Source organism: Mixophyes fleayi, chromosome 6 (genome assembly GCF_038048845.1).
Source record: "Mixophyes fleayi isolate aMixFle1 chromosome 6, aMixFle1.hap1, whole genome shotgun sequence".
Lineage (NCBI taxonomy): Eukaryota > Metazoa > Chordata > Amphibia > Anura > Limnodynastidae > Mixophyes > Mixophyes fleayi.
In genome coordinates, this window is record NC_134407.1 from 51,703,111 (window position 1) to 51,847,289 (window position 144,179).

The 144,179-nt window shown below is 40.0% G+C and overlaps 4 protein-coding genes across 43 annotated transcripts in view; 1 reads left to right on the forward strand and 3 right to left on the reverse strand.

The window, feature by feature from the left end:
- The first annotated feature begins 6,953 nt into the window (after nt 1-6,953).
- HELLS (helicase, lymphoid specific) lies at nt 6,954-23,432 on the forward strand. The gene is made up of 22 exons (XM_075216480.1): nt 6,954-7,148; nt 9,251-9,381; nt 9,930-10,052; nt 10,554-10,613; nt 12,893-12,926; nt 13,126-13,187; nt 13,286-13,327; nt 13,414-13,635; nt 14,715-14,897; nt 16,503-16,646; nt 16,733-16,929; nt 17,312-17,408; nt 17,558-17,719; nt 18,410-18,555; nt 18,637-18,775; nt 18,994-19,077; nt 19,457-19,576; nt 20,175-20,291; nt 21,291-21,450; nt 22,270-22,366; nt 22,618-22,694; nt 23,057-23,432. Exons 1-22 carry the CDS (start codon nt 7,118-7,120, stop codon nt 23,140-23,142), a joined length of 2,514 nt encoding a protein of 837 aa, XP_075072581.1. The 5' UTR covers nt 6,954-7,117; the 3' UTR covers nt 23,143-23,432.
- Nucleotides 23,433-26,895: 3,463 nt separating this feature from the next.
- Nucleotides 26,896-74,948, reverse strand: PDLIM1 (PDZ and LIM domain 1). 5 transcript variants are annotated; one of them, XM_075216521.1, is made up of 9 exons: nt 74,643-74,948; nt 54,907-55,058; nt 48,881-48,965; nt 40,105-40,175; nt 39,191-39,499; nt 35,110-35,261; nt 30,600-30,659; nt 28,588-28,699; nt 26,896-27,312 (listed from the first exon to the last, which is right to left on the reverse strand). In XM_075216521.1, exons 1-9 carry the CDS (start codon nt 74,736-74,738, stop codon nt 27,126-27,128), a joined length of 1,224 nt encoding a protein of 407 aa, XP_075072622.1. In that variant the 5' UTR covers nt 74,739-74,948; the 3' UTR covers nt 26,896-27,125. The 5 variants fall into 5 exon arrangements, with proteins under 5 accessions (XP_075072622.1, XP_075072623.1, XP_075072624.1 ...); XM_075216522.1 differs by lacking the exon at nt 30,600-30,659 and having other exon boundaries at nt 74,643-74,944; XM_075216523.1 differs by lacking the exons at nt 39,191-39,499; nt 40,105-40,175 and adding an exon at nt 40,443-40,633 and having other exon boundaries at nt 74,643-74,934.
- Nucleotides 74,949-97,637: 22,689 nt separating this feature from the next.
- Nucleotides 97,638-144,179, reverse strand: part of LOC142161173 (sorbin and SH3 domain-containing protein 1-like) — a 283,529-nt gene continuing 236,987 nt past the window's right edge. For 18 of the 36 annotated variants that reach the window (XM_075216482.1, XM_075216484.1, XM_075216487.1 and 15 more), the window contains 14 exons: nt 136,440-136,609; nt 132,323-132,411; nt 125,021-125,188; nt 122,768-122,814; nt 117,552-117,666; nt 117,349-117,474; nt 116,199-116,393; nt 114,749-115,447; nt 113,312-113,422; nt 109,687-109,785; nt 106,879-106,938; nt 106,264-106,322; nt 101,602-101,714; nt 97,638-100,935 (listed from right to left, as the gene is read on the reverse strand). In XM_075216482.1, coding sequence (XP_075072583.1) covers nt 100,868-100,935; nt 101,602-101,714; nt 106,264-106,322; nt 106,879-106,938; nt 109,687-109,785; nt 113,312-113,422; nt 114,749-115,447; nt 116,199-116,393; nt 117,349-117,474; nt 117,552-117,666; nt 122,768-122,814; nt 125,021-125,188; nt 132,323-132,411; nt 136,440-136,609 — 2,119 coding nt within the window. In that variant the 3' untranslated portion in view covers nt 97,638-100,867. The remainder of the gene's footprint in view (nt 100,936-101,601; nt 101,715-106,263; nt 106,323-106,878; nt 106,939-109,686; nt 109,786-113,311; nt 113,423-114,748; nt 115,448-116,198; nt 116,394-117,348; nt 117,475-117,551; nt 117,667-122,767; nt 122,815-125,020; nt 125,189-132,322; nt 132,412-136,439; nt 136,610-144,179) is intronic. The other 18 variants (XM_075216517.1, XM_075216515.1, XM_075216518.1 and 15 more) reach the window with 11 other exon arrangements.
- LOC142161175 (sorbin and SH3 domain-containing protein 1-like) lies at nt 133,347-135,584 on the reverse strand. Its single transcript, XM_075216520.1, has one exon. The coding sequence runs from the start codon at nt 135,549-135,551 to the stop codon at nt 134,031-134,033; it is 1,521 nt and encodes a 506-aa protein (XP_075072621.1). The 5' UTR covers nt 135,552-135,584; the 3' UTR covers nt 133,347-134,030.

Genomic DNA, 144,179 nt, shown 5'->3' on the forward strand with positions numbered 1-144,179 from the left:
CTGGTCTATGGTGTATGTGTGCGCTTGGTCTGTAATTACTCTCCAGGTGACACATAGACACTTTTAGTCAATATTACTTTTGTACCTATCTTAACATTGCTTATTTTATAGTAAATGCAGCAGCCATTTTTTACGCGCGCATGCGCAATTCCTAATAACGCTCATCCTATATGTAGTTTCAAAGACCATATGACTATGTCATGTTTATAATGGATCAAAGCCTAAAACTAGCATTAAACATATAGGGGCATATTCAATTAGCTTTCCGGTTCGCGGTAACGGAATGCTATAACCGGCAGTGAGGCTCAGTCCTCACTGCCTTAAGTAGTATTGAGAGCCAATCAGGGCAAAACCCTGCAAGTGCTCCCAGAGCTTGCTTAATTAATTACTAGCACTGCGGGCCACTGAAAAGAGCAGAGTGCCCAGCTGCGTATTAATTTAATCAGCCATAATTGGCTGAGGGTAAACAGCCCTGCGAGCACGTGCCCAGCTGTGTGACAGATGGCCGGGCGCGGCGGCAGGGAGCCTGAAGCTTCCTGATGTTGCCTAGGCAACTGGGACGGGGGAGCCGGAAGTGACGCCCCGGTCGCCATATAGACGGCTGGATGCAACCAACAGAGGATAGAGAGTCACGGCGGTGCCCGTGGCTGCCGCGGCTGTTGACACTTGTCCTTGCTTTATGTATGTTCTTTTTCTCTACTATGTGGTGCTATGAAGCACTGTGGCGCCTTACAAATCTACGATAATTATAATACTGCCATTTCAATACATTATAAACTATTGCTGCAGTCCTGCTCTCAATGGATGGAAATTTTCCCTCATGTTTCTACAGAGACAGTTATCAAAACACCGTCATCTTCACTTACCAGCCTTTCTTCTAGCACATACAGGGAAATGTTTACATATTCTATTGGGGTTTCCTCTCTCCGTACCATAGATTCCCCATTGGTCTTTCTGATTCTACCAGATGCCCCTAAATGATACACTAAAGAAGATAAAAAAAAGGAGGGGGGGAGCGCTCTCAAACAAATACTGCAGCACCTCTAGAAATAAATCTTAGTAAACAATAACGGAGGAGGGCGCAAAATGATTGACACAAACTAATGATGGTATGTTTGATTAAGTTTATAGCTCTTTTTAGATGATTAAATGGTGTCAAATAAGATAGATGTCCAAAAAACTGTCAGCATAAAGGAGTAAAACGATCTTATCCTATTCTTATTCCTCAGCGTTCTGATAGCCAAAACGTCCCGCCGCACACAGCAGCGCCCTCCTCCGTTATTATTTGATACACTAAAGAAGCCTCCTTTTACCACTGTATCTGGGAATGCCCATACGTAAAATTCTTTTGGAGGCCTGTAGAAATTTATGCCTCCACCACTTTATTAAATTAGATTCCGCCTAACCCCGAAGTGGGAGATACTGGGTATAATCCCTTCCTCACTTAAGATGACATAGGGCAGTAAAAAACTGTTGGTAATTGTTTCAGCTGTGTAACGCTCCGGTCCCACAGATAGTACCTGTCTCGTTACCTGCAGTCCATTCATCTGGAAACTGCTATGTCCCAGCATCAGACATTCTCCAGTTCATTCATTCAGCTATATCCAGATCTGTGCAGGTGCAAGCCTATTGCACTTCAGGATCTCATCCCTCTTTTTCATTGGCTAAGCACTTCCTGAGCACTATTTAACTATTTAAACCTCCTGGATTCACGTGTCTGATGCCTGATCTTCAAGCTCACTTCCTGCAGCCTGTGGTTCTGGTTCCTATTCTCCTTGTGGTTTGCCTGTGTTCCAGTCTGCTCTCAGTTTGTGGATTGGGCTTAACCATCGCTTTTCCAGTACCTCTCTTACCATCTCCAGTGCACTTCATTGTGACAGCTCCGGTTCTCTCATCAATACCGTTCAGAGCTGCTTTTTCATCTGGGACTCATCAGCTGTTACTACGAGTTACCTCCACAACTCCAGTCAGCCTTCAGCCTCTGGCTGTGTTGAACTATTGCTGCTCCAGTACTTCCATTACCATCTCCAGAGTACTTTATAGTGACAGCCTCTGTCCTCTCGTTGTATACCACATAGCACCTATTCTCCTAGTGACTCATTGGCTGCTGACCATCAGCCTATATTATTGTTGTGCCTGTATTTATACCACTCGTCTGTGGACTCTATCGTCTCCATCCACTTCACCTGGCTCCCCCACATCGTTCTGCTGTACACTCACTCACAGGACCCCGACCTGCAGACTTGGTGCAGCTAAGACCATACCTCCTTGCTGGGGTTCCTGGTGAAAACCACCTGTCTGTTAGACTCCGTGCCCGTGGGTGGGCTTAGCCATGTTCAGCAGAGCCTAGGGATCAATTTCCTGTAAGCCAACTGGAACAGTAAGCCACCGGGGGATAAAATGTCTGATCCCCCGGTGAAGCCTTCAGCAGGAGACTTGCTACAGCATCTAGTTTCACGCATCAAGCAACAGGATAGCATCCAACGGCAACTGTTACAGTGTTTCCAGACTCTGACCGGTCGCCTGGACATTTTACAGGCTGCTCAGCCATCTGTTGCTCTCTCTCCTCAAGACCAACGCTCTACCCCGCAGAGTCCGTCCTCTTCTCTGAGACTAGCTACACCGGCAAAATTTGATGGGGACCCCAAACTCTGTTGTGGTTTCATTAACCAATGCTCCATACAGTTTGAACTACAGCCCCAAAATTTTCCTTCCAATAGGTCTAAAATAGCTTACATTATCTCCTTGTTGTCCGGTCAGGCCTGGGCATGGGTCTCTCCCCTATGGGAGCAAGAGGATCCTTTACTCAGCAACTACTTAGTCTTCTTAGCTACTTTCCGGCGGATCTTTGACGAGCCCGGACGAGTTTCTTCAGCCTCTGCCAGCATTCTCAGGCTTCGTCAAGGTGCTAACACAGTCGCCTAGTATGTCATTGAATTTCGTACCCTTTCCTCAGAACTGTCCTGGAATAATGACGCCTTGGTAGCAGCATTCTGGCAAGGGCTATCGGACAAAATTAAGGACGTACTGGCACCCCAAGAACTTCCTACCACTCTGGATGCGATAATCTCTCTTTGTAATAAAGTGGACCTCCACTTCCGCGAAAGGATGTTCTTTCTCCGCTGACCTAACTGCTCATCCTTCAAATCCGCCCTTCGTTCCCACTCAACCTCTCCTACTTCTGAAGAGCCTATGCAGATCGGGAGGACCCGCTTAACATCCAAGGAGAGGGATAGGAGACGTCTTAACAAGTTATGTATTTATTGTTATGAGCCGGGCCACTTTCTGAATTCCTGTCCAAAGAGGTCGGGAAATGCCAGGCCCTAGTCTGCTCCGGGGAGGTCAGACTGGGGACATGTAAATCCTTACCATCCTACGCTTGTTTTCTTTCAAGCACTAGTGGATTCGGGTGCTGCGGCGAATTTTATTTCCTGGTCTCTAGTATCTCAGTGTTCTATTCCTGTGTTACCCTTAGAGGCACCTGTTACCATCACTGCCATTGATGGGTCTCAACTCCCGGGAAGTATGGTTCGCTACCAAACTAAACCACTTACTCTCCGTATTGGGGTTCTGCATTCCGAAACAATCTCATTCTTTGTTTTGCCGCACTCTACCACTCCCATTATCTTAGGTCTGCCCTGGCTTCATATACATTCTCCTAGCTTGGATTGGAATACCTCTGAAATTCTGGCCTGGGGATCTCATTGTCGGTCCAACTGCCTAGCTCAAGTCAAGCCAGTTAAGATTCTATCTTCCGCTACCAAAACGTTTCTCCTAGGATTACCTCCTCAGTATCAAGACTTTGCAGATGTATTCGATAAGGTCCAAGCTGAGCTTTTGCCCCCCCCCCCCCTTGGGATTGTCCGATAGAATTGCTCCCGGGTAAGAATCCTCCCAGAGGAAGAGACTTTCCACTTTCCCAGCCTGAAACCTCGGCCATGTCAGTATATGTCAAAGAAAATCTACAGAGGGGCTTCATCAGGCCGTCTGTCTCTCCTGCCGGAGCAGGCTTCTTTTTTTGTCCAAAAAAAGGACAGGTCTCTCCGCCCTTGTATTGATTACCGAGGTCTCAATGCGGTCACGGTAAAAAATCGGTATCCTATACCTTTCACCACAGAGTTGTTTGACCGCATCAAGGGGACCAAAGTCTTCTCGAAACTAGACCTATAATGAGCCTACAACCTGATCCGCATATGCTCCGGAGACGAATGGAAGACAGCATTTAATACCCATGACGGTCATTACGAGTACTTAGTTATGCCCTTCGGACTTTGTAATGCTCCAGCTGTCTTCCAAAGTTTCATTAACGAGATCTTCAGAGACCTGCTCTATTCATCTGTGGTCGTCTACCTGGACGACATCCTCATCTTCTCCCAGGATGTTCATTCAGATCACCAACATGTCATTGAGGTTCTGTCTAGGCTCCGGAAGAACCAACTGAATTGTAAGTTAGAGAAGTGCTCCTTTGAAGTTTCCTCCATGCCATTTCTAGGGTATATCATTTCCGATTCTGGGCTACAGATGGACCCTGAGAAAGTTCAAGCAATCTTGGATTGGCCACGTCCCGCCACCCTCAAAGCGGTGCAACGCTTCTTAGGTTTCTCAAACTACTACAATTTATCCAGGGGTATTCCACCATTGTTGCCCCCATCACAGCCCTCACGAAAAAAGGGGCCAATACCAAGGATTGGATGCAGGGAACCTTGGAGGCATTCACATTTCTCTTCTGCACCCATCTTCAGACAACCCAATCTCTCGCAACCATTTTTTCTAGAAGTGGATGCCTCTGCTATTGGAGTAGGAGCAGTACTCACCCAGAAGTAGCCTCCTAAAAAACTTCTTACTTGTGCCTTTTTTCTCCCCCAAGTTTCTACCCGCAGAACGGAATTACACGATTGGAGACAGGGAGCTGTTGGTCATGAAGTTGCAGCCGCATTGAACTATCGCTGTTTCAGTACCTCTATTACCATCTCCAGTGTACTCTATTGTGACGGCTCCAGTTCTCTCATCACTACCGTTCAGAGCTGCTATTTCATGTGGGAATCATCAGCTGTTACTACGAGTTACCTCCATCACTCCAGTCAGCCTTCAGCCTCTGGCTGTGTTGAACTATTGCTGCTCCAGTACTTCCATTACCATCTCCAGAGTACTTTATAGTGACAGCTTCTGTCCTCTCGTTGTATACCACATAGCACCTATTCTCCTAGTGACTCATTGGCTGCTGACCATCAGCCTATATTATTGTTGTGCCTGTATTTATACCACTCGTCTGTGGACTCCATTGTCTCCATCCACTTAACCTGGCTCCCCCACATCGTTCTACTGTACACTCACTCACGCGACCGTGATCTGCAGACTTGGTGCAGCTAAAACCATACCTTCTTGCGGGGGTTCCTGGTGAAAACCACCTGTCTGTTAGACTCCGCGACCTTGGGTGGGCTTAGCCATGTTCAGCAGAGCCTAGGGATCAATTTCCTGTAAGCCAACCGTGACAAGCTGTTGCCAGAAAGAGTATCTTACAGTTGTGGATTCGGTATACCTCAAACTTGCCAACATAGGGAGGTTGTTTCTCAGGAGGTCCAGGGCTCGAAGAATCACATCATTAGCGACCCCCCCCCCCCCCTTCCAAAAAGGAATCTCTATTTTTCACCAATAAAAACAGGGGGCAGACCATGATGACTCGTGCATGGCATCAAAAAGTCCCGCCCCCATCGTTTCATTTACAGAGCTGGCCGGGATCTAGAACAATTGCCTGTTTTCCCGGGGAAGACTCCCAGAAATTCAGGAGTCTCCCGGACATTCCGGGAGAGTAGGCAACTGTGGTATACCTCACACAAATCTGCCCATTTATAGGACTAAATTGTTTTTCATCTTCAGGATGGCTTGGGTTGACTCTTCCATACATAGAGAGAAGTGAGGGTATAGGTTTTTCTTTGTGGTCTGGGAAAGTTTCACTGACTGTCTAATTCACTTAAATCCCCAATTTATTATTGTTTTAAACACACTGTCTGGTATGAATCTAGACTCTTGGGGGAAAATTCAATTCAATTGGCTACGTTACTGCTAAAAGTAAAACGACCTGCGCACTATTAGATATCTTAAGGTAACAGTGCACGCAATAAGTTAATATGGTAATTTTAGCGCCAGCTTTTTGTGCGCAGCAGGGTTAAAATTACCGTATTAATGGTAGCACATTTATTGCGGTAAATTAATATTAGTCATGCTGAATAAGTCAATGAAATTGATAGATATTTCATGCCTGCTGGGTGTCATGGTTCGTGGGAGTTAAAACCCGTGAGTTACTTATGTTTCCTATATGGCCCCAACTGGGACTCACTTAAAACTATTAGCCATAAATTTTACTTGATTTAGTTATTCTATTTATACTATATAAGTCCATGTTGGCAATTTTTTTTTGTTTGCTTAAAACACGTATAATGATTTCTCTGCATCTTTAACATGTTCTCTCCATTATTTCCGTACTGTTGATTGCTAATCAGTTTGTATGTTTAATTAAATAAAACCACTTGTTAAAAAAAATATATACCATAAAGGTTATAGTTTTGACTGAGCTTTATAAACCATTGAGGTTTGAAGCTATGCAATCTAGGCATGTCCAGACACGGTCCTCCAGCAATGCACAGTATGCCGCATGGTTGCATCATGCTCATATGAAAACACGCACAGCTCGGCTCTAATCAGCCTCTGTCACAGCTGAGCCTCCCAGCAACTGCGGACCCCGTCACCCCAGGGAAGCCTACGCCGACCTATCTATACAGGTCTGTACATTAAACCTATGTGTTGTCCTTTAACTATCATATCATTCCTACTGCAGCCCTGACAAGTCACATGATTCTACCGAGCTTCACAGGAAGGTAAAAAAATAAAAAAAACTCGCGCCGTTTTCAGCCTGGTCAGAGCAGATCTCGCGCTGTTTTCTACCAGTTCTCGCGGCGTTTTCTACCGTTTGTCGCGGTGTTTGCAGGAAGCTGAGAGGACGCGGGGAAACATCAAAGGAAAAGGGGCGGAGCTGGTAGAGCGCGAAATCCGGAGTGAGTTTGGCGCCAAGTTATTCTTGCAGCTTGGAGTGGGATTGAGTGTTAGCAGCCGCCTCACTATGCCTGTGGAACAGCCGCCCCCCGAGCCTGGTAATACACCCTCATATATCACTTCACAGCTATATACTAAGTGTGTCAGACAGCTCAGCTTCCGCAAAGCGTTTTACATGTCCATTAATCGCAGCTTTAGTTTCCATGTGAGTGCCACTGACGTGTGGTCTTGTCTGTAGCCTAGCACAGATAGGCATTTGGTGTTTAGCCACAGATATGTCTGTAGCCTGGCACAGATAGGCATTTGGTGTATAACCATAGATCTCAGCATGTCCTAGAGACTGGGGCTATGTTACAGGGGCCAAGTGTCTAGTGGTCATGTCCCCAACTTTGCATGCAGTAGATATTGTTGCATAAGTTGTAACATGGTGATAGGCTGTCATCTGTTTCTGTAAGTATGTTGATAGTATATGTTGTGGCTCCAATGTGCTTACTCCCTGGAGCAGAGCACAAGCTCTTGGCTCCAGTTCTAGCATATCCAAACACTGTTGTAAGGTAGATTACAGCAAAGTTGCATAACCTGTAGTCTTTGTGAAGCATCAACATATTGTGCAGGAAATAAGGACATTCTACTAACATTACATGCACGTTAAGACTGGCGGTAGCAACGGTTATTTCCCCAAAACCAGTTGTTTAAAGCTGGTAATATTTGCATTTATTTTTTTAAAAAGAATATTCTAGTAGTTGTATATAATGAAATAAGCTGTAATTTTTTTTTCTTTGCAAGGAATGAAATTAATAGTTGTCATATGCAATAATTATTTTTGGGGGATAGTGGTATTTTGTTAATATTGTAATATGTAAGTGTTTTATGCAGTTAGTTTGTTACAAAGTTACCCTAAGATGTAGTTGGCTAGCTCCCAAGTATTCATGCCAAATGTTCTAGTTAAGAATTGGTCTCTGTACTAAGTGTTTCAAACTATATTAACTATAGCATTCGGGTTAAGATCTATATTCACATGAAGAGGAACACCATGTAATTAGTAATATAAATATATTTGCTTATAACCCAGGTTTGAGTGAAATGTTAGGGTCAGGCTATAGCCACCTGCTGAATTAAAGAGGATGTAGAGCAGGGGTCAGGGAACTTTTTTAACTTTTACCCCCAAATATATTTAGATAAGCTGACGTTACCCCTTGATTTGAAAGGAAGGAAATCATATATTATTGGAATACAAAATGTTATTGAATCATTCGAAATTTATTTGAAAGCTTCAACTTCAAAACTTCAGGTTTTGGAAAAATGATGTTGAGCAATTTGGATACAGTCTTCAGCGTCAAATCGATTTCTCTGCTTTGTTTTTATGTTCGTTAGAGTGGAAAATCCTTGTTCGCGAAGGTACCGTAGGTTGTTGCAAAAGGCAGCAACTTTTTGACTGCCTCCTCGTGTGCAATTTTGAATGCCTTTGCAGCTGTTGACATCCAAAAATATGACAGATCTGCTTTGTTTTCAAATGCAATACGTGCTTCATTATTGCATCGAAGCTCAAGAAGTGCCTCTGCCAACCCTTGAGGCTCTTCTGATACAACAGCAATTTCACATTTAAAGGGGTCTACAATCCAACTGACAGCATGTGAGCCTGCAGCATTACCCCCAGGAATTTCATTTTTACCCCATTTGGGGTAATTTACCCCTGTTCCCTGACCACTGATGTAGAGGAACAGTGGTCAGTAAAAGAGCTTCTCGAGTGTTTTGGCTAATAACTGGTCTAGTTGTCCATGTGCATTGTTTAAAGGCACTGCAATAGGCAATGAGCTAGATGTGCTATGTGTCCCTGGAGCTACTGAGATGGGTGCCTGAAAATGCACTTCTTGTGATACCACCTGCTGCACCAGGGTAAGGCACTTTGCACACTCAATTTGTAAGTGGCACCACTTTTCCTTAGCACAACATTTGTCACAATGGTAGCGCACATTAGAGAAGTGAGTGGCAAGCAGATCTAGTGATGGCAGCACATTCATAAGATTAAGGCCACCATTTCTAATTTATGAACAGTAATGCAGAGATGTGGGCTCCCCAGAAGGGTAGTCCATAAAACTCTTACAGGCAAGAAGGTGTAAATACTGGTTGTTTTCTTCCCTGACCAATGATACATATTTTTGAAGTAGCAATGTTTGAAGAGCTGTTTATGTTTTAACAGTGTCATCAGAAGCAGGGATGGAGGCAGAGATGGACACATCTCTCAATGGAATAATAACTCCAGCTATGGTAAAAGAAGAGGAGAAACTTGAGATAGCTGCTGAGGCAGAGGAACGGAAGATGATGGAAAAGGTGCTGGCATTTGTCTTAAATCTTATTGGTTGTACTCTAGCAAGCATCAAATTTCTAATTTTAAAGAATCATGGGATATATACCCAATGGAGATTTTTAAAAAGATGTGACAACCTAGCTTATTTCAGTTTGTTGCACCTCAATATAACACAATCCTGGTTTGTATTTCCTCCAGCAATAAATGAATATTGCAGCAGACATGACTTTTTTTTTTTTTTTTTTTTTAATTAAATGCTATTATGTGGCTAGAGAATAATCTTATTTGTGTAGTTTTCTGTAAAAAGACAGCATGAGTATTAAACCTAAAATAAGTTGATCCTCTATGAATTAATACAGTCTTTCTCAAGTACTTATGTAATGATTGCAATACAATCTACAGTCACTAATTCTTGTATCTTGAGTAAAAGCTGTTCGTCATCTGAAGATTGAAAACCCTGTTAAATTTGAGTCTTGTATATACATTGGATATGATTCTTGTTGCGTAAGATTGTTTAAGGCTAATATTGATTATGCTATGATTTGTGATAACTTTGTAACCTATCACACAGGCTCGAATGTCTTGGGAAAGGGATTCCAATGAAATGCGTTATAAAAGACTTCAGCACTTACTTGACAAAAGCAACATTTATTCCAAGTTTCTCTTAACAAAAATGGAACAGCAACAGCTTGAGGTATTATACTTTTATATGTAATGCTGTATTAGTGTTTCAAGACTGTGACAAGCACCCTTTAAACAGTATTACTAGGTTTACTGACCTGGTGCAAGTAATCCTATAGCAATAGATTGGTTCTTGGGTTTTAGCAGACTGGTGCAAGCTCAGTTGAAATCATTTTTTTTTATTCATACTTTTCATTTTGTGTGCTTTATATCTTATTGAATTTATTGACTTTTCTGCTAAGAGGAAATGTTTATGGTGGTGGAGTAGTAAAAGTTAAAGCCATTTAGTTGGACATATACTTTTTTTTTTTTTTTATTATTAAATTGCTACTGTCACCTGTCAAAGTTCAGTAGCATATGATCTGTTTAGCATGGTGTTTACTAGATTACCTTGTGTTTACCAAGGGGTGATTATATTGAAGTACATAAAATACTGCATCTATCTTGGTGGTTTTCTGTTATTTATTTTAGTCCTCTTTATTGTTTAATCTTTAATGTTTGTTTTATGAATTAGGAATTGAAAAGGAAAGAAAAACTTGAGAAGAAGAATCAGAAATTAGTTGAAAATGTGAAGGTACTGTTACACTACATTATCAATATTTTCACTAGAATGTTGGTGCAGCATAAAACTAGTAAAGCGTGAAGTGTTCTGACTTAGCCTTCCCTATATCCCTTATGGAAAGTAACATTTTAATTTATTGAAAACTTTGTGGTGGTTGATTTCTCTTGATGTTTTGAAATGTAACAGTTAAAGAATTAAAGAAATGTTTCATTGTTTATACACAATAATCGAAGGCACCCAATATTACTTTTACAACCATTTTAAGACATTAGTAGGCTCAGGACAGTAACTTCTTTCCCTTTGCATAATGATTCTAAATGTGTTTAGCAGAAAACCGTAGTTTGTTACAAATGACAGTGTAAGGCTTTCTTACATTTTTAGTAATTACTTGGTGGGAGGTGGAAAATTAACTTTAACCTGTGCATTTTAATTTTTTTTGTTAGCTATTTTTAAAGTTAAAATATTTTTGTTAGGGTAGTAAGCATTCCATCCAAAACTGGCCTCTTTCAGCACACAGTGATACAATGACATCATTCAGATGGAGACGTGCTCTGGAAAGCATCATAGTGTGTTTAACTCTGGATGAACAGCATGTCCAATGGGTGACTCCAAGGTAGACAGGAGTCAGCAGGGATGCCAGTGTTACATACTTATGTCTATGCTGCATGCCAGATTTATTAAATTTAATATAAATTGAGTAATCTGCTCTCCTGATTATAGATTCAATTGGCCACAGGGTAGCGCCGTCCTTCTGCTTTAGATTGAGCCAGACACTTGGCCCATTTGCAATCCAAGATTGCCTGGATTGTGTCCCAGACAATTAGACTGAATTTTGTTCCTCCTTTTACTAGTGTTTCAGGGCCCAAGTGTGTCCTCGGCTTCCATCCTGGAAACTGCTTAGGTGAGGGCCTTAATTCAGTCCATCAAGAAATTTTAGTAACTTCCCTTTTATACACTCTAAGCTACAAGGAAGTGTTTCAGTGGAGTTGAAAGTGGACCATTCTTCAAATTAAGCAAGGGATGACGATGATGTTATCTTGGACAGTTTTGCTGTCCAGATAGAGCCTGATAAGGCAATGAACAGACTAAGACATATCGGAGAGCTACACACTTACACAAATACCAGAAAAGTCCTGGACTATTAACAGGCCAAATTTTCAGTATGGTATAACAGTGGTTTTGTTTTCCCCCAGCACATGAATTCTTGTGATTCCCAATTAAGGAATCTGGAAAAATCTTGCTAAAGTACGGGCAATCCCATGACTATGCCAGTTCCGACTCTGCTGGTTCCTCTGATTCTGTGGAAGGTTAACTTCGAAGGGGACTTGGGAGTTGTCCATCACCCCTGTTTTGTCCAGATGGATCTGGAATGTTGATCTCACACAACTAGCCACAGTGTCTTCATCATTAACCAGAACTGCTCTTAGGGCCATTTCTTTCATTAAGGCATGAATGAGCTGGCTTTAATAGCATTTGTCTCTAAGCAATGATCCTGAAACAGAATGACTTTACTGGTGAGGTGGTTGATGTAGGCACCCACAGTGGTTTATCGCAGGTCCTATCTCTGGTGCAAGGAGCAGAGGAAGTTTCTTCTTAATGGAAGGTTTCATGTGTTCTACCTGCTGCTTTTCTTCTCTGGCAGACTTGAAAAGGCTTCAGGCCGGAGTTTAAACTAAGTGTTATGTGCTGGATGTTAGTCCTTCCACAGGGTGCAGGCTGTGCTTGGCCACCTTAGGATCTCCGTTTTATTCTTGTCCTATTTGTTTTTCTCCCAGCTATATGCTGTGTATATGCAGATGGGACAGAATGTTAAAGCTCACTATTTTCATTTCAAGGAGATGGTAGTGTAATCTCTTTGCCTCCTTCTAAATCACCTAGATTCACATGCTTTGTATAAGGGCACTGTCTGTGGATCTGCTTTTCTCCGAAGGGGTGTGGGGCCTGCTTAATCCGTCTTTTGCTAGATTAGTGTTCATGCCTTGGCTGATGCACCAGTTCAGTTTTGGACCCCTGCCTACTTGACCAGTGTGCTTGGTCTGACTTTGGCATTGTTTAATGCAACACCATTAGACAGTCAGAAAAGGTATCTGGGGGTAACAAAATGTTTGCTCTGCAAGTTGACAAGTATATATTTTTAGAAGCTCTCATGAGCAGGGCCCCCTCCTACTCTCGTCTATCTTGTATGTGCTTGTTATGTTTTTATGTACACTTGTTTTCCCTAGTGTCCAATGCTGCAATGTTCAAATTAATGTGGGTTTCTTTGCTTTTTCCTCTTTGCATTTCTCTTATAGGCAGAAAAAGAAACTTCTAAAACTGACAAAAAAGGTGAGTTTAGACAAGTCTTTGTTAAAAAAAAACCCCCAAAAAAAACCCCAAACATCTAATTTAAAATATATAACGGTTGTTAAGGGCACCTGTAGTATAAAGTACCTTTCTAATAGGCAAATTATAGTACCCAAATTTAGTATATTGACTGCTTTACATCTGTTGTGCAGGGCTTATAATTTTAGATTTTATCTTCCAGCATCTACAAAGAAAAGGCAGCGGGATGAAAACTACAGCATTTCAGATGTTCTGTCCAAAGAAGTAAGCCCCATTTTCAGTATTTTTCAGTAATAAAATACATAGGGCAATTGTTGAACATGTACTGTGATGGTGAAGCTGACTGCTTTTGTTTGTCTTAGGACATTTTATCTGCATCCAAGAAGAGCAAGCAGGACTCCCAGGTATGTGTTCACAACAGATAATCTAATAAGCAATTGAATTGGTTATTACCTTCCTTATTTTCTACCCCTTCCTTCAACACCTACAGGATGACCATCCTAGCAAACTGACGGCTGATGAGATTGAGAGTAATGGAGATTCTAACACTGTTATTAAAGATCGTTTATCTCAAGCTGTAAGGCAGAACGCTACACATCTACTCGATCCACTGAGGAAAGTGAATGGCCAACCAGTTCCTTATCAGCAGCCAAAATACTTTACTGGAGGTGTGATGCGGAGTTACCAGGTGGAAGGCATGGAGTGGCTCAGAGTACGTTTTCTGCAATGTATCCAAATTATAGTCCAGTCTTGCTGCACTAGTTAGAGTAACGTTGTTCCCAAATATTCTGGGTTATTCCAGCATATTTGAACCATTTAAATATATTGTACATCCAGAATCCAGTTTTGCAAATTGTTCCATAGAAATCTTCAATATAGCTTGCAGACTGTTCTATATTTTTATACATTATTTCATGTTAACTTAAAATACAGTGAATGTAGTTCATGCAAAAAATCCATACGGGAACGTTTTCTCCAATCAAAATCATAATGGCAGAGATGTCATACTGTAGTTTTATGCAGTTTACTAATGTTAATTTAAAGGGCGTCATGCATATGTCTGCATACAAACCTGTATTTCAATGAAATAGTTGACATATTTTATTTAGTCTTCTTGCTGTGCTTGTATTGGTTGACCCCACCAGATTATATGCATATTCAGCTGTGGCTCAGAGCATATTACAGGTTAGTTGAGCGTTCTGCTTGTACATCATTTTATGACTGTACTGCAGAAAGTTGGGGAACAAAAAATAAACCATGAATGTATTTGGCAGTGGGATGGCATTGTCTTTCCCTTGAATGGTTGGTACTGTTTCCCAGTTGCAGTATTCAGATTCTGAAAGATTCTCCATCCATATCCCTTATCCTGCAATTCTGAAGTTTTAATAAGCACATTATAGTATTGCTTCACCTTAGATGTCTGTATGGCATTCCCAGTCAACCAAAATTGTATAACAATGTGTGTATATAATCTATATTATCCATTGTAAACCACATTTTATGCTTTATACAGCGTTTAGAATAAATGAATCATTAGTATGACTTGAGAGCTTGTGGGTGTCACTTGGTTCAGAGCTGAAGAAATTTACTGTTGTACTAGTTTTGGTTATTTCAATGCTTATTAAATGTAAATGTCTTTTCAAATGGTGCAAACCAGTGTGTAACTGTTTACTTACACTAATTGCTGAAGCTCATGGTTTTTCTGAAAGATTATTCAATGTTCTTTTGAAACTTTATTTGATAGTCATAAATAGCGCAATGTTCGTCACTTTCTCGTTTTCTTATGCACAGATGCTGTGGGAGAATGGCATCAATGGCATATTGGCTGATGAAATGGGTCTGGGAAAGACCGTCCAATGTATTGCTACCATATCCATGATGATTGAAAGAGGTGTACCTGGGCCATTTTTTGTTTGTGGACCATTATCTACCCTTCCTAACTGGATGTCTGAATTTAAACGTTTTTCTCCAGAGGTAAAGGTTGTCTTCATAATCTATAGGAATAAGCTGTAACATTAGACACACATGCTGAGGTTTATGAGATTAGAGGTAGTACGTGTTGGTGTGGACTAGCGTCAGTTTTATAGCCCCCCCCCAAAAAATCTTTGTTCTCGCACAGGTACGTTAGTTGTAAGGAAAGCAAATGTATCTGCATTGATATACCTCTGATAGGGGCTCGTATTAAAAGTGTAGTCAGACATTTGTCCCTGAAATATTGGTGGTAGCTGGTGCATGATTGGGTGAGTAGATGCGTGCACAGACTAGTGGTGGTCTGCATATGACCATATATGTTTATTTTATGGACCATATACTGGAGAGGAGAATGTTTTGCTCATCAAGAGGGACTCGCGAACACTTCAGGAATCAAACAGGTGTTTCTTAAAAAGTAAAGCTGCAAGTTTCCCTTTTAAATAGGGTTTGATATATAAAATCAAACCTGAAATGTAAGATTTACTCCAGTCTTGGCGTATGCGTATATTTTTCTGGTAACATCAGTTGTTCTAAGCAACATTATATAATTATTCACCACCACATCTCCCCTGCCCCATAATACTACTTTACGGCTTCAATTTTTTTAATCTATTAACATTTCGCCAGAAAATATTTTGGGTACAAAATGGTGTCTAAAAAGCTGCTTTCTTTTTCACACACATGAAATAAAATGTGTGTATATATAACCCGTAATGCATTACTAAATGACATATTCATTAGAGATTTATGGACAACTGTTTTCTGGTGTAAATATGTACATGAAAGTAAAGGTATCGGATCACTTTAGAATAGGGAGATCATTATATTCAACCATAACGCCACTAAAGATCAGAGAACATTTAGGCATAGTTCAAGCGTAGTGTGAAATCAGTTTACTAATCTATTTACTGTTTGAAAACGGTTCCCTGAATTTCTGTTTTTAAAGGTAGTGCTACAAGGTGCCCAATGCATGCTGCATTTTTTTGGACCTAATTGAAAACTGCAGAGTGTATGAGTTCAAAAAGATGATTGGGACAGATAGAAAATCCAGTGTGGATGACGCTCACATCTGAACATGTATGTGATCATCATCCAACTGCACTAATAGTGCCCTGTTGGATCAGTGTGTTCCAACCAAACACCTGTGTAAGAAATGTGACGGATCTGGCCACTGGTTAGTTAGGGTAATCAGCCAGTGTGTGAACAGCTTAATAATATGGTCACACCCCATGAGAAACAAGCTGCAGTAAAACGAGTGATCGGCCACAATTGAGAAGCACCCATGTAGTTTAGCCTTTCCATCTAAATCTGCTTATTTCTCCAATATTTCACCCTGTTTTTAGTCCTCTAGTACCATGAAGATTTTTCATTTCCCACCTTGGCTATCATACCATGATTCAAAGCTAACGCATCACCGCATGCTGATGGCATTAGAACAGGTTGTAACGACTTATGTAACAAATGTGTAGAAATGGTATGTTTTTATAAGATAAAAAGTGTTAAATGGTTTGGCAGTGCCAGCCATGTGTTTTACTTACACTGTTCTAATGTCATTTCTACTTCCAAATGAGAGGTGATATTACAGTATGAGGTGTTAATGTCTTACAGGTTCCTGTAATTCTGTACCATGGAAACCCTCAGGAACGTCGTCAATTGGCCCAAAAAATACATAAACGTGGCGGACATTTGCAGATTTACCCAGTTGTCATTACTTCTTTTGAGATTGCAATGAGAGATCGTCATGTATTACAGGTATTTAATTGTATGAATACTTTGTGACAGTATCAGTGAATCTGATCTTATTTACATCTAAATTGTATTTCCTTTTTTTTTTCCAGCATAGATCCTGGAAGTACATGATTTTAGATGAAGGGCATAGGATAAAAAACATGAACTGTCGACTAGTAAGAGAATTAAAGCAGTTCAGGTCTGACAACAAGCTGCTTCTTACTGGGACACCCTTACAGAACAACCTGGCAGAACTCTGGTCTCTCCTCAATTTTCTACTACCAGATGTATTTGATGATCTAAAAAGGTAATCTATTCTGTTTAAACTACATGGGTTCCTTTAGTCTCTGCGATAAATCTCATGCGATTAATTGCTTAGAAAAGACTGATTCTTTACATGAAAAATTACTGGAGATTAAACGGATCTCGTTAAACGCATCAAAATACTATTTTCTACCTTGAAACTCCTAAAATATAATATGTGCAGTTGATAATCTTAAATCCATGGGATGCAAACATAGGATATGGTCACACCTCATAAGGAACAAGCCGCAGTGAAATGGCTGATTGCCGCCACCATTGAAAAACACTTTTGTAGTTTAGCCATTTAATTTAAATCCGCTTATTTCTCTAATTCACCCTGTTGGTCCTCCAGTACCATGACAATTTTGTTTCTTTCCAACCTTAAGCTTTGAATCCTGGTTTGACATAGCTGGCATATCGCAGCACGCTGAAGACATTGTGGCCAAGGAACGTGAGCAGAACATTCTCCATATGTTGCACCAGGTAAAGACAAGTCTTATAAGTTAACGGTTTATTTATTAAAAATAAAAATTCTAGTGATGCATGGTTTCCTTGCTAAATAGTTAATTCATTATTTAAAGTTAAAATGACTTGGTTACACTATTTAGCAACATATGTTCCTTTTATTTTAGATTCTAACACCCTTTCTATTGAGGAGACTGAAAAGTGATGTGACACTGGAGGTACCTCCAAAGCGAGAAGTTGTAGTTTATGCACCTTTGACAAAGAAACAAGAGACTTTTTACACAGCCATTGTAAACCGGACGATTCAGAAAATGCTTGGACAGGATAAGGTATGAGATGCACTAACCAGTCAGTCTTCATTGGCAGCCTGTAGCTACTGTCACTGGCCTTCCATTGGGCAAATGCATCATCCTGACTAGCGTTGCTTTTAATTATACTTCCTACTTATATAGTCAGAAAAACCTGTTTTAATGCATCCATCCTTTCCTCAGGTTGATGCTCGCACATAGTTGGCTTGTGATACTTTTTTTTTTATATTTATTTTTTTTGTAAGCTGTCTTTTTCACTGAGTTTAAAGGGTTAAAGGAGAATTTGAGTAATATGAAGGTCTTAAACGTAACGAAGTCCCTAGGTGCCCAGCCTTTTACCAGCTAGAAGAATCTGGCTTAAACTCCAAACCATTAAAAACAAGCAGGCTTCCAAGAGATTAAAGTTGGGTCTCTAGTAGCTGCAATGTCGTTACAGGGCAGTTTATCCAATTAGTTGATCAACTTTCACAGGCGCAGTAATATAGCTGCAAAGAGTGAACTGAACGTCAGTTTCCAGCTTTGTTTTGCAGTGTCATTGGGGGGAAAGCAGATTGTGCCAAATCCTGAATTATTTACTAGTTCTGTAATTAAAGATATTGATTATTTTTTTTATCTTTAGTATATCAATTCTTCGCGGGCTAAGAATTACTTTAAAGCTGCACTCTTGGTTGGTGCGTGTCCTGACACATTTTACTATTTTTATTTGTTTAGTCCACAGATTTAATTATTTCAACTAATGGAAGAGGAAAGAGAAAAAATCGCAAAGTGGTTAATTACAATGAGCAGGATAAGAACACTCCAGATGATCTTGAAAAGCTCATCGGTTGCATGCTTCAACAGCAAGAAGTCGAACAAAGGTATTTGCTTTGACATCTAAATGACTGCCATTACTAGGAGCTGTTCTAGGAGTACACTGAATTGTTACTCTCCTCTTCCAGACCTGCAGCAGAGTGTAACTTACCAGTGGATGCTGAAATAAATCTTAAAATGAGAAACATTATGATGCTGCTGAGAAAGTGCTGTAACCATCCATATCTGATTGAATATCCTCTAGATCCACTTACTCAGGAGTTTAAGGTAAGATGGGAACGTCTGACTGCATTGAGAAGGTTTCATACAAACTTATAGCATGGCGCACACAAGCTGTTCTACTATAGGAAGCACAACCTGGAACCTTGTACCGTTCACATCCCACAATTTAAGATGTATCACCCAGTCTGCAGTAACAGGGTTTACAGTGAACCAAATGTAAATATTCCTTATCAATCCTGTGATATGTCTGTCTTGTACTCTAGATTGATGAAGAACTGATAAATACTTCAGGAAAATTTTTACTCCTAGATCGGATGTTGCCAGAATTGAAAGAGAGAGGACACAAGGTACCCATTGAATTTGTTTACTTTAAAAACCAACTGCATTTGAGAACCTTCATAAATAATTGCATTGAAAGCAAGAGGCTGCTTTACACTTAGTTCTGTGATTGGTTAAAACGTCCCTGGTTTTGAGGTTTTTGTAATGTCTGTCTTGCTCTGTTTAAATGTACTCCGCCAGACTTCACAATCAGTTGATGTACAAGTCTTTCTAGTTATTCACATCCACCATATATTAAGGCTATGGTCATCACCCATAACCAGCTTAACTACTTATTGATCACAATTTAATGCTTATTTTGTTAGATCTGTTTCTGTATTCTAATCATATCGGTGATCTCTTGGGTTCTACAGTAAGTTTAGTTACAATTTTATTTTTTTCTTGTAGGTCTTGATGTTTTCACAGATGACCATGATGTTGGACATATTAATGGATTATTGCTATTACAGAAAGCTCAGCTTCTGCAGGCTGGATGGATCTATGGCATACGCAGAAAGAGAGGAAAATGTAAACCTAATCTCGTTACTTTCCCATAATCTTTGCAGTAGCACACTGGTCACATGCTTTGACCTTTCACACACAAAGTTTTCAAAGTAAATGTCATTTTGACTTTTAGGGGCATATTCAATTGACGGCGGGATCGCCGAAAATCCCGCGCTCAAAAAATATTACCGTTAATACAGTAAATTACCGTATTAACGGTTTTCCCACGCAGGATTACCGTAATAACGGTAATATTTTTTGAGCGCGGGATTTTCGCCGATCCAGCTGTCAATTGACTATGCCCCTTATTTCCATTAAACTCTCTGGCTATCGCCTCAAACACTTCAGTTCTGTATGAAGTGTAGACATGCTTGCTGTCAGGTGTGACCACAACACAATTGCAGAAGTGCTTGAAAGGTTGTTGCATGGCTCAGGCATAGAGCAGCCAGCAGTGTCATTGATAGCAATGTCTGCTGCTTATTAAACAAAGTTCAGTAATGGTAGCTCAGCCAGCGGTTGGCTGAGGCTACAGGTGTGCAACTGCAGTTTTGACCCATCCCTGGTTTGGAAATATCTGGTAATGGTACTAGCTGACTACATTGTTTTCATATGGTTTTTACAGATGCATAAATTTAATACAGACCCTGATGTGTTCATGTTCCTGGTTAGCACACGCGCAGGAGGCCTGGGAATCAATCTAACGGCAGCGGATACTGTAATAATTTATGACAGTGACTGGGTAAGTATTAGACTGCTTAGTAAAGAATCTCTAATTTTTTTTTGGTTTGAGAAACTGCCAAATACTTTAACTTTGTCAGTTGAAGAAAAAGTTAAAGCTCCACAAGCGCTTTCCTCTTTGGAGTTAAAGTCTAATATCTCCTTGGCCACGTTTCATTTAAAATGGGGAATCGATGCACCACGTTTGGGAGAGAGATCAAAGGATTTATTAGAAAAGAATTTCATCAGTGTAGAGCGCAATTATATGGATGTCAGAGGAAAGAAAGTCCATTAATATCTGGATTTAAACTGATCTTGCCAGCTAGTGGTCCAGTTAAAGCATAAATGATAGGTGCAAGCTGGATAGCCTTGTCTGGTACTGTTGGTTATGGAAGGGGAGTAGCTCCTGTTCACATGAACTGAAGATCAGGGGGTCGCATTTTAGTGCTGAGATCCCAGTAAGAAATTTGTCCTGAGAGCCATAAGTTTCAAGAGCTCTGGTCATAAAGAGCTAATTGATGATGCAGTTGAAGGCTTTATGGAGAGTAAGAGATAGCACCCTGTAATCATTTATATGCTGCATTAAGTGTATGGGCAGTCTTGTGTTCACAGCCTGATTACCAGGGATAATACCTACTTGATGTGCATGGATCAAAGACTGTAAAACCATAATGTTCTCTGAGGAAGTGAATCCTTATCAACGTCATTTGGTAAAGACCTGTCAACTCTGTGGCAACTATCAGCCCATCTTATTAAATATTGATTTGAAGATCTTTGCCGGCTAACACTTATTGCTGTTTACAGTCCTTGATCCACCCAGATCAAGTAAGTTTTGTGGACATTTTAATAACTTGATGTAAGCAATTCATCAGACTTCAGATCAGTGTATTTTGTTTTATATAGGTATAAATCTCTTGCAGTATGTGCTATGTATTGTGAATGCAATTAAAATCTTTTGTTTTATTATCCACATAGAATATATTGTATATGTAAACTTTTTTTTTTTTTTTTTTTCTTCCAGAATCCACAGGCTGACCTACAGGCCCAGGACAGATGTCACCGAATTGGTCAAACAAAACCAGTTGTGGTGTATCGTCTGGTGACTGCAAATACTATTGATCAAACAATTGTAGAAAGAGCTGCTGCTAAAAGGAAACTAGAAAAGCTGGTAATCCACAAAAGTACGTATTGGTATTCTACCTTTTGAACTGAGTGGCAATTACTTGCTGAATCCTCAAAGAAAATAGTTTAATAGCTTTGACCAACAACCATTTAATTAAAAATAATTAGACAACCCCTGCAAGCTATATTGCCATCAATAGTGACTCCATCGCAGATTCTCTTACTAAGCTCTTGAATGGGGATAGCTTGCTGTTGGGTTAATAAGTTCAATACAAAAAAGCCATTAAGCCCATGAAACCTGCATTATGTTCAAGTAAGCGAAATCCAGTTCCTTATCAAACTGGCTTTCTGCTGGACAAGGGGAATCTGTACAAGATTTTGCATTTACATATTGACATGGATAACCCTGTAATTGCCTCATTACATACAACTGTGCTTAAAGTAGATATGTTCCAGTAGGTGATCAGTTATTTCAAAGCTGCTTGTTCTAAAACATAACTATACACTCGCTAAGAAAGAAAATGTTTCCAGTGTAGCCCATTTATTCCATGAAAGCAAAATGTCACCAGGTTAATTTATATGTACACTAACTATTCAATTGCTATTTGTTATGGACAATGCATGCATGACCATGGCAACAACGGACTATTTCTCTTATCACTCGCCACCTCCTCTATCAATGTTTGTTTATTTTACTGTCTATTACTCTGTTTGCTTTTTTTTGTGATCCTTATGTATGCATGGTCCTGACTTTTTGTTATCCTGTGTCTCTTTTTTGTAAAACCCAATAAAAATGTTTGTTCCAAAAACAAAATCTGCTTTCAGCAACATCCACTGTATTATCCCCTTGGTTCAATTTGGATTCTTAATCTTTACAGATAAATTTAAAGGTGGTCAAACTGGGATAAATCAGTCTAAGAGCTGTTTAGATCCAAAGGAATTGCTGGAGCTGCTTCAATCCCGGGATCATGAAAGGTAAGCAGCGAGTTGGAGAAAACACTACTCATGATCTTGTCTTAACTCAGACCTACTTCTGTAGCCCCACATGTTCCTTTACCCTATGTATCGTATGGCCTAGAAACAAGTACTTATATGACCCACTTCAGTAAATCTGACTTATTGTAAAGGATGTTGGCTTTAAGTCCTGTTTGGTCTGACAACATAAATTACATGGTGCTCTATTTAGAGCAATTCTTGTAGGAATTCATTTGTTTTTGTTTTCTCAGAGAAATAAAAGGATCAAATGGAAAAGTCATTAGTGACAAAGAGCTAGAGCTGCTGCTGGACAGAAGTGATCTTATTTGTAAGTAGACCTATGGTGATAACATGTAGAAAACACCATTTTGCATATTGCACAAAACAGAAATTTAGGAATATTAGATTATAATTTGTCATCTTGTTGTCCCTTGGTATTCTAAGCACAGGACAAGGAGACTGGTTCAGTAGACCTCTTAGTAGTTTTTACAATTGCATTTAGGGCTTGAAGGAAGTCTATTCGGCTATCCACTTTGGAACACTATGGGACCCCACTTTCTGCAAGTCCCAAAGTAGCAGATTGCTGAACATTTTATTGTAGTTATGGCAAATTAAATGGTTTATTTCCAGTGACCGAAATCTGTATTAAACTACCCAAAAGCCTGACATTTTCTTTTGCTTATTTTCTAGTACAAATGAAAAAGAATAATCCACCTCGTAAAGAGAGAAATGGAGTGTTTAAAGTTATTGAAGAAATAGAGGAAGTTGCAGTTTGACACCTGGACAATGTTTTCTCTTTTCTTTTCAAACCGTTTCCCTACCTGTAGGTTGAATTAAGAGACAAATAACTGTCACACTTGAGCTTAACTTAGATCCCATAGGTTCCTCAATGTGCAAAATGCTTTATAGATCTTCAGACTGTTTTAATGATGTATAACTTGCATTTCATGCTTATTGCACTTTTACTTGAACTCAAGATTCTGATCATGAGCAATCTTCCTGTGGAAGTATTGTGGTTTTTATGTTTGTATGTTCTTGTTCTTAACATTGATAATAAAAGTTGTAAAATAAACACAATTGTCTGCTTGTGCTGTATGCCTATAGCATTGTGTTGCCTTTGCAAAATGATTCTTACCCAAGTTCTTGTGACAGGATTCTTTCGTACATATTTCTGGGTGGCGAAATCAGACAATAGCAGCTCTGCACATAGTGTCACTGCAGCTGAAACTATAGACCAATACTTGGCATCTTCACACTGCATTTAACATGCACTTTAATAACCCTATCCATATCTGTATATGATGTGACTCACAGGTGCCCTAATGTACTACAGACTTTTGGTTTTGAAAATGCATTATCTAACTGGCTAGAACCTTGTCCATGGAGTTGGAATTTACCCCAGGTTCTGTATTACGACCAACTGCATTCATTAAATTATATATAAGCTGGAACTAAATAGTGGTTTCTATGTTTGTACCATATTGTGCCATTATACTACATTGCTTTCTGTCCTCTACAAAGGGGCCTAGATAAATGTAGGGTCATGCATTTCAGTTGGTGTATGACGAAGAATCTAGGTAAAGCTATAGATCAGACTTTGTTCACACATGATAGCCTGCAGGCTCTACAATGCTATTTAAAGGGGCATATCATTTTTGCTCATTTGCTTATAATTCACAGGCAAGATCTTTCCTTGAATATGTGGTTCAGTTTTGGATATGTTCATGGGAGGATGTCCTAGTAAATCAGTGCAGGGACAGTATCTGTTACGCTAATCCAGTGAACGGTCTAATTCTGACAGTGTTTGATCATATAAATGTCATGTAAACACACAGAGATCCCCCAGCACACTGCTATGACCAGCAAAAGACCTGCCATTTCTACTGTAGATAAAAATGCAAGTCTTAGTTGCACACATTTGCAAATGTATGTTAAAGCCACCCACCACTCCACGGTGCTTTTGCTAATAGGGTGGTCCTAACACTAAACAGTGAGTCCCATATATTTGGGATATACATGTTTTTTTAAAAGCAATTCTACATTATCCTATAAAAGGAGCGCTAACCACCTCCAAATTTTTCAGGTGAATTGGTGAGGCTATATAATTGGTGATGAATATCCAACTTGTCCTAAAGACACTTTAACCAGCAGTCAGACATCTGATCAAGTTTGTGGTGCCTGGCTTGGAGTATGATAAACCCTATGGGGCATATTTAATTAAGGGTGAAGTGCCCACAAAACAGATGTGAAGGCACTCCATGTTACCACAACACTGCAGATTTCCTTTTGTGCCCCCCCCCATAGGGTTGCAAAGGGATTGGCATAAATTTGCAGCTGTTGTCTGTGCCTAATTGAATGCCCCTATGATGGTACAATATGAACATTACTAGAACTTAATTTTTTTTTTAAAGGTGTGAGAGGTGGCTGAAAGCCCTTTATTTGCAGTATATGTGGGATAATGTTTGGTGTGTTGGAGGATCCCCCTTAATTATGAAAATGCTGCTGTGTACTACAACTGCAATTCAATCAAGTATACAAGTTGTATAAAAAAAAATATACCTAGTCTTCAACTTTTAAAAGGTTACAGGGATTCTGTGCCGATGGGTCAGGGACAAATTCACATCATTGAGATACCAACTTTCTCATATTAGACTTCATTACTATTTTATATAGCACTACAAAATGACACACCGTTAGATTTAGGGAATATGCTGATTGATTCTTGCAGACTGCTGTACTCCTATGTCTGGATACATTTCTTCTCTAGGAGTACTAGATATGTTAAAAAAAGGAGATGGATGTATAATATACAGCATTGCCTCCTGTCGAATCTTATTTTATGTGGTAATCCACTCTCCATGTAGTATGTTGGTAGTGTGATCTTATGCTGTTGTGTTTGAGGTCAATGGGGATGTGGTTAGTGTTCAAGACTAAAGAAGAGACTGACCCAACCCCCAAAATTGCTTACAGATAAGCATAAAACGTTGCTTAATTGTGCATTGTAAAGGGGGAACCATGTTAGAGTCCATTGTATGAGAAGTGTACTTAAAGGAACACTATAAATGGCATACTCTGAAATCAGTGTTGCAGAAGTTATTTTCCTTCTGAACACAAAGTTAAAAAAATTCTATACAAGGCTATTCCTTAAACTTCATACATATTTTCTCCCTGCAATTTTAACACTGCCCCAGTTCATCCTGCAATGGTTTTAGCATCAGTACAAATGTTTTTAAAGTAGGAAAGCAAATTTATCAGTGTTAAGATATTTAATTTCCGCATCCGTGACAACTTTGGGCCTGATTTAGAGTTGAACATAATGTGAGCCTACACACGTTTCTACAGCTGTATTTAGAGTTGAATGTATTAAGAACAATAAATACTTCAATCAGAGAAGCAGCAGCCATCATTATCAACACAGAAAATTACATCAGGCCTATGGGACGTACAGAGAGACATCCTAAAAGATGTATGTTAAGGTGCGCAAGTCAAAATCAGACACATGTAGTTTTGTTTCCATGGCCTTGTTGTACTAAACTTACAGGAGACCGTCTAACACGCCTCTGCAGGGTTCTGAAAGGCCAACATACACAATTTGCATCTTTTGAGTTGTAAACAATTTTCGTGCAAATTGCATTTTTACTTTAAATACTTATATCCAACTCAGTTCAGGCCCCTACTTAGTTATTTTTCCTGTAATTTGTTTTTATTAAAAAAGTGTGTACAGCAGATGAAGCATAAAAAAGTAAAGTCATTTGAAACCGCTGCAGTCCATCAACCAATATTAAATGATGCAAACTGTAAAGACAATACACAACAAAAAAGGGAAAGTGTACAGAGCGTGAATGGGGAGGTGAAAGGGGAACTCCAAGAGGTTTCAGTCTGCTTTACAATGAAATATGCCGGATAGGCATCCTATATTCATCCATCATCCAGCTTGCCCACCCAACTGGCCCCTAGGCGACTATCCATGACGGAGCAGTAAGTCAGACTCCTTAAATTCCAGCTAGCGGAGCCACATCGCCATGTATTCGTTTAATTCTTTTTTTGTCCAGAGAGGGCGATAACACTCTACCCAGTTTTACCAAGATATTAGGCAGAAAAGCAATCATTAAGAACCTTGCCATCCAAAATGAGTTTTGCTGGTCACTGCTCTCCCATCTTTTGCTGGAATGGACTGTTCCACTGGGAAGGTGTGAATGAATCTTAAACATTTCTCATACACAGAATATTGGGAAGGTGTCAAGCTGTTTTGTCATTTACAACCTCACACAGTAAAAGCAGTTTTTACAATGATGGGCTGGGTCAGTGGAGGAAGGATAAATAGGAAGTGCAATTTCTACTTCCTATCATCCAGTTTATATTTATTTGTTACACAGTAAACCTCCATAGATACACCTTATTCAATGACAGTGTATAAAGTGTACTCTTAGATGTCTGGTGTTATTGTATATGTAACCTGTGTTTAAATGTCTGTTTCTGCCACTGAGACTAAATTTTATTAAAGTGCTATAAAAACCAAGCCAGACAGGTTTTGTGTAATAAAGTTTTTCTGTATTGAATATCAACAAAAGTGAAGATGAAAAAAACATCATAGATGTTGGTTTGAAATGATCATCATGTAGAAAATTTCCACAGGTATTTTCTCAAAGCATTTACTGCAAACATTCACGTTTAGGTAAACAGAAGCCTTGCTCAGCATTAAAATGGGATAGAAAATGTCATTTTTTCAGGACAGCAGTGGACATAGAACAACAATTGTTTATTTTGGAAATACAGTGACCACATCGTAACCCTCCGGTGGGGTCATACGTTCCCGAGCATGCTTTTCACAGAACATCTTCTCCTCCACAAAAAAGTGCCCCTTTTGCTTGAGGTTAACTCCGCAGTCGCTGCACACATAGCATTCTGGGTGACGAGGTTTGTCACGGATCTTAACAAAGACTCCCCTAAGAGAGAGACAAGACTAGTTAGTTGAAGTATAAGATCAGGCCTTTTAGGAAGATTTATGGATGAGGATCTATACAAATTCCAGAAATGAATGATCTTTGCTGCCATTTGGGGTGTGACTGCCCTTTCTGAGCATTGTGATTACACACTGCCAGTAATGAAAATGGGCGAAAACAGCACAATCCTGTCCCTATACACACATTGATGAGACAGGCGACTAACTTGTCTGCATAAAACCATTATAGTGTTTGAGACTTGGGCTGTGGTTAATACACAGAGCTCAGCGAGTGCATGTTTGGTATTGACAATCCCAGAAATCTTCTGTTGTAAGAATGACCATGGAAATTGTTTAGTAAAGCTGGGTACACACTACACAGTTTTCACCCAATAATCGGCTCATTCAGCCGATTATTGCCAAAAGTCGGGTCAGTGTGTGCAGTGACACGATGGTCGAAAGTCTGCCCAAATGGACGATTGTCGCCTCATTTGGTTGGTCGTACCGTTTAATATTTTCATTCCAATCTCGTTTCCGCTGTGTAGTGTGTATAAACTTCCGACCGATCCACAACAGTGAGTACGAAATTACAGTCATTGCTCACAACATGTAAAAAGTCGCTAAAGGAATGTCCACTCTTCCCTTTATCGTCCTAAACAAGGCTAGTGTGTATGCAGTCCATGGACCGAGCGATCGGACCATCGATCTCATGTAAAATCGATCGGCATAAAAAGTTGGTGGAAAATTCTGTAGTGTGTACCCAGCTTAAGCATTAAAGAACCAAAGCACAGTGATCTCCCCTCTCCCAATTAGCATAATTGGGTTTGTCCCGTGACAATGTCCATTGTTGTTCAGTGAGATTTATTAATAGGACAAAACTGTCCATGTTACATTCAGAACGTGAAAAGGAATTGATTGCAGTTAATATAAATGCAGCAATGACTGACATTGGCAACCCATAAACAAGGGCACCTCATTTGGCCACCTCGGTGTGTGACTAAATTGGCAGACCCAGTCGCTGTGTGTGGTTCGCCAATTATCATAGATACATGCGGATATAAAGCATCGATTGACCATATTGTAGGTTAGCCCTGATCAAATGCTGTTCATAACAGAAGTCTGTTTGTTACATTCAGAAATGTTTAAGAGTTTTAAAGAGAGGACATTGTTAAAAAGTAAGTATCAAAATAAACCCCCAAAAAACTATTAAAGATGTAGTATACACAAAAAAGTACAAATCATCAATACAATGTAAGGTTACTACTCATCATCTACTCACACAATGCCAGATCCACAGTGATCACAAATTGGTAGTTTTTGTCCACTGCCCACAGAGGCTGCCACTTTAGTAGCGGGGGCTCTCACGCTACGGAAGCCGGAAGGCTTCTCACCTGAAACAGTTAATAGAAACAAACTTATAGATCCACATAAAACATACAAATTGGAAGGTCAGATCATACATTTATATATGTGAAACCTAGAAGCTGCAGTGCAATGTGTATTGCCAGCAGTGATAAAGGGCTCCCACCCATTGTAATAAGCAAAACAGTGGTCATTTATAAATACAACCTTCAGAAAATATTAAACAGTTGGATAAGAATCAGTAACCTTAAATCAACAGACTTACTCAAAAAAAAGCATTAAACCGAAAAATAAGTTGTCTTACATTGAAGACCAACTAATAACATTCAAACGTATATGTAAAAATTCCAATATCTAAAAAAGGGAACAGGTACTTCTCTACCCATACATGGACCATTGTAAGCTGTGTCTTGAACAAACTTGACTAGCTCATCATTTGGAACAAGTGCATTTAGGGCAAGTGATAGACGCGATCGGAGTCCTTGCAGGTAAGCAAATATCCTCGAGTCTATGGGTGCCAGAAGGGCTACAATCACTTTGGTGAATGTGATCAGTGATGTGCAGAGCCCACATGGAAGGGCAGTGTTTTAAAAAATACTGACTAAGACCATCAAACCTACAACTGTTTCCTGAGGAGGAAATAATGGCATATTATGACCATCCAATCATCATCTCTGATCTCCCAATATATAGTTTCCACTCAGAAATATTTCAGCTATGAGTTTAGGCTTCCTAAATCCAGGATTGGACAAAACAAAAAACCCTGTCCCTGCAAGAAACTTTCCAACAGTCACATAGGGGATGATCTGGTCACATTTTAGCCAAAAGAAGAGGTCCCCTTGAACGAAACAATATAGAGGTTGAGTTTGGCAAAGTGGAGCCGCCTATAGACCCATTCATTTTATTGTAGTTTAAAAGGAATCCACCAATGGCTCTGCAATGCACTCTGTGGATATTATTGCTTTTTGAAGTGAATCAAATACCCTCATGGAGATCACCTGGAATCAAACAATCTTCAATATCTCGGATTCAAAATCTCACGGCTCTGGCCAAGCCAGTAATGGTATTAGCTGCTTTGCTGGCAGTACCAATGAGCATAACCTCTTCAGGACATTATCATTGTCATCTCTCCAACAAATCCTTGATCATCCAAAAAGATTTTAGAGTTATGCTAGTAGTAGCAGCATCATTCTTTGGTGGAATATCCCGTGCCCTTGTCACTTTCTGACTAAGGATATATTCTTTCCAATTTTCTGTAGACACTTTTTTTTTCCAACCTGGAAAATCTAATCAGCTCTGGTTTGGGGCTTAAGAGGAAAGATGTTGATACCTTTGGCAAAGGTTAGCCCTTGGCAACCAAAACCTCTCTCTTGTGAGGACAGGAAAAGAGTCACAGAACAGGTTTATGCAAATTCTTCTTCCTATGACCGGCCCTCTCTTTCATCTTTCAATGTCTGGATCAAGATTAATCCCCTTGGTGCCCAATGTCAGGGTACAATCCAGAAATATCCTGATATTATCTATTTAAAACTGGGAGAGCGGTCCATACTCTTTAAACATGCTTACAGACAGGAAGTGTTGAGTGCATAGGGGAAAAAATTATTTTCAACAATCACAACTTTATCTCAGATAACTTCGGCTCCATAAGCTCTTGCTATTTTTACATATACATACATTTATCAATGTTACTAGAAGATATTTTATTTGAAGTTACTTGTATTTTAAATTTCTTCATAAACAAGCTTAAAGGACAGAAAGGTGAGAGCCAAGTGACTGCAATATCAACATGTACACAAACTCGACCATCTGCCCTTCATTATAAGAGATCATGCAACTGACCACAGGAATAGAGCATTAAGTGATAGAGGTGAGCAGCATTCAGTCCATACCATGTGATATGTAGCAATTAAACCGCTAAACATGCTCTACCTGGCTCTATAATCTGTCCGGCTGTAGGACCTGTGAAAAAAGGTTCTGTGCCCTCAAAATCTGGCAACAGGGAGAGAAACCTTCATTATTTAAATCATTATTTTAACCTTAAAATACACCCCACATGAAAAGGCATGTTGTAACATACGTGTTTATAATATATGTATCATTTATTTTCAAACGAAACATGAATTAATCATTTTTTTTTAAACACACTTGTTTGTAACGTGGCGGCGCCCAATAGGTATATTAATGAACTTAACTAGAATTTTCTGGATATACAATGTCAATATAATGTCAACATGTCAAAATCATTACCCTTTGTCACATTTCACTATGGAAATGTAAATAAATGAAATTAACTTTTCCAGCTGTATTTACACATTATAACCTAAGTGAAAATAACATTTTACAAAAATTCTTAACATTAATCATTTAATTACTAAAATACCTGGTTTGGTTAAGTGATCATAAACTTAGAGTAACTATTATGAGGTCAGGTACAACCAATAACCTTCCAGATCACACCACAAGCTAACTGGCCACCACCTGACTGTAGTGGTTTTGATATTTTCAGAATAAAGTTGGCTGTTCCTTGAGGCTTCCACTACTAGTGGTGCTTGTTAAGGCAAAACAATTACCAATAGGGGCTTTCAAAAGGGCTCTAGGATAAAGTTGTGGAAAGTTAGGAGAAAGAAAGAAGACTTCAAAGGCTGAGTGTTGTTCAAAGCATTACTAAGAAGTAGAAAGCGTATGACACCACCAACACCTTGCCTAGATCAGGCCGTCCTTCCAAACAGGATGACCAAGTCTGGAGGATGTTGATCATGGACGCTACCAAGAGGCCAATGGCAACCTTGAATGACTTTCAAGTCTTTATGGCCGAGATTGGTCGGTCTGTGCATTTGACAACCATCTCACAAGTGTTACACAAAGCTGCACTTTGCAAAACAAAACAAAAAAAAAAAAAAAAAACACTTGGAAGATTCTGATGCCATGTGACAAAAGGTTGTGTGGTCAGATGAGACCATGATAGGACTTCTTGGACTGAACTCCAAGCGCTATGTTTGGTGCAAACTAAACACAGCACACCACACCATAACTACTATGAAGCATAGTGGTGGCAGCATTATGATGTGGGGTGTTTATCTTCAGCAGGGACTGGGCGATTGGTCAGGATTTAGGAGAAGATGAATGCTGCAAAGTGCACCCAAATTCCTGAGGAAAACGTCTCTGCAAGACAGCTGAAGATGGGCAGGTAGTTCACCTTCCAGCACAACAACCACCCTAAACATACTGCCAAGAAGAAAAAACAGTCTTAAAGGATAGGATGGTGACTCTCCTTGACCGGCCAAGTCAGACCCCTGTCCTAAATCCGATAGAAAATCTGTGGATGGACTTGGAGAGCAGTCCATTACTGCTCACATTAAAATTTGATTAAAAACTTGAACAATTCTGCAAGAAAGACTAGACAAACATTCCCCAATCTAGGTGCACAAAGCTTGTAGAGACATATCCAAACAGACTGAGGCTGTAATTACAGCCAAAGGTGATTCTGCAAAGTATTAAATCAGGGGACTGGTCACTTTTCCAATCCTGTTATTCTAGTTCTTCATTTATTTTCAGAGCTGGAGACTTTTTTTTCCCCCATTAGTTGAATGGTGTAAGGCAAAAGGTGTAAATAAAGCTGGAAAAAGTTTGATTTCATTTATTTCAATTTCCAATGTCTAATGTGACAAGAGGAAATGATTTTAACAGGGTATGGATGATTTTCTATAGGCACTGAAGAGTATTGTAATCAATGAAGCCATTTTATTTATGGATGTATGGTGGATGTCAGGCATATATTTATGATCCTGTTGTGGTAGAGATAGATGGTACAGTTAGATTATAGAACACGGAATTGTGGAGTATGACAGCTGCTTTCCTCTATGGAATGCAGTGTGAGAGATGTGTATGATTGGTGGCGTTAACATGCTGGAGGAGTAGCATTGATGGGTTGGTTGACTACAAGGGAAGGTGTAAGATCCCAGCGTTTGTATGGGATCAGCTGTGGCTGATGATTAGCAATTCCAGTGGCCATAAATAGCTAGGTAAGTGGTGTTGGTATTCTTATTTACATGGGGTCTTGGCAAAGGTCGTGGTGAGGACTGAAACGTCACATATCTGTGCCAGGGAGCTGGAGAGATGTGGCATTAGGGTCATTAATACACTGAACACATGTTAGGATGCAGTTCATTTCCTGCCTAGGTTATTTATTGCACAATGATAAGTTACAATACTTGACATTCCTCAAATCATGTACAAAAACAAGGATGTTTATATGCCGCACTCTCCAGATTTTTCGAGCTAATTAAATCTGTACGTGCAACATATTGTACAAACAGAACACAAGAACAACTGTTCATATTGCTTGTATGCTGGCAGAATGTTCAAAAGCATTTAAGAAACTGAGAAGTGAAAGTATTCAGATATAAGTAAAACCACAGAGTAAATAATAGATTCCTACTCTAGAGAAATAATCATTTGCTTTGACACCTGTTGTCAAAGATTTCATGTTTGTCTCATTTAGATACTGCTAGGGCAATCTCCATAATTGAACATACATTAAATTTGGTAGAGGTGTAAAATTATCTCAACATTGATACTAAATGTTCAATTTTATTTATTACAGTTTTAGGAGTCCAGTTATGACCCAATCCAGTTCTTACATTTAGGTTTAAATTTAAACAACTGTGGTAGCAATCTGAGGTTACAGCAGTTTCATATGTGGCCAATCTTAAATTCCTAAATGCAACAGGTCTTAATGGGGCCCAGACCTTTGAGCAGCTGTCCCATGAGATTCCTATCAGGCTAGTCACCACGTTCCATAACAGTGGGGCTTGTACGGCGTATGGGGGGAATTCAACTGCCGGCAATGTGGTGTTCGGCCATCGCACCAGGCACATTGCTGACAATTACTAATTCGTTTTCCGAGGTGCCAGGAAAAATGAGCGTCCATTTCTATCAAAATCTCTGCCGTGAGCGGTCTCTGGGAAGTCCATGAGACCTTTCACAGTCAACTGAATTCCCCTCTTAGAGGAGCTTTTCACATGGTCACTGAGCAGCACCAGAACAGAATGGAGAATCCAGGTTGAACTGGTGAGAGGAGCCAACGGTTGGGAGTAGGTTTCTTTTACTATATGCTTGTATTATGCGGTCAAGGTCCTCCCATGCTGCCAGCTCCAACCCATTATTACAGAAAAAACATATTTCTTCTCTTTTTTTCCCCAAGTACAATGAGCACCAGTTCATTGTCTGATGGTTGTCTTGCCCTGGCTGACTGGGGGCAGGCGTTCATCTCAATGTGCAACTGATACGAAAGATTAGTCTGCATGGCTTCATTTTTAGGCTTTTCTCTTGTATTTTAGGACTCACCCTCTCTGTTGATGCAACAAGAGATAGTGGTAAGAAGATAAAAAGGTTACAAAGCGGGCTGACAAACCAGTGAGAACATTATGAGGAAGATATATATATATATAGATAGATATATATATATATATATATATATATATATATATATATATATATATATATGTGGTTGTTAATTCATGCCTGCACGTCTTTGTATATGTATATAAAGTGGACAGATTACACGGACAAATTGCGTCTTTTCTGCCATTAGCTCCTAAGTTTCTATAATTGGAAAATATAGCATATACAATATGCTCATTTATACCAAATGTAAGTGTTTTTAACTGATCACTTTAAAAGATTGTGATGGACATGAAAGATTTGCTTGTTTTTAGAACCAATCAATTAAATGAATGGCAAATGAAATACAACAGGGACACTAGACTTCCATATGGGGTTATTTTCATCTTTAAATGAATCCCATGGTAACAGAACACATTCTTTATTTGGAAGTTCCTGCAGAGAATTACCTGTCTGTTTATATTTTTGTTTTACGGTGTTTCTTCCCCTATAATAATGCAAAATGTGTTTTTTAATTTAGTGTAATTATAATATATTAATATCCCTTTTGTGTTATAAGTAGTATAAACGCCTGTAAATAATATCTATATAAACAGTGAGATCTGATATCACTTTTGTGCATTAGGAAAACTTGGGTATTGTAAGCAATAATGTATCTCCTAAAGTAAAATGATTATATATATTAAAAATCATCTCAGTGCTTTTATACAGGTCACAGAAATCTAATTCCTTGTGTTTTATGGGTACATAACTCCTTGGTGACTCTTTAGTATCCATATAATCTACAGCAGTGTATGTATTGTATTCCTTTATATTAGCTCTTTCTGTTTCCATCTATGGAAGAGTCTAGTAGTTGTCAGCTGACAAAATGCAGTGTTGTGCAAAACAATTAGTGCAATGAAAATTATATATTTTATATGAAAATAAAATGTACAGTTCTATGACATTTACTTGTGCACGACAGATTTAGAAAAATATATATTTTAAACATGGATTATTCGAATACGGCAATTTCTGTAATTTAGTGGCTACTTACCTGTCTCATCAGTCTCTAAAATCTCCTGCAGTACTAAGAAGGAAGCCGACTGTCTCGGGGGCTCGTCCGATTCTTGGTTCTCCTGCAGCATCTTGTAGACCTCAGAATCTGTGTCAACATGTCGGGTGTTTGTGGGCTGTGGCTTTTCTGCACTGTATGTAATAAAGGGACAAACATAGATCCATCAATTTACACCCTGATTTTTTTTTACTTCAAAGCTGATATTGCAATAACACACATTCCTAGAACCAGAACTAGTGCGCTGTGGGCCCTGGTGCAGGGAGGTGGGGAGGAGAGAACTGGGGCCCCTGAACCACTGCATCTGCCATGCAGTAGCTCCCATTACCTCCATGGGCCCCCATGCACTGCACTTGCTGCAATAATGGTAGTTCTACCACTGCCTAGAACTTTGTAAAATATACCTGTATCACATATGGATTTAACAAGATAATCAGGTGCCAGTGTTGACATATACAAAGTCTTTAACATGGATAGTACTGTCAGTGGCATAGAATGTAGAAACATGGCTCAGTTACAGAATATGAAATCATATCTAGCTAGTCTTGTTACTTACCTATAACACAATGTTACCGATTGTCCTAGATGGTTTCTGGAAACATTAATTTGGGGTCATATTCTTGAAAGCTTTGTAAAGATGTTATTCGATATGAGATGTGATTATTTCTAACACTAATTTGTACATGACTTGATGCAGCATTTTGAGGTTAGGTCCTAATGTAATTTCATAGGTAGAATGATGTGTAGACAAAGTTTGTAAAACTTATCTGCCTTATGGAGATTATGGGTCTCAGTTAGGAGCAAACCCAGTCTGTACCTGGACAATCCATGTTGTGATATAGCGCAACATAGTTTTGCCAAAGTGTAAAATTGCACAGCTAGATTTACCACTAACGCTACAGGAGCTCCAGAGTACAGATTAAGCCTCAAACAATTTTCAAGAATATGGAAGTATACTGGTTACTTATTACATCTAACGGACTTAGAGACGATGGTAACTAAGGTGGTAAAGGGGTTGTCCATCTGATAACTAATTTATTGGCTTGTAAATGACCAGTTTTTACTAAACACATAACTCTTCTTTTAATGGTTTCCTTTTGTGTTATTTTAGCCATGTATTTAATGGTTTCCTTTTGTGTTATTTTAGCCATGTATTTATTTAATCAGGCAGAGTTGTTTATTTTTCTTTCGCTGGGACAATCCAAAGCTGTTGTCTAGATACAACTCTATCCCAGGCAAAGAGCACAGATGACTTGTGTCATATTCTAGGACAGCATAAACAATCAACACAACCTGATTAGAGAAGAACACTTGGCTACAAATCACATGAAGTTAAAACAGAAAGTAATGAATTTAAAGCAACAATTCCATGAAAAAAAGTCAGGGTTTTGTTTGTTTTTAACATAACATCACTGTGGCAGGCAATAAGAAGTTGGCATTTACCAATTATCCTTGTTTATCCTTTCCTTCAGTTGCCATTCATTTATTGATTTATGATTCTGGACTGCCATGGCAACCACAGTTACATGGCAAACGATGCAGTGAGCAGAGAGGAACGCCACCCTAGGCTTTGTTTGTACTGTGACATTCTCATTCTCCCCCCTCTGCCATCATCACATGAGTGGTTAGCCTATCTCAGTGTAGCAGACTGGCAAGCAAAAATGTCTGCCAGACACACAACCAGAGAGCTTTTGAAAAGGATATACTAATTTATAGGATAGCTAAGAAATTACTAGCAGATTGGGATTGTGGCTTTAAGTAAACTTGCAAGTGGGCATGTGCAGTTCAATGTACTAATGTCATCTGAAGGTAGAAAAACCCTTTTAACAAGCAGACCCAAGAAGTTTTTCAGCACACAGATAGCATAAAACTACATTTCAATTGACTTGTCCCATATATTAGCATTCAAGACCATCATCAGTTTGCAGAATACCATAGTGAGTAGACGGACTATAGGATCATTACTCGATTCATCATCTACAATGGCTGTTCTACGTATGTCTACCCAAGGATTAAAATATACTTAAGTAAATATTAGTATAAATACATTGAAATACCTCATGCTTCATGCCTTCAAAATTTGAAGAAGTGACAGGACCATTTTGACGACATAATTTATCTTTCATAGTATCACAGATGATTTTAATAGGTTTTCTTTCAAATATCAACTAGCACCTAATGGTATATATTGTCGAAGTCGTATAATTGGATGAACGAAAGTATATTGGTTAATATTGTTTTATCGTGCGATTGCACTCAGTACGCCAAGCTACACGTGGCATAACGCGATCTCACGGTAAAATACGCACGCACACACTCGCACTACAACATTTAGTTATATATATATATTTCATATTTATATGGATTACATTCCACAGTGATTTATGAGCAGATAGTATTTAGTTTATTATTAGTTTATATATTATGATTATATGTACACTTCAGTGTTATTTAAGGTTCAGGTTACAGGAAATGTGTCATGTCTGATATCATTCGCCGAAGAGATCGCATATTGCATACTCTAGTTATTGATGTTAGGGAATAAATAGTCAGAGTGATACCAAACTGTAAAATGCTAATGGACTAGTTGTAACTGGTTTCTGGGCGGGAGAATCATCTGGAATGTTGACCCTCAGACTTTGAGAGGGTTGTTTGAACTAGCCTATGACCTATTTACACTGGACCCATCTGAAGTCTGGACCTATAGAAGCAAGCCACGTCATCTGCATTGTTCTCTCTGTAACACTGAATGTATATAATCATAGCTGTGCTCCCACTAGCCTCAGTGCTTATCAAATACCATGAGTGCAACACAGACCTGACCTGCAGGCAGCACCCCAACCTAGTGTGGCCACACCCACATTCCATAGGCTACGGCTTTTCTGAGGTCTGAGAATTGGGACTGTCCTGTCAAAAACAAGACTGAGGGTATTCATATGTATATACAGGCTGAGATTGGCCACTTAAGTAACTGAATGATCCACAGGTGTGTCCCAAGCTTCAGTGGGCAGGTTTTAAACATGGAAAAGGGACTCTTTCCATTGAAGTTTAAAGACCAAGAGCAACATATACTTTATGTAATTCAATGTATTGAACTTAAAATGTCTATTTATACAACCTGTCAAAAGAATATTTAAGATTTACTTGCCACCAAAAACAAACAAAGTGTGTGTGTGTCTATTTATCTTTGGAGTTTTTGGTTTTGTGTATTTTTTTCTCAACATTATTGAATTAAATGTTTAAGGGTTTTTGAGCGCCTCAATTTTTATCGTGCAGTTATCTCTGTATGGGGTTGCAGAGTCCCTAGAGGCAGCCTTTTCTCTTATACAATTACACTTGTGTTACATTGTTTAATCATATCTATATAGGGCACTACATATTTGGAAATGGTCATTTATATCACACATATCTTGCTTGTTATATAATTATGTACATGCGTGATCTGTGTTATATACTGTGTTCACTTATTGCTTGGTTTTCCATATTTAATGGACCTATACATTTTACAAACACCTCCCAACATTCCAGGATCCATACAAGAAGGTTGTGAAATCTGCAACAACTGGTAGGTGACAGCAGCACCATTTAAATACTTAATATGTCGTCATGTCTAAAGAGGCACAACCACAAAACACTATGTTGTCACGCTCCTTCGGCGGCACCACACAACCCTTTACATGCTGTGTGTGGAGGCGGCGAGGGGCAGAAACTTGCTGTACTGGGGCCTTATATACGTTCCTCTTGGCAGCTCTGTAAATGTTTTGTGTTCTAAGCTTTAGGATTAATACCACAAAAGGACTAAAACCATGTATGCAAACCAATAAAAATATCTCCATCATGTTACATACATTTCTATAAACACTGTCTGGTAGTGCGTTTGTGAAGGATGCAATATGCAGATACTGTGAATTCAGATTAAGACAGAGTATACTATTAACATATTAGACAAAGTGAGAAGAAAACCATTGTAATGGTGTTACGAGATACAATTTCATTAGCATGCAGTGCCACTCTACAACTCGCATGCAGTATGCCAGGTACCTGTGCCCACGAGCAATGTTACCTGGAATAAGATGGGTTAATGGAAGAGATCTGCCCCTGCAATGTATCCATAATGTTTTCCTGGGAATAGAGCTGTAATGGGGAGTTAAACTGGACGTGCGTGACTCTGAGGCCAGGGATATCCACCTCCACGGGGCTGTTAGGGCAGATCTGGGCGGCTTGTTTTAACTCTTCAGGTACCACTCGCACTTGAGTTGGGATTGAGGAGGTGCTGTGCCTCCTTTGCAAAGTGCTGGGAGAAGTACTTGACTGAAGAGGGTAATAGACAGAAGCCAGGGGAGCTTTAAACATGGCAGAGGGCGAGAGGGGGCTAGGACCAGTTTGAAGTTACAGATCAAAGGCAGAGAGATGTTCGTGACAGATCAGCAACAAAAGGAAGGAAAATTAAAATTAGTAATGAGTAAACAGTTGTGAGTAGCAATCACATTCCTAAAATTGCCTACATATAAAAATGGCACACTTGTACAAAATAGATAAAAAAAAAAAAAAGTCTAAAAAAAAAAGTCTAAAAAAAAAAGTCTAAAAAAAAAAGTGAATTATATCATTGTAGCAGTAAACAATTTCTTAATTAAATAATGTATAACTTAATATAATAAAAAAAAAGTGCTCATACCATATTGATGCTATAATAAGTTAGTCTTAAGAAATATTTTTTCTACATATAAATTTCTTGGAGACATGACTTCAGTTAGAATGCTGCATCAATTGCTTTTTTTTGCACTAGAATGCGCCCTGCTGGTGGCAATTTAAAGTGGACCCATCACCTACACACAGCTGCTATATTTGGGGGCTGAACAAGTATTCTGCCTATCACTGAGGCTTGAGGCTGCATTCTCCTGAGTATTACTGCCTCTCCCATGTGTCGGAGATGGGTCCACTGTAAGTTCGGAATGGATCATATCAATTGGAAAGCACCTGATGGAGCCTGTTGGTGATTTTAGTGGCTGGTAAGTCATGCTGAAAGCACGCTGAAATTTGACAGGTCTCTGGTAAATAAAAGACACACTGTTAGTTTCCCATCAGTCGATCATCTGCAGAATGTATGTGAACAAAGAGAAAAACATGGTTAAACAAGCAACCAATAAACCTTGTACATTTTTGTCACATGTTGAAAAAGGTTGTCTGTAAAGTTGGAGTGTGATTGGAGAGAACATACACAGTATAGCTAAATCTGTTATCACTATATAAAACTGCAATAATAAATATTGTCTATATATTGTACTATTGAAATGGTCCAGACGAAGGATACTTACACTTTACTTGGCACCGGGACGCCAGAGGATTTGGTCTCCAAAGTACTATTGAAGGTTTGGATGTTGTCAGTGGAGTAAAGGCCGGCTGGGTTGTTGTACTGAGCAGTGATCACTTTGGGGGTGCTGGAAGCGGAGGCGGCAGTGAACGGCATAGCACTTCGGTTGTGTGCAATTCCTATCTGTTTTACTTCCTGCATGCAAGGGGACCAGAAGGAAAATCAGACGTGTATCTACCATGCACGCGTGAAGTGACAAGACAGCCAGAACTCATGCAATGCTGAATGACAAGATAACAACTTGCAAGTGACGTAGGATACAGTGTGTACAATGGCAGCTGAACACTAGAGCAATTCACATGTTAAGATTCTCAGACTGACTTCAACCACACTTACAGAATACCCACCCATGTTAGACTTATCCCATTGGCATTTTTATTAATAATTACATAAGCCTTGATAATTTTAAGGGACAATAAGATTTTTGTTTTATTCTAAATCTTATAAAATATGAAAAAAATATGAAAATAGTTGTTCTTTGCAATTAGATGTAAAAGTGCAATCAAAGTAAATGATTAGTTGCTGCAGGTTTATGTACATTTGTACCTAATAAAAACAATTCTATAGTGTATGTGTATTGTAATATATTTTTATTTTGTGCTGCTTGCTGACAACACACACCACCAGCTGTTACCCAATGCACCTTCATGGAAGTATGTATCCCTCGTATGTGGTCCACGTATTCTTCTCTAATACACTTGTTCTTGTGTTACATTCTTAAAGGATATATAAACGTTATTCTATGGATTCCAGTCCACAGGTGGTAACATATATAGAAAAATCTAATAAAAATATCCCAAAAGTTCAGCAAGTTTTGATTCTTTTGCTTAGTCATGTTTTCCCACATTTACAATCTGCACAGCAGAACATTATTTCATTGCAGTTATATATTCTTTTGACGTGGGCATGGTGAAAAATCAATGTTGAAACTAACCAGAGTGAATTGAAAGGATTTACATATGAATCAATATTTATAAAAAGCTAAGTGTCTAAGTCTGAGCAATACGCTAGCACACACCATCTGTTGTAATATACGGTTATATGGCTGAATGCAAAAAACAGTCCATGACACACACAAACTGTACAAAAAACAGCAAAATACAATACTATGGTAAAAAGAAGAATATAAAGATAAAACATAAGTACCCACAATGTTGGAGAGAATTGTAAACCTTGATGCTTTATAATGCTATATAATGGGAGTATACTATTTTATTACAAGTGTATGTCTCTAAACAGAATACAGAGACGCACAGAGGACAGACAAAGTCTGTTCCATGCCAGACATTTCTTTTTGGATGCCTAGTATGACAGTATTAGGAGGCATTTGGGCCTTATGTTTATTAAAGGCCTATCATTGAGCGGAGCATCAGTCTCAGCCGGCTGTCTACATAACAACCGGGTGTAACGTGTCTCTACATCAGGGTGTTGGAGGCTACACACTGTGGGAGCTGGGGTGATACAGATGCCCAGCACAGTGGGACAAAAAGTATCCTTCAGTGTAGACAAGAAGGGCGACACACCACTGCTATTGTACATTGTACAACGCTGCCACGTCATCCCTGTGCGTATCACGTTAGTTACAGTTATCCAACATGTACACAGTCATTCCTTGTGTGCTTGTGTCTTCTGAGCTCATGGTAGTTAGAGACATGGAGAAAATTATCATGTACATTCAAAAACCAGGTTGAAGAAAGAGTTTACAGATCCTTATATTGTACTATCACAAGGAGGATAGGCAAGCTCCAGTGAGTATGAATGGAGAAGGTCTGGGTTCCCTCATCGACCTGAGCCCACCAAAAATGCCCCTATAACAGCCCACCACTAAATACAAAATACAGGGAAAAAATATTTTAGGAATAATTTAGCAAAGAGGTAAAAGAAGGGCTTCTAGTTCATATCATTAAATGTAAAATATATGTTAAAATATGTTGTATGTTGAATTACAAAGCAGTTCTCATATTTACAGAATTATCATTGGCAGCACAGTGGCCTAGTGGTTAGCACTTTTACCTCACAGCATTGGGGTCATGAGTTCAATTCCCAACCGTGGCCTTATCTGTGTAGAATTTGTATGTTCTCCCCGTGTTTGCGTGGGTTTCCTCCCATACCTTTTGGTGCAGAGACTGATGTGAGTGCACACTGGTATTACCATATTATAGGCAATATAGTTATAACCAGTCAATGGAGCCCATTCAATCTGGTGGGATAAAGTGGAACTTTACGCTCACATGAAAAGAGCACACTTATTACACCCAGGTTTCACCAAATCCAGTAGAATTTCCTGCTTGCTGGAACTTGCACATAACATTCAGGGTTTTTGAAAGCAAGAAAAAATTGGACATAAAACAAAAATCTTCCCATGCAGCTTTGAGCAGTGCCGATGTTCCAGCTGTCTTTTCATAACTCAGGAACAGCAGTTTGCCAGCTATTGTTCCAGCATGCACTAGCAGCCGTTGCCTGGAAGGACATGCTGATGCTTGTTCAACAACCTACAGCCAGTTCATGTTGTGGTTCCACTTTTTTAAAAAAAATATATTTGTGTTTGTTGTAATCCAATGGGGAGTGCATCTGTCTTTGTAATACAATGTGAGAAAAAACATTTGCGGGTCACAGGTCATCCGAGTTTTCAATTCTTATCGCATTGATAAGGATTGAACAATTTATCGAATTTATTTAAAAAAAACAACACAGGAACAGCAGTTGCGATAAACTGCTGTTTGTGATAAAAAAAAAATAATACTTACCACGGCGTCTTCGAAATGCGCTCGTGTCAGGATCTCCTCCTCCTTTCTTCGTTCCTCTTTAGAATGCATGTGCACATGTTCCGAACGAAAATTTGGAGCCTACGCACAGGAACCCTCCAGTAGAAATTATATCATATATCATGGAGCAGAACTGGACAATTTCTGCTGCGATGCAACATTGATAAATTTACGGAACACTCCAACTTGTGTAGGAATGATGGTAAGTATAGTTTACTTCAATACCACTGCTTAATAAATAGGCCCCATAATCTTTTATTTTACTTAGACAAAACAAATGTCAGCTCCCAGTGGTAGCACATATGGAGACACACAAGGCTGCCCTTGCAGAAATATTTAATACTTTCCAGGGATCCTGCCACACATGTTATGTATGACATTGGTCTCGCTGGACGTGTGCCGTGCTGCCATCCTATCAGGTTATGTATGTAAAGTTTGATGAAGGTATGTTTTTCCCTTTTAAATACTTCTCTTCAATAAATATTATGGTATATGGCTCATAGCGTAAGAGTAATTGGTACAAATAGCATTTAACATGCAGAAAAGGAAAAATGTTATTGTGCAGTTAGTAAAGACTGAAATGGACTTTTCCCAGGACAAATCTTTAAATAGACACATAAATAAAATGACAGCACCAGAGGTCAGACAGGCACAATAGCCAAGTGGCTGGCACTGATGGTGTTAAGCCAGCTTCCATAGAAAGCATAGCTCCTGGCATTCCAATCCTGTGACGCATACCGGGCTCCAGGACATGAAACAATAGTCCTGTTATATCTTGTGTCTGCTATTTCATTCTTATCACACCTAATGCGGAATGACATAACCAGGAGATTACATCGTGTCCCTCCGGAAACAGATCAACAAATACAAATAAAAATGAAATTACTTTTAAGCACGAAATGATGCGACTTTTATTCAGGAAGAAAAAATAGCAGCAACTAACTTGTGTGCCGATATGTCCTCAGGCTACACAGGAGATTACCGTGTTCTAAACTGTAGTTCAGTATTCTAGAAACAGGACAATAATTGTTTATTTTACAGGCTGGTGATAAGATCTGGCAGACAGCTAGAAAGCCAAGTAGGACTTTCTGCAAACAGTACAAGATTTGAAAGGCAAAGCCAACAGTGGACAAATCTTGGCTCTAGGGGGAGCAGTTGTGTCATGAAGTACAAATAAAGTGGCATAAGTGTCTGTGGCACATTTGTAAAGTACTGATTGTGAGACACATATTAGATTATTGTAAAGCATGGACAGACAGCCTTTTGGCTTGCTGAACTACAACCCCCAGCATGCACTGCAAGCTGCTGAATGGCAAATAATGTAGGTTAAAGAAGCACTAAATCTGAAATAAAAGTTGTCATATTTAAAAGAGCCTCTAACAACATCCACAAATTAATCCTCCCAACTGTCCCAATACTGGCGGGACATCTCAATTTGCAGGCTGCAAGAGGCAGGACTTAACCAAAAGTGGGCGGAGTTCCACACAAACATGCTCGTTTGTGGGCCGAGTTTGATTGGAACAGAGGCGGGGCTTATTGTGTCCCGATTTCAGGATTCTAAATGTTTTGAGGAATGCTGACAAATACATGAAAAAGCTTTCATGTCTTTACAGTACAAGAAAGGCTCGACATTATATTTACAATCGCTAGGTAGCAATTGTAATAGTTCTGCACATATCAGCAATCTGACCCAATACTGCCATCTCTGTGGCCCTTCAAAAAAATACTCCACTAACACCAAGTCCCAAGCATTCCAGATAGTAAGTCCCTTATAATCTATTAAATATTGTAAGTGAAACAGACTAGTTCAAAAGTTACGGTTTAATAATGATGTGCTAGCCTGCAACATGTTATGATAATATGCCCACTATGTGGCAGCTATATCGGTATATAGTACACAGTGACTTAGTGATTAGCGCTTCTGCCTCACAGACTGGCGTCATGACTTTGACCATGGCCTTATCTATGTGGAGTTTGTATGAGTTTCCTCAAGGTGCTCAGGTTTCCTCCCACACTCCAAGGGAATGATGCGAGTTAATTCTCTGTACAGCACTGCGGAATTAGGGGCGCTATATAAATAAATGATGACGATAATATCACCCCAGCAGAATTTGCAACATGGCCATTTCCGTCAAGATAAATAAAACAAAATATGCTGGGGGAAAAAATCTCTGTGCAAAATTAACCAATAGAAATTAGACTTTATCTTAAAAAGTGACCCTATTACAATTATTACAAATGGGCCAGGGTTGTTTAGATTTGAAAGTAGACTAGACTACTATAAAACACTGGTGATTTATTCCCCTTCAACATCAACCAGATTAGGTCAGTTTCCTACAGGTGTGGGTTGTGCTGCTAGAGGCTTGCAGTGGTTTATAAGTAGGATGGAAAGAAACTAAAGATTACACTATAGCAACAGAAACTGTACATGATGTCAGTGTGTGTGACTTAGTATTTCAGTTCATAAAATTAGCATTACCAGGGGATCAACCAATAGCCCATAATTGAGCCCATAAATGGTCACATCTGGTCCTTTGGTGCATTTATCAAACAAATAAGTAGCAAATTTTGACAAGACACATTGTATCGCAGTCCAAAAACATGTGGCTGAGTCATGTGAGAACACTACTGAAATAATGGCTAATAAATAAGGATCTTCCTTGCTCTGGACAACCAGTGGCGATGTACATGGCAATTTATGGCTGAATGGATTCAAGCAAAGAGCCAAATAAAAAAAAAAAGTTAGCCTGGGGACTTGACGTAGCAAAAAAAGCAAAAAAATAAAAAAAAAGCTTTGTGCTATGTTTTCAAACACACCTACCTACTGTGCAATCTATGTACAAATAAAAATTAACAAGGAGCAAAGAGCTACAAACACATAGACCAAATTGAATGCAATATGGGTTTCAATTCAACAATTCGTTTGCTTCAGATTTGGAATAATGTGTGCACCTCCAGTATTTCCCTGCTCTTCCTCTCTCCCACCCATTTTTTCCCCTTTTTCCTCTCCACTCCCTCCCAGAACCGACTCTTTGATAGAATTAAAAAATCCTGGCACCATGGTCATGGAATTGGTTATTACTTCTCATAGATGACTATAGCATTTTATTAATTTTTTCTACTAGCTATATACTATGACAGTATTCTCATTTAATATTATTATATATGCTATATATGTATTTGATGCACTCCGAAAATAAAAAGGATTAATAAAAAAATAAAAAACCATCATACTTTTTCACCATTATTTCTTTAAGCAGTTTTGATGTGAATTCCCACCAGCATTCTACAAAGACACATGTCAACATGATACAGTGTTCGTGTTAAACATGCAGCATAGAGCATGCCAGGATGTGATCTATAGGGCCCCATATCATTATTCGTGCATTGTGACGTGGTAACAGGGTTAATACTATACTAGTACAAGACATAACATTGCTTAGACACTTTTCATGCCAGCATACATCACAAGCCGGGATAACATGCTGAGTACTACTCCAATCCTAGTGCAGTGCGGGCTTTCAGTGCATTATAGAATTGTATTCCTTTAGTTCTGTTGTTGCACCTATCACTCAGTAGACACAGTGAGACAACCACATTTGTAAGTGTACCAATTACTTGATTATGATGGGAGGGTTGTAAAATATTAAACAAAATAAAATAAAGAATTAATTGTTTAGTAATTTAAATTGTGAGACTTGAATGTATAGATACATCAGTAGCTCTAAAAGGAGATATAAATAGAAGGTGTTTGAAATATCACTGTCCCCATTACTTTTATTAAAATAATTATGGCTGATATATGCATTGATTAAACTTTGTAATATTGATTCAATAGAAGAAAAAAACAAAACATCCATCATAGTGGGTGTATAGACATCACTTCTTAAATAATTTAAGATGGACTCTGGGCCTGTTTTTGTGTTTGGTGGCTGTAAAGTACTCATGGTTGGCAATATATAAATATGTATATCTCCAATTGCTGATGAACAGGGCTGTGACTAGGGATGTGCGTGAGGGGCACTGCATAGGAGCTAACATTTATAGTTAGTGGTCAGCTGAGGCACATTACTTAGTTAGATGTACCTTCTGATGGGCCATGCCTCAACAAGTGTTTCAAAAGCTGAAAACGCTTATGTGTAATTAACTGTCATTTCTGCAGAATAAAAACAGCTGACTTGTCTATATTTTATGGCATACTTGCCAACCTTCTGTTGGCCGGGTCCGGGAGATCCTGGAGGGCAGGAGGGGTGTATGGGCGGAGGGGGTGGTGCTTCGCTATTCGCGTCATTTTGGCCCCGCCCCTGGTGACGTAATGCCTGTTTTGGGTCTTTTTACAAAAAGACCCCAAACAAACATTACATCACTGGGGGCGGGGCCAAAATGACGCAAAATCACGAAGCCCCCGCCCCCTCCGTCTGTATATTCCGGCTCTAATTTTATTGAAGTGGGTAGGTGGGCTAGATGCGGGAGAATTGCCAGCTCTCCCGGGAGTCTGTGAGACTGACCCGAATTTCGGGAGTCTCCCAGATATTCCAGGAGAGTTGGAAAGTATGTTTTATGGTACTCACGGGGGCACTTGTGCCCTGTCAGGATGTATTCCGATTGCTTTATGTCTAAATGCAGTTGTGCAATGAACAATGTAATGTGGTAATAGATAGTGACAAAAGCTGTGTGTATCTCTCCATGAATGGAGCTAAATGGTTGGTTTCCATTCCGGGCCAATATAAATGCTCTATCCAGTTTTCACAGTATACAGAGCACTTGAACCAAATAACTGAGGAAGCTTTGATATCTAAACTATGTATTCCACCCGAGCAGCCTGTAAAACAGTGAGATATTTGTTAAGTTTGGATGACTAAGAAATCTTCTACCAGATGTTGTGAAACAGCCCCAACAGCAGCAAATACTGCATATTAACTACTGTGTGTAAAACGTTCACATTTTTGGGTTTGGTTATCATTTAACCAGAGATTATTCAGTAAAACACAGTGGATTAAAATAAAACAATATCTTTATCCATAACCATGTTCGTTTAGAGCATCGTTTGCCAAATGACAGCTGTGCTTTGTTTAAGCATTGTATCATTATGTAGAAAAATACACAGTGTATGAGAGATCATGCAGAAGCAGCTGTTTATGTATATACATCAGTACCATTAGTGCTAAGAGAATAATATATCATTCTTACTGAAAATAAATATCCTCAGACCATTTATTTTCATTGACAGGGAAGACATTAGATAGGTCTCAAAAAACAATTATAAACTTTCTTGCAGTGCAGAGTTATATCACAGCAAAAGCTGGAAATAAAAAATAAAACAAAACTAGTATATTACATATTAAACCATTAAGAATAATTTAGGAACGGGCAGAGCTGGTACAGAGAATACAGTACGAGAATACAGGGACCTAGTTTCAGCTGATGTGACCAAATAATGTCTTACCAATTTATGGGAAAATACAACTCCCAGCATGACCAGACAGCCCACTGCTGGGGGCCGTAGTTCCACTACTGCTGAAGTTATAGGCTGCCTAAGAAAACGCTAAAGGAAATATAATCTAAAATATTTATGTTCCTACAAACAAACATCACGCGGAGTAATACAATTATTTACCTGAGGATTAGATGCCAAATTCATTTTATATGGGTTTGCTTTGCCTTCCTCAGTTACAAGAGGTGACCAGATTTTAGACTCTGTCCTGGAAGAAAAGAAACAAAAACCATGTTCAGAATAAATTCCTGTATGTTTAGTTTTTTTTAATAGTTTACATCAGTTTCTGGCAATGTGCTGCTTTCTGGCAATGCTGCAAGTAATGGTAAACAGTCAGGGACGGTGTTCGCCAAAGAAAATATTTGCAGGAATGGGGTTTACTTAAAAACTGCAGATGTTCGAGGGGTAAAGGTTTCAAACAGAAAGAAATTATGACCCAAACTGAAGAAAGAATGGAGGCGTTCTGCAAAACCGTTCAACTTGCATCTACCTAGGGCAGATTTCTAGAGAAGTAAAGTAATCTGCAAAATAAGAGTTACAAAGTAAAGGAAATTATTTTCTAAAGAGGAACCAAGAGGTTCTGGTATATGAGGTACAAGATTATAGCTTGATTGCATTCATGAAAAAAAAAGAAAAGTGTACTTGTAGCTATGTTCTTGGCACTGCGAACATATTTTGTAATACTGATAACAATGCATTACTAAGTGTAACACAACCGTTTTTGAACCGCTGGTGCATGAGTGTATTTCAAAAGAGGAACACAAGTGGAAGAATCAGTAACTTGGTGAGTCCACTGAATTTACTAATGCCATTACCTAGTCCACATGCAGAGTATAATAGTATAATAGTGTCACACGGTCATGTATTTCTGAAAAATGTCAAATTAATAGTGCAGTGAGTAAAAACCTAATGTAATTTACAGTTATGAACACACATTATTGAGAAAATGCAGCTTTAAATCCGGGAAACTCCCTCTCGGTCTCATAAGGTTGTTGGAGACTGATGATGTCACTCAGGAGCAGTGAGCATGCTCCTATCAGTGCATGGGCTGTTCACAATCTCATTACTTGCCCAGAAGATGGCCAACTTCATGCTAGCATGGAAAAATGGTGACCATGGAAAAATAAACTACTACGTTTAATAAATGTAGTAAGTGGCAGGTACACTTTAAAACCTCTAGTGCTGTACCAATTACATATAGGATAATGCACTCCCTACTGTAATTTATAGGGAAATCAGGAACCTAGGAGGTCTGTGACCATATTACAATGTTGTACTCAGGCTGTTTTAAACAGGTCACAGAAATCCCCAGGTGACTAGTAGCCAAAATAATTAATAGTAGAGAGTGCCTTATTCCTTACAGTATGCAACTTTTACTAATGAACACTGAAGTGATGACATCTGAACTCACCATTTAAACATTATGTATTATTTACAGTATAATTATATATTTGTTGGATTACTGTGCATGTATGCTTGTTTTCTTAAGATGTCATTGCAGTTGTGTTTTGATGTGAAATACATCTTTCATACATACATACATACATACAGTGGTATAAGTGGAAATGCAGATTAAACTTTGTCTTTCTTAATTATGTATTTTTTTTTTTTATTTTTTTTTAGAGAGCTAAAAGGGAAAGAGGTCAGAAGATTCTGGGACCGGATGTTGCATAGGGGAGGAGCTGGGGTAGGGTCAGGTGAGGGAGGAGCTGCGGTAGGGCCAGGTGAGGGAGGAGCTGGGGTAGGGCCAGGTGAGGGAGGAGCTGGGGTAGGGCCAGGTGAGGGAGGAGCTGGGGTAGGGCCAGGTGAGGGAGGAGCTGGGGTAGGGCCAGGTGAGGGAGGAGCTGGGGTAGGGCCAGGTGAGGTTTGTATTGTATGTAGTGCAATCATCATTCTCAGCTATTTATATAGCGCTACTAATTCTGCAGCGCTGTACAGAGAACTCACTCACATCAGTCCATGCCCCATTGAAGCTTACAGTCTAAATTCCTTAACACAGACAGACAGACAAAGACTAGGGTCAATTTTGATAGCAGCCAATTAACCTACCAGTATGTTTTTGGAGTGCAATGTCTAATTAAGGTACATTTAAAGGAGAGATGCAGGGCTGGGCCTAAAAAGCAGTTCTGGCTCACAATACACTATCATGTGTACACACACACACACACACACACACACACACACACAGTATTTTGAAGCTCAAGTATGTTAGACAAAAAAAAATAATACACATTTGTTTACATCTTAATGTATTTTCTTGAATTTTAAATACTTTTCTGAAACAAATAATGTATAGTAGATATAAAATAAGATCAGATTCTGATAAATGGTACAGCAAAGTGTCCATAGGCAGGGCTGGGGTTGTCCAGGGGATATTTTTTCTGTGTGGACTTTTCACTTCCTCCCTTGTCAAAGCTAGACCTGCCCCACAACTGGCTAGACTTAACCCATAACCCACTCCATCTACCCCAATTCAAGTCTCCAGGTGCAGAACACAAATCACTCTCTTCCTGGCACTAACCATCGGGAGGACTAATGTGATCTGCTTACGTGTGTAATTTTAGAGCATTCCATCCCAACTGTAAGCAAACAGGTTAGTTCTGCATCTGGAACAAATCTGTCGTTTAATAGAGTACAGTGTAAAATTAGCACATTAGTTCCATATGCTGATCTAATCTCTGATACTTGATTGGCTTCAGTTTCAGCAGACTGCTATAAAAAGAGTTCACACATGGGTACATCCCATTGTTTCCCACAATGAAGCTCACCCACCCAACAGGGGAACAAAATAGTGCTGAAGTCATCAGATTTACTTTGGTAAACACGTGAACATCTAGCCTGGCAGCAAATTAGCAACGCACCTTGGAATTAACAAACCTCTCTCCTGTCCGAGTTAGACAAAGCAGCCCCTCTGCCAAACACTCCATTGTTAGTCTGGGCCTGGTTCATGAAAACAGTGTATGAACAAAAGTTCACAAAATATTATTTTTGACAATCTCTGGCATGACGTACATTGGTTGTTAGGACATTCCTACATTATCCTTGATGGTCAGAGATTAACAAAGATAAAGGTACATCACTCCTGTATTATACAGTAATATATACCTTCCAACATCTAATTGTCCCAAATCACAGACCATAACAGGGCTGGGGTATGTAATGAATTGGGCAGAGCTCCAAAAAAGTGGGTGTAGTTGGAAAGCTGGTGTGGCTGGGCGAGAGGAATGTGTGACGTGGGGGCATGGTTTGGGCGTATTGTAGGCAGTGCTTAATTTTTGCCTAGATAAATGTTATGAGGCTTAATGTTTCAAATGTATGTCTCTGCCAGGTGATATTCATTGGGAGACTAGACTTTGGATTATGCCCATTTAAATCGTATCCAGATGTATGGATTTTGACTCCTAATGAAAGAGCCCATTTACATTACAGAAGAAGACTAAAAACATATACTGGAGACCCAGACCTGGCAGTGGGTGTATAGCCTTCCATGGAGTTTAATATACATGTATGATCTCATGAGTAAGCTCCAGTTTAGGTCACATGAGCGTCCCCTTCAAGGGGTATTAATAGATTTCTTTCAGTATAAAAAAAACCATAAAAAACAAACAAACCATGTAATGGAAATTTAGGAACTATGAAATACCAGCATTAAAATTAAAAGAATAAGTTGATGTGGCAAACGGGATACATTGGAATCTGAAGGAAAATAATATTACTTAGTAACTGCTTATTTATAACCAATGCTGTCTTGTGCCAAGTAATAAACAGATGCTTTCCAAGATTCCATGAGAAAAAATAAAATGTGTTTAGTTTCAGTTAGCAAAAAGAACTGTTTATGGATGTGTTCTGTGTAGTAATCCAAACTGCCGTCATTGTGGTTAAGGCAAAGGGTACACGATCATTTTATCTTGGCTTTTCGTTTTAATTAAGCTGTCCTTATTGAATTATGAAATAGAAATGTGATCGTAACATGGTAACCTGGGGCACCGCTTCATTGGTGAGTAGAACATTTTGTTTTATTTTACCTCTGCTGTGGAAGGCTAAAGGTACCTTAATTTACAAAATCTAAGGTAGCTTAACAGGAGAGATCTAGGGGGAGATGAAGGGATTCTGGGCACAAATAGCTAATTCTGGATCTGTAATAAACGGTTAGATATTAAATAAGTCTTACTTGCACCATCATAGAGACAAAGAAAAGCCAGGTGTCCAAATGAATATACATTCATGCCTTAATACTTACAATAGACAAAAAACACCTATAGAAAGGGAAAAGCACCAGGTTAGAGAGCCCCTTTTATAAATACATATATGCAGAGAAGTGTGTTTTGTTGAGCAGAAAAAGGTATGCCCACAATTATATGAACAATAGAGGAGATGTGAACAAAAGAGTAAAAAATACAATTGTTCACAGCTATCTTTTTAACAAAGCCGCAGTAGAATTTCAGATTATGTATTATCTCCCCACTCCACTGTTAACATCTGAAGCTCCATCTAAATCTTTAGGACAGCGTCTTGGATGAGATCTCATACAATCATCATCAAAACCTGCGACTACAGTCATCTGCGTTTCTATGACATCACTGTACCTGTCCCTGTATATGAATCTATACTGTATATATCTGCACAGCAAGTCTACAAAGTGGTCACTCAAACGCTGCCTGCTTATGCTTAGTTGGGGAAGATCCTTCCTAATAACAAAGTAACCTGCTGCAGAGGAGTTTAGTTAAGAATAAGCACTTCAGTTATTGCACATTTATAATTCAGATCTGTAATACACATTGGATGATATACAGGTTATTAATAATCCTTAATATGTGCCATTGTGTTGCGAAAAAGGCACCAGCTTGGATGAAAAATGTCACTTAGGAGACTGTAGTTCCATGTACTCATGACTGTACTTTCACACTACATTAAAAGGGTTAAGTTCTCTCTGATGCACATGGCTGCACCTTTGTTACACTCAAATAAAATACTATTGCTTCACCAAAACTCTGACAATCCCAGAACAAACATCACACGGCTGGAATCAAAGGGACAACAGAAACTATTACACATTGTTTATTATATGCATACAACCATAGCAACAACAGGCAAAGTACTTCTTATGCACTTACATAAGCCCAGGAGCTTGTAAACTGAGCACTCTCCATTCATGTGGTCTGATACAGCCAGAGTATAATCACATAGTGCATACACTACACTAACCAAGTAATATATGGTGTGCTCGACATTTTCTCAGCATTAGTCATGGACTAGAGATACATATGTAATTATCTCAGAAACATAGAATCTGAAGGCTAAAAATAACCAAACGATCACCTAGTTTACCCATTATATTCCATGTTTTATTTATTACAGGCTGTGGGTGTAGGACACAGCCCATCCAAAAACTAGTGCATTTAATTATTTAAAAAATATATCAATACAAATTTTGATGTAACATGGGAGGGGGCCCTGGGCGCCATCTTTCTCTTTGTCGAGAAAAATTATTGGGTCAATAATATCAATACTATGTGCATTTAAATTTAAATGCAAACATAGTAAGTGGTCAAATCTGCCATTGATCAGGTCATCAATCTGCTTGTATGTGGGGATCATTGATTCATATCCTGCAGCTTCTGTTTGTATGAATGTTTTGATCAGTATGCCAAGTTACATTACTTAACATCAAAGTTATAACATAAAAGTTATAAAATATCCTGAGCTGGGCAATCAATCTGGAGTTTTCAGAGCACGTATAGATACAAACTTTATTCCATATACTCTGCTAGTACTAATAAGGATGTCTGTTTAATAAATAACAAATGATAGTAAGCTATTATAATCACATAAGCTCTAATATACATGCTGATAATGCAAATCTCAAACAGGATGAATAGTTTAACTAATAACTGACCTCACTGGGATGAAAGATCAGGAGAGGCTGTTGTGTATTCAGATAAGGTTTATTGGACTCACTTCATTTCTTCTGCTTGCAACCATATATCCCCTTTCCCTGCTATTGCTGTGTAAGGGTCTTGTTTCTGCCAGTTGGAAGTTTTTATTTAATTCCCTTTTGCCATGATAAGTCTCAATTAAAGTGCACCCATAACCTACACGGTGGAATCAGACATTTTGGAAAGATTTTGCAGAAAGAGTCAGATCGTTACCTATTTATTGTGAGGCTGAGCTCATCCTCACAGCCCTTGATTTTATTTTGTGCTTCTAAGTGAGTCATTCCATCTGTGTTTTCTCCATCAATGGATATTACAACATCTCCAATAGAAAGATCAGCCAATGCAGCCTTGCTTCCTGGGGACACCTGTAACAACATAATGCAGAGCTTAGTCAGAGTGTTTTAATCTTGAGAAGGATCACATTCATTCATATATTACACAAACTTGTCAACATTTTGGACCCACTGCTCAATGGTGCTACTCATGGCATAATGCGATTGGGGAAGCCAGGTCGACGCGTTTCGCTGTGGATCGCATTGTTAAGCCTCGTACCCACCCAATTCACAAGGGAAGTGGGCAAGATGCCGGAGGGTGCACTTCTCTCCAGGGAGTCTATGAGAACTTCTAGAAATTCTGTAGTCTCACGAAGATGTCAGCAGAGTAGGCAACTATTATGTAACAATGGCTAGATCTTATTATTGAAAAGAAGTTATGCATAGATGGGCTGTTTGATGTTATTAGTGGCTGTTTATATAACCCGACTTGTATTATAGGTTCAGTGGTTCTTTAAAAGCAAAATATTGTGTTGAATAAAATGAATAACCAGGTTTTATTAGAACCAACATGACAGTTAACAGTCAGAATGGGATGATAATTTAAATAGACCATGGACACATTCTAGCACCTAGAATACACAATTATTAGATACAAAAACTGGTTGTACAATCCTATGCAGTTATACAAATTCAGGAATTGTTTATATTACATTGAAGTCAGAGGTGGAAGAAGGGATTTTTTTGGCATTGAAGGAAAAAACCCCAAACTGTTATCCAGCTCTAACATGAAGAGTCTAGGGGCTAGATTTACTAAGCTGCGGGTTTGAAAAAGTGGAGATGTTGCCTATAGCAACCAATCAGATTCTACCTGTCATTTTGTAGAAGGTACTAAATAAATGAAAGCTAGAATCTGATTGGTTGCCATAGGCAACATCCCCACTTTTTCAAACCCGCAGCTTAGTAAATCTAGCCCTAGTTTGTTATTCTGGGCCTCGTTGAACTTGGAACGCAATGCTAACACAATTTACATTTTTTACAATTGAACATAAATTGCACACACGAACACCGGTAGTCCAGTACAAGCGGATCTCAAGAAACATTTCCAGTTTAACATGAGTTTAAGTACGTTACAGAAAGACAGAACAGACTGCAGAATATGCACAATGCATAGATGTAATATAAATTCCGATCAGAACGCATGGAAAGAAAAAAAATAAATTCATTAACAAGTCATCACCATAATCATTAATAAAAATACATTTTTAAAAAAAATAAAAAAAAAAAAATCTCTTTTACATGATATATATATATAAATGAGGTTGTAAATTTGTTATGTACATAAAATACATTTTTACAGTTTCTCCTACTTGTAAGGACATGTTCTGTCATGCATACATGTCAGTCATCACCATCAGGCAGCACTTACACCTGTCCTGTAACTGGAGCAAGTGATACGGCTAAAAAACATGGAGATGCCCAAAGCTTGAATTGGACAAGTGTGTGTGTGTGCTCTGCCTCACACCTCCCTTACTGTACAGGGTTCAGGTGAGTCTGCTCCTTCCCTCCCTGGGCAGTCAAAGTGTCATTTCCATTTGGACTTGAATTGAATGCAATTGCGTTCACTGCTGTAAAATCTGTTTCTGAGCATCTGCAGAGCGATGTCACACAAGACAGGGCACGCAACGGGGCGTTCATAGACACACAGCAAGAAATGGGATGTCTACTATTGGCCCTACGTCCTTCGCCAGCACCTATAGCCACATGGGAGGGGGCTCGGCGATGCCACTCCAGCCTCCAGGAGCCTCTTCTGAGCATGAGCGAGTACAGCCAGCACCAATATATTAGAACACAAATATGGCCATAGGACAACATTTCCAGCAGGCGCGACACACGTCATAGCTGCCAGGACAGGGGATATAGACTCATTAAATTGGGACAGCTGGAAGGTATGGTATTATCTAGCTGAGGTAAGCTGGAAATCAGGAATGGAGGAGAGAAGAAGTGAGTACTGTTCAAATACAGTGCATGAACAAATGTGGATTATCTTGTCACACTCTGGCATGGATGAGGAAGTCCGAAAAATGGCCTCCTTAGTGAAATATTATCTTTGATGAGAAGCGATGCCAGAGGCTGGCAAAAATAAGGATATTGCTGTTTACACAACGATTCACAACACTTCTGTATTAAAGATCATATATTACAAATATAAATATTCAATATTACAAATAAAAACATGGTCAATGAAACATTTTAATGGGGAAAAATCATTACGACCAGGATCCATCTAGAAAAGAATGTGTACAATGTAATAGCTGCATCACTTAGTTGTTTGAAGCCAAATTATACATTGAACCAGAGCCATTACTGGAATGAGCAGGCGACAGTCTTGTGTGAATCTTCTACTGAAGCAGCTTACTTTAGAGGCTCTGCAGAGACCCGAGGACGGTGATGGATTGGATTTTCCAATTAGACATGGAAGTTATGAGGTGTACATTGCTTATTCAAGATGTGTATTTAGATCTTGTACTGTCATGAGGCAACATGTCTAAATATGGAGCACAACAGTGTTTAAGAAAAAGAAAACGTATCCGCCAAGCTGTTCATCCTACCACAGTCAAACCATAAGTGTGACTAGTCAGAGACAGTACTTTTTGTCCTAACATTTAGCTACCTATTGCACTAATTTATTTACATACCAAACATATTTAGATTACACTGAGGGACAGCATGCTTGCTAACTTTTAGGATCTCCCTTCTGGGAGATTCCAGAGGGGAGATCGTGGTGCAGAGTGTGGGGTCGTAGACGAACAGATCACGTCATTAGGCCATGCCCCTGTAGCTCAAATGCCACAATTTGTGGGATTATACAGCCGGAAGCGGGGGTAGGATGACGCAATTCACTGTGAATCGTGTCATTGGGTGCCGCCCCCACCCACTGCACAAGGGAAATAGCCTAGATGCAGTAGGTAATACTGCACTCCCGAACATTCCGGAAGAGTAAGCAACTATGAAGGAAAGTCTGGCCACCATTCCATGTATGGTTCATCCCAGTCGGTCATACTGTCTCTCACCACTCCTCACTCTAGAATGTAAGCTCTCACGAGCAGGGTCCTCTCTACCTATTGTCCCAATGTCTGTCTTCTGTCTGACTCCCCCTTACATCCTGTCATGTCTTTTGCTGCACTCCATGTGAGTCCCCATAGCATTACTCACACTCCTCTGTGAATTGCTTACTGTAATACAAGTCATACTTGCCAACTCTCCCGGAAGGTCCAAGAGACTCCCGAATTCTGGGTGGGTCTCCTGGAAGAGTATGACAGTCTCCCACATCTGCCTACTTCTTAGTAAAGTGGGCAGAATTAAATCCAAATGGCCGCGATTCACTGAGGGGCGGGGCCAAAATGATGCAATTTTCAGAGTTACGCCCCCTGCACGGCCACCTGTCTCCGAGAGCTCCCGTTCATACTTGCCATAAGTTGGCAAGTATGATATAAGTAGCACAAATATATGAGGTATCTGGCACTACAGACTGTATTATATATAAATAATACCACTTTTTTTTTATTTATTTTTTTTAAATGCTTCAAGATGAGAGAATTGATCCTTAAGGCCGGAGGTGCTCAAACCCAGTCCTGAAGAGCTACCAACAGGTCATGCCGTCATAATTTCTTGCCGCATGCATCTGCACTATAAACAAACAGTCCTTCCTTCCTTCATGTTTGCTAAACCCTATTGTTGCTAGGATAACTTGAGATGCAGCTGGAAGGGAAACCTTAAAGCATTATGTATTATCCAGGATAATGGGCTTCTAATTTGCTTATACCAAAAACTTTTCAGAGCTGGGAATGACAACAGTTCAAGGCTGCCAGTTGCAGGGGTCTGAACTCCTCAACTAAACCTTTAAGTTCAAAATGTATTACAAAAACCATCAAGAGATTTGTGGATAATATAATCCAATTTATTAAAAATTTACTTACAACATACACAATTTATAAGTTATGAGCTCAAAAAATAAAAGAACAATATATACTTAATAGGGATATCGAAAACGAATGTCCATCGGCCATGTTTAAATTGATAAAACTCAAATCAGCCTTTCTTCAATGAGGGATCTATCACTCCTTGGATATACTTGTGATGTAACACCTCCCCAGAGTACTGCATCAATTTTTACATAATGTGCCCGTGGTGTTTGTATGGCCCGCAGCAAGACAAGTGCTGAGCAATGTCCTTTCGCTGACATATCACAATAGTTGTTATTGAGCTCCTTGTTGTATTATTACCGCCCCAACATTCCAGAAGGAACAGAGATCCAGGATGTCAACAAGGTCCTAAACGGAGTTATTATGTTATTCACATACGTTGCTCTATCTCAGTGGTCACGGAACAGGGGTAAAATTACCCCAAATGGGGTAATAATTAAATTCCTGGGGGTAATGCTGCCGATTCACATGCTGTCAGTTGGATTGTAGACCCCTTTAAATGTGAAATTGCTGTTGTACCAGAAGAGGCTCAAGGGTTGTCAGAGGCACTTCTTGAGCTGCGATGTAATAATGAAGCACGTATTGCATTTGAAAACAAAGCAGATCTGTCATATGTTTGGATGTCAACAGCTGCAAAGGCATTCAACATTGCACATGAGGAGGCAGTCAAGAAGTTGCTGCCTTTTGCAACAACCTACCTTTGCGAACAAGGATTTTCCACTCTAATGAACATAAAAACAAAGCAGAGAAATCGATTGGACGCTGAAGACTGTATCCAAATTGCTCCGACATCAAAATGCCCCAATATTGATGCTCTTGTATCAAAAATTAAGCAACATCATTTCTCCAAAACCTGAAGTTTTGAAGATGAAGCTTTCAAAAAATATTGACTAGAGGACTAGTACTCTTTCCTCAATCGTCACAATATCCGTACCGTGATTGCCCAATATAACAGGAGCTCAGGATCGCGGTGCTGCGGAGCACTGTGGCGCCTTACAAATCTACCATAATAATAATCGCTAATGTAACTGTTGCATCAAAGACGATTTACTCAGTCTTACACGTTTCATTGCATTCTAGCAATTTCCTCAAATAATTTTTAATAAATTGGATTACATTATATTATCCACAAATCTCTTGATGTTTCTGTAATACTCCAATTTGCTTAGACTGCAATAACTACTGAGTAAATCATGCATGAGACTCTTCTTAAATATTATTTTCCCCATTTCCGTGATTATTTGGGGCAAAGACCTATTCCATTAAAGTCTATGACTGATACTTAAACTTCATCTTAGCCGAGCATATATTTTATAAGCTCCAGCGCATATTAAAAATGTAAATAGAAAATATGTTATACGTATAAATGTACAGCATGTATACAGAGATCCTATGTATGGAGATAATGTGTGCTTTCACTCACGTATCTGCCCATTGATATCGATCTCCTCCCTTCTATACACTTCTGTATTCTGATAATACTCATAGTTTTGACTGTTAAAGGAAATCAGTGATTCAGGGACTTACTACCGGGAATGGTTCATTAGTGATCTTACAGAATTTAATTTTCAGTGCCAGAATATTCTGTTGAACTGAACCAACACAAACTTCCACTTCCTATTATTGTGTAGATTTAATATTCCTGCCTGAAAGCTATTTAAAATCCAAAAAATGCACAATCTATTTAGAGTATGGCTATTTCCTTTACCCGAGTGCTCGGCCAATAAAAAACAAAACATACAAATGGAGGAAGGCTGGAAACTGCTTTCTCTGACATTCCCCAAATTTGATACACATTGCAGTAAAGCTTGCACCCTCTTCTCACACTATAGTTCTCATTATAACCCACCCAGTGCATTATGGAGACTCATAGAATCCAGGGCATCAGCTCATTCTAATTCTCAGTTTCCACCTGCACAAACCACTGAGAGAGGTTATGTAGAGCATAAATGGCCCTAGACTTCAAGCCATTAGGGCTAAATAAGATTGTATATATGCATGAGTCTAGAGGGCTGTGTTCCTAGAACAGACTGTATGCTGTAGGGTTAGGTACACTGCAGTACAGTGTCTATGGACTAGTGTCATACTCTGAACACTGAAGAGAACTTCTATCGACTTGTGAGGATATTACCTCATACTTGTCGACTTTTCAAATCCCGGAGGAGAGATCATGTGGAGGGGGACGTGGTAATGTTATTGTGGAATTCCCTGCCTCATGTCGCAGAATGCTGTGCTTAATGATGTGATATGTAATCACGTCATAAAGCTCCACCTCCATCACTACCAAGAGGATGCCTACTCTTCTAGGAATCTGGGAGGAATCCCCAAAATTCGGGAGCCTCCTCCTGGAAATTCCAGGAGAGTAAGCAAGTATACCTATACTGGTAATCGAAGGATCCTGTTCCAAAATGAAGAGGTCTTAGAAATGGTCCTGGTGCCCAGAATACATATACAAGCACATTACTTACTGAAAGGAAGTATGATTGTGTGACAACATGAATGGGGAAATAGTATTCTAGTTGATGTATTTTTTGAAGACTTCAACATGACACACAAAAAAAAAAAAAAGTACTAGTGATAGGAAGAACATCTATTCTTGTAACAAACTGCCTACACCAATTATATTTGTTGGATAAATGGCAAAGTAAAATCTGTTGGAGGTTGTCTAAAAAAGGTTTATTAACTTTTAGGACTTAGCTTAATTATGTCTCAAAATGTGAAAATACTGGGTGTAATTTATTTTCAAATGACTAAACAATTTGGGAAAAGAGACAAAAAGGTGCCCTATATGTGACATACCCACAATGATGTTAATTTGGCAACTCTGTCTTACATTCCTTGTAATATAAGTGTTGTCTGTGTATTCCTGAGGATTGGACACAAAGATGACATTGTATAACAAACACTTTGTCACCTGCAGTCTCATCACTGATCTACTGTGGGCGAGCTATGGTCTGTTATTCTGAGTGCGGTGTTCTGCAGCTCCAACCCATCACTACATGTTATTAGGGACTGTTAGAGCATTCAAGAGAAACTACCAAAACTGCTACTGCGAGTGTGGTCTTAATGTTTTATGGAATTAAATCAGTGTCCAGGACAAGTCTTTTATCCAGTCTATTTGTATTTACAATAAGGGTACAAAAGCTGCCAGTCCTAATGCGGGAAATGCACAACAATCAGCGACCCACTCTCAAGTACGCAGTTTTTATAGGCATGAATCTATTCCAAGCATAGAAGTCAACTTCGTCATATGGGAAGGGGTGTAACATTTTACAGACACATCACACGCATAGACATGGTTATTGGCTGCGATGGAAGAAATAGCACTCACAAAACTGTCTCTACGATAGCAAATACTTTTCACAGAGCTAATACATAGTTGGAAACATTTTAAAATGAGGATTTCTATGAACTCCGCTGCTGAGCAGGTGCATCGATGTATAACCTGCAAAGTGCGCAAATTGCATCTTCAATGTTGCCTCTACCCACTTCAGAAGAAAGAAGCGGGATCCAGGATCCGGGAGGGTGAAATATTAAACATACAGTGCAGTCTAGTCAGACCATGGCGAACAACACGTTTACTGATACTTTCATTGTTTGCATTTTAAGTATTCAGTGTAAATATTTACTCCGAGCACAGAGAATTGTCGAAGGAGAATAATTGGATGAAGTCGGCCAAATTGATTAATATTGGTTACCTGTGTGATTGCGATTAGTACGCTACATCTAATAACACAATCTCACAGGTAAACATCACACACACAGTTACATTTATAAATAGTACACATTTATTAAAAGTTCCAATCCACATTCATTTATTAATAAATGAGAGATTATTTATACATCGATAAAATTACAGTAAAGGCAATTATGGTTCAGGTCCTCAGAAATGTGTGGAGTTTGGTCTCATACTAATCCATATTTTACCAGCAGAAATCCGGTGTCAACAGAGTAGCAATCGCACATAGTGATCGCTAGTCATGAGCAATAGGAGATTAATACTCAAAAGCACTCTTCTTATGGGTCAGTTTAAACTGGTTATTGGGCGAAAATACACATAAACAGTTGGCGTGAGCGGCCCCCTCCTTTGTGAAAGGATCAAATGAACTGACCTATGACCAGCAATTTACTGGAACATCGTAAACCTTGGACCAATGAAGAACTTTCTGACTTATCTGTGTATATTTGTGACCTCATCATTGTTTTTTTCTAAACCAAGATGTATATAAACTGGCCCCTGTCACAGGAACAGCCTCTATCAACAGACATCAGCTGTGACGACTGTTCCTGCATCCAGGGAACGCAGTGTATGTATCAGTTATACTGTGTAACATTCAGATTGTATTTTGTTGCTTATTGCCATTAAATCTCTTGTGCTTTGAAATTACATTGATCGCATCGCACACTATTTATTGGTGACAATAGATACGGACATAACAGAATATAAAACAGATATTGAGAGTTACATCCAGAAGAAGGAAAATATGGTGCAGATAGTCCATGCAGAACAAAGAGAGACATTAATCAGAGACAAATTTGTGCACAGCAAGTGAAAATTTGTGTTAGCCGTTTCAGCTATGCCCAATACAATGGGGTCTGTACCAATTAAAAAAAGTGAAAATCAACAACAACTTTTAGAGACCGTTTGTTGCTAGTGGAATATACGAATACAGTGTACAACATTGATTGTATAGGGTCGGAACATATTAATACTCCTGAGCAGCAGACTCCATTGTATTCCTCTGCAACCCTTAATGTCAATTATTGGTAAAATGCCCCCAAACACTGCAATATCGGACAGTGGGTATAAGAAACATACATAAAAACAAACCATACATAAAAACAGAACAAGTACATACGAAGGTGCAGATGTGAGACAGGGTAGACAGGGCCCTGCCTGTGGGAGCTTACAGTCTACAATGGTGGTTTACGGATTTAACTATGTTGTAATATAAGCAATTATTTAAGGTTTCCCGACAAGAATTTTAGGTACGGTATAAACAGGACCTGCAGCCTGATGGTCATTAGGAAGAGCTAGGTGCCCCTACACAGGGATACATAGTAGAACAGTTAGAGGACTGTCTCTTTAACAACTTGCTTCTAAACGCTTGCCATCAAAGGCCTGCTCACTTGCCATCAAAGGCCTGCTCACTTGCCATCAAAGGCCTGCTCACTTGCCATCAAAGGCCTGCTCACTTGCCATCAAAGGCCTGCTCACTTGCCATCAAAGGCCTGCTCACTTGCCATCAAAGGCCTGCTCACTTACCAATAATCCAGAATTTTATAATAGTTCTACAACATGTGAAATACACCCCTGAGATTAGACTACACGTGCTTCAGACAAAGTCCTTTTGTGGATTATCACTTAATACATCACCTCATCAGATTCCAAGTGACCCACGTTCAAAGCCAGGAGCAGGGACAGCTGCAGATGTATGGAATATGTACACCACACACTATTTATAATCTATAACGAAATATGAAGTATCATATGATGCGATGTATCTGGATACTGTATAACAGTAACATTTGGCTCTGTATGTTGAAAGATAGCAAGGTTTAGATATTGTAGGATCCTGACCCCACCTTTATGGTAAAGCAGCAGCATGGTTATGTAGATCCTACTATTATACACTGTATGTGTGGAGAGGGCGATATAGACACCGAGCTCCCAGCTGCTCTCAGACAAGATCTAGTTCCACACAAGACATTACGTTGTGGGGGAATAACGAGCAGCAGTCACTTCCACGGATGCTTCACCCACCAATATAAGTTCCCAAACCTGCTTTGAAGTGTTAATAATCCCCACACCAACCTGCAGATTTTAGCCCATGCCTGTATGGCAGATTTAGCTGTAAATCTTTCATGCAGGTATTATTACAGATTGTAATCAGTACTGGACAGTATCCACTCACGCCCTGTCTTCATGTATGTTACCATGTTCTTATCACTCAACGTTTCATTTATTTACTTAGTTACACTTGCAGTGATTTGTAGAACAACTAAACTATAAATAACTATTCCCTATATGAACATCCATGAGCGCCTATGTACGTATTATTTGTATGTTTTATATAATCATATTTTTAAATAAATAAATCTGCATTTATAAATACTTAGAAATAAATATATATATATATATATATATATATTTATATTTATATTAAACCTACACACACAAAGCGCTTAAAGGTTCTTGTAGAATATATTTGTCTAAGTATAGCATACACACTAACTTTTGTAAGTAGCAAAAATTAAAAATCAAGTCCAACACATAAAACACTGCAATCCAAAAAGGTTACAATAAAGATATCCAAAATGAACCACTAATTAATGCACAAATGAGGGAAGAGGCTTCTGGGCGACCTCCAGTAAGAGACTTCATTAAGCTTTTCTCTCATGACTACTGCAGTGAAACATATCAGACCCAGAATAGCTCTTTGACTATACACTCATAACATGGACTTAAATCCATCAGATTCCCTGAACATAAGCCAGCTCACCACACATTTCTCACTCCTATTATTAGTCAAAGCTATGTGTTCTTTAATTGTCATTCTATGTTTTTATTCACCCCCTCATTTATTGAAGGTATCGATGAGAACTTCCAGTGTCTGGGAATGGCTGCTCTGACTGCTGATATAAGTTAGAAAACATACACAAATTCCCAGCGCTCAACTGCTACCAGTGAAAAATAAAAATTAAAACGATTTCTGAGTACTAATATAGTGTAAACATCTCAGTTGAATACGGTTTTTGGAAGCAGTAAGCCACCCCCACCTTCAAGGCACTTTTGCTACTAGAATGGGCCCAACTCTAAACAATGAGAGTACTTACACTGAGTCACAAATATTTATACATTTTTAAATTGAGGGCAAAAATCCTCCAACGCTGAAAGGGTCAACACTCCCCGGCAGCTGGTGACGCCCAATACATGCCTCGCAATCAATAGTACACAAAAGACAAGCTGTGCAATCAATTTATAGGTAGCAAGAAGTTACCCAAAGGGAGGGAGTTAAAGCAGAAATCTCATTAAAAAATGAGGTATGTTTTAAATCACTGCAGAAGACTATATGAACAATGTTGTCATTTACCATTTTACCTTGGTTGGTTTCCTCAGACTGCTATTAATGATCTAGAATTTTACAGTGTCATGGAGTACCATGGCAACCACAGTCACATTGCACAGGACGAAGTGAGAAAAGAGGCTTTAGAGTGCCCTTCTGACCTCCGTAAGCTACTACGACCCCCTCCCATGCCTGCTGAGAGCCTGTGTAACTGTTAGCCATAGCAGATACTGATTTATAGAACAACAGCTAAGAAAAATGACAACCAAATGCATTCTTAAAGGATGTACTTGGCTTGCCATTTGAAAAAAAAACAATAAAAAACAACAAAAAAAAAAAAAAACCCGTATGTGGGATTTCTGCCTTAAATATGAATTGAGAAAAAGAAGCACTCAAACTACAGCAAAAAGGATTGATCAAAACTTCTAAATTGTTAATAAAGTAAAAAGGTCTTAGTTTCAAACATATGGAAAGCCACCCAACACTTTCAAATTTAGCAGACCTTAATGGGAGACCTAACTCTATTGGAACAATTGTGCGGATCACCAAATCATGTCTCTTATGCACCATCATTGTTTTATTAATTGCCGACAACATATGGAGGATACTGTCACATAGATTGACAGAATGGAAGTGATCTAGGTTCCCATTGTGCAGGAAAACCATGGTTACGCATTTTTTTGAAAATACATTTATTTGTGAAATTAGCTCAAAGACCAAACAGTGTAATTATGAATTACTTACTTACCAGATGGTAAGCTTCAGAAAGGCACAACGACACAGATTTGGTAGTTTTGTCCCCTTATAATTCTTTACTGGGACAAGACCTTTGGGTTGTGTGCAAAGTATTTACTTTGTAAAATACAAATGACCCATAGCTGTCTTACACGGGTCAGTTCTTACCACAACTAAACATAAAAGTACAATTATTCCCTATGTACTAAATGAAAGCTATGGGATATTGAAACAAAGCCCACCCATTTTAGAATGGATTACCAGAATGCATGTTACAGTGTATGTGGTTGAAACCAGATTTAAAGCCAAAGAGGCTTATACAAAATTCAGTAGCGCCTGGTTCTCCCGGTGGGACTTCAGAAACTGAGGCGTATGGGACTCCTTTGGCTGATTAAAAACTTGACACAAGTTAAACGGTGATGTCACTTGGGGAAATGCACAAATGAGGTTGAGGTTGTCTGGGGTTTCACTGACTCTTTATCAAAGCCCCCTTTATCTACCACTGCTGCTCAACTCTGATATAGAAAACCATTATAGTATCTGCTTCTTCGCGCTGATGAAGAAACACTGAAAGGATGCGCTGCTTCCATGACAGGGTGGATTAGAGTGCTGCTAAAGTTACAGGGAAGAATGTGAAAGACCCCCAATGCCGGTCAATGAGAAATCCCTCTCCTCTCTCTGTTGACACCCGTCAGGTCCCCTAGGATCCTGCCACCCAACACCCTGCCCTCTCCGCTGTTTAAAATAAAAACAAGATAAACAATAAATTATATGGAGTTTAATTTTAGTTTTTTTTTATGGTTTATTTATTGATTAACATGGAAAAAGCACAGATTTCTGTGTGTGTGAAAAAAACCAATCAGGTCAATATGCAACTACTCGGCAATGGAGCCAACCCGACAGATCTTTTACAACAAGAGTAAGAGCGCCACGGAATAGTCTCCCAGCAGTTGTAGTGGGAATAATCCTATAAAATAATTTAAGCATGCATGAGACAAACTTATTGTAATTGTTAAGAAAATAAAAAAAAAAAAAAAAAAAAGGGAGTTTCAAAAAAATGTTCCACTCGGGACTGGGGGGCTAAGGGTGCATAGGATGTGGCAGCTGTTTAATTTTCTATTTGTTGCCACACTTACTCAGTTAACAGGCCGAATATAATCTTCCCAAAGAGTAATCCCTGCTGTATATGTAGCGGTAATGATATTTACATTGATACAGTGCAAATCCGCCAAGTAAATTCCGGAAACACATAGCTGAATATTCTAAGGCAAGAATGGAGCATTCAGCAGACCAGACTGATCTTATCTGAGCCACGGAGACTTTTCCACAGTCACATTCTCCAGACTATTCAAGGGAAGTTTTCCGACCCCACAAAACAAAAAGAACAGTCCAAAACTACAGTCTGCATTGTTTGGGATTAACAAAACAAAGTCACGTTCAAGCTACTTTATTTTCTTTCTGATATCCCACATACTATTATTTTTGCGTACATTTCATGAATCTGAAGATCTGTATTCTCTTTGCAAAATCTATGGGCGAGGTACTAGCGTCTCAGCACTCAAGCTTGTTCTCATGGAGAGGACCGCCTAATGAGTCAGAACCTGACCTCCATATATATCATAGCTGCCTACTCTCCCAGAAAGTTCAGGAGCCTCCTTGATTTAAAAAGAAAAAACACAAAAAGTATTCCACATTTATATGCGGCATTATCAATTGTAGCAAAACACACCTTTCCCCTATGTCTGCCATCGATGAAGAATGAGGATATGTGGGACTTGACTACTTTTTATACCTCGCTTTCGGGAGACGTGAAGAAGATTTGAAAACAAGAGGTGGGTGTGACTTAATGATGCTATTCGCAGTATCATGTCCCTGCCCACTCTGTATTCCGAGGTAGGTGGGGCTTGATGATGTAATTTGCATCATTGTGAGACACCCGGCCAATCTCACAGGCAGACAAGTGTTCTTCTGGGAGAATTGCCTACTTTCACTCTGTGCCCTTCACACATGACATTTACCTACTCAGTTATTGTAAAGCATCAATGGGGCTTTTATTTTACCTTTGTATTGGTTAATATACATATGAATAATATTTTTATACATTGGGATGTGGACAGAGTGCACATAGGGATAACATAAAACTTTTTTATGGCACAAGGATAACAATGAATGTAATAAAATAACCTTAAAAATGTACCATGCTTAATTGTGCCCACAGAGGGTAATGTTTAAGATTTCCCTAAATGACGTTAAAGAACTATATTCCTACTGAAAGGTTGCCCATTGTATCCACGGCTAGCTGTACTGTAAAGAGGGGAGGGGGCATTAAAGTAAATGTAAGCACACAGTAGATGGCACCTTAGTGTGGAGACAGACATCTATCCATCAAACACAAAGGAAGAAATGCAGAGGAGCAAAGAGGAAGACACAGAGAGAAGCAATACAGGGCCTCATGGTGGTCACATAGCGATATTGGCGATCAGTACACCTGGGAATGACCCTGTATAAATCGGATCACTTATGGTATGGAGAAAAATCCAGTTGGCAGATGACCACTATTGACTTGCATGTGCAGTAATCTACTGACTGCACTAATAGGCCTGTATGATGAGGTCTCAACCCTGGGAAAACCGTTTAGGCAGCAGTATAGAGTAATAAACATAGTAATAAATACATAAAAATCAAGATTTAGAGAGATAGAAAGCCAAAGAATACAGATACAGCATAAAGAACACCTATAGATGATAAAATAGAGCAAAGGTCCTAAAACAGAGACCTAGAGGACAGTCACCGAATTCATATGTAAGACAAGAGGTACATTTAGTAAACCTGCAAGAGTCTCCTGTAAAATCAAAGCACAATAGTATTAATTAGGCAAATAAAGATGCAATGTAGATAAAGCAGATTCCATAAAAAGAAGAAAGGTTACAGGGTTAACACAAAGAAATTTACATAGTGAAACCCAGAACATAGCTGAATTCTCACTCTTCCTGTTTGTCTGTGTGCAGAACATTCTCCATTCTACTGTTTACACAGAGACTGAGTGATCTGAGCAAGACAATGCTGGTCTGATAATGACCTAATGTGTAACTCAACCATGAGGATCTCCATAATCTCACCTCCCTAGCTCTGTGCTTTGTACCATCTCTGGCAATGCTGTGAATATGGACAAAGCCGGCCGTATCGGTGTCCTGTGCACCTATGGTAAATACAATAAAACTATTCCCTTTGTTCCTTGTCCTATAGCTTCAGAGCCTGCAAAATGTGGTACTACTAAACTTGGAGAACAGCCAATTGCATTCTGTGGTCCATATCTGGGCTTGCACTAATTACGCGAAAGTAACTATGGAAAGAAACATGGAGAAGTGTGTTTGTTTCCATTTTGTCTGGTTTCCATAAACAATGGTCAATCAATCCCAACATTCTCCAGGGTATTAAATCTATGATGAATGATGATGCCTGGAATTGCACTCAGCGAGCAGAACAATGGAAGTGGTACTGTGCAATTGAAGAATAATAAAGGCAAGAACAATACTATGGAATGTCCAGGGATATTAAACTTCACACAACGTGTGTGTATAAAGTTGACAACTGTATCCTGTTGCTTCCTGTTTAACAGCACAAACCCCACATCCCAAATGGCACCACACACACACACACACACACACACACACACACACACACACACACTCCACCTTTCAACAGCTGTGGGACCTAAAAGCTATATTAAGTTTGTTTTGTTACCAACTAGGGGTAAGACGGTTGTTACAAATAAATGCCCATACACATGGGTGCTGAACAATAATGCTAGTTAAAAAACGTACACCAAATATTGTAGTCTGTTCTCCCTGCAGATACTGTACCATGTACTTAAAGAGCATCCCCATAGAATTCCTTTTTTACTGAACTGTAACACAAGCGATTGCTGACGGAAATGTCATCACTGCTGCGAATCAAAGACTTGTAAGAAAGTGTCTCTAGATTAGTATTTTTTGACTGTGTTTAATAGGCTTAAATGAACACTTTAAAGGAACGGCCATGTATAGAAAGCCTTGGCCAGTCCTTTTAGCATTCTGCTATAGCGAGCATGAATCTGCTAGTATAATGCTCCTAACCACTCTGATCTCTAGCAGCGGCATCAGGCTGTGCGACCAGCCCAGTATAAGAGAGATATTATATAATAACTGCTAGAGTGCCATACCCTGCCTAATTCTGATTTATGAAAACATTTCTCAACAATTGACTCATATGTCTTGCCACATAAAAGGACTACCAGCCCCACGCTAATCGCCAGAGGCATTTCTAGTCAGATCTATAGCAGTACTGAAACTTGTTTACAGCCTTGATCCCGACAGCCAGATGTTGTTTCTCAAAGCTGAGCAGTCTCTGTTGTATGTAAAATGCATCATTGTGCAATACAGTATATAAAAAAAAAAAAATCACCACATTCTAAGAAGGCCCTGCACACCTGGGGCCTGATTCATTAAGGATCTTAACTTAAGAAACTTCTTATTTAAGTCTCCTGGACAAAACCATGTTACAATGCAAGGGGTGCTAATTAGCATTCTGTTTTGCACATAAGTTAAATACTGACTGTTTTCATGTAGCACACAAATACTTGATATCTTATTTGTACACTGAAATTTAAAGTTGATATTTGTGTGCTACATGAAAAAACAGTCAGTATTTAACTTATGTGCAAAACAGAATGCTAATTAGCACCCCTTGCATTGTAACATGGTTTTGTTTGTCCAGGAGACTTAAATAAGAAGTTTCCTAAGTTAAGATCCTTAATGAATCAGGCTCCTGGTATATATCAAAGATAAAGTTACATTGAGAAATGAGAAGATTATATAAACATTTTCACACAGTCATATTGACCAAACTCTTATATCAGACAATTAATGGCCTTAAACACCTGTACTATACATAAATTGCAGAGTCATAACTGAAGCCACAGCATAGGTAGGTAGGCCAAAAGTCTCATTTGCAACTTGATACAGAGCTTCCCCTACCTTAACTGACTATCCGATCCCTTATTCCACTCATCTTCCCTTACCGTTACTATTCAGTCTGCTTAATTTGAAAGGGAAAAATCAAAAACACTTAAGCTTTTCTGCATAAGGGACAAATTTGCACAACTCAATGTCACGCAGATAACGATAGTGTGTGTACATACAGTATATGAATATATCCTTAGATGGTAACAGAACTTTTCATATTTAATTTCACATTGTTCAATAGTTATGAGTGAATAACTTTGATTCTCTGTAATTGTTCATTTTCTTTATTGCTCATTCCTAAATAAAGATATTAAAATAAAAAATCCTTTTATACAGAGTTTGAAACACTGTCTTATTCTGGTCTCTCAGCTCATACATAGTAAATGAGTGCTCTCAGGCGTTATGGAGTAGAAGTATAGCAATCAGAAATGATCAGATTATAAATTGAAACAATGTTAAATGGAAATGGTCAAGAACTAACCAGAATGATGATAGAGGATTATCATTTACATAGAAGTTGTTAGGAGGTATTATTTAGGTTACCCTGTAATCCATCCTGCCTGACATAACTGTGATTACGGCTTATCATAAATAAATAACTCCGGTTTTCTTTCCCTGCATTAGATTTTCCAATATAATGGAAAATGAGATCTGGGATTTGGCCCCAAGTTGAAGCCAGACATTATGTTTGTGGGAAGCACTATATAACGTTCAAATGTCAGAGCAGTGGTCACATAGTCCAAGCAGTATGGCTGGAGCATCCAATTATAGACTAATCAGCTACAAAGACCTTAACCCCCCCCCCCAAACTCATTCAAAGGGACAATCCCAAGCCCCAAATCTCATAAGGGGAGGAGCATGCACAGAAGTGGGAGGATCTTTGCCAAAAGTGAGTGTTTTGGGCAATTTGTGGGTGAGATTTGGGTGGATCGGGGAAGGGGCTTATATTGTCCCATTGTGCACATATAGATGTTGGGAAGTATGACACAGACACTATGTTGTTTGCCACACACTCTGTGATAGAAGAGTAGGATCTATTGCCCTTGTCACATGTCCCATTTGAGAACTGTGCATTGCACACCATTACTGTTACTATACAGAGTCAAACAACTTAAACAGCAATGTCCGGTTGCACTGTGCGGGAACTGACATCTTGTGGACTGACAGCTACTTATGAGAACACAGCCTCTTCATTCCCTATGTACTAGTTCTGCGGAATGGTTATATCGTTAGGAAAGGTCCTCTCCGGTATCAGATCCGATCAGCTAAATTACAAACTCAGTGGCTCAGTTTCCATTACACATATATTTAAAGAGAATTACTATTTTTTAATGGACTTATTCACACCTTTAGGGCTCTTTCATCGTTAAGCGCTTTTCATCCACTAAAGCCTGAAAAGTGCATTTTCATTTTAAACAGGATAAACAGTTTCTCTTGGGCTCATGCAACCAATGCATTCAAAATTGTTACCGCTGCGCTTTAGAATGCAGCATAACTGACTTGTCATGAGTTATCAAGCGCTGCCAATACCATAAACCCAAATTTACTTCATTTTATTATGTCCATTGTAAGGTGGATACAGTCACATTTCCGACACTAGACATGTGGACAGGTTACCTGCCGACATGAAAATGTCAGCAGGCTACATGGCGACACTTCCATTGTGGGGACCCTCCGGCATTGGTCTTTTAAGGTAAGCATTGTGACAATGTCGACAATCACACTTGTCCACATTTTCAAGCTGTCACCACAATGGAAGTGTCGGCATGTAGCCAGCTGACATTCCCAGAGTCGGAAAGGAGTACCCAACCCAATGCAAGGAGTTGCTATCATTTATTATGTCACCTAGCAGCCTTAAATTCCTAGTATTTTTCTAAATACATATATATATATATATATATATATATATATATATTATACACACACATATATACACACATTCTTTTAGTACATGTTCTTGTGTATTAAATAATGTATCCAGTACTAGTAACACCAATATAGTACATTTTCAGCTCGCTTTCACTAACAAAAGTTCTTTTAAACAGTGCTTTCAGTTTCTGGTTTTACAAATACCATGTTATTCACTTTATAGGTTCTGGCCTGTTCAATATGTAAGAACACCCTTGCGAAATTGATGAGCTCATTCTGGGTTTTTGCCAAACTAAAGCGATCCTACCTTTCCAAATTCAAGTGTTGACACTATTATACATATTATAGAAAAGCACGGATATGCATTTTTTACTTTTTTTGTACAAAGCTCAGAAGATAAATGTTATATTTAGAACTAAACAATAATTTTCTGTATTACCTACAAAACAACAGAACCAATACTCAGATTCCAGAAACCACTCATTTCAACTGACAATGTTCATTTTGTCATCTGAAATCTAATCACATTATACACTTCTACTTGAAGACAGGTTTAATTATAATAATATATTTTAATAGCTAACATCTGAAATGCAGCATTTAATTATTGCAACGCCAAATCATAGAACTTTTATGTAAGGAAGGGAAGGGACAATACAGTCAGCTAATAGTGTTCAGGAAGCCAATGTACCCCACCCTTCTTTAGTAATAGCGTTATTACCATTCAGGTGTCATTAGTGCAATGCAGCTTCTCAATGAAAGAATGTGTACAGATAAGAACAGTGTGGAAAGTCCGGATAAAACCGCATAGTTCATGGAAACTCAGCATTATAAACTTGTGGGTTGTTTCTCAGGTTTCACTAACAATGTACAAATAGAAAGAATATTGTCACCGACTGATACAGCAGCCAGTGTGTGTACAAGCTCAGAAGACTGATGCATTCATTGTATCACCCCACGTGAATGCAGCCGGGCTCTCACAGCTGTTGTATAGCAGCACAGAACATGGACACTTACCCTAGAAATAGTTAAAGGTTGATCAAAGTCTTTTCCTCCTACAAGTCTGAATCCCCACGGAGCGGGTCCTGCGATAATGATGCGTTTTGTGGCCATTCTAGTAAAGTGGAGAGGAAAGATGTGCCCTGTACTTCAGTCCCTGCAGGCACAGGCTGTGGATGATCGTGTACAGCAGGATCTTTTCCTGATTACTGAGCCCTCTAGCACTAAGGGGTGTGGTGAGTGACAGCCATACAAAGGGTTTGAAGCGCTCCACAGATTCCCTCTTCTGGCAGCTCGCAGTGGATCTATTGGGCTCTGTGTTGGGATGGTCCGGTCACATTCCCTCCCCTCTCTGACACTGTTTCCTTGTATGGAAGAGCAGGGATCCCAAACTTCGGGAATGTTTACACAACCGTGCATTCCTCACAGATACCTCCCTTATACTTCCATGTCATTAACCACAAACCACGGTACCTTGAAAGGACTCCAGGCAACTACATGACTTCTATTGTGTTTTTGCAGGATTAGGTAAAAGCCGGAACTTGCAGAACTACAGTGCCCATTGCAGCTTGGTGTCTTGAGTTAAGCTTGCTGTGTTTTTCTGCTTGTATAGTGCATTCTGTTCTCTTCAGTATGTGAAACAACTATTGCACATATTATATCGCACCTATATTGTATGTATGTATATATATCTCTACACACACACAATATATTTATATATATTTCTGTATATCACAGCTATATATTCTAGTTATCCGTTCTACCTGTATGAATGTATGTCGGAATGGAGCACTGAGTGCATTACCCATCCATTCCGGCTGCCGGAATGGGGCTCTGAACACTTTCGGCATCCATTCTGGGTCCCTGAATGGGGCTCTGAATTGATGCTTAATGTACTCAGACCTCCATTCCGGCACCTGGATTGGATGGTTAGAGTACTTTGAGCCCTATTCCAGCAGCCGGAATGGATGGTTAGGGTACTCTGAGCCCCATTCCGGCAACCGGCATGGATGAATAATGTACTCAGAGCCCCATTCCGGCACTTGGAATAGTTGTCTAAGATACTTAGAGCATAATTCTGACAGCCTGTATGAATGGCTAAGATATTGAGATATCCATTCTGGCAGTCGGAATGGAAGGCTAGGTTATAAGATATGATATATATGTAATATATGTATAGCTATACATTCCGGTGTTCCGGCAATTCTGGTTTTCACCCACACCCTGTTTTTGCAAAGTGCTGCTACTTGACTGGAAGGGTAATTTTGTAGAAGAGAACTTCCTACATGTTGATGTGCATTGGACGAGGTAGCATTAGCCACAAGTATATAATAGGGGTTGGGTACGAAATTCCGGTGATGGAAATGCAGACACTTATCCTGTTGACACAAAAAAAAATTGACAGGATAAATGCAGACACATCCATAATACCTACATGCTGAAAACGTAGACATTGTGATTGGCGATAATAGAAATGTCGACAGTCACAATGATGACATTAAACAAGCAACGTCATCAAAAAATTGAAAACAATCATCATCACCATTTATTTATATAATGCCACTAATTCACTCACATCAGTCCCTGTCCCATTGGAGCTTAAAGTCTAAACTCCCTAACATATACACATACACAGACCAAGAGAGACTAGGGTCAATTTGTTAACAACCAATTAACCTACCAGTATGTTTTTGGAGTGTGGGAGGAAACCGGAGCACCCGGAGGAAACCCACGCAAAGACAGGGAGAACATACAAACTCCACACAGATAAGGCCATGGTCAGGAATTGAACTCATGACCCCAGTAAAGAAGGCTTACTGTGGTCCCTGCCAAAACACCTAAATGTTTGTGCTGGTAGCCGGCAGATCTGGCAGAAATGCAGTTACTGGCACATAAAGGGTTAAAAAAGAGCTTGGCCACCTCGCTATCCAATCAAAATAACACTAATGCTGGTAGTAGCAAAATCAGGGAGACAAAAAGTGTGGGGGCCCCTGGATTTTACTATAACCAGCACTAGGCTTACCCAGCAGGAGCTATTGTCACTATAGCAGGGGAACCTGCAGCGTTGGTTTCCCTACCATTATGCCAACCAGCCCCAGGCTGGTCAGCACAAGGCTGGATTCCCTAGGGAGTTGGGGGTCTGCATAAAACCGGTCAGGCTCCCGCTAGGGTTACCCAGCCTGTGCTAAAAGCACTAGGGCTCTTCCCACACCCCTGGGCTGTGGGTGTGGGGTAATAAATGATTATAGATCTAGTGCAGGTCGGAGGAAAATCAGGGGAACAAACAGCGAGGGGTCCCCCTAGGTTATACCTGTCGGGGTTGGTGGCACTATAGCATATGAACCTGCAGCAGGGGTCCCCAATGGTTCAAGTGGAAAAAGCGGACAACGCTGCTGGTGTCCATATAATTAACAAGAACTAAAAAAATACACAAAAAACTTTAATCCTTAGGCTGACTACGTTCCCTCCGGTGGGTTGCCTCTGGTGGCATGTTTATTCACTATTTCATGGGCCCCTACCATTGCATTTCCCCGGTGGGCCTTTATAACCATTGTGACACTGCTGCCAAGGGATGGCTCTCAAACAATCCCATCTTACACAAATCTAGGCAAAATTTTTGATATCCATTCTCTTCACCACGACACTTAACACTTTATTTCCAAAAGCTGCCTCTACTCTGACTGTGAATCCAGGCAATAATGTTTGCAGAAAGTGTTGAGACTTCCCCACATAGCGACCTTGCAGATGTGGACAGGGGAAGCATCTGCACAGAATACCGCTAGAGCAAAATGTTTCTTGGGTCATAAAATGAAACATAATAATTTTAAGACTTTCTCTTTGGTTTTGTTTACATAATTCAGTAGTCACCTCTTGACTTCAAGGTTGTGCCAATTAATTTCTTCTTTAGTTTTGGTTGTTCAAAGAAAGTAAGGTAACACCAACTCATCTTTGAAGATCTTCATAAAATGCTCCTTTAATATGTAGTACAAATAAAAGCAATGACTTTGGTTATAGTGTACTTACACCTGGGGGAATGAATATTAGAAATGATGGCCTAAAAATACAAGTAGTATATTAATAAAAGTGTCCCTTAAACACAAAAAAATGCTTAGACATAAATATACATTTTATCCACATTGAATAACAATATAAAACAATAGTGGAATAAAATAATATATGAAAGTTAATTAAACAATGCAGACACCTGTATATTATTATTAAACACAAACCTTGCTGAGTCCCTATACTTAAATATTATTATGATACTACAAAGACACTAGTGTTGCATATACACAGCTATGTAAACTAACCTAGCAAACACTGCCCCAACAACTAGAAAGAAGTAGAAAAAGATGTAAAGATCACAAAACATTTAGCTAAAGATCTTTGCTCAGTGTCCTAAAGATGTTTTATGTTAGATATGTTAAGATTATTAGTCAATATTTCTGTAGACACTGCTCATATATAGCTTCAAATTCAGCACACTCAGGACATCAAAACAATGCGGTGAGCAAGAGACAAACCCAAACTTCACAAGATATATACCAGGTGGTTATATATACCAGGTGCCTTTTACTCTACGTGAGCACATGTTGGGGAGATTCAATTCAGCCCTATGTGGCAGCGGCACGTCCGCAGAGACACATCGCAACGCTCATTTTTCCTTGTACTCCATAGAGTTGCACAGAAAAATGAGTGGAGATTCCTACTGCGATGGCTGCCTGTGTGCAGCATTTCATTCATCTGGAAACTGCCATGTTCCAGCATCAGACAAACTTCATTCATTCATTCAGCTACATTCAGTTCTGCACAGGTGCAAGTCTATTGCACTTCTGGACCTCCCTCCTCTTGTCATTGGCTGAGCATTCCTGGAGCACTATTTAAACCTCCTGGATTCACCTGTATGATGCCTGTTCTTCAAGCTCACTTCCTGTAGCCTGTGGTTCTGGTTCCTGTTCTCCTCGTGGTTTGCCTGTGTTCCAGTCTGCTCTCAATCTCCTGCTGTGTTGAACTATTGCTGCTCCAGCACTGCTACTACCATCTCCAGTGTACTTCATCGCGACAGCTTCAGTTCTCTCATCGCTACCACTCAGAGCTGCTACTACACCTGTGACTCATCAGCTGTTACTACGGGTTACCTCCGTTACTTCAGTTTGCTCTCAGTCTCCTGCTGTGTTGAACTAACGCTGCTCCAGTACTGATATTACCATCTCAACTGTACTTCATCGTGACCGCTCCAGTTCTCTAACCGCTTTCACTGTGAGCCGCAACTGCCTTGGTGACTCATCGGCTGTACTCCCTAAGCTACCTCTGCTTTCCCGTGTGTGCTCAGCATAACTCCAGTGCTGTACTCCCGCTGTTCCTGTATCTCTACTCATCACTCCTGGATACACCATTGTGACAGCTTCTGCTCTTTCCCTGTTATACCACAGGACACCCGTTCTCCTAGTGCCTCGTTTGTTGCTGCCCATCAGTCTTATCTCTAGTGTTCCTGTTCCCATACCATATACCTGTGGGTTCTAGTCTCTACCTGCTTCGCCTGGCTCCTTCACACTGTTCTGCTGTTCACCCACTCACAGGACCACGACCTGCAGGTTTGGTGCCGCAAAGACCATACCTCCTTGCCAGGGTTCCTGGTGAAAACCACCTGCCTGTTAGACTCCGCGCCTGTGGGTGGGCCAAGCCATGTTCACCAGAGCCTAGGGATCTATTTTCCATAAGCCAACCGTGACAGCCCTGTACATTTGTATATTAAATATATAATTTAATATGTTGAGTCTTTGATACTCTAACAAATCCATTAGCCTGTTAAGAAGAAATAGCTCAACCAAGTAAACCCTTTGAATGCCAGTGTGTGATTTATGATACATTTGATTAACAAGCTGTGTGTGCTTGCATTTACATTTGTGTAACAATCTGGAGGTGTGAAGAATTAACCCTTTGTTCGCTGGTTTGGGTCTTGCTACTCTGTGGGCAGCTAGAAGCCTTGTGCGCCTGTGTGGGACAGTATATTGGGATCCTATTGCCCGTATTCAATAGGTGGTGGCAAACATGAAGTATGTGGAGGGTGTGACAGCCCATTTGGGGGGCGATTCAGTAGATCTATAATCTGTATGATAGGTAAAGAGAGACTGCGGGCTGAAATCGTGTGTGACCTCATACAGCAAACCGGTGGTAATCATCAGAATTACACTGATGCCACCGACGACAACACCGACAAAATAAATCCGATTGACAAAATCACTATAACAACGAAAGGCAGACTTACCCTAAAACTGACAATTTACAACACCGACCGGTTTGTGTTAGATCACGAACCCTGGGAAAGACGGCAGTTTGTATTGACGTCAGATTACACAGCGACTCACACTTTTCTGTACTTAAAGCGGCAATGCCAGCAGCCGCAAGTAATGTAAAACTGTATAGATTTAATGATCCATGAGCAGTATCTCACTTTGTTCCCAGCTGATGTGAATCAATGGGTAGTGGATCGGGACCCTGAATCATCTGCAGAAGCAGCTAGACTGGCTGACAAATATACTGTCACCCAGACACCTGCAGCTAAAAGAGGGACTTTTGCGCCAGGGCAGTCTGCCTGGAAGGGGGGCGGCCAGAGGATCAATGCCACCCCCCTCAACACCATCACCCACTGTTTCATCATGGGTTCTTCATCTTTTGGAAGGGTTGGGGCAAAGCCTGTTTTGGGAGAAACCCGCAGGTGTTTTGTGTGTAACAACGCGGGACATGTCAGTGTCTCTTGCCCGGACAAAAGGAAGTCTACTCCCCCGTCAAAGCCTTCTGTCCCAACTCCAGCTATTTATTTGTGGCCAGGGAGGACCCAAAACACAATGATAATTTACAGTAGGTTACTGTGGGTAACACTGTCACATTGGGATTGAGAGACACTGGTGCTGAAATGACATTGATGCGCCCGGAATGGGGGACTTATGAGGATCTGATTCCAGGGAAAACCCGGACTGTCAAAGGGATTGGAAGTGTCAGCCCTGCTGTTCCCATGGCACCTGTGTGTACTTGGATTGGGGAGCGGGGAGGGGGATGAATGAGGTGGGAGTGTATCATGATATTCTCACAAATGTTTTATTGGGCACTGATCTGGGGCGCTTGATAGCACAGTATGTTCCTGTTAATGCTAACCCGGATACCTCCGTCTCTACGGAAACGTGTGACTCATCTAAGGTAGTATGTAACAATGTTGAATCCAGAGATATGATAGATTTGTGTGATAATGCTGCAGCAGTCGCTAATAATTTTGAACCTCAAAATGCTAGAGAAGTGTGTAATAACGTTAGTGCCAGAACTGTTACTGTGTTAGAATCTAACCCTGTTTTTCCACCCACAGCATGTCTTGAGGTAGGAACAGGGGACCATGTGTCTATCAATTTGATGCTTGACACTATTGCAGATAGGAATCGAGCAGTGGGGGAGGCACATACACATGATCAACGGGAGGAACTGGGTGGGAGTGATCCTTATATTGCCGCTGTAACCCATAGTCAGAATGTTCAGCACCCATACCTCAGTCAGAATTCTGAACATTCACCTGAGTTGTCTGTAGAGGGAGGGGGGTCATCTACTAGGCCATATTCTCTTAAACCCCTTTCAGGGGGACACAAATGGGGTAGCTGAGGGGCCCAAAACCTATGTTACTTTACCCTCCCACATAGAAACTCAGAGTCAGGAGTTCAAGGCTGCCTTACACAGTGATCCCAGCTTAGACAACCTGAGGAGCCTTTTAGACAAAATACCGGAGGAGTCTGACAAAGAACGGGTGTTTTGGGATCAAGGGAGTTTGTACAGGAAAACCATTCATACTGACCCCCAGCAGGTCTGGTTAGGAGAACGGCAGCTTATCATACCTCCTCAGTTCAGGGAACAATTACTGAGAGTTGCCCATGAGATTCCCCTAGGTGGACATTTAGGGGTATTAAAAACAAAAGCCAGGTTAGCACACAACTTTTACTGGCCTTGCATGGAGGCAGATGTATCTAACTACCAGTGGCGGGCTGGCCCGGGGGGCAGGGGGGCATCGGCCCCCCGGGCCGCTCGGTCAGGCCGCTATTAGGGCCGGGGGGTAGGCCGACCGGCCGCCCCCCGGCTGCAAAATACAACTGTTTCCCCCGCGGCCGCATCTGATGACATCAGATGCGGCCGCATCAGCGCACAGGCGGCCGCATCACATGACAGGGGATACAGCCGCGTCATCAATGACGCGGCTGTATCCCAGCCCGCGTCTGCTAACTACTGTCTTGTCTGACCTGTCAAAGGGTGGGGAAGGCTGGACATATCCACTAAGCCCCATTAATACCTTTGCCTGTAACCGATGAACCCTTCCAGAGTATTGCTGTGGATATTATCGGGCCTTTGGCCATACCCAGCAGTTCCGGGAAGCGTTTCATCCTAATGGTGGTAGATTACGCTACCTGGTACCCGGAAGCGGTAGCATTATCCTCCATTAAGGCAGATAAAGTGCCAGATGCCCTGTTAGCTATATTTTCTTGTGTAGGGTTTCCCAGGGAAATGCTTACAAATCAAGGGACCCAGTTCATATCCAACTTGATGCAGTGTCTCTGTAAGAAAATGCAGGTGCAACATATCGTAGCTAGTCCCTATGACCCCCAGACTAATGATCTGTGTGAACATTTTAATGGGACCTTAAAACAGATGCTCAAAATGCTTGTAGAGTCCCAGGTAAGGGACTGGGAGCGCTACCTCCCACACCTGCTATTTGCTTACCGTGGGGTACCACAGGCATCAACAGGTTTCTCACCCTTAAAGCTCCTGTATGGAAGAAGGGTACGGGGGCCCCTAGATCTGATAAGAGAATCCTGGGAGGGAGAACTGGTAGCCCCAGAGGTCTCAGTCGTTGATTATGTCATGAGGCTCAGAGACAAAATACATACTTTGACAGGGTTAGTACATGAGAACATGACGCAGGCCCAAGCAAGCCAGAAGCAGTGTTATGACCACAATGCCAGGGAGAGAGTGTATGAAGTGGGTCAAAAGGTGTGGGCACTAGTTCCTCAGACCCAAAACAAACTCCAGGCTGCTTGGGAAGGCCCATATCTCATCCATCAACACCTAAATGTAGTCACCATAGATCATGCCGGAAGAAACATAGTTTTTCATGTTAACATAATGAAAGCCCATTATGACCGGGATGCCTGCGCGCTGCCAGTATGCAGTTTGCCAGAGGAGGGGGAAAGGGACGACATAGTAGATTTAGTAGCTGCAGCGCAAGAGACAGGATCCATCGAGGATACAGAGTTTAACTCGCAGCTAACTGAGGTCCAGAAGACCCAGTTGTGTGATATTTAACCCCTTCCTAGCCACTTTTACTGGAAAGCCTGGGAGAACTCAGCTAGCAGTCCAGGGATCATCCTCCTGTTAGGCAATCTGCCTACCGAGTTTCGCTAGAAGTGAGATCTGATATTAAGTGAGAGATAGATGAGATGTTAGCACTCGGGGTAATCCAGAAGTCTCAGAGTGTATGGGCCTCTAGTGTAGTCCTCATCGCCAAGAAGGACCGGACCACTCGCTTCTGTGTGGACTATAGGAGACTAAACGCCATCACGGTTTTTGATGCATCCCGCATGGATGAGCTGCTGGATCAGTTAGCTAGCGCCCAGTACTTAAGAATTATGTATTTAAGTAGGGGATACTGGCAGATTCCCATGTCTAAGGAAGCCCAGTATATGTCTGCATTTATTACACCGTTTTGGATTGTACGAGTCTAGGGTAATGCCCTTTGCCATGAAAAATGCCCCTTGTCACTTTCCAATGCTTGGTTAACCAGCTGCTAGAGGGTTTTAAGGGGTTTGCAGTAGCTTATCTGGATGATATAGCTGTATTCAGCCATACTTGGGAGAATCACCTGTCACACCTGACACAGGTGCTCCAGAAGATCCAATCCGCAAAGCTGGAAAGTGTCAGATAGGTATGACAGAAGTGCTATACCTAGGACAGCAGGTGGGAGGGGGAATTCTGAGGCCAGAGCCAGGGAAAGTAGATGCCATCACAGCCTGGCCAACCCCTAAAACGAAGAAGCAGGTTATGTCTTTTTTGGGCACAACTGGGTATTATAGAAAATGTATTCCTAACTGTAGTACACTAGCCAAGGCTCTGACAGATCTGACCAAGAAGAGACAGCCTCAAATAGTTAACTGGACAACCGACTACCAGGTCTCTCTGTAAGCTCTGAAAGCTGCCCTTGCCAGCTCTCCAATCTTACAGGCCCCGGATTTCACCCGTAGGTTTGTGGTGCAGACAGATGCTAGCACCTATGGACTAGGTGCAGTACTCATCCAGGTTAATTCCCGTGGGGAGGAGATCCAGTTATGTATTTGAGTCGGAAGCTTCTGCCAAGAGAGGTGGCCTATGCCACTGTAGAAACGGAATGCCCTACAGAAGTTACAACTCTACCTGTATGGGTGGAACTTTACAGTAGTGACCGATCACAACCCTCTTACCTGGTTACACAGGGTGGCAAGTGATAACGGAAAATTACTGAGGTGGAGCCTCGCCCTATAGCAGTATGATTTCACTATTCAACACAAGAAGAAGGGAGTGAGCATGGGAACGCATATGGGTTATCTCGCCAGGGGGAATCTGTGGGAGTTGGCCTGGGCAATGACCTGTCAGTCAATCCCCGTGCCATCTCTTAAAAAGGGGAGGTGTCATGAACATAGAGAACTAATAATTATTTATAAGGTCTAACCCATCACATAATGGTGGGGGATAAGGCCTAAAATCATAACTGCAGTGTAAATATGTTCTATCAAATGAATCCATTGATACGTTTAACTACTAAAGTGTAAAAGGTAAAGACAGAAAGTCTGATGTAAATGTATTTGATGGCTTTGCACATTCCAGTGTGAGAAGATAGTGTCACCTGTGGCAGCTTCAAATAGCTCCTATGGTGAGATATACCCTGGCCTGGAATGGAGTTGTGACACCTGAATAGACTTTTAGGAACCACTCAGCATGATGTCTGGCTCAAAGAGGCCATGTGCTGACGTTGGCTATATGTGATATAGACAAAAATAATTCCGTTTTAAAATATGCCACTTAAAATCAATAAAAGTAGTGATTAACCACGTATTCCTAAATAGCATGATGAAGAGTGCTCATATGTTAAACTAAGAATTCTGCCCCACAGAGACGTTAAGGAAATTAGTATAAGCTCTACGATTACACTGTATCTGGGTGTGTTTGATATCAAAAGACAGACCAGTTCATAGGGGATTTAATAATGATAAAATTGGATCTGTGTGACGCTCCACAGAAGAGTTAGGTCACATAGTGGAATTGGTTAGTAAATCAGGCAACATGCAAATGGTGATTGATAAAAGTGTCACAGGTCACAACCCCCTGGGGGTAGAAAGAGGTGTGGAAGTGTCTTTAAGAGGCTGAGACCAGGTATAGAAAATTGTCAGACTTTGGGAAATCAACTCACATTGATAAGCTATTCATCTTCGCTGTCCATCTTCCAAGCCAATTTCCCTTGGCCAGAAAATGCAATTCATGCAAGTGTTACTCTGAATGTAACCCCTCTTATTTTAAAGTGCTTTGCTTGTGTATGTTATCTCAATCTATTAATTGTTTATTACTTATTTTTTATATCTGAATGCCCTGTACTTTTGTATATTAAATCCATAATTTAATATGTTGCGTCCTTGATACTCTTAACAAATCCATTAGCCTGTTAAGAAGAAATAGCTTGACCAAGTTAACCCTTTGAATGCCAGTGTGTGATTTGTGATTAACAAGCAGTGTGTGCTTGCATTTAGATTTGTGTAACAATTAACAAAGGGCACAGTTTGTGTGTTAAGGGCACTCAAAGGATAATAGAGTGATTTTAGAACATATCCAAGTTTTATTGGTATACATTAAAATAATAACACATAATATCATATTTAGAGTAGTGAAATATTAAAAAGTGTTTATGAAATGAATAACCAAAAATAGTAAATGTTAAGACTGTCAGAATATTGCCAGAACGTGCCGTCTCTCCTTCAAATAGGTATGAATCTATCAGAAATGACTAATGTAGTAACACCATATATTCAACTCTACCTCTACTGTATAATATCAATAGAATAGATGTTCAGAGATAGGTGTAGGAAATAAGAATGCCATATATTAGATTAATTCACAGATCCAATAATGATATACTGATACGTATCTAATATATCATATGTTGTTCAGTGTATGTACCATTCTAGCAAGGAGCTCTATATATAGCTTCCTTTAACATGAATGAGATTTGTTATAACTTGGTATAGAACCAAGAAGAACTTAATTTCAAATGCCTTATATATGATATATCAGAGTCAGGTACTATAACCCTACAAGAATAAAAATGGGCACGGCTGTAGCCGATAAGCGAGATTACCGTAACTCGCTATTGACAGAAGGGGGTTATATATTCAGCAAATTTTCTGATAGTGTATCATTGTTTAGAGGGGATTTCCCCTCTGACTGTCATAAAGCGGAGGTTATGTTACAGAGTATCTTTGCACCGCTATATAGACATGCAATGTAATTCAGTAATCCCTATATGTGTGTTTTATAATCACAGTGCCCAACATTACGTGCCTGTATTAATAAGAGTAAGTACAGCTGCAACTAATAGGTAAGGCTAACATAACAAGCCTCTAAATAGTAAACAGATGTATATCGAAAAGGGATTCTACGATGTTTGACACTATCTGCTAGTAATTCCCCTTCTGACTGTTATATGACATGGATCGGACTCAGCCTATTAGATGTTTAAACCCTGACATGGCAAAAAATAAAAGCGCCCAAATGATAATGCGCTAAAGGACCCAAATATTGTATAAATTTAGTGTCCTTAAAAGGACAAGGAGAGGCAGCATGTGTGACGCCAACGCGCGTTTCACTATACTAAGCTTTTTCAAGGCAACCCGACCTAGTGCTACAATAGGTTATAGTTTAGTAACCGCCCATTATGTGACGTTATGTTAATTAGTTACCATGGCAACGCTAACTGCTAGTTTATATCTGAGTTTATAGAGGACTGTCACTTCTTAAAAAAAGTAAGTATGCAAATGACAATTATAGATACTGTCAAACTGAATATATTATTCGATCAATATCTTGTGATGTTATGTTCTGTTAATGCCAATACTAGTCCTGAATAATAAGTGTTATGTTAAATGGTTACTAAGGCAACCTTAACCACTCGTTTATATCAAAATTTGTGAGCTGTTATCCCTTCTCGTGGAAGGTAAGTATGCATATGACGATTAAATATACTGTCAGCATGGATACATTATTAGATCAGAATCTTGTGATGTTAAGTTCTGTAAATGGAGATGATATCCCTGAATAATGATTATGGAGGGAGAGATAAATATTGATTTGGAACATGGTTACATCTAGAAATAGTAAAAGATATACATGAATCTGTATCTAAAGAGCATAATAAAATAAAGTTCATGATGATAAAGATATGCAGAACGTGGGTATATTACCCAATAAGAATGGATAGATGCAGATAAATAGGAAACTTATCTATCAATCAGTGGCGAGGGCTTGTAAAGGCAAGTTTGCCTTTACAAGCCATCGCCCCTTTAAATTTTAGCTGCAAAGACACCGATCTCCCGCGAGATGAAAAAACAGACTTTAATACATTTACCCCCTGATGTGTGAGGGAACACAATTGATTCGAATGGGACATTTCATTTTTGATAGACTCCGTCAAAGAAATGAGTACTGTATTACTGATACAAGGGATTTTTAAACCATAACTTCTTGGCTCTTCACCCCCACCTTAGGAATTTTATTTTCACCTAAGTTAGATGGATGCCCAAAATGACACATGGCTTTCAAAGTAAATTATGGATGTCCTGAGACATGGCATTTTCACAAGACCTGAGTTCTCACCTCTGCTCGTTCGGGCCTGGCTAAGTCTAACTCCTCTGCATACACAAACTACTCAGAGATCTTATCTGTCTCTGGGCCTGGCTACTTTCAAAAGACAATTGACACTTGCCAAGTCAGACTCAGGTCAGTTAACCAAATACACTTTGAAAGGTTACATAAAATATTCACAGTGTTATACATAAATTCAACAGAAAATAACAATCAGTCATTAAACTACATTTCGTCACAGTGGTTTTGTAAGTTGTGATTCATTGAGTATTTAAAATGAAAACATTCAGTGAACATTTTGATGAATATTGTAGTTCACCAATGTCCACGTAAACATCAGCACATGGTGTGTTTATATGTATTTGTTCAACAACAATGTGTCCTTGGAAATTGTTTTAAAATGTTGGCAACTATGTCAGAAGCTGCTACAGTGTAATTGTATTAAAATACAAACATATCACAGGTTAGTAAGAGGCTCTCTTGCTCATCACTAAGTCCTGCCCGACATCTATATCCTTCACTTATTGCCAGGGCTGCCAAGAGGAATTCAGGGCCCTGGTACAACAAATTCATGGGGACCCCCTTATAGCTGAGAATTAAAAAAAAAATTGTGCGGCACAAAAAAAAAATACAAAAAAAATTGTTACGACCCAAAACTTTTTGTACGTCACAAAAAAATTGTGCGGCCACACCCACAAAAATGTGGGTGTGGCTGTACAATTTGGGGTGTGGCTATGAATCACTTGGTGTGCCCAGGAAACCATCTTACAGAAAAAAACCTTGCATTGTTGTGTACACCATTTAACGGTCACCAAAAATTGGGATTGTCCCACTAGAATCACAACATTTCACACACTCTCCTGCTCTCTCCTACCTGTTCTTCTCAGTTTCACCATCTGTGGCTGCATGTTTCCTTAGTTGCGGCTTGTCTGGATCCTGAAATGTTGGGGGCCCTATTTTGAAAAAAAAATGGGTACATTTAGAAAATTACAGCCAGCCCCAGCGTTAAATAAATAGCACCTGCGATTAATAATTAGGCCTTCCTCCAGCCCCAACATTAAAATAATAGTATCCACATTTAATAAATAAACCTATTTCTCTCCCTACAAACAGCACCAGCAATAAATGAATAGTATTTACAATTCAGAAATATACCTATTTCCCGCAACCATCACTGACATTAAATAATTCATTGGCACATTTAATAAAGAGACCTCATTCTCCCCCATTCAGTAGCCCCAAACCACCCCATCTTAAATTAATAGTCAACACTATAAAATTGCCCAACCATTACCCCACAAACAAAATTGCACCCATTAATTAGCCACCACCCACCTCACACTACATTGCCACAAGCCCCCTGTGCCATCACACGCACATTACTGTGCTCCTTCATCACCATGTTGTGCCCCTTTATGATCACACTGCGCCCTCCATGCTGCTTTTCCCCTTCACCTGGCCCCCCATCATCACTGTGCCATGCTGCTCCCCCCGACTTCATCACACTGTGCCATCCTGCCCCCCTCCTTTCATCACTGTGCCATGCCGCCCTTCCTCTCTTTCATCACTGTGCCATCCTGCCCCTCCTCTCCATCACTGTGCCATTCTGCCCCCCTCTCCATCACTCGGTGCCTTTCTGCTGCCCCCCCTTTTTTTCCTCATACTGTACCTCTCACTCCCCTTTTTCCTCATACTGTGCCTCTCTCCCCCCCCCCCTTTTTCCTCATACTGTACCTCTCTCCCCCCCTTTTTCCTCATACTATGCCTCTCTCTCCCCCCTTTTTCCTCATACTGTGCCTCTTGCCTTCCCCCTTTTTCTTCATACTGTGCCTCTCCCCCCCTTTTTCTTCATACTGTACCTCTCCCCCCCCTTTTTCCTCATACTATGCCTCTCTCTCCCCCCCTTTTACCTCATACTGTGCCTCTCTTCTCCCATTTTTCATCATACTGTGACTCTCCCCACCCTTTTTCTTCATACTGTGCCTCTCTCCCCCCCCTTTTTCCTCATACTGTACCTCTCCCCCCCCCCTTTTTCCTCATACTATGCCTCTCTCTCCCCCCTTTTTCCTCATACTGTGCCTCTCTCTTCTCCCATTTTTCATCATACTGTGACTCTCTCTCCCCCCTTTTTCCTCATGGTGTGCCTCTCTCTCCCCCTTTTATCCCCATAGTGTGCCTTCCCTGCCCCCCCCCCCCTTCACCGTTGTACCTCTGTGCTTTTCTCCCTTTTTTTTTTACTTACCTAGATGTTTTCCTCTCTTCTCTTCTGTCTTCTATCTTCTTGCTCCTTTCTTGGTCCTCTCTGCGCTGCTCCTCACTGACTGTCAGGCGTGACTTGATAATGTCACGCCTGGCAGTCAGTGTACACAAAGCAGAGAGGAAGGAGGAGGGACGCCGGCGCCGCGATCACGTGAGTTTCTATATTTTTTTTATTCTCTAGTCTATAGAACTCTGGGCCTGGCTTAGATTTGAATGTAAGTGTATTTGTGCAAGATACATTGTGCATTGTTGCAACATTGATGCACTACGCATGTATACAAACTGCATCAATGTTTACAGCTTCAGGTATCTTGCACTTATGGCACTTGAGATAAAGCATACTTGCCAACTTTGGTAAAGAGATCTCCGAGAGGTGACTCCGTCCTGGGGGCCTGGAGCTGTAAACATTGATGCAGTTTGTATACATGCGCAGTGCATCAGTTTTGCAACAATGCACAACGTATCTTGCACAAATGCACTTACATTCAAATCTATGCCAGTCGTGTGAATTGCATCTTTAGGTCCCGCCCCCCTGCTAAACTTTTTCAATTTCAGCATATTACAGCAGGGGCGGGGCCAGGTTGCTGCATTTAGCACCACCAACTTCACCAACATGCTGGGGGCTTCTCTGCTCTTTCAGGGGAGTCTCCCGGACATTCTGGGAGAGTAGGTAACTATGTGATAAAGTAAACAATTTTAAAATAAATTTAGCATTATGAAAGTGGAAATGTATGCCCATGCGGTAAAATGGGCATATTTTACACTAACAGCAGAAGCTCTGTAATGTAAATATTCTATAAAAAATAATTTCACAGAATTAGTATAGGTTATGTTAATAAAATAAAGACTAAGCCAAAAACAATACCTCATCATTAAAGTTTACAGTTGTACGTGTAGGTAAAAAGGTTTATTTTGTAGTAGGAAACAAAATCTAAATTAATAAAACATACTGTACACTGTGTTGTTTTTTTTCTATCTTTATTTATATTCTGCCTCTTTATCTCATCCTGACCAAAAATGTTGTCTATCTTGGCAGGAAATCACTTGTAATAACAAATGTTTTAAAGTCATTTTTCTATATGTATAACAGTATTCTTTTTTATATAATTTGATGCACATGAAATAGATATGGTCAATATCAAGATAACCTAAAAAAACAAAAATCATTCTTTTTAAACAATATTTTTCTCTAGTTTTTCTCTGACATTTCTATATAACCCCAAAGAATAACTAAGGTGCAGATTGGAACGTCATTTCCATCCATATGCCTGAACCGTGCCAAAATAAACTATATTCATTCTGCAGACTTTTGAGTTATGGTTAATTTTTATGGTTGATGCCAAGTTTATTTTTTCCCTCTTTATAATGAAACCTAGAAATATTGACCTCTGGGTAGTGGAGGTTGAGATCCCAATACTGAAATAGCAGCCACAAGAGTAAGCATGTGAGACTGCCTGGTAGCTGCTGGGAAATCAGATAATCTGACCAATATATGAACTATGTGTTTATAGAATGCAGACATATATGACAGAAGATAAAATGTTAACACAACATGAAAATACATTTTATATACAGATTTATTTCCCAAGACTGTAAATGTAGCAAAAAAAAAACCCTGTAAACTATATGGATTTTGTGGCATAAAAATCTGTTTTTGTTTAACAAAACATCCTGTGTTATTAAAACATGATTAATCTGTAAACAGACATATGTAAATGAACATTTACTGCCTAGAACATGACTAGTTTTGTACTGTTCCAGGATTCTACTAATAGAACTTCATCATTGTTATCTATCCCAAGGTTTCCTCTGTAGCCTCACTCAGGAAAAGTGATAGAGGACTGCCTCAGTCTGCTTACACAGATACACTTCACCAAACTGGTTGTGCAGCTCTCTTATAAACAATTAACAGTGGGTACTATATATTAGTATTTGAAATAAAGGCATTGCATCTATATGACAAGTCCCACTTTTTAAGTTTTGTACCCTGCCTGTCCTCCCTCAGTTTAGAAGTCATACTTGCCAACTCTCCCTGAATGTCCGGGAGACTCCCTAAAATTGGGGTGATCTCCCTCACTCCCTGAAGAGTCTGACATTTTCCCTGATGCTGAGCCAGTACAAGACGTGGTTGGCTTCGCCATCTGTGGCATGATAACACAGTTCAGAAATTGTGTCCTATATCCATGTATTTATGACTATGGAGGTGGCCATTTTCATGGAGACCACGATTTAATCAAAGACTGACCGGTAAGACAACATGACTTCAGTAATGGAGACAGAAATGTAAAAGACACTTCGGTCTCTAGAGATTCATTAGCTGCTTTTTCGTTAACGCATAGTTGCCTACTCTCCCGGAATGTCCGGGAGACTCCTGCATTTCTGGGAGACCTCCCGGGAGTGCAGGGCAACCTCCCGGTTCTTGCCCCCGCAATAGATAAGTGTGCGGGGGGTTGGACTTAATGACGCAGAAATTGCATCATCTTAGCCCAATCACTGTGCCATCCTGCCCCCACTTTCCATCAAAAATGGAAAATGTAATTGCCCAAAATTGTGACACTCGTTCAGGGGGCAGGGCCAAAATGATGCGATTCGTCAAGTTCCGCCCCCGCAAGCCCACGTCCCCCGGGATCTCTCTGAAGCCAACGAGGAAAAGTTGGCAAGTATGCTTTAGATGTAATGTTTACATTGTGTGCGAGGTTGCTAAACAGCAGATTCTCAATGTAATGGTTTAGGGCAGAGTTGTCAATGAATTAATCATTTAACACTGTCATTTCCATATAAATATTTCAGATATCATTAGGGAGGAGATTCCATTGCCGGCGACATGGCACGTGGACATCGACCAGCGCACATTGCCAGCAATTAAGGTAGAAATCTCTGCTCATTTTCCCTCGCACCTCTATGTTTGGAGGCAGCACTTCTGTCCTTTATTTCCTACATAAATTCCGTATTAACTACTAAAAGATAGCAGTTTGCTAATAGTTGCACCCTGTTTTTCTAAAATATTAATATGTACTTGTATGGGTAAAGATCCCTTACTAGCTTTTTTACGATTACTGTTAGAGAAATGATATCCTTTTTATATTTAATTGTATCATTATATGCCACATTTCTTTCTAACTTTTTTTTATTCAAATGAAGCTAAAACTTCTGATTTGCACAGGTGTTCTCATTAAATCAAACTCTTGATTGGACTCCATCCATACACATAAATATCAAGGCTGCATCATTCTAAAACATCCTTCTGACGAAAGTGCACATAGTACAGAAATGCGTCAAGACACATGCTATAGCAGGGGTCGGCAAACCCTAGCAACCGCGCCAGCATTGGCACACAGAGCCCTTTAGTCTGGAACGCTGGGCCGGCTGTCGTTGCAGGACATTGCCGAAACAGGACATGTGCAGCAGTTCCTCCCGGGCACCATTGCAGAATGGATGACTCGTAAGGTGAGTCGCACACACAGCTGCTTAATGAGGCATTATATTAATTGGGGGCACTTATGTATGCAATAATATTGCATGGAAGTGCCTTTGTGAGTTGCAATGTGATTGGTGGCACTTATGTGCATCATAATTTGAAATGGGGGCATATATGTGTGGCATAAAATGAATTAGGGGAATTACTGTGACATAATATGAACGGGGGCACTATTCTGTGGCATAATATGAATTCAGGGTACTACTATGTGGCATATGAATTGTGGGCACAACTATGTAGTATAATATGAACTGGAGGCTCTATTATGTGGCATGATATGAATTGTGGGCACAACTATGAGACATAAAATGAACTGAGGGCACTACCGTGTTGCCTAATACAAATTGGGTGCATTACTGTGGCATAATATGAATTGAGGGTACTACTATGCGGCATAATATGAAGGTTTATTTGTTGGTCCCATTGCTATTGTCACACCCTGGGATCTGGAAGAACCCGTATGGCCTGCTTGAGTTGACTCTAGCCTCCAAGAGGCGCGAGGTCTAACGGAGAAGGAGGTATTCACCCGGGACCCCCGCAAGGGAGTTTGGACTTTGGGTCCAGTCAATATGGGAAGAATGAAGTTGGAGCCAGGGAGGACCCAAACTGACAGGACTGGTGGGGTGAGCAAGCATAAAAAAAGTAATCTCCTTGAAGTGCAAAACTCCTACTTGGAGACGTGGCGGCTAAGTACGACTCTGGACAGTGCCATTTGCAATTCGGTTACTGTCTATGGCTGTGATGACAATCGGATGAGGCAGAGGGACCGTAGGCAAAGACAATTGTTCCACCAAGGAGGAGGACAGTAAATTCCCAGCGGAGTCTAGGAAGGCAGAGACAGGCTGAGGACCAGTAAGTCCATAAATGGTAACGGGAATGGAACAAATAGGAGATTTGTTTGATTCTAGAAACGATTTAGATGTCCCCAACCTGACCTCCCCAGAGCAAGCTAGGGTTTGGCATTTCCCTGGCACCTAGGACAGGATGCCAGGAGATGACCAGGTTCTGCACAGTAAATACATAAATTGTCATCCTTCTGTGACTCTTTTCTGGAGTGAGTCTAGACCGTCCAAGTTGCATAGGTTCTTCTGGAGAATTAGGAGTTTGGAAACGAGGTGCCAACTTGAAAGAAGAGAGCGTCAGGGAAACTGTTCTTCAAAAGACCTCTCCCGAAATCAGGTGTTGGCGCAATAGCAGAGAGAAATTTAAGCATTGAGGGTCGTAGGTAGCTCCTGAGAAGCCAGGACATCCTTAATTCAACCCAAAAGGCAGTGACCAGGGCCTCATTGTTCCATCGAAGTCTGAAGGAGAGAGTCCGGAACTGGAATACATACTGGGAACTGGATCGGGAGCCTTGACGTAGTCTTAGCAAGCTAGAGGCCGCCGACGAGACGGGCCCCGGCTCATCAAATTTTTTTCGGAAGGCTGAAATGAAGGCAGCACTATCACGGAGAATAGGGTCAACCCGCTTCCAGAGTGGGGATGTCCAAGCCGCTTACCCAGAGAGTAAGGAGACTATATAGGCGACCTTGGACCGGTCCGTGGAAAAATTTTGTCGGAGCAACTCAAACTGAATCGAGCATTGATTGAGAAACCCACGACAGGTTTTAGAAAATACTTTCTAGGTTAGTGTCAAATACTAGTCCGTGTTGCATCACTGATATATTTTTCTCATTGTAAAAATTTACATTTTATAACTACCCATCGTCTTCTATCCTTCAACCAGTTTTCTACCCTTGTTCCTTGAAATCACAATAATTACACTACCAAAAACACATTTTAAACTTACCTCCTCATAACAGCTATTTATATTATTTAGGTATGATTAGTATTTCATGTAACCATGTTGACACTTGGGAGTAAATTTATCAAGCTGCGGGTTTGAAGAGGTGGAGATGTTGCCTATAGCAACCAATCAGATTCTAGCTGCCATTTTGTATAAATAACTAGAATCTGATTGGTTGCTACAGGCAACATCTCCAATTCTTCAAATTCACAGCTTGATAAATTTACCACCGTCAACATGGCCAGGTGATATATCTGTTTAAATCTTCTTTAGGTATAACAGTACCTCTTCCTGTGTTAGAAAAAAACATTTAAGGGTTTTTATAGGACAGGTTTTCCCAAATGTAATCCTCAGGGAGCCCTAACAGTGCATGTTTTCCAAATCTCCTTGCTGGAACACAGGTGTAGTAATTATTGACTGACACATTGTACAAGATTTGTAACTAGGAAAACCTGCACTGTTATAGCTCCCTGAGGACTGCATTTGGAAACCCAAATATAGGCTATTGGTATACAATCTGTTACCTGGTATTCTTCATACTTTGTAAAAACAAATTTAAATGTCAGCTCTCTCATTATCTTGTACAAATATTTTTCATACTTTATCAATTATTGAACACGGGCAGCACAGTGGCTTAGTGGTTAGCACTTCTGTCTCACAGCACGGGGGTCATGAGTTTGATTTTCAAACGTGGCCTTATCTGTGTGGAGTTTGTATGTTATCCCCATGTTTGCATGGGTTTCCTCCGGGTGCTCCGGTTTCCTCCCACACTCCAAAAACACTGGTAGGTTAATTGGCTGCTATTAAATTCCCCTTAGTCTCTCTGTCTGTATGTTAGGGGATTTAGATTGTAACCTCCAATGGGGCAGGGACTGATGTGAGTTCTCTGTACAGCGCTGCGGAAATAGTGGCTATAGATGATGATGATTACATTGTATTTTTCTTCCTGTTTATCTGGTTGAAAAACTTGTTGGGATTAGTTTTGCCATCTATTTTGTGAACCTGATTTCCTTTATCATTTTTTCCACATCCCCTGTATTTCCATGATTCATGTTCAGTTCCTTCTGGTTTTAACAATGTAAATATTCTCCCCATTTCCCTTAATACCTCCAATATTCTTTAACCATCTTGCCAATCACTATGTATTTTTCTCTCTGTACTTTCATGTAGATTATATGTTCCCAGTCTCATGTGCTAGGGAATATAGATAAGTTCCACTGGGGCAGGGACTGATGTCAATGATTAAACAGAAAGCACTGCACATATACATATATATATATATATATTATACTATAATGGATAATAAATAATACCTATCGGGGGGGGAACCAGCATTTATCAAAATGTTCCTGATAGGTGTACGATAATGAATGAATGGATGGCTTTGCCAAGTCAGTCTCCAATTGTGGTCATGTGTGGACCATGTCGCCATCACAAGCAGGTGCAGTGGAACGAAAAGATTCAACTTTTAACCTCTTTCCCATCCCTCCTATTTTCCTTTTCGCTGTCCACACTATATTGAACACTGATTTCATCTCCACAGCAGTTTAAAATCTCCTCCAGTTGTTTAATTATCTTCTCCCCTAGGACAGATGTCATCTGCCCATTGAGATTAGGCACCTTTTTGTAGTCAACCTTCATTTCCTGTTTGTGTCGTCAAGTAGATAGAAGAACCTGTAGCCAATCTATCAAAATCTTCATGTAGGCACAGAGTATTAAAAAAGATGGTTGTGCTGATCTTGTGGGAGGCAGTAATCTGTCTTCTTGTGTGACTGAGGAATGGGTTTTGCATGACTCAGGGGCACGGTCATGATTTCAGGAAGGGAATGGTGGCACAGACTGAAGGTGGTTAGGTGGCCTGACCACCAAGGGTCTGAATTTCTGTTACATTTGGCCATATCTAAAAGATCTGGACATTCATTCTCAGCATAAGCAACAGAATGTAGTCATCATCTGACTGGTCAGGAAATAGAAGTTGTCAGTCAGGATGGATTGTGAATTCAGATTTTGATTGGTTGTCTTTTGTGTATACAGACATATATATGCACATTGAGAGTTTGATAGTGGAAAGAACATGGTCTCTCAACAGCACATACCACCATCATAATCTCCCCTATTACCATCCTCTACACAGCTAACCCAAGACAACAACCCTCTGACCAACATTGGCACACACACAGCCCACTCAATACTTTTACCTTTGCATTCTAGCTGGTCCAGTGTGCAATATGATGTAGCACATGTCCTTGTGTTTCAAACTCCCACTGTCCTATAGATTGTAAGCTTGCGAGCAGGGTTCTCTTACCTCTCTGTCTGTATGTATTACCCAGTATTGTTTTATTAATGTTTGTTCCCAATTGTAAAGCGCTACGGAATTAGCTGGCGCTATATAAATACATGAGGATGATGATGATGATAGTAGTGATGCGAAGTTCCTGTAAGTCTGATGCAGGAACTTTGTCTCAAAATCTCCTTTATATAAAACAAAGTTTATACATCCAATTTGATTTATCTTTTTTCTTTTTTTGCTTTGCAGTAAAAATGTACTTGTTAGAGAACATCAACAAATCCACACTTATTGAATGCTTTCTTTTATTATAATTCAAAATATAATGCACTGCAATAAGAAAACAACACAACATAACTTTATGGTAAAGTGAGGCGCAAAGTGGTCATCTACTAATGATGTATGTGTTCATTGTTACTGTGAAGTTCCCAATTCTTAACATAGTTCTAAATATTGTGGCTTAAATGCAACTGTAGGGTTAAAATATTAATAAAACAATGGATATATTATTTTCTTTTTTTTTTCAAAAGGTGGTCAGTGTTTTGTTAACCATGTTATAGATATTTTGTGCTAAATCCTTTCTGTGACGTTAATAACAAATCTCCTTCATTTAAATTAAAACTTTAAAAACAAAAACACTTCTCTACTGTTCTCCCAGCTGTTGTATTTGTCCAATTCTGTCATTTCACTTAAATTATTTTGTTTCTATACAAGATAACATACATTGTTCTTTACAAAGTTAAATATACATATTTACAATCACTAACCTCTTAGAAACCATTTTGAATGTACTTGTATACAGTACATAGCAAAAAAAATAATCTTTAGTACTAGGAACACAGATAATATATATATATATATTTATGTATACTTATCAAAACATAGTGCTAGTCATGCCAACATAGCTTTGTTAATAAATCAGTAGAAAAGCGCCAGCAAAAAATAGTCATCTTACATTATTAAATATATCTTATTATGACAAAAGAACATTCGAAATCTGGTTTGTAACTGCAAGGTGCAAACTTGCAGTGTATTCTTGTTTGTGTAATAAACATGTTTGATAGGTGTGTACAGTATGTGATACTCTCGTGAGAGCAGAGCTCGTAGTCTTTTCTTGCTTTTGTTAAATGTACTGGAAAAATAGCAAGATATGTCATAATTCACTTACTGAAGGCTGAATTAGGACAGAGGACAGTGAAACCGAAAATGGACCCGTTTACTCCACAAAGTATGCCAGGTGTCAGAGACATCTCCCTTATGGTAATGCATTATAGCCACACAGAATGATTATGTGGGTGCCTAAATTGTAGGGTTTGCAGTACTTAAACATATCAAGAAAATGTAGAATTAAGTATATTTGTGTTTGATGAAAATGCACTATGCAAGTGTTTTTATTTTTTCTATATGACCCCTATGACGCCCAATATATAGTCTGTGCACACAAGTCCATCCTAAAGGAGTGCACATACACACTACATAAATTCCGGGTCATGCCCCGTACCAGCCACCTGCCTTCCCTAATCACTGTAACATAAAAGGAATACTCTTAAGAGTGTCCATCTATATTTACATTGCTAAACTGTCTCCCATACTGCACATTTTAATACTCTTGAATTTAGCACACAATTCACCCATCTAAAACTAGGCTGGATATTAGAATCTGTTGAGAAGAATTCATGGCACCCTCCAGTAAGCCACGGTGGAGATTGTGCAGCTGATGTAAATCAGTATAACACACACATTTAATACTTTTATAAAACATGCATTCATACCTCGGCATGGAGTTTTCATTTTTTTTCTTTTTTTATCCCACTTTATGCTAAGTAAGCGGAATTTAAATATCTTCAGTTGTAAAACGCCTCTAATCATGCAGGTGAACATTCTAGTACCACATGTTTTGTAACATCTGCTATCAGACCTATATTCCCGGAATGTCTGGGACATACAGTTAATGACACAAATTGTGCCATCAAATCTTGCCAACCTCTCAACTCACCTCTAGGCTATATTGTAATACACCAGATACACAAAAAAACAACCTAAAAATAAAATCAGAAACCTTTCTTGCAGTGGTGAAATGTGTGGATGTTCCATTCATATTGTGCAAGCCTTTAATATAAAAGTGACAAAAACAGATTTCTGTGTGAACGAGCATTCTGGGAGTTATGTGTCTAAAGGCTATAGGTTGACGGTTTAGGTTTTATAACTTCCACACATTGGCTGCAAAGCACACCATTATTTGGGGAACAGTGTAATTAAGCATGAAAGTGCAACACTAAATAGTTTATATAAAAGAAAAAGCTTTTTTTTCCCCTAGAGGTGATCACAATTTTGCTTTTTTCTTAAAGTGTACTCGTCATCTACACACTGAAGGCAGTCATTTTGTGGACGAGCCAATATTACTTCAATAAGAACTAGTGACATCACAGTAAATTGACTGGCTGCATGATCACAAACATTGGTTCAGCCTACAAAATGGCCTTGCCTCCGCTAGAGGCCATTTCTGAACACAAAATGGCCAAGGCGCAACATAGGATTATCTGTGGTGACTACGATGAACTACATTTCCACCAAAGTTCACAGGTTTATAGCCAAAGATGGCGGCTATTGTGGAGGAGAGGAAGTTTGCAGAGACCGAGGGGAAGAGTTAGATAGAATGAGGACATTTTTTGCAAAGTATAAAATAAGCGCACTAGTGTGCTTACTGTCAGAGCAATGCAGAAATTAGGTCATTTAATGGAACATAATTACTGAAACGAGATAAAGCAGTGGAGAGGGCATATTTTTAGGGATGTTTCCTGCTGTGCAGTAGGGCACACAGGCATTCGCAATCTGCAAAAGGACTTGATCTCAGATCTGGCAGAGATTGAGTCTCACCGGATACTTTTAACGAAATGCATTTTGTGCCTAATGTAATAAAAATCTTTAAACGCATGAAATTGTCACACGTAATAATAAATACAGCCCTAATGTCTCCTCACACATGATTAAAGAATATAAACAGTCATATTTTAGAAATATTGTGTACAGTTGTAGAAGGCTGGACTTAGATGTGACGTTTCTGCATACTTCGGCCCGCGGCCAGGTTCCGGAGGCGACTCCTAACAGTAGGATGTAGGCCTGCACTTTGATGTGTGCTGGGCAGATCAACAAGGCACACTGGGGCAACACCAAGGCATTTTGTGATGCGCAGCCAGTGTACTTCATAAATGAGGCCACTGTGCGTAGGTTGACAGGTACACTTACTACATAAGTATTTAAAGATAGGTCCCACATTACAGTGAAATACCTTTAAGGTAACATGTGACCAATTATTGACTACATGGATTAACTCTTCATTGCCTTGTGTTAGAAATCCAGATATTAGCACTTTTAACACAGTACTGACACATGTAAACCTCTTTATGTAGAGTCTTATCTAATACATTCAGCAACTGCCTTCACATAGCATAATACAAATAAGCCAGGTTCTTCATCAAAGTAGCTTAATAGTTCTGTAGCTGTGTTCAGAATCATCTTTAATAAAACGCTGATTTGACATAGTTGCCAGGAAACGTCCCAAACAGTTTTGTTCTTCTCGATGTACCTGTTGCAAGATAAAAGGGAGATAGACCATATCAAACTGATGAAATATATCTGCATCCTGGCCATACACATCTCTATCTTACACATGGCAAAGTATAATAAAGAGTAAATTGATGCATCGTGATACATCAGCAGCTATTTATATAGCGCCACTAATTCCACAGCGCTGTACAGAGAACTCATTCACATCAGTCCCTGCCCCATTGGAGCTTACAGTCTAAATTCCCTATAATACACAGACACAGACTAGGGTCAATTTGATAGCAGCCAATTAACCTACTAGTATGTTTTTGGAGTGTGAGAGGAAACTGGGGCGCTTGGAGGAAACCCACGCAAACATGGGGAGAACATACAAACTCCACGCTAACAGCTGGATGAGGGAGAATTGAGAACTAGGCAGGATAGTCACACTCTTGTTCAGTGTGGGTAGCTCTTAATTGGACAGTAGCTACTGCCAGTAGTAGTTATAGCAACAATTACTATACACGCCATCATTGAACAGCTAGGACACATGTTAGTCTGCTAGACCTGACAGACATGAACAGTGCACAGCTGATTTCCATAGCAGTGAAATAGTGGGAACGGGCGGTTGTCAAGTTGTCATAGTCTGGGGTTGGAGAGATAGAGAATGGAAATATTACAGTGAACCTGAGGTGAATAAACTTACCTACAAACCAGCCATCATCACACTTCTCCATAACATCAACAATGTCCCCTTCTCGGAGCTCCAACTCATCATCATTTTGTGGTATGTAGCTGTACAAGGCCTGATAGCTAAACCTGATAAGGAAAGGAAAGGATGCATCATGCTCTGGATAGATGGACACACAGCAGAGACAGGTAAAGGACCTTAAAGACCATGCGAATTCTAGGAAGAAATTTTATACACTCAGCAAAAGAAAATGCTTCATAAATATACAGAAACTTGTTGTTGTCCACTAAAATAGCATTTCTTATCTCCCTATACCATGTGTTATATCCCTGTGTGAGCACAAATAGAATAGTTTATGGAGCTAATCTACTATGGTGTTTATTATGAAACCAGGAGGTTAATGAAACACAACTTGTCAAAATAATGACATATAGATCACTTGGACAAGCACAGGAAATATACTCAGCGGTTGTATAAACATCAAATGGACCATGGTCAAGCTCTGCAAACACACAAGAGTACCAAATATAAGTTTACACCATATTCCCCGCATACAGCAATCTGGGTGGTGCCGCATAGACCCCATCCACTTAAGGGTTTCACGCTCTCTTCAAAGTTTCTTTCAACTTTCTCTCATGGCACTTTTCTAAAACTAAATTAGTCTGACAATTGATTGTATGTTAACAAGACATTACCATTCTGATTTTTCAAATATTATAACTGAATAGATGGAAAACCTAAAGATTGCATTAGCATGTGTAAGCAGCCAATGGCCATCCACAATATATGGGACCCTTGCAATTCAGACCTGTACAATCAGCCAATCCACGTATAGCCAAACTTGTTTATTTATTGGGCAGGTAAAGAGGGAATTTGTTCTGGGCTTCCATCATACAATGGCGTCTTTACACCATTTGTTTTCCTTATTTCAATGTAAGCGTCATAATGTTAACACTACATTCGATAATATTTTTTTTATTTTACTTAAGAATTTTAGTGCATAAAAATAATTGTATGGTTTTATTTTGAATGTATCTAAATGTTGGGTTCCCCAGCATTTAGTATACCCTGGGCCCCTTTGGTTCTGGGGAACAGATGGCACACGGCACACTCCACTTTTGGATAGGCCAATGCCCTTACACACACACATTTATGGGGGTGGGGGGGGGGGGGGTGCGGGGTTACTGGTTGCCCTGGTTCTCGGTTCCACCAATCAAATGATCTGATCTGATGACCAATCTGATTCCATATAGTGGTTGAATGTGTGCATAAAGCCCAAAACATATACAGTGCTGAACAGTACAGGCACAGGCAGACAATGCTATGTGAGAGGTAATAATATTAATTTTTAAATGTCCCTTTACAAAAAAGGGTATGTGTTAGTTGGTATGCTTTAACCCCTTATGAGCTGGCAAAGAAGCCTTATTGGCAGACATTACTTTTGTAGAACAATTTTCTTACAAATAAACCAGATAATGTCACAGTCAGTAAATTTGGATTAAGAACAATTGTTTTGAGACCCAACGCAGTGCAACAGTCTGCCTGTTTGGCTAAAAATTGTCCTATATATGACCAGCTTTAGCCATAGATAGACAGAAATGATGTAAACTAAGGATCTATAATAGAACTGAGCATTGAATACACCAAAATAGATGACAAGGCCAAATGAAACCTAATGCAGGGCTACCACAAATAGCAGCAATGATGCGAAGGAATCTCATGTCTGAGTTGAGATATACAATAGGATAATGATTTCACAGGGTCCTAATCTTGTATTCCCTCAGGCAGCTGTGTTAATATCTAGCATTTCCAGGCAGTCGCTCCTCTAATCTCTGTAGCTTACTGAGCCACATTCCTCCTATACTCACGTATGTAATGGAAAGAATGAGACAATGCTCAGGGCTAAGAAAAGGCATGCCCTAGTCACTGGCATTCATCGTTATTTCCTATCACATAAATAGGTCAAAGGTCATTCCACATAGGCTGACATCATGCTTTTGTTGTTGTGGAAATATCACATATCCAAGTACTGTACGTGATGAATAAACTACACTGATGATGAATGAAAAATGAGAAGCTGTTGAGGTAAATTTTAATCTTCTAAAGTGTGAGTTCAATATTAAGGTATGCAAGTACAATTTAAGTACTTTTCAACATGAAAGAACATTTCCAAAAAGTAATTGTTCATCACAAATTAGCTATATACTCCTTAAATTCATACTTGGCTATGTATCTTCACCATCTACTGACCATACTTGCCTACTCTTGTAAAGTGGGTGGAGTCATGAGCACATGCTTCGCTGTGAATCACGCCATCATGCACCCACCCGGACTTTCCACTTGGACCTACTCTTCAGTAGTTCTAAGAGGGGAGGTAGAACGTAAGGTATGCTGCGGACATTCTGGGCAAATAAAAATATGGAGGTGACAACAGGTCTTCTGAACACTAAAACAGAAAAATGGACTACAAGTCACATTGTCTTCTAGTGTTAGCAGATTTCACTATTCTTCCACATGCTGCCGCTTTAAGGAAAAACAAAACAGACCCCTTCCTGTCAAGTGTCTTTCTCCAAAGTATAACATTGAAATTCTCTGCAATACATTTTTCTGCCACTAGGTGGTGAGAGATCTGTACTTCCCATGTCCGATGCATGAGAAGAACACAGTACATGCTTATTTGTGCTTTTTAAATGCAATGACTGTTTGTGTCCTGGTTTAAATGAATGAATCTGTAGCATCTGTGGGCTGACCAGCGGCTGCTACTGATGCTGCAGTGTGTGATGAACAAACAGAATGAGAACGGGGCGCGTGCCCTCCGCCCCCCAATCCTTAACCAGCTCTAAGCAGCCTGGGCTGATTGCCATCACCACAGGAAGACCACAAGCATGGGGTTCCCCTGCTATAGTGTAAACCAGCCTCAGGCTAGTCAGTGCAGGGCTGGTGTTCTTATGGGGCAAACACAACAAGCAACTCTATCCAATTCCCCTCCAAAAAAGTAAAAACAAACAAACAATATACACACATCTTTAAGATAAAAGTGTTTATTTTTTACCATTACCATGCACCGTGTATGACAGTGATGGCTAACCTGTGACACTCCAGGTGTTGTGAAACTACAAGCCCCAGCTTGTTTTGCCAGCTATCAGCTAGTTATCTACTGGCAAAGCATGCTGGGACTTGTAGTTTCACAACACCTGGAGTGTCACAGGTTAGTCATCACTGGTGTATGACAAACCCTATCTCTGCTAGATAGTGTGTGCTGGTTTCCATTATAACACTAGGAGTATTGTGTTCTCCAGATATTAAGGGCGGTGCTAGTGCCTCTATGGTGGTGTCCAAAACTCCCCCGTCCCAGAGCTACCAATCCCATCTGTCAAGTGGAGGGAGCCATTATGTGGACTGCACCAATACAAGTCACAACATCTGTCATTTTGTGTATTTTATGAACAAAAAGACAATTAAGGCCCAGGGTATACTGTACTGTTTAGTCAAATGTGGGTGCGGACTAATAAAATATTAAAAGTAGTTTATAGCCTATTGGTGATCCTGAGATTTAAGCCAACGTGTCTCAATTCAGTGTGAAAAGATAGTGGCGTGGGTTGGGATCTGTGTCAAAATTGTTTGTGAAACGACAGTCGCCCCCCTATGGAGCCAACTGCGTGAGTCACAGCGTCTTACAACTGTCGGAAGAAATTTGTGGTTAAAAGTCACCATAGTCTTCCCTTTAGTTGTTTTTTTTTTTTTTTACTTTCTTCAAAACAGCTAACTCATAGTAATGAAGCTGATAATTTTCAATAATCATAAGTTGGCAGGAAATTGATTAAAATGTTTCTAAATAATGTTTTTATTAATTATACAATATGATTTACATAAAAAAACAAATCACAAATGACATGACTTTACAACTAACTCCATGTACAAGTCAGCTATAACATGTTGTATATCATTACACTGCTGCAGTATAGAATTGGTGGAACTGCATACTTTATGGTTAGGTAAAAAAGTGGTTACCATTTCTAAAACAACAGTTACTGTATGCGGAATATATTTTTAAAACAAGGAATGTATTCATTTATTATCAATAAAAGTGCTTTATTAAAAATAAAAAGAAGTTTAAAAATGTTCCATTTGTTTTCAGGAAGCACTAGTTCACCATCATTAGCCCACGTACAATATCTCACAGAGTCTTGGCTCCCATTTTCATGGAGTATATGATGCCAGTTCAGCCTTAGTTCACCACCAGGATGGATACTACATTCCTTTGAGGCTTGGCTCGCTAGCATTAGGACGCAGGTGACTTCTCGGGGGGATCCAATCTCTGACAAGTAAGAATCCTTAAAATGATGGGTTAGGTGGTATTTACCTTAATGATGGCGAGCTAAGCCTCAATAATAAGTCAAAGAAAGAATAATGCTTTTTGGAGAAGTTCTAGATTAGCAGGAGTGTATTGCTGATGTTTTTAAATAACATAGGTTTTAATAAAATAGGTTTCATACATTTTGATGACAAAGTCCCAAAAAGTCAGCACATTCTTTGGTTTAACAAGCTGGAGATGCAAACTGACATTTTTAAATCAGTGGATGCAAACTGGAAACAACTGGAGCAGCAAAGGGATTATGGTTGAACATTCATCTTAACCAGGGGTTCCAATGAAACAAAGATAACAATGTTACTTACACGTCTTGTGGCGTCTGACTCCTCTCTATGCTGTCTCTTCTCTGTTGTGCTTGAGGTTGCTGAGAAATGATTAAACATTGTTTATTGTCATAAGAAGACACTTTGTGTCGATAGTCAAAGGGGTGAGAGACAGTACTGCAATAACGGACTGATTTCTCTGCAATGCTTATTATCTCATTGCAGACCGCTTCCTGACGATTGTCAACAAGAGAAAAGAGACAGGGAAAGACGTAGACATTCCAGAGTGCACCAGATAAGTCCAGTATACAACAGAGGTGTAGATCCCATTAAGTCCATGGAGTGGAGTCCAGGGGTAAGCATGGAAAAACAGGCAAGATACAGAAGAAGGTTGAATTTAGTACAGATATACACAAGAAGCAGAGGACAGCCTGAAGCAGTTAGCATGATGCTGTTAGAAAAGGCTCTCATTCTAGCAAAGAAATGTTGGTGAGCTTGGCTCTGTCATGCATTACTGCGGTTAGAATTCAAAGTGCAGGCGTAGCAAGAGGAAATATATTATTTGTACTGAGAAACAGAAACACACAGATTAACAGATAGAAGTCAAACCAATGCACCAGTGGCCTGTCTATATGCACCGCATCAAGGATCTCTTACCACATAGCTCTTTTCAGACTCTGTGAGGTCTGGTCCTGTGGTCAGTGTATGATGAGGTTGCTGTGGTCATCAAGCAAATTATAAGGGACACATTTAGCAAGGGTTATTTGGTTATTGGGAGACACAAAAAGTCACATAATACTTTAAAACTCAGACAGTTCCGATTGGTAAATTCCAGTCCAGTGGCTGATTGAGGAGGAAAAAAAATGATGTTCAAAACCACCTGGAAACACTGCATTAAAAATGGATCACTATTTATTTCTATGTCTAGGTTCTCTCCCTACTGCCTGTGTACACTGATATTATTACACAAAGTTCTGAGACTCCATTTTTTTCTCACTATACTTGATAGTTACAGCGATGGTCATCAGTTAAGCCTCTTTGTTACAACAGTAAAAACAAGTAACATTTATGTAATAAATATGTTATATATTATCCCTGTATTCCAGAACTCCTTGTATTTACCTCTATAATTTAGTCTTTCTTTGTTAATATTATAGTTGCCTATGCTTGAATAGAATATCCAGGGACACTCTGTTGCTGACATAGCTATATCATACATATTAACATTGCCAAATAATTGGAACAAACTAGACCAGCCCCTAATATCTAGGCAAATCACTCCCTGATTCAGCCATGCTACACCCATTTCTCTCAAGCCAAACCATTTTCCAATAGGTCACTCCCCATTTGGCCTCAGAAGGTCTGTACTGTCCACGTGACCACAAGAGATATATTATGTATCTTTTATGTGTCATAAAGTCATCTTCAATAAATATTAACTTTATTGTTCAGAGCATAAGAGCATAAGTAACTGTAGTGGAACATTCATCTAAATCAACAGAACAGGAATTGTAATGTATGATTGACCAATCTTGAAAAATAGGGACAGTACTGTGGACAAACCTTTAAAATCTGGGACAGTTAATGGAAAGTTGGGACAGTTAGCAACTATGTAATATTCCTTCCTTAATGGTACTGTATGGTAGATAGGGCAGAAACATTAAGCAGATAGTTTAAAAATATGCTTGTGCTCTTTTATGGGAAATAGATCTCAAAATTCTCTCTTAATATCCAAACGGATAAATTCTGGTCTGGGGTTTCAAAGACACCAGGGTTTTATTTTTATTTTTTTGGAATTGACAGGTGTACTTTAAAGGTTGTATTCAAGATTGCACCAGGAGGACCAGTGCTATATAAACTTTTGCTTCAATGAAACAGAAGATACCTATCCTGGTGATCCTGAAGAATGAAGATGAAATAATGTATATGATTGTTATACAGTATAAAATCAGCAATTATACCATTCAGTGCAAGTAAATCTCTACTGACGGACATTAATAAACGCATGAGAAGAGCATTAAAGAATAAACAAACGTTGAGGGTTCCACTCCCACCGTCATATTCTACAACTTTAAAGCCACATTTAAAATTTTACAAAGCAGGACACCCTATTTGTGTGCCTTAGTATTGAGAAAAGCATAGCACATGAAAAACTAATTAAAATGCATCACTAAAGTACACATTAGTTTTTCATGCATTTTACCCATTTTCCTAGGGAATATGTTAGAACGAGCCCTTAATAACGATATAGTGAAACGTAACAATTGTTCTAGAACTGTACAGTCTTCTGGCTTTATTTTGGCTTCTTCTAATAAATACATAATTGAATAAATGTTCAAATTTAGGCAAACCTATTATATATATAGATATTAGCCAATTGAAACATGAGCTCATGTGCACACCAATTACATAAAAAAAATACATAAATAAAGGAATAACAGAGATAAAACATATTTTACAGACACACATAATGATGTGAAAAGATGTAACTACTTTTTTAAGTGTCTTCTGATGTAATACATGGAAAAAGCTTAAACTGCAACATATTGTATGGAATGCTGGCTCTTATCAGTGCCAAGTGTGAAACCACACAGTTTCATTGGATGAGATGCAGATATGAATAACACACTTGGATATATATAAGGTGACATAAATGTATGGAATGATCTTATAACGCATGATTTAATGTCATATGTAGACTTTGTTTAGCGGTGGACAACTACTAATATGTGAATTTGCTGTGCGAGTTATATCAATAGACTAATGCAGGGTTTCCCAAACCCAGTCCTCAGGGCTCCCTAACAGTGCAGGTTTTCCATATCTCCTTGCTGGAGCACAGGTGTATTCATTACTAACTGACACATTGTAACAGATCCACAGGTGGTCCTAATTATGTCACATGTGATCCAGAAAACCTGCACTGTTGGGGAGCCCTGAGGACTGGGTTTGGGAAACCAGGGACTAATGTAAGAGAACACTGTAGGAGATGTTCATTTATTTTGATGAATTTTATTGACTGTTAACTTTTGTCTTAGTGGAAAATCAGGAATATTTTCTCACCAAAGGATGTCATGGTGATGAACAGCTATTGCCACGCACAATTCATGTATTCTTTATATACCATATCAGCCTTAGGGGGGAATTCAATTCCCCCCGAATTAGCGCAGTGTTAAATGTATTACTGTTATTATGGTAATTATAACTCAGCTTTCTGCTAGCAGCTCAGTTCATATTAAATTATGTATTAAAATAGCTTTTACTTCCTTTATTATTTATAATGATTAACAAGGAGCCATTAAATAGTATCAGCGCCATTATTTAAGTTACTCTATAATGGGGAAGGGACCCAATCAGTATAGTACATAGTAAAAGGGGGGAAAAGAGAGGTAATAGGAAGCTTTTTTTTCTTTTCTTTTAAAGACAGGTTTAAAGATGGTGATATAAAAGTAATTTCCATGGGCTTACCACAATAGAATTTGAGTTAAGGGTATTAACCGGGGAGTCTGTAAGCATTACGGGACTTTTAGAGGTCAGTGCTGTTTGTTCACCGTCAGATCTGCAAGGCTAATGAGATGTAAAAGAACAAAAAATACAATGAGAATGAGATGATAAATGACTAGACAATATATAGATCACATCATTGCACAGCTATAGCCGGAAGTCATGCTGTTTATGATACACACTCTGTAAGTACGTCTTTATTTCACACACAAAACTCATTGTACGTCTTCCATGCAAGAACTTTAGGCACACTATGAAGATTTCTATTAAATAACGCATATAAATCACTTTGTTTATCATGCTCTGTTTATTTACCAGTCACTTAACAAGACGTACTGGAATTGTTTTAACCTTGTACAACATAACATAAACCACAATAGGAGCAATCACATTTTCTGTGTAAGTGAAATTACAGTATATCAGATCATGTATTACTAATGGAACATGTAAGAAGAACTACATGCATCCATATAATTACATAGAGACCAGAGGCGGAAGTAGCCAGCTGTAGGCCCCATTATCTCCATGGGCCCCTAGTGTACCACATCTGCTGCACCAATGGTGGTTCCGCCACTGATATAAATGCTGTGTACTTTAATGAACTGGGTTCTAGATCAAAACAGAGCACACACAGGGTTATTAACCAAATGTGCACTAATTCATGGCAATTCATCAGCAATTAGCTTTTATCTGTGTGGTGAATGTATGACAATAGTTACAAATGTCTGACAGGTTGCTATGATTTGTACAGATTTGCACCATTGAGTACTAACAGTAAGCCATGTCCCCCTATTTTATGAACAGTTTGTTGACATGGCTGTTTCTGCTCCTGATATAGAAGAACGGAAGGCGCTCATAATTTCACATGGTGTTGTAGATCCCTTTTCACCACTTGCAAGGACTTGACTTTACACCAACTACTTTTTCTGATTTCCAGTTGCACAGCCTAGGTGCACATGATGGGCCTGATTGATTAAGGAATGTAAAGCAAAAAATGAGTAACTTTGAACCCTGGCAAAACCATGTTGCAACACAAGGGGTGCAAATTAGTTTATTATTTTGCACATAAGCAAAATACTGGCTGTTTTTTCATGTAGGACGCAAATACCTGATAGCTTTATTTTTACACTGATATTAAAAGTTGATCTAGGACATGCTCTACCCCAATTATAAATCTGTCCTTACATTTTAAATTTACCTCCTCCTCCAATGCAACATGGTTTCGCCAAGGTTCAAAGTTACTCATTCTTTGCTTTACTTTCCTTAATGAATCAGGCCCAATGTGTTTAGCCTACAGGAAGGAGCTTGCACTAATATATTTGGTATTTTTAACTACGCAACTATAATATTTGAAGTCAAGATCAGGGGGTTGAACAAGCAGAATTCTTGGGTAAAGGTTCCATTAATAAAGGGGGACTTTTTCACCTTTGCTACACACAATGGGTGCACAAAAAGTCAAATGTATTGCCCATCAGATGTGACCAGGGATTTACAACCCAAAAGTAGGGCAGCAGCACCACTTGAGAAAAGCAGACTGCAATTGCGCCATGAAACTGTAAATGATCCCATATGCTGCAAGTCTTTGTATAAGGAAAGTGAAGGCCAGGTGTCACCCTCCATCAGCATTTCTAACCTTTTCTGGCACCTGAAAAGCAACCTACAGTATATCTCACTTAAGCCATGTTTCGCCTCCCTCTTTTTAACATTCAGCTCCATCCCAAAGGACTTTTACATTTTAACTGAATAAGATGGACTAGACAGAATTAAATGTAAATGTTGACTTGTGACGTATTTTGAGTAAAATATCTCTACGCATGCCCACAACTGGATTATATGCCAGTGAACGCAACAATGTTCAATTTATCTTCGAGCGCAAAGTACCCTTACTAGAGCCTCCAATTTCATTGGCGGAACAGGGAGAGGACTGGGCCTATGCACGTAGTCAATGTACAGTAAGGGCGTGCAAAGCTCGAGCTCACGCAACAGTGTCCGATTCAAGCTTTGGGCATCTCAAAAGGTACGTGTTTTTTGTTGTATCACTAGCACCAGCTACAGGTCAGTGTATGCATTCTAGAACATGTTTGCAATCAGGAGCATCTGCAAAAATGCATTTTATGTACAGTAGGCATTCATTTCCCCCTCATAAATATATTTTATGAGGAGGAAAAATATAAAAAAAAATATTTTTTTTATTGATTTTGATATTGACGATATTATTAACAGGTCACATTAATAGTTTTTTTTTTTTCTGTGCGTTCTTTTGTGTCTTTATATACACATATGTATTGGAAATATCCTGCAGTGACTTGTCTGTTATAGTAGCGCAGACCCAGTGGCGGATCCAGGGGGGGGGCGATCGGGGCGATCTCCCCCCCTAGCAGGGGCTTGCTGCCGGCGGCTGCACGCTATGTGCAGGTCCGTTCGGCAGTGACAGGTAGGGCCAGTGTGCTGCCCGGCTGCTCTGATTGTGTTTTAAACACAATCAGAGCATCCGGGCAGCACACTGGCCCTACCTGTCACTGCCGAACGGACCTGCACATAGTATGCAGCCGCCGGCAGCCTCAGATGTAAAAAAGGGGGCGGGGCCTAAATCGCCCCGGGTAGAAGAATTCTCTAGATCCGCCCCTGCGCAGACCTAGGCCAGTATTCAACAAGAGAAGCATCTTTACTTCCGCTCCTTGTTCAATACGGACGTGCACTTTTTAAAACACTGCACAATACGTTGGTTTTTCATGCCTCAATGAATCAGGACCGTTATGTTCTAGTGTAGCTTTGGGTAGAAAAATAAAAAAGCAATTATAAAAGTTTCCTTCTGATTTTTACCAGGTAAATATCTGAAATCCCGGTTAGGGCATTTTGAAGGCACTAATGTAGTTTTAGATGAGAGATCCCAGGTGCTCCAGATTTCACTGTACGCCCCCATTTTTACCACATAAAGTGTTTTAAATATATACTTGTCTACTCTCCTAGGCTATATGTTACCATCATTTTACTTATCTTATTTGGGACCTAAAAGGAGATATGGGGTGAATTTTATAACCGACTGTAAACCACGATTGTGTTTGACATGCAGTGGTAACTGCGTTTGTAGCTGAGGTTGGGGATAATGTGGGGGGGTAATAACGCAGGATGCTCTATTGACCCCACTGCGTTCACTTGCTGTAATAGAAAGCAGGCAGCGTCCAAAGAAAGGTTGCCGCCACTGCTCATGACTGCAAGAGGGTATGCACTATTGGAACCGATAAGTTCCATTCCCATACCCACATGTATGTTTTGACAAACGTTAGTAAAAGAATGATTGTTGATGCCAGCGAGCTCTGCCAGAAGTTGCTTTAAGATCATATAGTTTGGCAACAGTAGGCAATATCTGGTTACAGGGTATAATGTACACTGTTACTCTCAAACACAATTTTAATATATATTGAAAATATTTGTACATTTATTATGCCCAAAAAAATAAATAATGCAAGTGATTCTCATTGTACTCCAATAAATGATGATGCTTGTTTTGCTGTTCTTGCAAGGCTGTGCATGCCATTCAGGGTGCTAGGTAGTCAGTCAGCATCAGGCAGTGCATGCAGCTAATTACCTGTGACACACTGACCCTGCCTCTAAGTCTGGGTGGTGGTTGATTTGTGACGGGACAAGAAGACAGTGCAGAAGGATAGACAGATGAAGAGAGTGGGATTGTGTCGGTGGTCTTCAAAGGAAAGAAAGCTCATCAGAAAGAATTTGCAGAGCAGATAATCAGCATCATTTCATGTTATTTAACAACATACACATGAAAAGAGCACCTGGTGCCTATACACAGTGGAAACAGCAATTCTGTGGTGGCTAAGTGGTTAGCAATTCTGCCTCACAGCGCTGGGGTCATGAGTTCAATTCCCGACCATGGCCTTATCTGTGAGGAGTTTGTATGTTCTCCCTGTGTTTGCGTGGGTTTCCTCCGGGTGCTCCGGTTTCCTCCCACACTCCAAAAACATACTAGTAGGTTAATTGGCTGCTAACAAAATTGACCGTAGTCTCTCTCTGTCTGTGAGTGTATGTTAGGGAATTTAGACTGACAAGCGCTGCGGAATCAGTGGTGCTATATAAATAAATGATGATGATGATTTTCACGAGTATGGATTGATTCAGCCCACTAGACGGTTGTCTCCACTGTGCGAAGGCAACAAATGCACTTTTACTATTGTAGAATTGCGCCTCATTCACAAAGTGACTATTCTCAGATTTGTTGCACCTTTAGTGAAAGTTTGGAAGTAATAGCCATAGACAAAACAATTTGGGTAGATCAAAGATGTATTTATCTTTATATATTCTGTTAGTACTGTGATCAAGGGGGGCTGTCTGAATAATAACCATAGGTGGGATATTGTGACAGTGCTGACTGAAGGCAATGGTTTATTGTGCTATGTACTAAATGTTACAGTGATAAGTCCTGGCCCCCAATGGGTACTGTAAAGGATCGATGTTCAACCCTGCCTCTGATCAGCCATTGTTTAAATGTTTATATAACCAACCTATGATAAGGACTAGCAAACAACAGACCGGAAGATCAGGCAGATACAACATCTGGCAGTTGCGTGTAGCTAAAGACATCTAACATATGGTACAGATTATTTTGATGACAGTTATTGAATAATTTATTCTGGTTGCTAAGTTATACAAACTGTAAGCAACATGGAGAGCTGCAAGTGCAACACCCACCAACGTACGTAGGCTAACATGGAGATGCACCTTGTTACAGTAGAAAATAACATTTATTTTAAAATTCTCTTTGTGCGAATAAAGTCATCATTGTGAATGAGCAAGAACACATAGGCTTTGTCAAAAGTGAGGCAGTAAGATACACACATCAGTTTTCAAACTATTAAATAGACTAATTTAGAGGCAGAGCAAGTAAGTTTGGGTTAGTAAAGAGGAGATGCGTGAAATCTTACACAACAATTCAACAGTAAAGTCAGTGCAATCTCCTCACACCGCAGTCTTGATGCACATGAGCTGAGCACACACATGCAGTATGTACCTTAATAGAACTGCCCTGAGACCTTTTCACATCCTCCTGGTTATCATTGACAATGCTAAGTAGTTCCTTACTCAACTGGCTCTCCTCATAGGCATCGGCATGGGTTTTAGGCTCTAGTTCTGCACAAGTGTTTCTACATGATAGTGCCTGGGTGTCTCTAGACTTATTACTAGGTGCCTTCCAATTGTCATGCTCACCATTTTCTACTGCGTTAAGATCGCTCTTGGACTTGTATTGATTACGTAAGACATCGCTGAGCTCTGAGATTAAAATATTGTGTGGTTGCAGGAGCTGAACTGGAGAGCCTCCATAACTAGAGCCGACAAACTTCTCTTCACTGTGTGGAGAAATGACATAACTAACCCTAGTGGATGACTGTGGTCTGGATGAGGATGTAGGCACTGAGGAGAGGGCAGAGTTAGGGGTGGATCTACCAGACAGATTGTAATAATGCAGACTGACAGAAGGAGTTACAGACAATGTAGGGCTGGGAGCTGCGGAGGGAGTGATGTAGTCTATGGTACAAAGCATGGCGTCGGGTAAAGGGGGAAGTGGGGGGGTGGCGGTATAGCCGCTATTACGGGAGACACCCATTGTGAGAGAAATCCATTCGGATGTGATAGCCTGCACTTCTGGAGAGAAAGCTCTGCGAGAGGCATGGGGTGGAGTAGTAGTACGAGGCCTGGCATAACTAGGAAACTTAAAAGAGAAAACACATACAAGAAAACATAAAGAAGCAGAAATGTGATGGGAATGAAAGTGATACACACAAAATATTAACTCCTTAAGTGTTACCTTTCTTCTAAAATATATGAATATACTCAACTGTATAATATTTATTATAAAGGGTTATGAATAAGTCTATATAAAGCAAATATTTAGCTCCTAATGAACGACCTCAATTGAACTTTGCAGTTAATCAGAGTAGCGGCTCTCAGATTTCAGCCAGTTTGCTAAAATAATCTTTAATGGCTTGGAGATAAATAGATGAAGAAGAATGACCGGAGAACTCTAAAAATTAAATCGGTTTAAGATGCAATTTCGAAACATTTCTAGCAACGGTAGAGGCATCCAATGGTTTAATGGAAATAGAAGAGTTTTATTTCTGCTATTGTTAATGAAACTCTCAGACATACAAGACTATGGTCCAGAGACTGTAATCCCTCCTGAATAAACCAATGAAGTGGATCGGATGTCTGGAGGTTCCCCCTGCATCCACCGACATTAGTAAAGAAATATTGTTCATTACAACATAAATGCTTTACCACTTATGAACATCAGGTGGCAGAGCCCTTCAATGACAAACTACCATTTATTTTACTATGTACATTGTAGATGATATGTGGGCAGTGTGCCATACTGTGTGTACATTATAGGTTTGCTATGCATGTACAATATAGATCAAGTTAACACAATGAACAATGCATAAAGTACTGACAGAAATACATACCTGTGGCGAAGCACTTGTGCTTCTGTTTGGGGAATAGGAAATTGGAAGATCCATGTATTCAGCGGAATTCTTTACACGTGGCCTCTTGTGGACATCTATGTAGGTTATAGGAAATATACCCTGGCGGCTGGTACCAGATATTTTTCCTTCATACCAATTTTCATCTACTCTGCGAATCAATGTTATCCTTTCACCCTTGAAAATAAAGTTCCTTATTAGGGCAAAGAATTCTCCAGAACATGTGTCAAAGGTCTTCAGTTATCTTTAAGTTATTATTAGGGTAGCTGGTGTGACATATTTAAAATGACAAGAATACGACATTTTTAGGACACAGTCAATCCTCCCAAACTAATATGAATATACCCATGTTTATTGTACAATTGGGACAAATTAGATCACGGCTGATCTGCTTAGACCAAGCCCCATCCCACCCAGTTCTGGCTGAGGCCACACCCCTTTTGACCTCCAGGAATCAGGACTGCTCTGCAGAAATAGGGACTTTTGAAGGTTATGCATGTGGTATACAGGGGTGATGAACAAAATCATGACCCTTCAGCTCTAAAAAAAAAAATAGGACTGTACATTTCATTATCAGACAGGCAGTCAGTCACAGGGGAATATAGAACTTCGTCTGTCACGCTTTATTCATTTTATTTGCATTAGAACATCCAATAGATGTGGACATCCATCTCAAAAAAGTTAAAATTGATCAAATAGAGTAATTCTGATGATAACACGGATAAATAGCCTTGCAGTAGAGGGCTACATTTATATCAAGGAGAATTGAAATCATTATTTAAATCAAGGTGCATAAATGTAGGCAGCGTTTTGCCATGCAATCATCCCTTGCTAGGATGTAAAGAACACATATACAACTATAGCCCTTTACCACCCTGAGGCAACTGCCTCTATTGCCTTGCCTTTAAGCCAGCTCTGAGAACATCTAAAGTGCTCACTTGGCATGAGCACTAGATTACAACATAGCCATGCCCCCAACATAACAAAATATTCAACCTGTTTTGCTGCTCTCCTGGTTACACTTGCCAAGGTTAATCATCCAAATTCCTTGTTGCCCGTGAGATACTTGAGCAAGCGGTACAGATATTTCTCACATACCCAGCTTATATTGTACATATTTATTGACTGCTACCTTTTTAAATGACATTTCCACTGCAGTGTCTCCATTAAAATTGAACTTGGCAACAGCATCTCCATACTCCAGAACTTGCACTGGCGAAGCTTTCCTTGGTTGTACTTTCTCTGTTTGTGGCAGCATCTGAAATAACAGCGTATGGGTCAGATACTAGTTAAGGGAATGGCTTCTATAGTATGACATTTGCATAATTGCCATACCTCAATATATGAAATGGGGAAAATTCCGGTCCTCCCATGATGCTCTCCTTCAAACCAGTTCTGGTCTATCTGCTTGTAAATATAAACTATATCTCCTTTCTGGAGTGGCAGCTCCCTATAAAAAGAGATAGCATTAGTTCAGATGATCAATGTATTTGTGAACATAATTTATTGGCTTTTAGATGCCATTCAATTCAACTTGGGCTGCGCAGGTACCTTTATATATCTATTGCCTACAGGTAGTGGAGAAAACATTTCATGCAGACTGTACGATCACTAAGAACAGTGCCTAAGGGATGTAAGTGCTACAGTGATATTACTAATTTCTAACCCTTCATTTCACTAATAGTGAAATGAAGGGTTGCATTATTTTTAAAGAATATTGAATCAGCCGATAAAATGGCTGCCATCACTATGTGCGACAGGTGCATTTTAAAGGTTGTTGCAGTTGTAGATTGAGGAATTTTATTGACAGTACAGATACTGCATAAAATACAAGTTTGTCTTTAGATAGAAAAATACACAGTTATTGGTTAGAAATAAACCATGCAAAGATAAGAAAACATTTGCCCTGTGATGCTCCTACGCAGCTAAAGTGGGAATAGAATACACAGTGCTCATTTGCTGGTTTACCACTGGCAAAAACAGGATGAGAGGCAGTAAGGTCAAAAGCTGCCTCCTCTTATAAATGTCCATCTAAGGGAAGAGTGACTGGTTCCCCCACCACTGGACACTCACAATGTGGGAAACCAGTTCATTATTTGTCATGTTTCTTGGTTCTTGCTCCCAAACTCCTTAAGCTAAATCTTGGAAATAGGTTTGGGTGGGAGCAGGCCCGGCGCTCCCATTAGGCAACCTTAGGCAGTTGCCTAGGGCGCCGGGACCTGCAGGGCGCGGCTGCCGCTGACTAGATTTGAAAATCTAGTCAGCGGAGGGAAGTGGGAGAGAGGTGCAGCAGCGGCGGGGTGCCGCCGCTGTTTTTTCAACTTCCGCCGCCACTTGCAATTAATTTTGATGCGCCCAGGCTGCCCGGCGCATCGCTCACCTGATCACTGACGTCAGTGTTCAGGTGACAGGTCTTTACCCGGCGGCGCCTGCGCTGTGCTGCATTATCACCCTGTCTGTCAGTGACAGACAGTGTGAATAAAGTTCTGTCCCCCTCCCCTCCCAGCATGCATCGCTCCGCCTCCTGTGTGAAGAAGGCGAGGAGCAGCCATAGGAAAGAAAGAAAAGAAAAGAGAAAAGAAGAGAAGTGAAGAAAAGAGAAGAAAAGAAAAGAGAAGAGGTTTGAAGAGCCCCCCTGCATCTACTGAAGAGGCTTCAGGAGAATAAAGAGTGAGGTAAATAAAATCAAATTATTTATTTATTTAGTGTTTTCGGCGGGGGCGGCGGGGGGGCGTTGAATTTTTGCCTAGGGCGCCTAGAACCCTAGCACCGGCCCTGGGTGGGAGATCTAAAGATTAAATCTCCCAGCCCAGATAGAGCAGCAATGATGTCCAGAGGGAACTTTAGCTACAAGTGGACGGGGGAAGGGGGACTTCCCCGCTGCCTCTACAGATAACATTACTGTTCCTGGCTGACCCTCATGGACTGATAAGGGGCAAAGGCTGAATTTGTTAAGTAGCTGGTGGCCGTTTTACCAAGCTCCAACATATATTTAAAAAAAAACAACAAAAAACCCCCAAAACTATGAAAAGGAGAGCCCATGCCATGTAATATCCCTACATTCCTGTGGTATGTATATATGCACTTTTGCTCTTATATGGGCTAAGTGCACTATGGAAAAGCAGTTCCTATTAGATTCTGTCTGTCCCTGTGACATGCACTGCTGTGTTCTTGTGACCAATAGATTAAAGCTAAAGCTTTAATCCTTTCCACTGGCTGTCCTGAAATGATCCCAGTGTGGCTGAAAGCAGCGCTCTGCCAGTTACTCAGCAGTCCTGATCTACAATAAGCTGTGAGAAAGGATTCGGTCAGGGTAACCAGCTAAAACGTGCTACAGCAGCTACACAGTGTCCAAGAAGTGTAAACAGTTCCAGGCGCTGGTGAAGGAGTCTGCTGGTGGCAGTGATTACCATCCTGCAGTTTGTGTCACCACGGTTAAGTTAACAATTACAGTGCAGGGCCCGTAGAAGTGACCAGTGATGACTTGTTGCTGGAAACCAAAATACCTGAAAAGCATATTGGAGCGGGATAACATAGTAGAGACATCCTGTCACAGCTTTAGCTGGTGGTAGCAATGGTATAAACCTAGACGGCTTTCTGACAACAACAGATTCAGAAGCGTCGAGTTACTAGGAATAAATTCAACACACAGGGACACGCAGGATGTCCAAGGTGGAACTCAGGGTTTATTGCCAGGAAAAAGCCATTGAGCTCTTCTCTACAGTAATATAAGATTAGAAGGGTTGTAGTGAACTGAGAGGAAGATCACTAGGCAGTGGGGAGAGCCCCGTGAGGAGGGAGCTTATACCAGTTGTACTCAAGACACCCAAGCAGCACCCAGGTTTGGATCTTGAAGGACCTCCCGGAACTCTACACATACAATGGATCTGCCTGGTGCAAGAGCGGAAACTACAGGTACTTCCAGCACCTAACAAGGTCCATGCTACTTCACTGAAATAAAAAACAGCTGGCAGCATTGGGAGCTGGTGCTACCGAAGTGAAGCAGATGTGTTTTTTCTAAGCATTGAGAAATAAGTTTGAGCCACAACCTGCAGCTCCCAATGAACAGGCTACATTTCCCAAAATTTTAGGACAGTGCAGGGGACATTGTCATCTGCAGGTTTTTGAGATCTGCAAGAGGGGCATTGGGTGAAATATTTGGTCTCCACACTGCAGGGACATGCAGTGGAGGCCTGTTGAGGAGTGGCTACAGAAGACTGTGCCAACTAGAGGTCAGAAAGGGTCCTTTCTAAAAACGTTATGTCATCACCTCAGCGAGGTATAGTCAAAAGATCAGGGAAATGTCCAAGGGTTACCAAATTACCCATGAGGAGTTTGCCATTTAGCTATGGTAATTCAAAGTGATATGGATAAATTAAGTCATTGACAGAATAGGCGGTAATTGACCTAGTTTGCCAATGAATGATGAGCACCAGAGGTGAAAGAATGTATGTTCTAGCAGGAGCCCTCCACATAAGTGGAAGCTGCCCGGATTAGCAAACCAGTATGTGGCTGACAGTCCATACTCGTGGAAGTACTAGATCCAAAGGACTTCAGTATCAGGGTAAACCCTCTCTACTGCTTCCTTCTTCCTAAACCACTGCTCTGTATGGTCCCTGAGAGCTATCAGAGACCACTGGAGCGAAGGCCATAAAGTGCTGTGACTGAGGGAAAACTGGACAGCTGAGGATGCAGTGTCCCACAGTTCAAACACTCAAGAATTGTGCCAACAACCAGCCTGCTTGCCTGACCAATGGAGAGGAGAAAAATGATACTACCCCGCTCCAAGAAGGTCAACATAGTGTAGCGAGAAATTGAGCGACATAGTGGAGAGAATTGCTCGAGAGGGAAAATGAAAAAAAAAAAAAAACACCAAGCACCAAAGTGCCTCACACAGAACATTTTTTGTACTAGTGTGTTAGATAGCTGTTGGACCTTCGGAAATTCCTTTGATGGTTGTCAGCGAATTGGGCATCCCAATGACCATGCTCCTTGTCAGTAACTGGGGAACCTTTCTAGTGGGTAGAACTGGTGCTCTCGGTAGATCAGGAAAGAAGTACATCCAGAGTGGATTATGACAATACCCAGGAGGCTGGGATTTCATCCATTTTGTCGGATGCTGGCTGAGTGATTTATCCATGTCGGACGCCTATCCCCACCCCATATTGATGGTCTGTTTATGATATAGCATGAGCCCAGTACATGAGAAGAAGTATTGGCAGATCCTGATCCAGGAAGCTCAAGAAGGTCAACGTTGGTTTGTACTGGTTTAGTGTATGTCATATCATAATAGGTGCACCACCCAGCACCTAGTAAACCACCTGTTGTAAGGGTTGGGAGAGTTCACCCAGGTTTAGACAACATATACTCCGCAGTTAGGGCAGGTATTAGGGAAGGATCGGGAGGCACGACTAACTATTCAATCAGAAAAATATGAGACGGGATGTTCGCAGTATAATACCTAGGGCATTATGTGTGGGGCGGATGGGTTAGGCCAGAACCCAAGTAAATAAAGGCAATCAGAGACTGGCCCCAGCCCCTGACCCAGACAGGTACTAATATTCTGTAAGGTACTATAGATTGTTTATCCCCGATGTCAGTACTGTAGCAAAGCCTTTGTCCCCCATTTGTAAACTGGTATGCCAATCTTTGGAATTAGCCCTGGTGAGTACAGCTTGATGCTGTCCATTATGGATTTGGAGCATTACTCACCCAGGAGCACCCATGGCTTGTTAGAAATGTTGTGACCTGAGAGTAAAAAGAAGTGATTGGTGGTGAAGAAACTTCTTCTCTATTTCTATGGTCAGCACTTCAATGTGGCGCCTGCACACAATCATTTAAAGTATTTACAGCAAAAATGAATGATTGCTGCAGTGGAGCCTAATGCTTTAGATTTATGATGTTCATATCTGCAAACAAGGAATGGCCAACACCACCTGGAACCCCCAGGAAACCCCAGAAACATCGGCAGCAGAATCCAGATCATGGGGTTGTGCCTGCTGGTAGCCTGCATGGACAAGAGGGATGTGAGACTATATCCTTCCTTCCCCAGACCCACACTTAGAAAACTATTACAGCTCCTTTTATATATAAAAAAAGAATGTGCACCCTGTGGAAAAGTGGGGTCCTTGGCATCAAAGGGCGGGCACGGCTGCGTGCCAGACAATCGCTTCTGATCTGAGACCAGGGCGTCAGAGGTCCTCTCTGGAAGGGGTCCCAGGAGACCACGTTCTGCAGTGACCACCTGCTGATCTTACAGGGCTGTGTTCCTGGGGTCTTATTCCCAACTTCCTTTAGCCAAATCTGGTTTGGAGGAGACACTAAACCCCAGTGTAAAAACCCTGAAGATTTTGGTAGAGATCTGGGCACCCTTTGAAAACCAGCAAAACCCGAAAAAAGTGTGGTTCAGCAGGGTGGTCTAGTAAACCCATCATGTGACAGCAAGTTCCTCATCTAAGCATTAAAAAGGATAAAGGTGTGTGTGTGTGTGTGTGTGTGTGTGTGTGTGTGTGTGTGTGTGTGACTAGACCTTACTAGGTCTTCATACTTACTTCAGAGACTGTGCTTTAAAGTCAAACTTTGCTCTTGCTTGTGTCATCTACAAACAAAATAAAAATGAATTAATTTTTAAACTAGTAATGTTATAAGAGTTTAGTAAGGATCAATTTAAATCGAAGACTAATTAAATTATAAAGATTTAGTTCGACGGGAGTTGAATTAGTTGGGTGCTCAATATTACCAGGAGTTTAGTACAGTCAGAAACAACACTGTTCTGAACAAATTAGCTTTACTTAAATCACAGCACATGTAATATTAATAACTGATTATATATTGTGAAGCATTGAGCAAGTTAGATATTTTATATATATTTTAGCTCTATGAGCTGTAATGAGCCCTTTCAGGAGATAATTAATAGAAGAAATTATGCAGAACACAGCTTCCATCTGTAATTTGCATATTAATGTCACAACGCATCCACTACATACAGTTTATGAATCTACATTCCTGCTTAGAATCTAGGGAGTCTACGGTAGCCCCAGGATGTAACAAAATCACAGCAAATACTTGTAGTTAAAATCTTGTTTTTGACAATATATTCAGCGCAAATGGCTTTTGATTTGAGATATATAGACTTACATCACTTAGAAAATAATTTTACTGCTGTACTCTTATGAAGTGCTCATGCTTTTTTGACCTATGATAGATTTTGTATGATTTTATACATTAGGGCTACACAATTTTTTTTTTTATCTGCCTAAATAGTTATAGATGTGTAATGTAATGTAAAAGTAATGTTTAATACCATACATGAGTAGTAAGTGGTAAGCAGGACTAAGCCTTAATCAGAGGCAGGCTGGGCCGGGGGGCATTGGCCCTCCGGGCCGCTCAGTCTAACCGCTTTTTGGGCCAGCCGCGCTCCCCCCCCGTGGATGCCATATTACTTGAATATTACCGGCGGCCGCATCACATGACACGCGATGCGGCTGCGTCATCAATGACACGGCGCGCATCGCGTGTCATGTGATGCGGCCGCCTGTGCGTCCCCCCCCCGGACTGAAATTTGCCAGCCCGCGCCTGGCCTTAATGCTTTGCGGAAGTCAGAAATCTCAGCAATTTCTTGCATTAAGAACACAACTTAATTCAACTCCCGAGGAACCATTTTTGCATTGTAACAAGAACTCCAAAACAACCCACCCACATGTAATTATTGGGAAAGCATCAATAATCAGAATTTTTCATTCCACAAAGAAAATTTGAATTGAAAGGCTCCAATAAGAAAATGGTGTCTGTAATGGTCAACAAGGACACGCTAAATTTCCAATAATGGTGACATCAACTACTAATGAATTAATTTACTGTTTTTTTTCATTCATTATATCACAACAGACAGATTCAGTGATGCTTTCCCTTAGTGATGAAACTACCATCAACATATACATTTAAATGTTTTTGTATCAAATTATACATTAATGAACCTTAATTTGTATATATTGTTTTACTCTGCAGTTCTTCCTCTTTATGATTTTAGAGTTCAAAAATAATTCCACAGAAAGAGGTGAAGAATCATAACAAAACAATACAATACATGCACTGCTAAGGAAATAAATCCAATTATATATATATTTTCACACAATAGATATATATATATATATATATATATTGATGGTAGCAATCAGTTGATTAGACTCTATTAAACTTCTATCCCGTTAAAAAACATAATAAATGTTTTTGAACAGGATATTAATTTATAGTTCTAATTCTTTAGACACCAGGGGGTAAATGTATCAAATAGCGATTTTTGCAAATCGTCGCTATCCAGCGACTTTGCAGGGTAAATTTAAATCGACAGCGGCTTTAAAGGCAAAACTTGCTTTTAAAGCTATTGCCACTCTAAAAATTGACCCTGCAATGTTGCTGGATATCAGTGATTTGCAAAAATCGCCATTTGATACATTTACCCCCAAAAGTTTGTTAGTAGTTTATTAGAGATGGAACATGCTTTTTTATCTTACGGTTAGAAACCCCCCAGAAATAATGATTGTGACATAACACAAAACATAACAATACATAGTATATCTACAAAATGATAAATAACATGCATGCATTGAACACCACTGTCCCCAGCCAACATGCTGCTAAAGCGCTTATAATTTCATTTCCTCTACCAGCCAAATTAGATACAAAGCAAGTAAATGGAAAGCTAATGGGCGGCATTCTCTAGGCTACTAATGATTGGCTACATTTAATGGATATGAAGATATTGCTCTGGGGCAAGCAACAGTCTAACGTTAATGAGAACAGACCTCAGACCGAGATCTCCTTTTTGATGAATCGTCTACATTAAGGAGGTCTCCAAATCGCTCATTAGTGATAAACTGGTGATGTGATGGGACAATCCCAGTGTGTCTCCTAGCAGCAATATCAGCTTCTTCTTGCTCACGTTTATGTCTTCGCTGATCCTCTAAAAGTTTCTAAGATAAAAATTGCATTATTGGGCTTGTGAATCACCTGCCTGGCAGAACGAGTATGGGGAACAACATAAGCATCAAGGAACCAATATATTAACTTATTATTCATCAGTGCTTTAACAAAAGTGGTTATTACACTGGTTAGGTGACAGTAAATGATCATAATATTATGCATTGATAACAAGGGATTGGTTATCAGAACAAAATAACATTATTATGCCCAATGCCCTGATCTGATAAGAGATACAAATAGACAGGATTTGTGCGCTTTAGTAGCCAACAACAGAAAAGTAGTAGTTAAGAAGTCAAAGGGTGTTTCCACCGACAGATGAACGTAACATTTGGTTGTACATATCTCCCTGTAATATCTCCTAAATATGTCTGGATTTCTAGCTTCATTATGTCATGTAACAATCATTTACCCCGGGAACATGACACATAATTATATCCATAGATTAATTTGTGTAGTATCCCAAGGCAAGAAAGATAAAACAGCTCTGCTTGATGATATACATACATGGAAAAAGGCCCAGAATGAGGCAAGAAGGAAAATGCAATGTATTTAGTAAAAGTTGCAGGAGGCTATGCTCAAGCCAATAAATAAAACTCATCTGAAGGTGGAAACCTCCTTCAAGGCACTGACTGATACTAACAGAACAGGAGACCCCACTGAATCACAGTGTCCGCTTCTTGTGGTGCTGGACAAGTCTTCCTGTGTCCCAATTATCATTATATTAATGAAAACTGTTCCTACAGCGTCAAAGTAGCAACTGTTATTATAAACAATGTTGTAGTTACTCTAAAGCTACATTACCACCTAGTAAAATACTTTCCTAGGTGTGCCCTTCCCCGAGTGGGGTGGCTTTGGGTGCGATCTTAACGACCAATCTCAAGCTACAAATGATTGCAGATTGTGATTGCTCCTCCCGAAAAAATGGCCATTTAGAACCAGAAAATAGGCAGACCTGCAGTGCTTCTTTGTGTGTGCAGTTGTGTCTACTTGTGGCTGCCCACATCACAGCCTTTACAAACACCTCTATAAATCAATGTGCACCTAGTTTGTGGATTCTTTGAAAAATGTGCATGCAAAAGTAAAATTCACATCACAGCTCAACCTACCACTCTAGGTCGACACCTTTCATTAATTTAAACTTTTACTCTTTCTCCTAAATTACTGATTGGTTTGGTCACATGTGCCTAATCCACACTCACATAACACCCTGGAACTACCTGACTCCACCCATCAGCTAGTGCAAGTATTGCACATCTGCAGATGCCAGAATCTTGCCCAGCAAATCCATGCAGTTCATCCTAAAACCAGGTTTTTTTCAGTTTTGTGGTTCAATAATGACCCTTAGGGGGAAATTCAATTTACAGACGTGCTGATGGAGACTCGTGTGATAGGCCCCTACCAACACAAATGAATCACCGCTCATGTTGGCTCGTATCTCTATGAGGTGTGAGGAATAATGAGCGGATATTCCAACCCCAATATCGCCAGAGAGTCTCATCACACGAGGTTACGTCTGCACTTTACTCCAAACGTAATTCCCACCATAGTATCAGTTTTTTAGTTAGCAGATACATTTTTTTACTTTTGCCTTCACTAAGCCTCATGGGACACAATTTAGAAATTATGTGAAGCCATTTATATGAATGCAGTCTGTTTGGTCTTTGTTTGTTCACTCACCAAACAGTCAATTATAAAATGTTGGTGTTGAATATTTGCCACATCCAACATAAAATATTGAATTATTTTTTTTATCTAAACCAGCTACTATACATTTATACTTCTTTTCAGGTTACAAAGTTTAATAAACAAAGGTTAGCTCTATCCCCATGCCTTGGACAATACCCCCTACAGTAGTAATATACACATTTCCTGACGAATGAAGAGTCTGTTGATTTGTAAAGGAAGGTGGGATCCTCAACAACAACAAAAAACATCTAAATTCGATTAGCAGTGAGGATATGGCTTTCTGGTGATTTACATGAAATTATGGATGACAACTGGAAGAATTGGTGCAATTCAGAATTACAAGTATAATAATAATAATTAGACCAGTGGTCAAAGTGGGTGTGTATAGAGTGATATGCCATACCGCCATGTCTCCTATTGCCTTCATTGCAAAGCTATCCAATTCCATTCATACCGCCCCTTCTAAAATTCCATTACGACTACTGAATGGGACAATATGGTAACCCCCTCACGTAATGCAACATTTCTTAGAATGAATTGTGTGGCCATTTCTTAGAAGGAATGTAGTCCTTGCCTAGTTTTACCCATTCAGTTTGTCCTTCTGTCAATTAAATTAGACCTGTTCTACAGCATAACAGCCCACACCACAGCTCATAGTTTAGAACAACAAAGCACGTGAAACAGGTGTACTGAGCAATTTGGGGATTATGGTCCCTAACCCAATGATTAGTGGTCAGAAAGGTTTAATTACATGCTGTTATATGATGGAATTTACGGATATGATTTACAATTCTATAACCTACCAGTCAATTCTTCATTGTACATTATATTTTGTATTCCTTCTCAAAAATAGTCTATGTAAATTATGATTTGTAGAGGAACTAATGCAATTATAAAAATAATTAGTCCTCATCCTAATCCGTATCATTTTACAAATTTACATTTTAAAGAACAACCCTTTGATGGCTGTGATGTATGTTAGTATGCAGGTAATTCTGCTCCCATTCCTTCCATCAGAAAGACTACTCAATATTCAGAAAACCAGGATTTAGCACTTCCACAACATTTACTCTGACAGTACGAGTCAATCTTCCGGGTGCCAAATTGTATAGAATATATCTATAATCAATTGTCAATAATCATATTAATTCAGGTACTTCTGGGGGTAAATGTATCAAGCTGAGAGTTTGCCGGCGGGTTTGAAAAGTGGAGATGTTGCCTATGGCAACCAATCAGATTCTAGCCGTCATTTTGCAAAATGCACTAAATAAATGACAGCTAGAATCTGATTGGTTTTTCAAACCCGCCGGAAAACTCTCAGCTTGATACATTTACCCCCTGGTGTTTACATTTTAGGAAAAGAAACTCAGCCTTCCAGGAGAGGGAAAAAATGGAGCTAGACAACAAATTACAAATTTATATAAATTTAGTTCATAATTATCTATCTACCTCCAATAGCTCTTAATGGTGTTATCCACTAGGGGATTGAAGGGGCTATTTAATGATTTTACATATCACAGGGTTATGTAAGATTTTCTACATCTTTTGCCCAATTTAACTAGAAAATTGCGCCAGGGCAGCCAAGCGATAATCAGCTCCCTGGCGATACAAACTGGCAGTTCGTAAAATGACTATTACAGATTTGCTATCCAGTCTTTGGTCCTTCCGTGCATTCGTATGCCAGCTTGCCAACCTAAGCACTAAAACTGAAAGTTAATAAAAAAAACTGTAAAAAAAAATATGCTTAACAAAATATATATAAAAAAATAAATAAAAATTAAATTGAGTCTAACCATTGCGATTGAAAGGCTTTATTTAAATAAATAAAAGCCTTTCTTTCAGCATCCCCCTTCTATCACCATCCTGCGATGGAGATAGGAGGACAGCACACTACTTGATCCGTTGAAAACTCCAGACTGCGCCAGAACTAGGGCTTTTCTCCCTATAATAAACAGATCGGAGTCCTCTAGCTTCATGAGCCGAGAAGCGGGCCAACTCTTGGATTGTGGTGTTTCCTAGGATGGAGGTACTCTAATTGCTATACGAGGAGGCATGTTATATTAAGGAGGGGTTATCTAAAAGTGTACAAACGATCTTTTAAGAAATATTTCATCTTTAATACTAAATGAATGATGCTAAAAATTTTGTGATGTTACATTTAGTATAATTTAGTATTTAGATATTTGAATTAACATAACTTTTGTTCAAACTATTTGACACAAGTCAGATAGTTTGAACAAAAGTAAATTTCAGAAAGATGTTATGGTTATAAAGTTGGTGAATTCCTCTACTACATCTTTATTTGACTTACAACCAATGCAGTAAGTAGTACATTCACTGCTGAAGTATGGCAAAGCATTCTGGGAAACTTCACAGCTGGAGAAACAATGCTTGCAACCCTTATCTGACATACATTAGGTTGGGCAGCATGGTAGCTAAGTGGTCAGCACTTCTGCCTTACAGTGCTGGGGTCATGAGTTCAATTCCCGACCATGGAGTTTGTATGTTTGTGTGGAGTTTGTATGTTCTCCCTGTGTTTGCGTGGGTGTCCTCCAGGTGCTCCGGTTTCCTCCCACACTCCAAAAACATACTAGTAGGTTAATTGGCTGCTATCAAAACTGACCCTAGTCTGTCTGTGTGTGTCTATATTAGGGAATTTAGACTGTAAGCTTCAATGGGGCAGGGACTGATGTGAGTGAGTTCTCTGTACAGCGCTGCGGAATTAGTGGCACTATATAAATAAATGGTGATGATGATGATGATGGTATAAGTCATTTGGAATTCCACAGGAACCACAATGTTGCATTGCAGAGTATTTTATCACAGTAAAATGTTAAATGAATAAGAATGCAGTACATAATTTAGTATATTAACATTTCTAGAACTGGTTACCGCAGACCACAATTACTCATGTAAACAAGATGGGACCTGCAGCATTTGGTAAACATAACAAACAAATTATAGCGATGGATATCAGCAAGAATTTCAACTATTGCATGTCATAGGCACATCCGCTCTTTTACACCGTTTTATAGTTTAAAATAATGTTCAAGGTGTTTTACTGTACATTAATTGGCTTATACAAACAATCATTTTACTAAATAAATGCATTGGACCTTATATATGAAGCGCACTGCATGCGCTCCACAAAACGCCTTTAATTCGAGAGTGCGATTAAATGTGTAGACATGTGGAAAAAATATTAAGAGGCGGACTTTGTAAAATTGTAGGGGGTTGTGACCTTTATACTTTTGCAAATACTCCTTTCAATTAATTCAACTTTTCTCTTATAAGTATAAATACCTATTGGGTTAGCCTAATGTATAGCTTAAATTAATCAGGAGTGTAAAGTTACATGTACAGAACATGTGTCTTGTGTATGCGTGTGTCTCTTTTGTGCGTCTTGTGTGTGAAGCTTTTTATGACATTGCTCAGTGTGCTTCTCCGTTGAACTGTACCATGAAGGTACAAAATGCGTCCTAATAAAAGTACTGGATAATAGCCACAGACCACCATCTCTGAAGTGGTGCAAAATTCAAGTCATTTTTCAGAGTGAAATCTGCCATGTATCCCTCTGCACAGCAGGGAACGCCCTAAATGCACCTTACAGTAGGAACACAATACTTTACTGAGAACTGCATTAATCTCTAAGCAAAACACTATAACGGACATCATTTTCTCAATTCCATAGCTTTGCAGCTCAAATGTATCAATAATCAACACTCCTAGTAGAATGATCTCTGGGCAGGCTGCCCCTCCTTGCAGATTACGAGTAGCTGCGCCCCTTGAAAGTCAGGAGCCTATCTAATGTGCCCCTCTCCAAACCATTTAACTCCTGACTCATTTATGAAGCTACATTGAAATTGTTATACTGCATACTGCAGTTACTATTTATGAAATAAATAAATAAATAAATAAATGTTTAAGGACAGGTGGGCCAATTCTAGGGCATGTTACAATCTAAACCTAACCACATGCGGGGACTTAAAGATCTGTGAAGATCTGTCAGGGATGATTGCTGAAAAACGGCATCTCTACCTCACACGATATATCAACATTTGGTACAATTGATAGTTGACTTGGCAGGCTGAATGACTTGCACTCATGGAATTGTTTTTAGGAGACTCTATACCTAAAAAGTTATTCTTAAAGTATTTCTCAACTTTTCTCTTCAATCAGCATATTTTGAATGAACCCTTCTCCAATAGGCATGTCTTGTCACCTCAGTGGAAGACCCCCAGTATCTGCCAATGTGAATTAGACCACACTTGGTTGTTGTATACATGCGCACCTTTGTGCAGTGTTCGAAAAAACCCTCAGTATTTTCCGAGATATTTTACTTGTAACAACATCAACTACGGACATAAATGAAATGAAAGCTAGTCTGGAGGTTACAGCATGAGGTCTACTGGCACTACTTTTACGGAGTACATTGAGGTATCTGCAGCCATTCTAAAAAGTCTATTGTCTTTTTGGTGCTGATGTAAAGAGAATTGCAACGTGTAAACTAAACAATATCTGGCGACCTGAGATTTATTGATGTCATTTTATGAAATACACATCAATGTTTTCTGAATATCAACGGATTAGTTCACATTGGTGCCTGACAAGGCGTCAACCCTCAGGTAGTGTCAACATTCCCATAAACAGTTAAAACCTTAAGAAACTTCCTTTCAGCGGCATAGGATTACCAAGGTAAACAACTACGTTACTAGGTAGTTCTATGGTAATTTGATCTGTTACCATGGTAATCTTCCAACATTTATCATACAGCCTAGCATTATTTTAAAAATTGCTGCAATGAAAGCATTTGCAACTGATGAATGCAATTACAGTCCTATAGTGAAAACCAAGCTCCTGCGCAACTTGAGGAATATGGTTATAGCAACTAGGCACATTCTGACAATCTGAGCGCTAAAAAGAATATACAAATTTAAAATTTAAGAATTGTGTCTAGTTAAGGGCCAAATTGTTCTCCATGAAAATATATAATATATTTTAATTACTTTTAGAAAACTATATTCATTGATAAACTCGGATAACTCATTTTATATTTCAATGTTAACTTGAAGACTGTGAAACTATGTTCACTCCTGGAAAATCAATCACAATTTATTGTGTCATTCATTTCATTTGTAATATCACTGCCTGTTCTGCAGCATAGAAATTGTAGTGTGCAATGAAATTAAATCCTCCGCTAGAATAGATTAGATACTGAGATATCTTCACTTCTAAAGTCTACTAGGTCTGTTACATAAGTGTCTATGATGTTTGCTACTAACTCAGTTACAGATATAAACTTGCATTTAGTTTAAACATAAAAGTAAGAAATCATGCCACGCTTTATATCACTTCAGTTTCATGCATTGTTTATATCGCAAATAGGTCATCTGACATTTATAATAAAAGGGTAATGTTTGGAAAAGCATTCGGAATACCTCTTTGCTGTCGTACCGTCGGCGAACATATTCTTCAGGGTGATCCATGTATTCGAGTGGTGTAAAATGTCTTGGAGATTCAGAGTCTACTTCAAGACAACAAAAGCCAGTTAGTGCTAAATATTTATGGGAAGGGCACACACAGACTGAGACAGCACACAGAACAGTGTCAATCATGTATCTAGATCACTAGAAACAGCATCACTGCAACCAAACTCTTCAAACACTTGTTTGTGATCCCGCTGACACCGATCAAAACAGCATGAGAAGGGATAAGAGGAAATGAACACCAATTTGACGTCAACACTATGATGCAGTCTCAAACAGGACAAAAGTGAGTTTAGCCATAATGCTCCAATGGAATAAAAGTGGTTTTGAATAGAGTTGCACCAAGTCAAGGGTTCTATTTTATAATTTGGCTGAATATAAATGAATTGGACGAGGGTCAGTATTTTTTGCATAAGATACACATTTGCATACTGCGCATAAAAATCCTTATTTATACATCCGTATGTAGACTTTTGTGTATCATTGACTTACGAAGGCAAGCGCAGGCAGCGTACTGTAAAAACATGTTAACGTAAGTGCGACTCAATTAGATACGTCTTGTGGGTACTGGAGGGCTGGTGCAATGAGACTATGACTATCAGCAGCACTATCTAGTCACTTCTGATTGGCTGATAATAGTAATTTTTGGCTAGATAATTCAAGTCCTGATTTCAATGCTCAAGTTCTTTCTTTCAGGAACCAAATTACAGATAATATTTTATCATCTAGGCCCATCCTGCCTAATTTTAAAGTGCAAATTAAAAGTTTAGAGTTGCAGGTGATTTGGAGGAAAATTATTTGCTATTCATGGGCAGCACGGTGGCTAAGTGGTTAGCACTTCTGCCTTACAGCACTGGGTCAATTCCCGACCATGGCCTTATCTGTGAGGAGTTTGTATGTTCTACCTGTGTTTGCGTGGGTTTCCTCCGAGTGCTCCGGTTTCCTCCCACACTCCAAAAACATACTGGTAGGTTAATTGGCTGCTATCGAAATTGACCCTAGTCTGTGTGTGTGTTGGTCTGTGTGTGTATATTAGGGAATTTAGACTGTAAGCCTCAATGGGGCAGGGACTGATGTGAATGAGTTCTCTGTGCAGCGCTGCGGAATTAGTGGCGCTATATAAATAAATGGTGATGATGATGATGATGATATTTTGGCAAAGCCTAAAATTGATTTGGTGCATCTCTAAACAAGAGGCGGGAGGAAATCAGACAAAAAAATATCCTAATTGGCATCAGATGTGGGGTGACTTCAGTTAAACTAGGGCACCTGAAGAAAATGTTTAGGTTACTTCAGAGAGCAACATAACAAGTAGCTGCTATACCTGTCATTGATTTCAATGCATTCCTAAGTGAGACAGCATCATAAGTATGCCATTGAAAATACAGGCGATGCCTAAACTATACATGGCTATTTAATTCTAGCGGTTACTCTGCCAACAGCTAAGTAATATATTTGCCCTGGCAGTGACTTGATGTTTATCTGGAATGGAATTTAATAGGGTGGTTAAGCTGCTTTTTTTTTTTTTACACATTGCACTCTGACTCAAACCCATGTAAATGTCAGCTCAGAAGGAACACAGACGGCAAGCACAGATGTGGATTCAAGAGGAAATGAAGGTGGATGACAGGTAGAGATGGTCTGTCACACAGATGAAGTGTCACATATTGGCAAGATGCAGAAAAACTCCACCTCCTGTGACTGCTCCACCTTCACTCGGCTGACTGTTGTTGTTTGAATCCAAATTGTAACATAAAGGAAATGAGACAATATCTCCATTATTAAGAGGATCAGAACAATGATGTTCTAGATTAGTATTATCATGCTCAAAATTGTTAACGTTTAGACAGCTCAGTCTTTCCACAATTTCAAATGAAGACTGGCGTGTAGGGAGGCAAGGCTTCGCCTCAACGTCATCGGAGGGGTTAAGTTGATCATCTAGTTGTCTTTCTCTGGCTGACTCTACCACGTCGCCATTCTTCTCAGAGGTATCGGGAGACTTTTTGGGGCTGTTCTGTAATGGTTTTTTTAACTTGAAAGGAAGTGGGCTTATAAGATATATATTTCTCTGAAAAATCTGACGTTCACTTTGTGCATCGGATTTCAAATGAGAGTTCTTGGCCATTTTCTGTTCGTGCCTCCGAATAGTTGTGAATCTTGTATAGGAAGCTGGGCAGGAACTCTTGCAGGTGTTCACTTTAGGCTTCTGGGAAAGCTTGACAGTACGGCTACAACTATCACTGGAGGCGTTAGAAAGATGGTCAGTCTCATCTGTGGAGCCAGAAAGACCATCTGGTATTGTCGGTGAGGTCAGTATTGTATCAGTATTGTCACTGAGGTCACAAATCCTCTCTTCCACATTACTTGTAGGGGTGGAGCTTGTGTGCAATGGCAGCTGAACATCTTCGTCTTTATTCATCTTCATTGCAGTTTCTAAAAGAGACTCAGCGGAGCAGGCAGACGATATTCCTGTTCTAGTTAGCGGAGGTGTAGGACAATAGCTCTGTTCGTTAGATATATCTAGAGAAGGCATTGATCTGGACCTCTGTATTAGTTGCTCAAATGCTGTTACGCGGGAAGATACTGTGTGCTTGGGGACATGGTTGGAGCCCTCAAGTCCAAATCTATGACAGGCCCCATGAGTTCCTTCCTTCTCAAAATGGCTAGCAATGTCTCTTACGCTGGAGCAGGATAAGGAGCTGTACAGGGTGGAGCGGTTAATATGGTGCATGTCTCTGTACATCATATTGAATTCTATGCCACCTGTCCGTAAATTGGATGGGAGAGAACATTTAGCGGTGTTCATGCTGTACTCTTGCAGGCTCATGGCGCTGCCCGACTTTACCTTATAATCCTTGCAGGATTTGGCCAGCATATTTTCCACACATCCCCCTGCTTGTCTTATGCACGTTTGTTTGTGTTCAAATGATGCCAAAGGTTCAAGCAGGTTCTCGCAGCTCTGTGCTTTCTGCTGAGACAGCGATGCACTCTGCTTGTACGTGTAGGGGTCCTGACCGGCAACCATAGGTTTGAATCTGGACGGCAGAATTTCAGCTATGCAAGTTTTTGCTGACAAGGAAGATTTCTGCTTATACACACTGCCTAATGAATTGCTATTACATATTCGCTTGTTAACTGAGGAATGTGTAAGTACATGAGCATTCCCACCTGTTGAGTCCATTTGCAAGCATGCAGAATAGAATAAAAGCACTGTGTTAACGTAATATCTATATCATCTGAGGAGTCAGACAAACAAACGCATTGCTCACAATCAAGTAGAAAAATACATGTAAATAAAAGATAACGTACAAGCACCAATAATATTATTATACAACGGTGAATTTCAAACATCTAATGAATTCAACATATGAATATATTGTTTAAACTATATATAAAATACAATATTCTTACTCCTAAAACATATGAACATTTCTGTCTTTTTACGTCAGGTTAATATGAATCTGTACCAGTGACACTTTTTTAGCAGCTCATAAAAATTTATCCCAAAAAAAGTATTTGCTGAGATATTACAATTTATTTCCAAACGTGTAAATATGCTTTTAGAATTTTCCATGAGGAATAACCCCTCCCCCCCTTAAATACCGAAATGTATTCTCAGACACAACACCTGGACAATCCATGTTGCAATGCAAGGGGTGCAGATGCTTTTTATTTTTTCCCATGCAGGAAAATACTGCTGCTTTTGCATGCAACACACAAATACTAAGTAGCTGTATTTTAAATCAGAGATGAGCTAGATATCCCAACCTCCCAACCACATATCTCTCCGCAGAACAGCATGTGTTTGCCAAGGTGCAAAATTGCACTTTGTAGTTGGATTTAACCCTGAAGCTATCTACGGCTCTTAGTGTGTCTGATTATTGTAAGAGATGTGGTGAAGTTGTGTGATCTCACATTCTCTAATGTTAGAAGACAGTCCCCATAGCTCTGTGTGACTATATAGTGTATTAATATATACGTCTCTGTATATCTTAGATATGAGTACACACAAGTGCACAGCAGCAAGAAAAACCTGTTAAGGCCGCAGTGATGTTTCTGGATCAAGTACCTTTATTGGAAGCAGAGCTGGAGGGGCGTCTGTTCAGGCTGCTCAGTCCCTGGAACGGGATATCTCCTCCTTCTAAAACATTCTTGTAGATCTGCCTTTCATTCTCAGACAGTGGAGGCTCTGGCGAGGTCTCGGTCCCTCGGCTGAAGTGGTAGCTAGGTGTATAAGAACTAGGAAAGAAAGAAAACGCCTCTGTCAGACAAGACTTGTTGCCATTCACGCAGTGAGGAAACGTTTGGCAAATCCTATTTTCCTGTTCATTAGTGTTTGTTTAATCGGTTTCATAATCTTGAAAGAATGTGAATGTTTGCAAGGAGTGAGAATAAAGGTGCAGCCCCCCCGCACGTCAAGTGAATTAACAACACAATGAAGTTATATGGGTCAGTGCCTGCGGAACAATTCATTTTAACCCGTTTTACAATGTAAAACCATGTGACAACTTTTTAAGGTGCACTATTAGAAAGGTAATGTGTAAATGTGTCATTTTATTGCTTTTGTTTACATTACAAGCATCTCACACTTTATATATACAGATGTAATACTTGGTGGTCAAGAAACATATAGAAAAAGTCTTGACAATGACTGCAAAAAAAACACATGAGGGAAATTTAGGAAAACAGGTGATGTAACCAATAGCAACCAGAGAGTTTTCATTCTCAAAATGAAATAAGACAACTGAGTGGTTGCTTTGATTTACTGCAACTTTTGTGCATGATATCTATGCATTAGTTTTTAAAAAAGACCCTAATATATGGTTGGTAAAAAATTAGGATTTAAAAATAAATAAGCAGGGAGCATTAACATTACCAGAAATAAAATCGTAATTATCAGACTTAAGAACAATATTTATTTTCTAGGCAGTTTTTATTCCAGCAAACATTATAAACTGATTTTATTCAGAAGGAGGAAGAAGAAACATACCAGGGTAAATAGAACCCCCAGGAAAGCAGGTGAAGATCGGCTAAAAGAAATTGTGTTATAAATGCTAACTGCGGACTGCGGTACTGAAATTAGAGATGCTCAGGCTCGGTTCCCCCGAGAACCGAACATACCCAAACTTAGCAGATCAGAGTACCGAGCCGAGCCGAGCCGGCTTGGTACTTCGCGCTTTTTCGGAATTGAAAACGAGGCAAAACGTCATTGTTACGTCGTCGGATCTCGGGAGTTTTGGATTCTATAAGTACCACCCTCCACCGCGATCCAGCACCATTTCACAGAGGGACACAGAAGGGGTAGCACAGTCTATAGAGCAGTTGGGCAGCAACATAGGTAGAATACAAAGAGGAGGTGTAGCAGTGTTCTTCAAAGTCTATAGTGACATTCAGGAGAGCTCCATTGCTAATTGTCATTGCTGAAATACAAATATTAGGGCTGGCAGGCTTTTCTTCTGACTTTACAGTCAAATTGTACGGTGTTATATAGGTGACACACAAAGAGGAGAGCTCCATTGCAGAATTGCTAATTGTCATTGCTGAAATAGAAATTACAGGGCTGGCTGGCTGGCTTGGTCTAAATCTGCAGTTACATTTTACTGTGCCATAGCTCACTCAGGAACAGGAGAGGTGGCAGGGTTCAGTGCTGAATCAAAAATTGTAATAAGGCTGTCAGTGTTCTTAAAAGTCTCCAGTGACATTCTACTGTGCCATAGCTCATACAGAAACAGGAGGGGTGACATTGTTGTTGTCACTCTCCAGTCTCAATCATGATGATAGTAATCCCTCTACCTCATGAGCTAAAGCTTTTGTTCAAGTGCATAGTGGATTTAAGTCAGGGAAACAAAAATGTAAATAAAAAACTTGTACCTTTTTAATGAAAAACAACAACAAACCTCTCTAATAAAGGTGAAAGTTTACTGTAGAATAACATAAAATTGCGAAGATGCCATTCTACCCAAAATATTACCAAGCATACCAGCATCAGGTAGCTCCATTCTCTTAGCTAGATTTCAGCACCTGATATCTACACTGTCATCATATTCTCCCTCATCATTGTGTACATCTTCCTCAAACAATACTAATTCATCCCCGCTGGAATCCACCATCACAGAAGTCTGTGTACTTTGATATAATTGCCAATAATGGCCTTCCTCATGGAATTTGTAATTCATTTTATGGCAGAACTATCACGATTTTTGGGCAATTCTTTTAGACCAGCCCAAATGTCAAAATGTTGTGCCGACTCATCTTCATCACCACTGGGTGTCTTGGGAAAGCTTAGTTTTTTCCTAGAAGCAGTTGGCAGAGAAACTGAAGGAGGAGACGTCGTTGTGTTATGTACCACTTGAGCTGTCAGCCTGCTGACCAGGAGCTCATTGCATCTCTTGCGATCTGGGACAGTGGGAAATAAAGACATAGCTGGATATTGGACGCAGATCTAATATTAGCATAGTCGCCATGGCGTCTGTGAGTCGCTTTGCGACTGGGTGACAGCTTTCAATCGCCTTGGCGTGGCAGGATGGCTTAAACATACATTTGCAAATGTGTGCAACAAAGACTTTTGCATTTTTATCTACAGTAGAAATGGCAGATCTGTTGCTGGCTATAGCAGTGTGCTGGGGGAAAAAATGTTGTGTGTATGTTCCTTGCAGGATAACCCCACCCTTTCAGCACCTGTTATGGCCTATAAATTGATTTGAGCAGCTTCCACTTTTGTAGCTTTCAATCTTGCTAAGGATTGTTTAACAGTCAATTGTTGTAAACTACTAGTAGTCTTCTTCTTGGTCTGCTTCTTTGTTGAAGATCCAGTCCCAGCAGCAGCAGTGGGCCGAACGCTCAAAGATTCTTCTGAGGAGTCCTGGATAGGGGAGGAGTCATCTCACATTAGCAACTTGGATGCAGGTCTAACTCCGATCACTTGTGAGGATATTGATGATAAAGGTGTTGGGGTACACGTGTAGATTGCAGGTGCTGGGATCTATATGAGAGAAGGGAGGTTGCTAATGCTGGACTGCTTGTTGTTATTTTTTTAGCATAAGTTTCTGATTTTTCACTGATCTTCCATGAACTTGCTTCAAATGGCGTAACATGGATGAGGTTCCCAGATGGTTAAGGTCCCTACCTCTACTGACTGTGGTTTACAAATGGCTAGCCAACTTTGTCAGGATTTGTGTAAAAACAATCCCGCACATAAGAGGTGGATTTTTTGGTCTTATGCCCAGACATGACAATGGCCTTCTTCTTATCACTGGCAAGAACTGCTGCAGTCTTTGTTTGAAAGTGTATGAAAATAATATTGTGACCTGTGAGGTGGTCAAAACTGACTGCAAATGACTTTAAATTAGTGTTATTGAGGTTAAAAATAATGTAGGAACAAAAAATAGCACAATTATGTTATTTTAGCATATTTTAGCAACTTTTCTAAAAAATACAGATCCAAAACCAAAACCACACGAGGGCGATTTTGCCAAAACCAAAACACAAAGCTAATCCAGATCCAAAACCAGTTCACGGGGGTCAGTGAACATCTCTAACTGAAATATGAATTTATTAATGAGAACTTCTTACTGGTGACTTTATTGGTAAATGATGTTACCCACATTTACAACTAGAGCTCTGCTGAGCACGTTTTCCTTCATAAATCACCGCACATGTTACAAAAATGTACATTTGTGAGCCAGATTCCATAAAAAGTGTTGTCATAAAATAGATCTATAAAGGTTCTGAGGGAGTTATGGGCCACAAAACAGCCCTGTAGAGCCACATGCGGACTTTGGGCCTCCAGCTGGACACCTTATGCTAGGAGAACATGGGAAAGTCCTACAGAGTTTGCAAATTTAAGTTTGAGTGAATTATTTCCATAGTACAAATAATGTGCACAACAGCATACAACACTAGCTATAACCTACAGCTGTAGTTGTTCATATTTTCTGAGCTCTACAAGTTAAATATTTATTAAAGATAAGTAGTTTAAAAAATATATGACGTTATAATCATGTTCAGCATATATGACATACCTCCGAACCTTTCAAAAATGGAATCAGCCCCTGATCAATCTAACCATGTACTGATACCCGCAAAATTACACCCACATCACACCCCTTTACAGGGTTCTAGAATCAGCACAGTCCTGCCAGCAGTGAGGTTACCTTGGAGGCATGTTATGCAGAGGGTTCTAATACACTTGGGACTGCACTGCATGGAATGTGCTTACCTGCACCTACACCTGCAGCAAAATGTCCTTTAACCCATCAAAGAGTTCAGTGATCAGATAAAGGGATGAGACCAAAGGCCAAGAGCTTTAACACAGATCACAGAGGTGATTTCTAATATCCTTAATAACGTGCATTATTCCATGTAATACTTGTCTTCCTTATGACCACCTAGGTGATTACATCAGAACCCACCATTTATACAATGATATTTGTGTATTATTTTCAAATAATATACAAGTGATATTAATATGTTTATAAACTCCTGTAAATAATCTGTATAAACAGTGAGTTCTGGTGTCATCACCTCAGTGTTCATTAGGAAAACGTATGTAATAGAAGGAATGAAGTATGAAGTATTATGGATAGGAGAGGTCACCTCGGAGCATGTTATATTTATATGGTTAAGGGACTCCTCACCATTTCTGGTATGGGGATACATTATCCCATGTATGTATGTATGTATGTATGTATGTATGTATGTATGTGGGATGCTAAATATTAGCTTGTTACAACTGAGCAAAAAGTATGAAGATGTTCTGACAGCCAGGAATAATTTTTTGCCTAATGTTTAATCCTCAAAGTTGTCATTAAGCATTTAAGATACTGTACACTTAATAACACACAGTATTTGTCTTTAACCATTACCACCACACAGACCTATTGATGCTTACGCATTAGGTACTGAAAGGAGACATTTTACTTTCAGAGAAGGCAGATACTGGTCTAGTTCAGCAAGGAATCTGGACCTTAATCCAGTCCCACCTATATAGGTAATCCTTAACACGATACTTATATTCATGGATATGTAATAACATTTTGTCCCGTTGTGGCGCTATTTGCTAAGCATTTGTATCTTCAGAAAATGATCATATTTTAACAAAGAGATATTTAGGATTTGCACCTTTTCATGGTCCTAAGGACAAAACCACTGTTACCGAGGTTACTTGTTTAGAAGGCGCAGAGCTAGAACATAACTGATGCTGTGTATGGGTTTCTTGCACATGTAGACCTAGGGCAGTCTTGGAGGTACTATAGGTAATAATTTAGAGACAGTTAGCTCTAGGGTTACATGGTTGCCAACATTTTTAAATAATTTCAAGGGAAACTGCAACTGAAGCTTGTAACATATGGTACAGACTAGGTGGTGTATAGAGATCTATCATCTACATCATGCTATGATTACTGGCCTGGTTATAATGTGATCTCCTCTTCAGAAGCATAGATAGAAACTATGGACAGAGAGTATTGAATCCAACAAAAATAATGAGAGAATCCATACTGTGCAGTTTGTCGGCACTGATAAACAGGGATATTTCCAGGGATCAAAGTTTTCAGACTTCTTCAAAGTATGGGACTGTCCCTGAAGAGTATGGACAGTTATCAACTATGTGGTTAGGACTTATATTGTATGATCAGTTAGGTCAAGAGGCCTTCATCCTTCAAATAGCTTTATTAATTTGTGACCTCCTGCAACTTTGACTAATTAATTGTTTTTATTTGGTTTTCTCCTAATCTGCCATATCTTCATATGAGCAGGCAAAGTTTCATAGCTCAAAGTTGAATCCACCGGATTACACTAGATCAGAGGCAGATTCAGGGGGCACCCCAGCATCTAGCCCATGCCACAGGAGAAAGTTAGTAGTTTCACTTTTAAATGCATGAGGCTAATCTGACTGCACAGACGACTCTGAGCATGGTCAGAGCCTTCCTGAGGAGATGTCAGGCAGCCCACAATGCAGTGCTCAGAGAGGTGTCCTCATTTCCTGACTGAGCAGCAAGAAGCACGCAGCACAGTGGCACAAATGCTGTCCCAACTACAGGGCAATGAGAGAGGCGTGGAGGGTGGCAATGAGAAAAAAAAAAAAAGAGGGGGGGACGGGACGATGAGAGAGGTGCAAGGGGGGGGCCACGATGAGAGAGGTACAAGGGGGGGCCACGATGAGAGAGGTACAAGGGGGGGGGCGATGAGAGAGGTACAAGGGGGGGCGATGAGAGAGGTACAAGGGGGGCGATGAGAGAGGTACAAGGGGGGCGATGAGAGAAGTACACGGGGGGTGGGGCGATGAGAGAGGTACAAGGGGGGGCGATGAGAGAGTTACAAGGGGGGGGGGCGATGAGAGAGTTAAAAGGGGGGGCGATGAGAGAGTTAAAAGGGGGGGCGATGAGAGAGGTACAAGGGGGGGGGCGATGAGAGAGGTACAAGGGGGGGGCGATGAGAGAGGTACAAGGGAGGGGGCACGATGAGAGAGGTACAAGGGGGGGGGCGATGAGAGAGGTACAAGGGGGGGGCACGATGAGAGAGGTACAAGGGGGGGCACGATGAGAGAGGTACAAGGGGGGGCGATGAGAGAGGTACAAGGGGGGGCGATGAGAGAGGTACAAAGGGGGGCGATGAGAGGTACAAGGGGGGGCGATAAGGGAGGTATAAGAATGGGGACTGCAATGAGAGAGGTACAAGAATTGGGACAGCAATGAGAGAGGTACAAGAATGGGGTCAGCAATGAGAGAGGTACAAGAATGGGGTCAGCAATGAGAGAGGTACAAGAATGGGGTCAGCAATGAGAGAGGTACAAGAATGGGGGCAGCAATGAGAGAGGTACAAGAATGGGGGCAGCAATGAGGGAGGTACAAGAATGGGGGCAGCAATGAGGGAGGTACAAGAATGGGGGCAGCAATGAGAGAGGTACAAGAATGGGGGCAGCAATGAGAGAGATACAAGAATGGGGGCAGCAATGAGAGAGATACAAGAATGGGTGTAGCAATGAGAGAGATACAAGAATGGGGGCAGCAATGAGAGAGATACAAGAATGGGGGCAGCAATGAGAGAGATACAAGAATGGGGGCAGCAATGAGAGAAGTACAAGAATGGGGGCAGCAATGAGAGAGGTACAAGAATGGGGGCAGCAATGAGAGAGGTACAAGAATGGGTGTAGCAATGAGAGAGATACAAGAATGGGTGTAGCAATGAGAGAGATACAAGAATGGGTGTAGCAATCAGAGAGATACAAGAATGGGTGTAGCAATCAGAGAGATACAAGAATGGGGGCAGCAATGAGAGAGATACAAGAATGGGGGCAGCAATGAGAGAAGTACAAGAATGGGGGCAGCAATGAGAGAGGTACAAGAATGGGGGCAGCAATGAGAGAGATACAAGAATGGGGGCAGCAATGAGAGAAGTACAAGAATGGGGGCAGCAATGAGAGAGGTACAAGAATGGGGGCAGCAATGAGAGAGATACAAGAATGGGGGCAGCAATGAGAGAGATACAAGAATGGGTGTAGCAATGAGAGAGATACAAGAATGGGTGTAGCAATCAGAGAGATACAAGAATGGGGGCAGCAATGAGAGAGATACAAGAATGGGGGCAGCAATGAGAGAAGTACAAGAATGGGGGCAGCAATGAGAGAGGTACAAGAATGGGGGCAGCAATGAGAGAGATACAAGAATGGGGGCAGCAATGAGAGAAGTACAAGAATGGGGGCAGCAATGAGAGAGATACAGGAATGGGGGCAGCAATGAGAGAGGTACAAGAATGGGGGCAGCAATGAGAGAGGTACAAGAATGGGGGCAGCAATGAGAGAGGTACAAGA

Bases quoted from the DNA above. Each gene is read 5' to 3' on its own strand.
- HELLS (XM_075216480.1), top strand. From the start codon at position 7,118: ATGCCTGTGGAACAGCCGCCCCCCGAGCCTG. The intron at 13,328-13,413 runs GTATGTGTTCAC...CAACACCTACAG, and splicing joins AGAGCAAGCAGGACTCCCAG to GATGACCATCCTAGCAAACT. The intron at 18,776-18,993 runs GTAAGATGGGAA...CTTGTACTCTAG, and splicing joins CACTTACTCAGGAGTTTAAG to ATTGATGAAGAACTGATAAA.
- PDLIM1 (XM_075216521.1), bottom strand. From the start codon at position 74,738: ATGGCCACAAAACGCATCATTATCGCAGGACCCGCTCCGTGGGGATTC. The intron at 39,500-40,104 runs GTGCTTTCCAAT...AACTGGTCCTAG, and splicing joins TCACCAACAGGCTCCATCAG to CCCCCTCTCGCCCTCTGCCA. The intron at 35,262-39,190 runs GTAACATTGCTC...TATTACATACAG, and splicing joins ATTAACCCATCTTATTCCAG to TGCAGAAAAGCCACAGCCCA.
- LOC142161175 (XM_075216520.1), bottom strand. From the start codon at position 135,551: ATGGACTCAACAGGTGGGAATGCTCATGTACTTACACATTCCTCAGTT.